General features: G+C 37.1%; 1 protein-coding gene across 4 annotated transcripts; it reads left to right on the top strand.

The window, feature by feature from the left end:
• Positions 1-50557: 50557 nt before the first annotated feature.
• Positions 50558-124738, top strand: SLC16A7 (solute carrier family 16 member 7). Of its 4 annotated transcripts, none has more exons than XM_057425516.1 (6): positions 50558-50857; positions 73760-73844; positions 93974-94216; positions 118319-118462; positions 120017-120829; positions 123843-124738. In XM_057425516.1, exons 3-6 carry the CDS (start codon positions 94003-94005, stop codon positions 124112-124114), a joined length of 1443 nt encoding a protein of 480 aa, XP_057281499.1. In that variant the 5' UTR covers positions 50558-50857; positions 73760-73844; positions 93974-94002; the 3' UTR covers positions 124115-124738. The 4 variants fall into 4 exon arrangements, with proteins under 4 accessions (XP_057281499.1, XP_057281497.1, XP_057281500.1 ...); XM_057425517.1 differs by lacking the exon at positions 50558-50857 and adding an exon at positions 67343-67520; XM_057425514.1 differs by lacking the exon at positions 73760-73844.
• Positions 124739-144179: the final 19441 nt, after the last annotated feature.

The raw sequence follows: 144179 nt of genomic DNA, 5'->3' as shown, positions 1-144179 counted from the left end.
AGAAAGAAAAAACAAATATGTGTTTAGAGTTTAAATTCTTTGGGGATTGGATAATGTCTTTGAATGTGGTCGTAGACACTGATGTTGGCTTTACCTTCAGTACAATTTAGAAATAGTACCAGTCGTCCCATCTCACTTTGTCCAAAATTATGAAGCAGTTTGTTGCTAAACCAAATAATTTATCAGCCAATAGATGGCACTGAAAGTATTTAACATTTATTTTCTTTGAGGTGAGTTCACGTTCCCTCAAGTAAATGGTGTATTATGCTCACAAATTAAAAGCCAAAGCACATATTGAATTCTGTCATTAAAATTATTAAGTACTTTTAAATAGTTGGAAAACTGCTGAGAATTTAAACAGTTCCCTGGAAATATGAATAAGTGCATCATACTACTTCTATCTTTGTTGAAACCGATTGTAAGGCAGGAGATCATTTTGAGATCCTGGCACCAATGACTGGCTTATACTGTAGCTTTTGTATGCTGCATGTCAATTTATAATTTAATTGTTTTTTTCCAAGCTGTTTTAATTTTTGCTATCCTGAAGGAAAAAGAAAAAGAAGATTTTGTAGCAAATATAATGTAATTTCTCATCACTCATGTTTACCTGAATTTTATTAGGACAAATTTTACAAGCAACCTCTTCATTCTCTGTAATAAACAAGCTTATAAACTATTCTATCGATAGAGTTAATGAGACATTTCAGATCAGATTTCCAAAGAAACATGCCTTAACATATTCATAAAGAAGCAAATTTCCATGTTAAAATTTTTGCTAACTTTAAATGCTCTTTGAGCAAATGTGGTTCAGAAGATATTATCACTGTTTTGGTTTATGCTAAGTGTAATGCAGTTGTTCTCTGCACATATATTTCCTCCTAATTTTTAGTAGATATATGCCAAGACATGAAATTGATATGAAAAATATGCCAAGATGTTGAAGTAGGAGTGACTTGCTGTGAAAAAAATATAACATTGTGCTACAACATAGAACCTAACTATTCCATTTTCAGAAGGCTTCTTTACCAGATTTATATAACAATTCTTCTTAAGGACAAATATAGGCCACATAGGTTTCAGCTGTATCAAATAAAAAATGTGTGAGGGTTTATTGAGTACAATGTTACAGAGGACAAGAAACAAATAGCATTGAAAAAGAAGTATGTCCAAAAAGGATGGTACATAAGGATAAACAGTAATTTCTGTGGTATTGTTTCCTGCCACCTTGCTCGGCACTTCACTAAGTTATGAATGATGTTAACATTTGGATCAAAGAGGAGAAACCCATCACATCATGTGTCAAAACAGTAACCATATTTTGCTTACAGTAAGAGCTCTACTCTGAGATTTCCATTTACTGCACTGTACCAACGCACCCTACTTACAAGCAACTAGGAGCTTTTCATATATTCCTGCCTTCATCAATCCCTGATAGCAGGAAAATTTAAGTGCCTTTAAAATGAAAAGCAGTATAACATAATAATTTAATGCTACAGCACCAGGCCCAGGCAATGCATACAACTTTCTAGCTTATTTGAATTGGTTTGAGAGACTCATGCCACCACAGTGGGTCATAAGAATGAATGTATCATATCAGAAAGTATTACAAAGTAATTCATTAATTTGAAATTAGGCATTGTTTTCACTGTTCAGAAAGCAAAACAAGGAGCTAAATCCAAACCAAAGAAGACTAAACAAGAATGTATATATACATTAACAATACAATTGGAACTGTTATCTTTCTCGGTTGCTTGGAATATGAGTGAATATGAAAAAAAGAAAGTATCTCACTGGCCTGTGTTCATGAGAATACCCAAAATCCTGAGTCCCCTATAAAAAACCCAACTCATGCTCCGTAAGGTACACAAAATAATTTCCATGAGAGACATGCAATATGCCAGAGACCACCATACTAATAAGAGGATCAGCTGTTAGCGGTGGTTGATACAGTGACTAGTAATCATGAACACAAATAAAACCAAATGTTGATAAAAAGAAAAGAATGAGTTGGGTTTTTTTCATATATTGTTAAAGCATTGTTAATGATGTCCAAGACAATAGGATCAGTGTTCTATTCAAAAGCTGAAATTCACCCCTCAAGCTTATGATTTAGACCTGGTCACTGGAACTATTTCAACCATTTTCTGCAAAATGAAATCCAATTAATATATGTTGCTTTTGCAAACCCCCCTACCCATCAATATTTCTTAAAGAACTTACTAATTTTGCTAGGTTTCCTATGACATGATTGCATTTGCACAAATGGTACTCCATAGAGCTTCTAGTAAAATACTGTAATGTGCCAGTTTTCCATAAGTAAATTTCAGTGATAACTAGCAGCTGTGTAATGCAGCTCAGGTTATTCCTTCTTAACATCATGAATTTCCAAATGTGCAACAGCATCCTATTTTTGGTCCTCTTGGTGAATGTCATGATAAGACCTCATTAAGTGTGTGAGATTCTTAAGAAATTGATGTGTAAACTCTCCCACTTCTATCCAAGCAATAACTTACTAAAGCCACTGCACTATCTATTCTTCCCAGACATCTGTAAGCATCTGAGCACCAAAGCAACATTCTGAAAGCAAGCTGAGGTTTGCCTGGAATAGTGGTCAGACACCGAGTGTATTTATACAGCTGGTTTCACCTCAAAACATATTTCTCTTGCGCTACATAATTCACCCTGCCGGGCCTTGGGGATCCCTTAATCAGAAATTCTTTATTCACATGAATTCTGTCATTGAATTCCATTATGTCTGAGGCAGGTTGCAAACAGTGGCTTCCTGAAGATGATAATCCATTATTTGTTTAAATGCTAGATTAAACCTTTTATCTCCATAACTGTTTCTTTTTTTCATAAATAAATTCTAAGAACAGAGCTGGCATCCTAGGCTTGACTATAGCATGGGATCCTTGTCCAAAACAGGTTGTCCTCTAAAAATCATCTCCTATTGAACATGTTATTTCTGGTCTAACCTGTGTTCACATTAGTATAATGTAGCAGGATAGGATATCAATTTATAACATGTAAGTAGAAAGATTATGGTATTTTTTTTCCAAGTAAGATTTTTGTACAAAGCCCTGTCAGGATCAGAGCACTCTCAGCGTATACTTTCTTTACATTTACTACACTGATGGGATAATATGTAGAAACCACAACAGTAATTGGAAAATCATCTTGGGTTTATATTAGTTGGAGAGAGGTTTTAGTTGATTGTTTTTTCCTTATTTTCCACCCCCACACCTCTCTACCCCCCCTCCAGTAAGTAACCTAACCAACTCTAATTGGGATAGGCTGCTAGTTTAGAAAGTCTAGAAAGTCTGAAGTCACTATGGGTTCTTGCGTATAGGTACCACAAGTAGGAGTCTTCTAGCTAATGAAGGAAATCAGATCATGCTGCAATGCAGAAGCCAACAAGATGCTGTCTAATGGGGAAAATTGCTAAAACTGTCATTGAAATGTCGCCTGCTGCTAAATGAACAGGCATGAAGTCGAAGATAGTAGGCATTGTAACCTACCAGGGATCTTTAAGATGGGATGGTCATGCTAATACAGAGAACTACTAAAGAGAACTATTGGGAGTCTCCAGGTATCTGGCAAAGATGAGATTTTACCTTATGCTTCACTTTCTAATTAATGATGGGAAAAATTCAAAGCTATTTGGGAATCAGCTAAATGATAAATAAAAAGCAATAAATCATTTGTTTACAGAAAGTGAGACAAGGCCAACAGGTAGCAAGGCCAGTGCACCTCAAGATAAGGCAGATCACTGAAGAAAAGACTGGAAACTCATCCATAGCACAGCCTGCTGCTTTTGGGCGTAATAGCACACTTCACACAAAATATCATTGATTTTTCATCCAGCATGTTGATCTACCCTACAGGTCCAAGTTATACCAGCAGGTTTCACAGACACTTGCTGGCAAATGGCACTGCCCTCACATGGAGGCCTACTGTGGTGCCAAATGTCAAGCTACCTTTTCTATATTGATTTATTAGAGCTTCACAGTTAACACCACTGCACTTGTTTTTACCTTGAAATGACAATGCGGTTTCCTTCAGTCTTATTCTAGGAAATGGCCATCACTGTTTACAGAGGGCTTCCAGAGAAATTTAGGCCAAGGCAAATCTTTCAGATGGTAGGGTACACTCCAAATGCTTAGAACCTGCCAAAGCTGTAGGAAACTAAAGTTAAGCTTTTGAAATGCTTGTGAAATTTAACTTCATAAGCTACTTCCAGGCAATTTTGTGTCCTAATAAAAACTTGTAGACACAAAAGTCATTTAGAACCAGAATACTTTTTTGATTCATGTATCGTCAGCTTTTTGTTTTTTGTTTTTTGTTTTTTTTCCTGTAGGGGAACGTGTTCTTCAGGCACATTTGCAGAAAAATCTAGAATTTCCATACTACTGTTGTCCAATAGAAATAAGTAATCTTCCTTCTAGCTTTCTAGCCTTCTAGTCCAAAAGGGAACTGGCACATAGTAACATCCATCATAATTAATGAATGCACAAATTTCAAAGTGTAATATTACATCAGTATTCACACTTTTTGAATATTGATATAAATTGGTTTAAATTGACCAGATACTCTGAAGATGGCATAGACAGGTGCAAATTATTTCTTTCCTGGCAGCAAATCCCATTAGTCTTTAGAAAAGATGAACTAAAAGGGAAAGCAGCTGCTTGTTCCCCTTAGGGACTGCATAGAAAGGCACCTCTAATGTCCCCTGGGAATTTCATAGGAGTGCTGAAAATGCAGAATAAGCTTGGGATCAGATCTTTAATCAACACTTTACCTTGACTGGTTACACTTTTTATTAGCCATTTCTCAGTACAATGATTCTGTCACAAGATTAGTTATGCTCTGTCCCCTTTCTAAGGTCTGTTATTATGTCTACAAAAGTAAATAAAAGAGGCTGGGACCATTTTCTAACCCTGAGGGGAGGTGATGTCCTAGTTCACAGTCATCTGCTTTAACACTCTGCTTCCAAAAGGAGAGAGAAGTAAAACTGTCAATTTTCTTAAATATTTCTATTTGATTCAAAATCTTTACAGTCATGCTGAAAATTAAATGATACATACATTCACACACTAGTGCTTGATTCCACAGGGTAATTCTGTTTTGTTTACTGGTATGAGCAAAGCCTTTAAGCACAATGAAGATTTTCTCTTGAAGTCTGACTACTTATCTTTTCTAGTTTGCATCTAGACATTCATCCCATGGGCTCTTCACCTTTCTTTGTGAATCAGTGACCAGTTTTCCAGAGCAGACTTCTCCTCTTTCCTTGGTTCTACAGAATCACATCTGACCCTCTTGGAAAACAACCTTTTTTCTAGTTGTACTTAAGCCTTGACTATAAACCTAGCATAAAAAACATAATTAAACTATGGCATGAGTAAAGCTGCAATGTAGTTACACTTCTATGCTAATTTTACAATCTTTTTATGCTACAGTAAGGATTGCACTGTGTATAGTGTATCTGTATAGCTGGTCTTTAAAACAATTATATGTAAGAAAATGCATGGGTCAAGGGAAAAAATAATAGCATGGAAATTGCTGGAGCAACAAAGCGAGATCAGGATCAAACATAGCAACTAAACAAGGTAAGAAAGTTAAGGGGAAGGAGTGAGGCTGCACTAAGAGAAAGGGACTATTGAACGCTCTATTGGAGCTCTGGTGCTAACAGGGAAAATTAAAGATCTTCCCCTCTTTACCCTCCCCTATCTTTGACAAATTATCAGTTTTCTAATCTTGTAATTCTTTATAGTATTTGCACCCTCCTCTCCACCTCGACGTACATGTAAGAATTGTTTTAAACTTAATAGATCATAGAGATATCATTAACATAAGTAGCCCCTTTATGACTCTGTGAATTAATAAAAAAACACGGAATCTTTTAGGTTGGAAAAGATTCTTAAGATCATCTAGTCCAGCTGTGAATCTAGCATTGCCAAGTCCACCACTAAACCATGTCCCTAAGTACCATATCTACATATTTAAATACCTCCAAGGATGGAGACTTCACCACTTCCCTCAGAAACTTGTTCCAATTATTGCACCTTTCAGTGAAGAATTTTTTCCAAATATCCTATCTAAACCTCGCCTGGCGCAACTTGAGGTGATTTCTTATTGTTGTATCGCTTGTTACTTGGGAGAAGAAAATAACACGCACCTCACTACAACCTCCTATTAGCAACAAGGTCTCCCCTTTCATTTTCTCCAGGCTGAACCACCCCAGTTGCCACAGCTGCATAAGTCATTTTGAATATTAGTTTCTATGCCAGTGTACTGTTTTTGCTGGGATAGAGATAAATTTCTCCCCGGTAGCTAGTATGGGGCTATGTTTTAGATTTGTGCTAACAGTGCTGTTAACACAGGGATGTGTTATCAGTTATTGCACAGCAGTGCTTACACAGAGTCAAGCACTTTTCTGGTCCTCACACCACCTCACCAGCTAGCAGACTAGAGGTACACAAGGAGTAGAGAGGGGACAGATCTGGGACAGCTGACCACAACTGACCAAAAGGATATTCCACACCATATAATGTCACGTTCAGCATATGAAGTTGGGAGAAGAAGGAGGAAGGAAACATTCAGAGTTATGGCATTTGTCTTACCAAGTAATCCCTACACGTGCCAGAGCCCTGCTTTCCTGAAGAGGACTGAACACCTGCCTGCTGATGAAAAGTGGTGAATAAATTCTTTGTTTTGCTGAGCTTATCTGCACAAATGTTGCTTTACCTATTAAACTGTCGTTATCTCAACCCACAGCTTTGTTCACTTTTACCCTTCCAGTTCTCTCACCCACCCCACTGAGGGGTAGTGAGCAAGCAGCTGGGGAGTGTTTAGATGCTGGCTGGGGTTAAACGACAGTCAGTTTTAATTGTGTTTCATATGAAGGGTTTTTTAGATAAGTTGACTTCTTTCTGAAAATCCATGAATAGATCATACAGTAAACGACCAATTCATCTTTTCTCCTTTATACCCCCACCCATGCTTATGTTGAGCAAAATTATTTCTTTACCTTTCATCTGAAAAAAAGGTTGTCCTTAATCATTACATGAATGCATGCTACCACTTTTGCTAATAGAAGAAGGCTGCATATTGTCTGAAGGCATGCATACAACATATACACATGGAAATCAGCTTCCAACAGTGATCATAACATTTGCATCAGACAGCTAAGGGTTTTGAAGCTTTCCTATTTGCATAACTTAGTGGAAATAAGGCATAAATCAGTTTGTGGAGTTTGCATTGCTGTTCCTATGTGCTATGGGAACAACAGCTTCACTTCTATATTTCATACCAAAAAGCAGCTAAGAAATGAAAGAGAGTACATGGCTGTAACCATGTATTTGCAAACCACTACAAATACACAAGGTATATTCATTCTCCCACCTCTCTGAGTGTGTTTGTTCTGTATGACTGATATTCAGACAAAATCAAATATAAAATGCTATTGCCACAGTAGCCATTCTGCTTCATAAACATGCAATTTACAGGACAGCTTTGGTGAAGACATGTGCCAGGCTTACCGGAATTTTACAGAGAAACACAAATTGCCAGAACTCGCAATGTAAATAAAAATAGCAGGAGAAGGTAATGCTATGAGAATAAATATTGGAAATGCAACTAGGAAACTGGATGCGGGCAATCAATTTTAAATATTTTCTCCTCTGCAAACATAAAAGCTTAGAGTCCCCTGTCTCTAAGGCACATAGCTTATACCTTCCCAGTCACTCAATACAGCTGCCACTAAAAATGCACTGTACAAAACCAGTTGATTCAGAGAGCAAATGTGCGAAACTAAAGTAAATAGTTTGGGATTTACCTTTTATTTGGCAGGTCAGATGCCAATAAAAGAATGTTAACTGTCTTTCCCTCAGTAATCTTGTGAAGTTGGAAGTTCCAAATCTCTCTAAAAGCTACCATCACCGGGATCCTCTGAGATCTTTTACTGAGGCCCTATTATCACATCTTTTCCTAGACTCTCTGATCTGCTGCACTGCGGTTATCCAGCCACAAGAAATTAACAGGGATGGAGGGTGAATAAGATGCTGTACAACATTCTACCTACCATACTAATGATGCTACAATAGCCCAGTATGATGAAAGCATATTTGAGTTTCATAACCAAAAGACTGCAAAGAACTGATGTAGCTGTCATTGCATTAGGACACACTCGACCTTCCTGTCTCATAAATTAGGTACTCCTTTGCAGCCAAATTGATGGACAACATGAATATGGAATAGGACTTAAACTCACAGGGGGAAGAAACCTTTGAGAATCACTGGGATTTCTAAGTGTAATGGCTTAATGGCTCTCCTATCATTCTGATAAGTAAAAATGACTGTAAATAATACAAAATGTAAAATAAGCAAAACAAAGACATTCAGCAATATAAGGCTCCTCCAGGACCCCATGTAATAATTCATGAGCAGTCATTTGCAAACAGACAGCTTATTGTCTGGAAGTATTTCACTGAGATCTGCTAACATCACTTGCTCGTATCACATATAAGATAGATTTTATGGGGGGTGAGATCTCCACTGATGTTGTCTTCGACCAAAGAAGATCCCATCATTCCATACTGAGGTGGAATCCCCATACTAGAGAGTGAAACTCAGATTAAATACTGAATTTCAGACCAACTTTAATTATAAAGACTAGAAATGTGGAAACATAAGTTATCCTTCAACAGCTGCTGCTATTTTGGTTTGAACGCTTCTGGGGAAAAAACGTGCTTAATTTTTAAAATGGTGAAAGACTATATCAAGCCAAAGGGGAACAAAAATCTCATTTTAAGTAAAAATCTTATTCACTAGATGATAACTAGAAGTTTCATACTGCCCTTCTTGGGTTTAAGGAGAAATTGATCATGGATTTGCAAGAAACTAATCTAGTCATATGATCAGAGATGCAGTACAGTCATAGGGTTGGAAAGATTAGCTGATATAACTAGCAAATGTGGTAAACTAGATTCTACCTAAAACAGAAGAAATTAAAAAATAAAAAAATCTGTCTTTTAAAATTCATTATTAAGAATATACTAATAGCCTCCTACCCAAAATAAGCAGGAAAAACAATGATCAAGTAACAGTGTAAGATCCAAAAGGTCAGAAAGAGTAAGAAGTGTAAAGAAAGAAAATTCTGCAACCAGAAAGAAGAAAAGCATCTTTAGGAATTAATTTTTCCAGCCCCTCAGTAACAGCTTTTGTACAAAACTATACTGTTCACATTCCTAAACAAAAAGAGGCTCCTATATCAGTATGCTGTAATTACTCAGTTACAGAAACAGCATGAATAGGATCACTTAAGCAGTGACACTCAAGGACTGTGTTCATATGCCAAGAAGAGATATAGCTGAAGGCAAATTACAATTTGAAGGTATGCCCACCTGCTCCCTCAGCTCCAGCTCCATGATCCAAGCTATGAGGGAGGAATAAAATTAAATAAAAAGCCTACAAGCCAAAGGTCTAAATGCTTCATTATTTTTTCATGCAAACTCAAAAGTCATGTACTAATCTCAAACATATTCTGCAAGATAAAGGATCTTGAACTAGCTAGGAAATTAAGAAGAACAACAATAGGTTTTGGGGTTTTTTTGAAGCCTACACTAAAAAGAAGTGTATAACCAAGGTCAGGACCAAAGTAAAAGGCTAGAATAGAGTCAGTGCACTGCAGGAAGTAGTATAATATGAGACAGAAATCTGCCATGAAGACAAACACCTAAAAGAGATATCTAGCACACAGAGGACCTGCATAAGCAGCCAGCTCTTCCAAGGGAAGAAATTTTCCTTTTCCCACCTACAGTGCCTTCCATAAATAACTTCCTCGTGATGGTAAAGCTGCACACTGTGAAGCTCTGTGAAGAGAAAGGCTAAGTTAAGATAATTCTGTAGTCTTTTGGTATTGCTGCTGTTTTAACGCTGGTATTTAATATCAGTCTTGTTTTCTTAGTCTTCAGACTGGCCAAACTGCATATACGAGAGCCAAACTGCATATATGAGAGCCAAACTGCTGTGAGGGCACAGCAAGAGATGGCTGCTCCCTCAGGGCTCCAGAGCCAGGAGTGACATTGGTCCCAGTGGGACCCAATGGGGCTGAGCACACTGTGCAGGGCTGTTATGTGGGTCTGCAACAGCCCTGGACAAAGCAAGTGATGAACCAGGTCTGAGGTCTATACAGGCAATCCAGCCAGGAGAGGGAGCCAAACCCGGGTTTTAGCATAGGTACAACTATGTCATACCTTAAACTAGGACTGCTAATCCCAGCCTAAATTTAAACGAGGGTCATGGAGCAATGGGTACAGTGTGGGGCCCCAGGTGGAGCTTGCTGGCAGCTGTGGCCTGTTAGTGCCCTCAGGAGCCATGCTGCACCAATCCAAGCCTAATAAAAACCTGCCAGAGAGACAAAGATCCCTAGCACATTTGAGTTTCTCACAGGTTCAGACCAGCCAACACAAGCATCAGGTCTGCAGAGCAACTCACAGTGCTCAGTCCCCTTATCTGAAGACACAGAGTGCTTCTAGACTGTATGTTCTTTTGTAGCTTCTGCAGTGAGTCATGGGCTAGGCAATGGGCTCATATAACCCAAATGCAAACCAAAACATATGGAGTAACTATATGAAAAGTCAGACTTTTCACTTAGCAGTTTTCACAGCCAGGAAAGTAGGAGTGGAACTGCAGAGATGCTGGAACTGGGAAAAAAAAAAAAAAGAAAAAGGAATCTGTTTCTTCTTGGCTGCCTCTGGTACATCCTGCTTCTGCAGGATGCAAGAAATATGGAGGTGGAAGCCTAAGCATTGACTTAAGAGGAAACAAAGTCCAAATCTAAGAGTCATTGAGGAAAAATGGGAACAAATAAATGGATGGTGGAGCAGATTGTGGTACAGATCTTGTGGAGAAGAAAATGGGACTAAAGAATATCTCAGGTAGGAAAGAAGAAAAGAAGGAGGAAAGGTGTGGCAATTAGCAGGGCTTCAGGGAATGGAGCTGCCGAGCAGAGTATATTTGACAATCAAACAGGAGTAAGAACACAAGTGCAGTCAGATTAGGTTCACTAGAACTAGGCTTAAAATCAAGGATCAAGCTAAGCAGACAGAAACTGGTAAGCTTTTACAGCAAAAGAGTGTTGTTAGGTGACTATTAATGTCTGAGAATTAAACTGATGCTGAATGGGTGCCCCATTGCTCACTCCAAGTTCCCTTTTTCCTCAGTACAGATACACAGCAAGGCCTGGATGCAAACCAGGCACACCTTGGCTTTGTTGGCAGGAAAGTCAGACACCTCAGCAGGGCAGGAGCTGCAGTGGGCACAACAGCTTCCCGTGGCCTTCATGATCCAGGAACCATCCCTTCACTTGCAGCTATCCTGGAGGTAGTGAAACGTTTGTCCCTGGAATCATTTCTAAGGGCAACCTTTGTTATTTATCAAGCAAGCTACAAATATTTTTCTAAGATCTGAGAGGAGGAGGAAAGGTCTGCACCTGTCCTTGTATCCAAATTGGCTCTCCTTGTGTACAGACGTCAAACCAGTTTTACGAGAATGTACCCCAGGTGTTGGCTTGCAACACCAAGTTACACATTACTTGTCCTTCAACAACCCTTTCCCAAGAGACAATACACACTACCACGTATTTGCTCTGTTTCATTACTCAGCACTTCCTCTGATCCTTTTGCGCTCTACAGTTTGTTCTGTTTTAGAAGACAGGCACACAGGTTGCACCTCTTTTCCATCTCCTTTCGATGGGGGCTCTGAAAATATGTTTTATATTATTCGTACAGTTGCTTTTGCTTAGCTACCACTTCACTAGAATAAGGCAAAATTCCTCAAAAGCCACTAATTTCTTTGTCCATATTCTTCCATTTTACTTGAATTTAAATGCTAGACATATAACCCCAGGTCTATGCTCATAACAGATTCAATCCACTGTGCCCATCTATCTCTGTCCATCTTTATCCTCCCTCCATATATATGCATCTATATATGTATATATACACACATGTACCCACCAATAAAGTCTTACTGTATTTACAACAGCATACAATACTATTATTTTTGACTAAATAGCTGAATGGTCTGATTTCTGATTTTACTTGAACAACACTGAAGTAGGTGAAAGAAACAGATTCAAGGATGTTACTCTAACTTAACTATAACCTTAGCTGACCTAATTTTGTGTTTAATATTTGTATTTCTGGAATTACCGCATGTGGAAAATAGCAACTGACCATCTGAAATCAACACAGGATAAAGTCTATTTTCTTAAATACAGTATCATTTGTGTGGCAAACATCTGATTTGAAGTTGTAATAAAGGCAAGATAGTAATAGCCATCAATATCTTGATTTGATGCAATTTGATTTTATGCTGTGCTTCTGCAATGATAAACCGTATCCTCTGAGAGAGGACTGTCACCCCTTATGAAGCACTTTTTCTGAGCAGGCTCACCAAGTTCCAGTATCACACCCCTATGTCTTCCTATTTCATTTCTATCTCAAGCTGTATCCACAGTCTTTTCCGCTTTCATCTCTGCTTGTAAATCATACAGTTCAAACTGAAAAGGTTTCTGGAATCCAGAAGCCTTTTCTAACTTCTTTTCTGTAGTAATCTTTCAAAACTCATGACCTTTTTCTACCAAGCCTGGTCTCCCTCAGGAAAAAAGAAACTAACACATTTACTTCCTTGCATAAAGTACAGCTAGGGATCCTTTTTCTGCTTCTGCTCACACTAACACTCATTCAGTCCAAGCTTTGTAAACGTATGCTACAAGTCTCAAGCAATTGCCCTGCCTTTGCACAAGCATGCCCCCAGGCCTCTGCTTGCAAGCATCAGGTGACAGCTTTGTCTGGCACTTACAGCATTTGAATATCAGGGCAGTTGCCTTCTGTTTGAATTGTGTAAGAATTTCTAACTCCATATTTGGTTGGTATTTCTTACCTGCTCTGCAGCTTTACTAGCTAAGAGAGGCCCTTAAGAAAACAACTGGGCTAGGTAAAAGCTTTCCCCAAAACATAGTGTTCCTGAAAACTTTCGTGCATAATTTTCTTTCTGTAAGTCAAGGAATCCCCTGTATCCTATTGACACTTATGCATATCCCAGAACAAGACACTTCTAATTCTACGGTTTCTCTGACCTTATATTTATTGTTGTGTTTTAAATCTGCAACATGAACCAGAGCTTATCTGAACATTTGGCTATGTTCTTGCATTGCTTCATCTTACATTAGAATACCCTCCATGACATACCTTAGTAATCTGAATAGTTTCAACTATTTGTATCTTTTTGGGACAGTACTTCAGGTGCAAAACATAACTCCAAATGTAAGCCAGCAGAGCCAGAGTTCCCCAAAGTATTAAAAGCCTACAAACTTTTACAAATAAACCTTACAAAGACAAAAAAAAAAATAAAAAATCACAATCAACCCAGACTATTGAACACATATTGTTTGCCAGGCAAATTTCTTCTTTAATAGCTAGAGGGTTGGTATTTTTTTTACCACAGTTGTTCAAAGTCTTTGTGATCATATGCTCCCATTAAAATCTAGCTACTGAAGAAAGAAACCATTAAGCATGCTCTTGAACTCTCTACAAATGTAACAAATCTACCTAAATTGTCATTAAGATTGAGAGATTTTTTTTGAGCATGGTAGGACTAATTTTATTATATGTATTCCAGGATAACTGGGTTCTCTTATCTGTTTCATATTCTGCTGATGCATTATGTCTTCTATTGAAGATGTCTTTGAAAGATATTTTATACCTCTAAAAACTTCTGCCCTACAGTATAGTATTTTTCTGTTTTTCTTTTTTCTTTTTTTTTATATTAAAGAAAACATGTTTGATTTGTTGGCCTCAGTATTTCTTTTTCAGAAACAGTTATGAAATCTGTCTTATCAAGATCTGATTTGTCTTCGCACCTATCTAAAATCACACAAAGTAGGAATGGCTCTCTGGTTTCCCAGTCTGAATCTTTGTGACCAGGATTATCACCAGATTTTAAATTGTGTCTCCAGACAAAGCAGTAGGCTGTTTTCCTGTGTCCATGCATACTCAACATAATGTTCAGTTTTGGAGATGTAGCTCTCTTGAATGGTGTCAATAAATTTTCTGTTTTCTTCTGCTGCTGCTCTTTCTGTGCATTTCATTACCTTGTAGATACATGGTGTGTTCCACTAGAACCTACGTACCTCTCAGCTGGCATTCCAGTTGCCTAAAATGCCTGCTTACTGTTCCCCTCACTGCTGTTTGCCCAAGGGAGAAATAGGTAGAATAGGTACAATATGCAAGAATGCAAACTGGAATTCAAAATTCACAGATCAGAAGAGTGAGTGAGGGGTCCTGGGAGATATTAATTTTAAAAACATTCTTATTTCTTTGTAGTGTGGCCGACTCATATTCATTATAGTTAATATCTAGAAAATGAGTGATTACAGACAAGATGATATTTCCAAAACTTTTTTCCCTTTTATATATCTGTCTCCTGAACAGGCAGAGTTTGTCTGTACGCACAGGTTGACTGAGCTGCAGTCTGCATGTGCAAGCTCAATTTCACAATGGTGTAGCATATCTTAAGAGTTTATGCTAACGTAGATAAGCAGTAAAACATAGATCCCTAACACTGGCAAATTCTTCATTTCCTGAAAGGGCTTTTTGGTATATAGCCTTCACTGTTCAAAACAGATAAATGAGATTTGCCATGTAGGCTGAGCCATGGATCTCCTTCTATTCAACTCTTTAATGCACCGATGGTTACATTTTATTTTGATTACTTGACTCAGTTCACACATGAGGCACGACCAGACCAAATGGATCACCTGATCTTTGATTACCTCTAGAAATTACTCCTACACTACACAAGCAACAGATAATTCACAGGAGCAACATGCACTTGCATTCACTCCTTCCCTGGAGGTGCCAGCAATGAGTCTCAGTTAGGTGAGACTAACTCTCTTTAAAGCACTTTTGATTATTTACAAATCCCTATACAACCATAATCCACTTTATTTTAGCAGCTGTTACCACTCTATTGTCCATGACGATGATACACTCAGATTTAAAGACTGCTAGTCTGTGGGCAACTGTGGAAAGTAATCTGAGCTCAGTGGATGCCAGGATTATTTCTTTCTATGAAATGAATCATAAATAGTACTTGCCATCATTAAAAGATTTTTTTAATTCCATGCAATAAATATTTCATTCTGCTGATTTTTTTTTTTTTTTTTTAAGGAATAAAATGTGCTATTTCAGAGCATAAGAACAGTCTCTAGTCTTATTGTTAAGTTCTTATTCCTTAACTTAAGGAAAAATGAAATATAAACAAAGATCTGAATAGAAAAAAGTGCATATTTTTAAGCTGTTGGTTCCATAATTTAGAACCTAAGACAGATATACTTAATAAAATGTATTAAGTCAAAATAACTTCCTTCTGCTCATACTTGCTAATGGTTAGTAAAATTATTCATGCCCTTATTTATTAATGGCTTTACAGTAAGTCATATCTGCTATATACTTTAATGAAGCTTAAGCACTGGCTGAAATTCTAAATGGAACGGTAACCAAAGATAATATAACCAATATGAACTCAAAAGACTCTTTATTCCTATATGAAACTTTGAACTTGTCCATGTTATCTAAAAATAATCAGAACACATTTTTCTTTGGTAGCAACACTGAAAGATATCATAAAGGAGTGATCTCAGACTAATGGAAGGTAAAGAACAAATAAAATTGCAATTTCAACATGCAACGCAAAGTGTCGGCACAAAGTATCTACTATCTACTATCTATCACAGGATACTGTGAACTTAGGGGTTCGCAATTTCACGTTGCGCATGTTCTGCCTTTGCTTCACTCAGAATTTAGAGGAGAGAGGATGTTACAAATACAAAATGAATAAAATATTTTGACATTTTGGGTAAGATGCATTTGATGATCAGCCACTTTTGAAGACCAAAAACATCTCAATATTAGGGTTAATCTGGTGTCCTTTTATTGCAGGTGAGGAACCTATTATTTAAATATTGATGTTGATAACTTCATGAGATCATGTGGAATGGTGAACTACACATTATGGTCCACATGAAGTATTATCAGATCTGAAGTAACAGCATTATCCAGAAATCCTGAATATCCCCAGAAACTGAGAGTTGGTAGTACTTTTTCTGTGTAGCATACAGCACACATATTCTGTGTAGAATAGTGTAGCACCACTATTCAAATCACACAGTTAAATGCCGATAACACCAATCTAACTCTACAGTCAGCTCCTTAACAACAGCTGTAGAAGTATTGTATTCATATGCAGCCTCTGCATTACAGTAAAAAGGCAATATTAAAAAAATCTTATACTGGGGTATTTTTATTATTTTTTCAGATACACACTATTATGCACTTCTAAAACTGTATTGAGAAAAAATATTATTTGTCATGCTGTTGGGTAAAATCTACAGCTACAAAGGTTTTGTGCTCAGTGAAATTAATATCTAAAAAAGCCTGTGTTTTTTGTTTTCTTCTTTGTTTTCTCTCTATTTGAATTTTTTACAGCCAAAAGTTTTACCAGATAGAGTTATTCTGTTAATTACAGTCGTGCAATTTTAGTAGCTGTTCCTGCAGATAGAAACTGGAAAATTATTTGTAATTATCCTGCAGCATGAAAACACCTACCTTGCATGTTATGATCCAGACTGTGTGGCAATCTGGCATTTCATTAACAAAGTCATAGATAGATTTTCCAAAGATACCTTTTTTCTCTTCTTTTTTTTTTTTTTAATCACTATGTAGTGTCTTTTCAAGGTGAAAATTTGAATATTTATTTCGTTAAGTAGGAACTGATTTGATTCCATGCTCAAAAACTCCTTTACCTAAAGGAAGACTTGCACAACAGTTTAAAAACTGAAATGTTTCTAAGGATTCTCATTTTTTGATGAATCATGTGTTTATGACCTTCCTTAGATAGCTTTATTCATTGCTCCCTACTGCCTTTTATCACCTCATCAGTAATCATCCCTTGTACAATGTCATTGCATGAGCATAGCTGCGCCAGAGATGAATGATGCATTTTCATGTATTCTATTTTTGCTTCCACAGTCCGTACCAAATCCTTGATCAGTTATCGTAGTCTCTTTTCATTTTTTGCTGAGTTACTGGTGATTTGGCAATATGTTTCTCTCTTGAGTCCCAGACTTATCTCTTAGGACAAGCAGAACAAAACAGTTCACTTTTCCCATACAAAACAATGCCACAGACATCCCCAAGTTCAAAAGAAATCTGTAAAACTATATTTTATTTTTGGGCTAAACCATATGCTGAAATTCTTGCAGATTCTGTTCTTGATCTCATTCCCCCTAGTATTCACAATGGTTCTGCTTCGTACTGCTTCGTCCCAGGACAGCTATAATCTCTCTGCCAGCAGCGCTACAGAGAAAGCCTTTGTGTCTGTCATCTTCTCCAGATCCCAGCCCCAGAGATTTGAATCATGAAAGTATCTTCTGAACTTACCTTATTTTTCTTGCTGAATACCATGCATTCTTCTCACTTTATTCTACAAACTTTTCCATGCCCCTAAGGATGTAGAGAAACTACTAACAGCCACATAATCCCCCTGCCCATTTTTCACACTCTGTGTAAAATGTTTTTTGGCAACTTACTTTGGCACGCAGCAAATTCATGTTTGCTTGTATCCAAAGTGTGTGGTACATGATAAATAAATGCCTGACAAAAATGTTGGATTTTTTTTTTTTGTTGGTTTGGGTTGTTTTTTTTTAAAACCAGGATTTAAATGCCAGTACAGTCATGTTCCTTTCCAGAATGTTTAATCCAGTGACTTTCACATATCTGAAAACAAGGAGTTGATGTGTATGCAACTTAAACTTGTGAATATCAAGAAAAAATAATGCTAAAATATGTCAGTGAAGTATTAGCTGTACTCTTCCTTCCCAGCTGGCAAAATCCCACATGCATTTCATCTGGATTCACTGTGCTAAATCCATTGATATTGAATGGTGGAGGGGTTAGCTGGAGCAGCTTGGCAGTATGAGGAGGTCTGGATCTCAGCCAGTACTGGGTGTATTCAAGGAGAGAAAGGTGTATGTGTGTCTTAATCCAATATCAGTGCAAAGAAATTCAAGCCTTTTCCTGTCATGGATTTTTGAGTGTTGTGAGAGCAAAAATCTTGCAGAAAAATCAACTTAATTTATGGAAGTATATAAAGGGATTGTAAAACATTGCATATTTTGGGTTACTTCCTAGCTGTAACCTACATGGGGATAGCTTCAACTCACGGTAGTACACTTAGCCACATGTTTTGTATGTTTTTATCTTTAAAAAAGTTAAAAAAAAAAAAAAGGTGTTAGAAATCATTCTGAAGTTATGAGGAGTCTGTTTCCTTTAAAATATGACCTTGTTGGCAAAGACTAAGTGTATAGACTCTATATACTGTGGACTTTTAAAGGCATTGCTCAAAAATCACAGATTAACAATTTCACATCCTATAATTCGGAATTTTCTGATTTTAAAAGGTTAAAATTCACTGACCCTCATCCTTAGGATGGGGCACAAACCCACTGGCAACCTTAACTCAGCATTAATGTATCACTTTCTTTTCTCACAGAATGTCTGTATTGAATTGAAAGAACAATGTGGGTTTTTTAAAGACAAATGTAGCACCTATCACAAAATAACTGCAGTGCCTGTGAAGTTGTATCTGCATATAAATGCATCTGTAGCAGAACTCTGCTTAGATAGCTGTTGTCATTCTTTCCATCATTCAGACAAAACTTTCCATCAGGAAAACTTACTGTAACTTTACAGTGGGAGTAGATCATTTTAACTTTATGAAGAAAGGAAAATGAGGCAGAGAGCTATAAAAAGCTATCAGCAGAACTGTGAATAGATTCCAGATCTCTAGTTATTGCCCAACATTACTACTGATAAATTTTGTAATAATTTATGCTGATCTTCCTATCACATTTGGATACATTATAAGATACTGGTGTACAGCAATGCAGTATTTGGAGAGTATTACCTGAAGGGGTGTGTGACAGAAATCACCTATGTCATAGATGATATAGACATTAATTAATGGCTTCAGGAAAAATATGCAGCATAATAAACTTACAATGTATAACCTCTAACCAATTTCTCAGCTCTAGCTTATCTTTTACATTAAGAAGGTCAGATAGAAAAAGCATGGGGCTCCATAGTTTGTCCAAAAGAGAACTGTCCAAAAGAACCTATAGAATAGTCTTTTTGTTTTAAGTCTCGGGGACACAGACATTAAGACAGAACGCCTGGAAGTAGTCCAGGTCTCATCATCTAGGACATCTGTCCCAGAACCAGCTCTTGCATATGTTTGTTTTAAGGGTCAGCTTTTAATTTTGAAAGTATTCCATAAGCCTTTTTTGTGTTACTCAAAAATTCAAATTATTTCACCTGAGACCCTAGTAAACAGCATTTTCCTAAATTGTGAATCTCAGTGCTGCATCTGAACTTTTCTACTGAAATGCAACTGAAATACAGTGTGAGAAACCTTGTACTTTGATGACAAATGCACGGCTGTGCAATGAAGCAGTACAATGGTCCAAGAAACAAGATATATTAGTATTGGCTGAACAATGTTTAGATAACCAAGTCACCAAACTCACTCTTTCGCAAAATGCTTGAATATCCCTATGCGATGTTGTATCATACATATATAAGTCTAGCAAAGTGTCTTCAGAGGAGAAAACACCTTTACAGATGATCTGTGACATATTTCCAGTGTTTCTAGAAAATGAGTGGCCAGTCATGTCTGACCACATCTAAATGTAAAACCAGAAAAAATATATAATATTAAAGTCAGTTTTCCCTAAGTTATCAGGTGAATTATGCTTCTCCTCATTAAATTGCTTTTTCTGGAGTACAAAAGTAGTTAACCCTACAATTTAAGCAACAATTTCTGTGCGTCTGTTGTTGGACATATCTGTATGTGTAAACATACCTGAGAAATACAAAATCACAGCAACTATTTTTTTTCAGTTAAGATCACTCTTTTGCAAATGTTACGGTCTATCTTTTCCCCATTATCATCCTCACCTAAGACTAGATAGATAAATCACCACTTTGAGTTCAGCTTCACTACAAAACCACTGTGAACGATCAACCCTGAAATACTGTTTTACCATATAGGACTGTGAATCCTCTAGCATAATAAGAGTGCAATCTAAAATTGCCAGCATATTCTTAGCATATTAGTCACTGCAAGTGAAAAGAAGCATACCAACAGTGAAATCAACTTATTTTCCGTCATCTTGTGTTGAAAATATAAACTGTCAGCACTGAACATTGCCCAGTACAAAGGACCCAGGGAAAAATATAACAATAGGCCTGATAAATATTGAACTTTATTCAGAATGCTCTTATTTATCCTCCATCTGTTTTGGGGTTTGTTTTTTCTTTTTGGCAAAGATGCAGGGAAAACATTGACATACAGGAACTGCAAACGGTTAACAAGGTGCAAGTGATGCAAGAGTGAAGTGATAAGTTTCATGCTGTTGAAAGTTATGACCTGGCAAAACTCACAAATTTCTATTACTTTTGCCACCCAAATTCACATGCAACCTATAGGCAGTCTCTTTTTCATGCCTATCTTGTCAGCCAAGTCTCTTGTTCTATATTGTTATAGTATCACTACTGAGTTAAATGGTTACAGACCACACTTTCTAAAATTATTGCAGTAAGTCTACTATTTTATAATGTATACATGCTTTAGGAGGCAACATTTCACTGCCCATCAAAGGGCAATGGCATTATATTTCCTTTTTTCTTTTTGGAAAACCTCTTTGCAATAAATGTCAGAAGGGCATTTGATGGAAGCACCACTGAAAACTAATGAATGATCCACAGAAACCTTTGATTACAGTTAACATGTCAGTTTAAGGAAGTTTTTTTTTTTCTTTATGAAGAGAGCTTCTATATTTTCAGCCTAAATAGATTCATGTTAACTTTATAATGATTTGATCACATGCCAACATTATCCTTTAAGGCTAATACTTTTTTTTTTCTTCTATAGCTTTTATTCTTTTAATATCTTTAATAGATACCCTTTTGCTCATGCAATATCTGCTTACATACTTACTTGCTTCTCATTCTAGTCGTTTACACATTTATAAAGCTCAGCTGTCCTATTCATCACAACTCAAATGTTTCCTTACTGTGCCATTCCTCTAGGTAACATCCATAAAGATATTTTTCTACACATACTGTATCTAATGAAGTCCCTGTAGTTTTCAGTACTGTCAACCAGAGGCCCACTTCACCCCACAGACAGCCTTGAAATTCTCATCTGCAATACAGTGAAGTGTTTGGCTGAATGTGGGTACCCAGTCTGGAATCTAAATAAAATGATGTATATGTTACACTGTGGTATCTACATGGAAAAGTTTTGTGGAGCATTTCTGAGCCCTAAGAGCTTTCTTATAATTTAAAAGGATACTGCAATAGTCAAAGTGAGAAACTCAGTGTTGAACTGTATTATGTACCTTTGCCTGAGGACGGAAATTGCACATGAAAAAAAGAAAGAAAGGATTCATTCTATGTCAAACCCTTGATTGAATTCTTAATTTTAAATTATTATTCAAAAAAATGCATAGAATACAAGATAGTGTAGAATATCTTGCAAATTGAAAGATGCCCCAGTCTTCAGTTATGAGATGGTAATACTAATACTAATCCAACAGAAATTATTTCAACAACAAAATGCTTAATGCGTTTGTCTTCTATAACTTCTTTGCAGCCCAGTGATATTACCAACAGCTGAGGTTGCATTTATTGCAAAGACGAAAGAGAATTTTGAGGGAGTCTGATATGTACTGGCTGTGACTGCAGTCTAGGTTAGTTTTCTACTGGTCCCTTAGGAAACTCATGATGGAAATGCACACTTTAACACCGTTTTATCATCTGTTGCCTCATTAGCATTAGTGTTTTCTATGCTAACGTATTTGTGTGGGGAAAAAAATTAAAAAACAACCACCAAAAAGCAAAAAACAACACAGAGACCAAACAAACAAAAAAACCACACCAAAACCCAAAACCAAACCAAAAATCCCAAACCAATCAACCAACCCAAACCAACCCAAACCAAAACCAACCAAAACCAAACTAAAACAAAAAAACCAAGGCCTCTAACCAATGTCTCTTACTTCATATTATAAAACATGCCTCTCTAAAGCCACCTTTTATTCTCTGTACTTACACTATTAGTACAGTATGTGGAGCTCTGTCAAAGCTTTGTCAGCAGTAAACTGACATTATTACAACCTTTTCCACTCATCAGAGAAAGAATATGATACAAATTGCTGACTATTTCTTTTCAGACATGGAGCTTGAAAGATTTGCCTGGGAACATAGAAGGTAATACCAAGGACTTATGCAGCTTGGATATTATAATAGTAGCTAGTAATCCAAGATACTATGAACTTATCTGTCCTTCAAAAGAAGATAGAAAATTTCCATAATTAAATTTCATTTCCTATAGAAAATACTTCCAAGAAAGACATGAGATAATTAGCAAACACAGAAAAAGGGACTTATTTCCAATCCTGTTGCAGTTTGGTATGTATTCTTATTTTGCTGATATTAAAACTTCAGAGATACTTTTTATTGCCAAAATAGCATCTTTTTTATTAACTTTTTCTGAAAGCGCTACATGGGGATAATGTTTAGTCAAAATATATTTTTTCTACTTGAACTTTCTTAGTGTAGTTTGGTTTCTTTTAGGCAACCATTATGCTCTCCTGACTGGTTTCTCTGATTTAGGAAGGTGGGATACATGCCATGGCTCCTGGCTTGGTTGTCACACTTCCAGATTTCCTTTTATGTTAACTAGGTCACAAGTAGGAGGGAAATAATGTACTCCTGGGTTTTTTGGACACAAACACACATTTATTACTTAAAAGACAGTTTGGTTGTTCCAGGATTATATATTTTAGGCATGGTTGCAGGCAGCCATTGATTGCTTCCTTAAGCTAAAACTTGATTTCATTTTATGTACAACAGCAAACTAAAAACTACAAACAGAAGATGAATTTCAGTAAACATGTTTTTTAACTATTCCAGAATGTCTCACTTGAAAACTGATTTGTATTTTCCCTGTAAAATATTTATTCAGCTGCATAAATATGTAAAGTTTATCCTGTCAAATTCAATATTTTTCTGTGGAAAAAAAGAAAGAACACCCCCTCCCCCCACCCAAAATTAAACCTTCTCAGAATAATGTGTATATTTCTCTGTAACAGCATATAGACACAAACCCCAGATTCTTTGAGATGTTGTAATTACATGTAATCTCTATGAGTATGGCATTCAGCCAAGAAAACAGAAGCGTGTATTTTCAAAATGGCAGAAGACTAAGTATTCTGCAAGGCACAGTTTATCCTCTGAGATTATACCTGCCAGCTTAAACTGGTTGACTGTCTTCTCGTTTTACAGAAATTCTGTTCATCTACAGTAACTGTTCTAAAATAACATTAAATTGCCTAATCATTGCAGCTCTATTTTCCTATTCATCCAAGCATATGGTCAATAGAATCTCATACGTTGAAAGAACATGGGGATTTCCTTTCTCTTTAACTTCTATAGCTTTCTTTTGATCCATTTCTGAGCTCTCCACTTAGTGATTCCAGGGTTACCAGAAAACGTACTGCATTCATTTATTTGACAGCATTTTCACAGAAAAGTGAGATTCTGAAAGATTGGAGAAGTATATAAAGGCACATTGCAAATGGGGATTTTGTCACTCAGATTTGAAATGTTAATGTTTTCACCGTCATGAAATTTTGTTATAATCATCGTAGTTTATATATGGAGTCTTTTTTTGATGCAACAAGAGTTTCTTGGTCTGTTTTCAGTAGTTATATGATGTCATAATTCAAATTGGCACATTCAAAACTTTAAAAATATACACAAAACATGTACGCCTATAGACATACGAATGTGTATGTGTGTTTTTATTAAAAAACAGAAAAACTAGGGAATTCTGGTTGAAAATTTCTAGTGAAAAATGAAACAATATTAATTTGAATGGAAACAGATCTCTTTAAAATAGAAACTATTTATTCCTAGAAATGTCATAATAGCCATAACAGTAATACCAGCACACTAAGAGCAAACTATGTTTAGGAGCAAGGCTGACCTTATTTGTTACAGACTTATTTGTCTTTTTCAATTTTGTTAATAATAGGTTTTCAGAAAAACAGAAGAACTGTTGAGTTGATATTGTAGTTTATAAAAAACTAAGGAACTGAATGTCTGTAAGACAGCTGTTACTTATTGAGACTACCTGTGTGTCCAATTTAGGAAATATGTAACAAAAGCAAAGGTTTCTGAAGCAGGAACTCTTCTTTTAGAATAGACACACACACACAAGACAGGCAGAGCTCTGGGCTACATGCACCTCAGCCTAAATGGCTGGTTTCGTCAAGACTGGAGCTGTAAACCCCCTTCTGAAGAGGGGCATTAGAAATTACCCTTCTCCCTTGTCTTTTCTCTTGGAAGGGAAAGAGAACATCTATGAACCAGCTTTTCATGTCCCTGAAGCACATATATTTCATTATGTTGCAGAGAAAGAGCAATCTGTCAAGAAGGGAAAGTAATGATTAGAATTCAATTTGTGAATTGTCTGTTTAAGATAGGACTTGGGAGAAAACTGCTGTTCTTTTTTAATGGGGATATTAGGCCAATTTGCATGACAGGAAGTTGAAGAATGGAGACCATGCATAGGTCACATGGGTATGAAAGGAAATACTTGAAAAATGAGTGGTCAGGTGTTCTGAGAAGACTGTTCTTAAAAGAGATTTTTAGAAAATGAATCTGTAAAAAAAAAAAGGTGGCGGCTTTTTTGATCTTGGTTGACCAAATCTCATGAAATCTTATAAAACTTTCTTAATAAGTTGTGTGCAAAATCTCACTTAATTTTTACTTCCAAACAGAACTAAACTATTACTTCCTCCTCAACTATTTCTCACATTTTTTGCTATCCAATAACATGATGTGCATTGCTTGTAGGTTACTTTTCCATGCTTCCAGCATGACTCTAGATATATCCAGCCATGTTATGGCCTCTTGACAAAGTATTGAACTTCAAGGGCACATAGATAATAATTCTGAAAAGGGATCAAACAGATTTAAGAATGAGTCCAATATTTACTTTGAAGTTTCCTGGACTCACCTGCCCATGTACATGCCAGGTAATTTCTTAAGCATTAATATCTCTATGCAGGTGCTTCTCTTTATATAAATGAATAAATATTCTTGGTTGAGAGAGAGAGAAACTGCAAAACTGTTCTGAATCTAGAATTCACTCTTATAAAGGAGAATGGTAAGGTTGAAATCTCCTCTTTAGTTAATAATTACATATGTGGAATAATGCAACAGGGGACACAGAGATAGAGCTTTTCTGATTGGACAGCTGTCTCAGGTTTTGGGTATTAATTTAAGAGGCAGTCAGGTTCAAAAAAATATTACCTAATGGAGAATGGACAGGTCTCACTTTGGAAAAGAAAAATATTCTCATGAGGAAAAATCAGGAACGTATGTGGTTTTGAATTGTTTTTGATTGCTTTGAACTTTGCAACAAACTGTTCCCTCAGAAAGACTCTCCTGTTCCACTTACTGCACAAAAGTTTAGTTCTGAATTCATGAGAGTTTACTGACTTCTTGGAATAGTAAAATATTCTTGCTTTCTTTTTTGCTTTCTCTCTCTAACTCTAGATTTGATGTCCCATGTATATACAGACACCATGCTAATAATATCACAAAACATTTACAAAAATACAAATAGCATTCTGTAAAAACCGGAACACAGAGAAACCCAGAAAAGAACTATGTTAAATACAGCGGGCTTCTACTGACAAAATTTACAACTAAATTTGCTGTAGGAGGAATTATTCTTTCATTAGCAAGTAAAAGAGCAAGGCGTTTGTTAAGATGAAAGATAATCTTTCCTACTTAATAAAAACCCAAAATGTAATAGTTGCCATAACAAAAGGGGTACTCCAACAATGAAATTGCGACATCTTTCATATTTCTGATTCTAGCACAAACATAATTTTTTTTTTATACTACAAATCACAGTACATTTTCCCCAGTTCTTACTGAATATAGATAATAATAATGGCTTGGAATAAGATAACTTTTATATTCACTGCTTAAGATTGAAAAATATAATGTTCATTAATTCTGCCCAATATTCTTCCATATCTAAATCTGTACTCACTCCTCCTGATAATTTCTTTTTCTCCTTTAACATAAGACTGTGTTTTCACTGGACCTGATCAAACTCCTGTATTTTTAAGTTGGACTTTTGCTACTGGACATAAAAGCTTCAGTTTTGCAACCTTACTGTGTTGTGCATAAATATAAAATGAAAGGCATATTTAAGCACCTAATTTCACATCAGCTTCATAAACTCAGTTTAAGATACATGGTAATGCAAAGCTAGGAAAAGAAAGAAGTAAAAATATCTGATAAGGAAATATGGGGAAAAAAATGCCTTTCTGTGCAATTGTTGCAAGGTGATATTTATGACTGGCAAATATCTGACAGAGAAATACCTCACAGTTTTTCCATTAGGAATACACAAATGGCTAATACAATAAGGTTCCAGATCATTAAGCATGCTAAAGTCAACAATAATTTATTAAATCATTCAAAAATCTGACAGGAAGGCTACGTAGTGTCTGAAGGACAAATCTTATGTACATATAGTGGGTTAGTAGCATTGTGAACTAACTATGATAGAAATTAACTATGCTAGAAATAAAGTATGTTAGAAATGAATTTCTCAGGTAACAATAAATGTAGACATACTACAGCCATAAACTGATAACACCATGCAGAAAATAAATAAGCCACAAATAATAAAAAAATCCCAAACAAATATATAAGTTGCATATAAAATGCGATATTTTGGCTATAACTGGCTTTGAACTTTAATTATAATCTTTGCAACCATGTCTTTGCAGTCAGATTTTAGCAGTCTAGATTTACCTTGGTTTGCCAGAGAACTGAAAAACTATTTCATTAACCCATTACTTGTTAGCCATTATTACTCCTTTATGTGTTCAAATTCCTTTCAAAACACTACACTATACCATATAATTACTAGCATCTCTTTAAACAGTAGAAGCTTCTTTGAAATCAGCAGGAATCATACAGAGTGAGCAGTAGATACAGCATGCAAACTTTCCTCTCTCTGTTACCAGCTCATGTTCATTTTCTCATCAACCAACACCCCCAAATCCTTCTCCACAGGGCTGCTCTGAATCTCTTCTCTGCCCAACCTGTAGCTGTGCCTGGGATTGCTCCCACACAGGTGTAGGACCTTGCACTTGGCATGGTTTAACTTCATGAGGTTGGCATCAGCCCACCTCACAAGTGTGTCAAGGTCCCTCTGGATGGCGTTCCTTCCCTCCAGTGTATCAGCCGAACCACACAGCTTGGTGTCATCGGCAAACTTGCTGAGGGCGCACTCAATCCCACTGTCCATGTCACTGACAAAGATGTTAAACAAGACCGGTCCCAACACCAATCCGTGAGGGACACCACTTATTACTGGTCTCCAACTGGACATTGAGCCATTGACCACAAATGAATGCTAGCAATAGTTTTGCACCCCAATTGATGTGTTTTTCAATCTTTTCTCCTATAAAATGCTATTTTGTTGATTTCTCCCCATTAGAGGTTTTATAATAAAATAATGGCCAATAGTTGATGGATGGCAAGTTAGCCACCACAGAATTGAAAACTGATCAACCTTTTGTCTTTAGAGAGGACAGTGATAGAGACCAAAGAGCTATCACCTCTATGCACACGTCAAAAGAAAAAAGTCCTTGAGCTGTCATATGTATATTTTACATAGATATTATATATGTTACATGGATATGGATGCTGTATATACAGTGAATAAGCAGGGACACATATAAATGGCAGAAACACCAGTGGCACATTACTGTAGCTGAGGTAGTCACTCTACGCCATCTTTAATATTAATGGATGGAAATAGGTATCTCAAGGGCAATTAATTTCAGCATTTTTGGATTACTATGTTGAGATGAAACTCTTCTGTAGTGTCTATTTTCCCCTATTCAGAGCAGCCCTGCGGAGAAGGACTTGAGGGTGTTGGTTGATGAGAAAATGAACATGAGCAGGCAGTGAGCATTTGCAGCCTAGAAAGCCAACCGTACCCTGGGCTGCAGCAAAAGAAGAGTGACCAGCAGGTTGAAGGAGGTGATCCTGCCCCTCTACTCTGCTCTTCTGAGACCTTACCTGGAGTATTCCATGCAGTTCTGGTGTCCTCAACATAAAAAGGACATGGAACTGTTGGAACAAGTCCAGAGGAGGGCCACAAGGATGATCAGGGGACTGGAGCACCTCCTGTATGAAGACAGGCTGAGAAAGTTGAGGCTGTTCAGCCTGGAGAAAGAAGGCTGCGTGAGGACCTCAGAGCAGCCTTCCAGTATCTGAAGGGGGGCTGTAGGGATGCTGTGGAGGGACTCTTCATTAGGGACTGTAGTGATAGGACAAGGGGTAATGGGTTAAAACTGAAACAGGGGTAGTTTAGATTAGATATAAGGAAACATTGTTCTTTACTGTGATGGTGGTGAGGTACTGGAATGTGTTGCCCAGGGAAGTTGTGAATGCTCCATCTGTGGCAGAGTTCAAGGCCAGGCTGGACAGAGCCTTGGGTGAGATGGTTTAGTGTGAGGTGTCCCTGCCCATGGCAGGGGGGTTGGAACTGGATGATCTTAACGTCCTTTCCAACCCAAACTGTTCTATGATTCCACGATTCTATGATTCTATTGATACTGTAGCTAAGGTGAATAGCTAAGACTTAGGTGTCTAATTTTCAAACACTTAATTTTCATCAAATACATATAATCCTAAATCATAAGTTGTATGGAATATACTCAAATATTCTTTCTTTTGTTAAAAAAACATGCCAAGCATGTACTGTGGAAATTATCTGAAGGGAAAGCAATCAGAATTTGGAAACCCCAAAGTCTTATATCATTTTTCACAAATCCTAAACAATTTCTTACTTCTTACCATGCCACATACCCTTCTCCATGCTTTTTACATGTTTGGAGGTTTTTATGTGTTCGTATTTCCAGAAATTAATTAAATATTTACAATGTGCAAATATCACTTTTACACGTTTGTATAACTATGTTTCCTACTTTGCTGTACACTCCTTTGCTAATAAATCGTATAACTGTGTTTGGTGTCTAACCATTACTGAGCATCAAACTCAGACTGCCAGTGAACTAACCAGAAAGCTGTCAAGATCGCTTTCTAAGTGGAAACAGTAACATGTCATTGTGATCTGTAGCTAGGATTGCTTTTCTTTCCATGTGCATTTCTGTGCAATTATTGCTTTGAAATTCAACTGCAGTTTTTAACATTCAGTCACCTAGATCATTCTGCAGCTGCTCAGAGTCAGTTTTAGAAACATTTTGGTACAATATTTGCAAGTACACTTACATATTTGTCCTTCTTTTTATACGGTATTCTGAGTTTTTAATGTGTGGAAATAATTCAGAAACAGAAAGAAAGGGTTATGGAATTATTTCTTAAAATTCCTTACTGTGTAAGCAATTATTTAATGATCTTTTCTATCAAAGTACCTGTACCTTGCTTTTGTTTATTTTGGGGGTGGGCTTTTTTGTTAGTTTTTTGGGGGGTTTGTTTTGGGTTTTTTTTTTGGTTTGGTTTGGTTTGTTGTTTTTTTTTCTTTTATTACCTATCTGGCATAATGATATTTTTTACTATTAGTAGGCTTCATTACCATGTTAGAAAAACTGCTGATAAAAAGATGTGTCATAAAATATGGTGATGCTTAAATCTGGAGCTTTGCATTCACAGCTTTTACAATATAGTAATATAGCTCATAGTCACAGAAAGCAAAACCTTATCAATAGGAATTATTAACTTGTTAATGAGAAAAATTATCCCTTTCTTGGGTATAAATTACTGTTTCCATAGTTTTCACAAATAAATGTGGGTTCAACTGTTGCTGATCCTGTAAATTTTTTCCTTAAAGATGAAGTTCAAATTCAAATTACAAAATAAGGAAGTTCTAGAAAATAATGATAGATTTATTATCCATGAGGAGAAAGGTCAAAGCTATTTGTAGAATGTGGTTATCTTACACAGGAAGCAAAGAGAATCTTCGCTTTACATTTCTGAAGTCAAGAGGGCCACTCCTTTGTTTAACTGAGAGTCATCTACTGAAATTCTTTCTTTGGGTATGGCCATAACATAAAAAGCCCTGTGATGTGTGATACTTCAGCTGACTTTTTATCTAGCAAAAGAATGCTCTCAGTATACATAAGCAGGAAAAATGCCAGTGAGTTTACCACAACTACTTGCAAATATGGTATGAGACATTTATGCCATCAAGGGAAATATCTGCAGTCAAACATTCATTCCCAGCTACTTGGAAATATGGCAGTTATTAAAATAAAATTCTGGGCCAAATTCAGCTACAGCATAACTAGGCCTATTTACATGATTACACATAATAATTTATCCTCACAAGAGTTTCTCAAAGTACAATTTCTGCTCTTAAAGGCAGAATAAGACCGACGTTTTAATTTCTGCTCTGAATTTCATGGAGCAGGAGGTCGAATGTGACACTCTCTACCCCTCAGAAAAAAAATCTATTTGATGTTGAGCTGTCCCTTTCCTCTTTATTAATCTGCTTTTTCTCTCTCCTCCCAAGAATGATTCATATTTGTCCTGACAAGGGATTCACAGAGTCTCCCAAACACCTTGAGTCAAGGCATCTGTTGTGTGAAGAGTATTCTTTCCTAGGTGAAAAGCATTAATACAAAGGACATTTCACCACCAGGTCTCACACCAATGTCATCCAGTCCTTGTCAGTGCATTTTGGCCTTCTTGCTTCACCCATAGTGATAGTTGTACACTGCATCTGAGCATGTTCCCTGTCTTTTAAGATGCAAGGACAGAGAAAAGTTTTCCCAGTTTCACTGTCAAATAACACCACCTGTGGAGAGTGACTGATTACAGTACAAACCAGTGTCTCTAGCTCTCTGAAAATATCACATCAGCCCAGCAAAAAACAGTTTCAGCAGTAAGTTGTTTAGTTTCAAGATGGATTTGTTTTTATATGAGAATTAAAAAGATGCTTTTATAGTCATGTAGAGCCGATATTTGTCTCTGCTGATTGAGGAGAACTGCACATAGGTGAGGAAATTAATTTCAGTTGTTTCCTCAGGATTTAGGGTCTCCAAGGCAGCAACTCACAAAACAGTAGCAAGCAGAATCCAGACACAAGTCACGCTCTTAATAGATTTCTTTATTGGGTTGCTAAGTCTGATCATCACCATCTCATCTATGCAGATCAGACAGTTTAAAAGCCTTTTAATACAGTATACACACACTGCACTTAATCCAAGTTTGTTGAGTTTTGTGCTAGCAAACTGCCATCAGAACAACCAGTACAGCACCATTTCTCCCACTCTCAAAGGAGACCTGGATTTCTCAGGTTCATTAGTACGTGGCTGCAGTTCTTTGAGCTATATTCTGAAAGAAAGGTCCTTATGGTACAAAGCTCATGACAGATTTGTTCTCAGATTTTCATCTTTAGATGTTAATGCAGAACGCAGAGCTGCCATTCAAGCTTTTCCCACTGTCATCTTTGCTAGTAAATAATGATTCAGTACCTTTGCAGATTAAATGGCTGTCAATGCACTAAAAAATAACAGGCTAGTGCTCCTGCCAGAAGTAGATAGAGTTATAGTGTGGTGATAGCCAAAGGAATTAAATGTGTTAAAGTTATACCTTATCACTCCTTTCCAGTTTGAGTTCTTGATTTCTCAGAAAACATTTGCTCATCCCCTTGAAAAATTAGAATTTCTCACAGTATAAAGCCATGTCCATGGTTAAAAACAAAGGGCTGATGATTTACCTTACCATGACAAAAGGCTTGATCAGCACTTCTTTGCTTCAGGCCATTATTCTGTGAATTACCTCTCCAGCTAACCCTCAAAAATCATGACAGGAAAGGTAAAAGCACTGCATGGAGGATGATCTGTCGGTTCAGTCCTCCTACTCTAGTCAATGCACCTGACTGAGGGTGTAATCTCAGCACTAAATTTGTCTTACTGAAATAAATAGAATGTAATTGATAACCACCTATACCGTTTTAAAAAGTGGTTTAACATTCATTTAAATGAATACAGCACAAAACAGCATGAAGTGTTGTGAGAAAAATGACATAAAAAAAGATGTTTTTCAAGGAGTAACAATGATGTTCTACATTTTTAAACACTATTACAACTGAATTTGAAAATAATTACAATTATTTTACTGTTCTTTAGGTACTACATTATTGTAAAATATGTATTGTTACTTTGTTTTGTAAACCTGCGAATCGCAAGATCTCTAGTCATTTCTGTTGTTATTAATGAATTGTCTACAATAATTCTCAATCAAATAAACACAAGTAATAGTAGTAGCAAGAATTCAACTGCCATATTTCCTTGCTTATATTCTGAATGGGTAGTTATTATTTTATGGACACATTGTCTTCAGACCTTTCAAAGAAACAGGATGACATTTATTTTCACAATTTGCAAGACAGATTTGGCCACCAGGGTTGGCCAAAGATGTATCAGTTCATTTTTAAAAATCAAGATATTTTTCTGTTTTTTCTAGCATATCTCTAGACTAATTTATTACTTTGATTTTCTGTTTAAAACACTTGAATACAATGCAGTATCACAATATTAACATCAATAATCCTTCTTAAAGACCTATTGTGAGATAGGATGAAGATATCATTCCAATCTTTGTGATATTTACGAAAGTCCTACTTAAGACTCCTCTTCACCCATTTCTGTAGTTCTTGGTTTATAACATGTTCATAGTTCTTTCTCTGCACCTCTGTGCTTTGTTTTTGTGTTTTCTCTTCTATTTCTGCTCTGGTGCCCCTGCAGCGTTCCCATTCTAATAAAGTCCACTAAACATGTATGTGTAGGAGAAGGTAAAATCATAGTTTACTTCAACTGTGGAGGGGAAAAGCAAATATTTTCTGCTACCTTTGCTCAGTCCTTGTTATTGAAACCAGCCTGATGTTATCTGCCTCTATCTCCTTACCTAGTCATGCTTGAACATTTCTTTGGATCAGGGAAAAATGAGCCCAGCAGTAAAACCTTATCTCAACTGGCTATGTCTACAGTGCTAAATAAACTAGGACTAGAGAGCAAGCTCAAACCCTGAACCCAACCACTCATACTGCTTACTATTCAACATGCTCTCTGGCATGGTTTTCACTCAAACCATCTAGCACTCTCCTACAAAATGATTGGGACTGCATGAGCCAAGAGCCACTCCCACACTAAGAGCTTTCTCCAAACTGATATCCCCTACTAACTGACTACCCACCCCTCTCACCTCCAGCACTATTCCAGCAAGTCTTGAACCTTGAATGCGCCCACAAGCTCTGCCTATGACACCCCGTGAACTTATAACAGATGCCCTCAGTTATGGGCTACAAATTTCTTTCATTATCTCAAACATATTAATTGAAAAATAAACAGAGTCATTGTTGTGAGTATGGATGCAGGGGTACCATCCCAGGCACAGGTCGAAGGATAAGAATATTGCACTGATGTGACTAGCCTCTGTCAGTTATTCCTCTAAAGCTGTTTACAAGTACAGGTGTTACCAGCTGTTGCCAGGGTGGGGATGCAGGTTAGTGCCACTGGTGATGCAGGAAGTCACTGAACATGGCAATGTTTAGACGTTCATGGGTCACACATTCTCAGTTTGGAGGTCTGGAGGAGTCTAGAGTATAGAGTAAGGTTAATAGGTATGTTTAACCAATCACTTCTGTCCTTTTTTTTTGTTTGGTTTTGTTTTTTTTTTTATAAAGAGGTTTCTCTAAGCATTTTGGACACAGGTTCTAAGTCCTTTCCTTAGGCTAAACACAAACAGTCAAGTGTAGCTCACCTTTTTTAAAGTACATCTGATGGCACCTACTCTTAAATGTAGCCTGTTTTATAAATACATTGCAGAGAATTATTTATTTCCCTTCAATTTCAAAAAATGTAATTCCACAACTTTTATGCTTCAAGTAAATGCCGTCACAACAAGGCCATAGCTTAGCTTGAGGGTGACAGTGATACAAAAACCACCCAGCTAAAAAGGTTAGGTTTGGATCTACTCCCTACTGAGGGAGTAATTTATCTTCTTATTTTTATTATTTTGTTTTAATCCCAAACCAAATTTAAGGTGCATAAGTTATATAGGCAGCAATAATTAAGACCCATGTATACTACCTTCCATCAAAATGCTCCAACTTCTGAACAACAAGCCAAGTGAATGCACCACATTAATCTCATCTCTTTTACCACTCATTGTTTCTGAAAGAAGCAGTTGTGGCTTGGCATAGGTTGAACTATGCTGACAGTTCATGAGGCTGTTCAATGTACAGTTACTAGATTGGATCCTTTGGGAAACAGTCTTTAAGTTACTAAATCCTAATGGAGTCTAGATACAGAGAAGGCAATGCTGTTCAAGATGAAGTAATACTGCAGTCATATACATGTGCACAGAGCTTTAGACTGAGAGGGGTGCTAATTGAAGGCAGACATCTCCAAAGTCAGAAGTGACAGAAGAGTATGCGCCTTCTGAGATTTAGATATCAGCTATGAAATGCAGGGAACCCAAAATTCAATGTAAGAGCATAATGGAAAATCACTCCTCAAAGTCTTAGCAAAAGACATGGCTTGATCAAAATAATATAAAGGCTACTATGTGAAATAGAATAACTGCAGGGAATAGGGAACTCAGAGCTGAAGGAGATCAGAATTATATTCTTGGTTTGTGTAGGAAATAGAAGCGAAAAAAGTTCTGGGAGGGAATCTGCCTGGCCTCTGTAAATGTATCAAAGAATTATCAGCTTTGGCGAGAATAGGTACTTGGGTTTTGGCAACATTATTATGGTGTGCTTAAAAATAGTTTTATGCAGGAGTCACCCCAAGGCAATTATTAAATCAATGGTTGACTAGTGTTGTGAATGGCCTCAATTAAGAATTACCTAAAACTCCATGAAGTAGTGAAGATGCTTGTACTAGTACACTTCTTAACAGACAGGTTGATCTTACTGTATAGTGCAGTGAAGGAAATATTTCACACTCAAATTTATATTCTAAGTTCTTTGAATAAATAAGTGTCATAATTTCTTGGGTCAGTAAGTGGCTGGTAGGCCACTAATTACAGGGAGCAAGCTGCTGCTTGGAAGACAAAAAAAAAGACATACCTTCAAAATGGAAGTCAGAGTTTAATTTAAGAAAAGCATTTTCCAAATAAGGTAAATATAAATATGTGAATAAGGAGACAGTGAACAGAAACAGATGTGGTTAATATTGTACCCCATTTTAATATAAAGAGATCATGACACTTATCAGAAAGAAGTTCTGCAATGCATCTATTTGAAGTGAGGAGTTATGGAAAGAAAATATTGAGGAACTCTGGGAACAAATGTTTATTTTAATAGACATCTAAATCTTTAAAATTATTGGAACAACATAGTACTAGAGGCAGATTGAACTTGATTGCCAAAGTTATCCTTTGAAATCCCATTCCTGATATCCCTATAAAATAAAACTCTGATGGTGCTGTATATGCACATTTCTTCTCAACAAAATTTTAAGTTGCCAGCAAGACACGTTCATAACTTCCCTAGAAGCCTTGAAACTGCATAATCAAGAGTTCTTTTAGTTTAAGCAAATATAATTTACGCCACTCATGTTCCTTCTTTGAAAAACAAGTTTATATAATATTATAGATTAAAATGATCTCCTTTCCACTTACTCATAGAATCATAGAATAGTAGGGTTGGAAAAGACCTTCAGATCATCTATTTCAAACTCCCCTGCCATGGGCAGCAATGCCTCACACTAGACCATGTCACCCAAGGCTCTGTCCAACCTGGCCTTTAATAATGCCACGGATGGAGCATTCACAACCTCCATGGGCAACACATTTCAGTACCTCACCGCCATCACAGTAAAGAACAATGTTTCCTTATATCCAATCTAAACTTACCCTGTTTCAGTTTTAACCCGTTACCCCTTGTCCTATCACTACAGTCCTTAATGAAGAGCACCTCCCCAACATCCCTATAGGCCCCCTTCAGATACTGGAAGGCTGCTATGAGGTCTCCACGCAGCCTTCTCTTCTCCAGGCTGAACACCCCCAACTTCCTCAGCCTATCTTCATACGGGAGGTGCTCCAGTCCCCTGATCATCCTCGTGGCCCTCCTCTGGACTTGTTCCAACAGTTCCATGTCCTTTTTATGTTGAGGACACCAGAACTGCACACAATACTCCAGGTGAGGTCTCATGAGAGCAGAGTAGAGGGGCAGGATCACCTCCTTCGACCTGGTGGTCACGCTCCTTTTGATACAGCCCACGATATAATTTGCTTTCTGGGCTGCAAGCCACACTGAAGTTGTCTCATGTTCAGTTTGTCATCAACCAACACCCCCAAGTCCTTCTCTGCAGGGCTGCTCTGAATCTCTTTGTCCAACCCGTAGCTGTGCCTGGGATTGACCCGACCTAGTGTAATCCAGGTTCGTATTCCATCTGCAAACTTTTAAACCATCAAGTTATGCAAAAACACAAATTTCTATTTTTCTGTGTGTATGTGGGACAGAGAGAAGGGAGATTATTTTATTAAGCAGGTACTAATGCAGAAGGAAATTGGATCTGTTGTAATTCTGACTGATGTCCCTTTGCTCAGTGTGGGGAATGCACTGAGAAACATGCCAAAGGAATAAAAGGCTTTCAAAATAGTCTGAGAAGTCACTAAATTACATGAGTAGAGAACTAGAGAGAGTGACTGCTGTATTACCAAATTGCCCTTGTTCATACAGTCATGTTGCAAATCTGCCATGCACCATGCACCATTCTTTTTTCTGAATCTGTATTTATGCATTTCAAATCTTTAAGTCAATTTAATTCTGTAATTGCAACATTTGGTGCATTTGATAAACTAGATGTAGTTCTTCTCCCCTTTCCCGTAACTTCAGTAATTTAGTAACATGATGCAAAATGAAGCCTACCCTGTATCACCCACCTTTATCACAACGAGTTCCCAAAGGTATCATTGAATTCTGCTCCACCCTAACCCCTTGAAAGGCTGAGGCTAAGGCTGATAACAGAGGTGAGTAGAGATGATGATGATGTTGATGATGATTTGATGAAATATATATTGCTCAAAAAAATGCAGTTTTAGTCACTTTGAAATGATGTGAAAGCAAGCCAAATGTGCTCATTTACAGAATTTTGAAAAATTCATTACACACAAAAGTAGAACTACCATTATGCCTGCCTTAATGTATTGCTCCTGACATTCATACAAAACTTGGCAGTCCCTGCCTAAATTCCCAACTTTCTCCCAGATGCTAGCTTAGCATCCTAACTTCAGAGTATAAAGCCAAAATGGGAGATCATATTTACCTTTTATGGTGGTATTTTGTATTAGTGCTTTTAAATCAACTGGCTCTTGAAAGGTTTTCTGAACTCAGTACTATCAAGTATTGCTCTCTCTGACTCACTGATGATGTCTTATCCAAAATGGAGTACCTCCAACATATGTATATAAAATTCCCAGCCTTTGCATGTTCCACATCTCACCTGTTAAGGTGCTTTTCTGAACTCAGATCTGTTCTCTTTCCGATTGAGGGTAGGATTCATAGGTTAAATTAATAGTAGGATTTCATAGGTTAAATTAAACATTCTCCCAAAGCCATAGGTATTCTGAGGATAATGCAGAGAAGATCAGACTTCTGTTGTTAGAATTGTTCTTCTCTTTACAAAATCATTCACAGCTTGGCAGCTCAGATTAAAGGAGTTTAAGGTTTAATTTTGCTAAAGTGAATTGAAAACAAAACCTAAGCTGCACAGTGCGGGTGGATGCTCTAACACTCCAGCAGAAAAAAATATGTGGCTTTCTCCAGAAGCTTCATGAGGATCTAGTCCATCTTCTCCTTTGCTTTTCCTTACCTGTGTTCCAAGAAAATTGTTTGTACAAGGCTACATAATGGTTCAACCCAAACTAATAGATCTTTTTTCATCTACCTGTGTCCTAATGTAAAAAAAAAAAAGAAGGAAACACAAAACACTGGCTTCTCAAAATAAAAATTATTCCTTTTGCTTAATTCCGAAGTAAAAAATCAATTCTTTGCACAGCCTTAAAGCATAATCAGTTTCATTGCCATAAACATGCTGAAAAACAAGTGAATTGAAAACTATATTTCTTTATTAATGCTGAGATCTGTCACAAGTAATTTTAGAATCACTTATTGATGTTTCATTACTAAGATTAAGAAAAGCACTCATTTGCTTCTCATCTGGGCATTTCTGACTTCATTCACAATAAAAACATTGCCATAACACCACCACAATGAAACAGACAAACAGCAATAAATTACCTCAAATAGTACCCCAATTTAGAGTAGGTTTTTCTGCATTGGAACTTTTCCTGGTTTTGGGGGAATCAGGATTGCAAGTTCGGGTTAGTTTTGGGTTGTTTTTTTTTCTCTTTTAAGCCACTCTATTTTCACCCCTTTTGTTCAGAATATTAACAGGAATGTATGACAAAAAATGAAACAAACACAGTTCTCTAAGATGCAAAATTAATTGTATAGTCATATATGCATATGTATATTGTATATAGTTATATATGTATAACAAAACAATGAGCATTGGTTTATAAACAGCAAAACAGTCTCATTGTGCTTGCTTGAAAATGAAATTGAATTCATTATATATACATCCAATTTCGTGCCCTTTGAAAATCATGTCTTTTGTTATAATTCTAAATGATCAGTATCACTAGCTAGGTTTTTTTTAACGAATATTACTCCTTTTACTGTATTTTTGTAACTATGGTAAACCAAAGTATTTGATCAAGGCTGTAAGAAACACAGAATTCAGTTTTCATATGTGGGAGAAAAAACTCACCAATCATCAATATTTCCTATTAAAGCAGAAAATATGTGAGCATCAACTATTTCTACCTGTGCCAAGTATGAGTACACTTGTCAAAGAGATGTCACATGCAGGAGAAAAAAATACCTTCTCCATTAATATCACTAGTCAGCTGCCAGCTACGGGCAAATCTGCTGTAGCTGCATTGCTGGCCTGGGTTCATCAGCTGTAGCTTTGGACTTGTAAATGCATAAAACACTCCTGCTCCTGCAGAGCTTTATAGGGGTTCAAGCCATCTGTAAGTAGATTCGTTATGCCTTACAGAAATTCAAGGGCAGCAAAATTGCGCCATATGTTTTTGCTTCTATTGTATATTACATCCACACTACAGGATCGATTCAAAGTACACTTTTCAAGCAATAGCCCATAGGGAGTACATAAAAGTAGCAACCTGCAGTTAAAGCACAGTGAAGAGACCAACAAAGATTTAAGTCTTTATGTTTAGGGGCACACACTTAGGGGCATGCAGAATCAGGATGAAATTTCTCCTGCTACATCTAAAGTAAGACTGGGAAAGACAACATAATCCATGCCTTCTCTGTCCTTGTCATTGTTCAGCGCTGTAGACTATAGGAGAAAGTCCATGACTCGAAATTTGTAAGGTCTCATGCATAGCTTAATGGCTTTTTGTTTTTATTTTTTTTTCAGCTTAACTAATGTGCTTATCTAACGCAGAACTATCAGCCAAAATTGGAAGCCTCTGGGAAGTCATTTTACTGTGAGACACAGAGTGGACATAATGAATTATTGAGCAATCAAAAACCAGGGAAAGGCTAGTAATCAATTTTTCACTGAAAAAAGACGACAATATGCAAACAAGTGAAAGGTTACGATGGAAGTCATTTCACTTAACTTCAGATTTTTAAACTGCAGATGTTTATACTTGTACTAACACTGTGGGTCGTCTTTGTAGTCAATAGACAAATGGACAGTTCCACAACACAATTCCACTAACCCATTTTAGACCTTTTTTATGAAATTAACTGTGTACTTCAGATGCGCATTCCTAACCACTGAGAATAAAGGTAGCCCAGATGCCTAGCTCTGATGTAGCTCCTGCATTGCAAAAGTTCCATTTGAAAAGTTCACACGAGCCACACATAAAGTAACTGAAATTCAGAATGTGATTGGCAGAGGCTCCCACCTGCAACTGAACTCCTTCATGTGCAGTGTTTGGGACCTTGCTGACCTTTCCTATGACCTTCCTACACACACAGAACACTACAAACCCTTTGGGAGGGACTGCTATATTTCACTCTATCTGTCATCACAACTGCTCCGTGTTTGAGCGATAAAGGATAGGAGCAGTGGCTTGCAGTCATAGGTGATACGTCGTCTTGCCCATTCTTTTGCCCTCAGCCAAGATCAGGTATTGTTTATATCACATCTACCAAAATATATTTTTACATGAAAGTTGTTAAATGGTTGTATTAATTATTACTGAGAAAATAAATAACCATACTAGGAAACCTGCAACAACTAAAAACATTGGTATTATCAGCGCTGTTCCCAGATCAAAAGTCAAAAAACACAGCACTGCACCAGCTACTAAGGAGAAAAATGACTGCTACTGCTGAACCCAGGACACTGACTCTGTGATGTTCAGCTATCTCAGATGTATGAATAGATAGGCTCTTGAAAATAAAAGTCCTGACAAAGCTCTATTCAAGACTTTGGCAATTCTAACTGCAGTAATCGTAAAATGTTCCTACATTCCATTTTATGGCTATGCTGATTTTATATAAAACCTGTATCCATTGTTTCAATGATTTGTAAGGGACAGAATATCTGTAGATCTATCTGGTTAATGTGCAGGCTAATGGAATCTACAGGGTAATAGTCTGCCCTTAATTCAGTGACTTCTTTCAAAGATCCAGCTCTCTGTGCAGCCTATTAATCTACTAATGAGTCAAAACATTTCTGAAGTATACAGGCACTGCTTCCAGACTTGCTAGAATTTGTTTTGCATCTCCCTGGTTTTCTTCAACGTCAAAGTGCTATCCACAGCACCAAGCTCGTCTATTTTAAGAAGAACTTTCAGAAAGGATGCCCTTATCAGGAAAGATTTTTGGATCTATGATGAAAAATATACGCAGTATACAGCACACATGACTTAAAATTTACTGAAAAAAAATTCTATTGACATGAAAGAAAAAGAAGTAAGGGGTTGTTTCATGTCTGATACCATAGTTCTGTAGCATATTTCCATAATGGAAAATATGAAAGATGTAGAGGACTGATTTTGACATCATCTGTAATCTGTGGCTAATCCAAACTACCTGAGCACATCCTACACAGAATATTGGGGAGAGTCAGAGGCAACCACAGGCTCTCTGCAGAGATGTTTTTGCACTGTATTTCTTCTCCTCCTTTTAAGCTGTTTAATTGTCTGGTTTTCAATAGCCAGGCCTTTGTGACAGGGTCTGAAACTATTTTGTAAAGCATTTATATGCTTTATAAACAGGAGAGGAAAAGTAGCATTTAAAGCTAGTGGAGATGTGCAGAGTGTATATATTATATCTGAAGGACATACTTTCAGAGATAAATAAAGTTTTCATAAATAGTTTTTGTTTGTTAAAAGAACAATGAAAGTACGGAAGACACAGCATTCCATCATGAAGACTGGGCTAGTTGGGATACTAAAACCAATACACTTAACCTTGAAGATCCTAATTTCCAGCCAAAGAAGGATAAATACGATTATCTTTCCATAAACTGAGATGTGCCTGTGAACTCATGGCCCTTCTTTAATGACTCAACATATGATGCATTTGATGGCTACTATTGTTTATGATGCACCTAGTGTACTCAAATTTTAAAACTAAGTATGTCACAAAAGCTAATATTTTAAAAAATAGTTTTGTTATGAGAATTTCTATTTGAAACGTTGCACAAGAATCTTCAAGGACTCTGCTTTGAACTAGCTATTGTAATTCTTATCACAATATGTAAAGTTCTCATATAATTTGTTTGTTCTATATCAGAGCAGCTAATATCTGAGATTTAAGTTCTCCTCCTTTTGGCCTCATGTTTCTCTGTTCAGGAGCACTGTCTGGCTGCCACTGCTCTGCAGCTGTCTAGGATCTATCTCTGTAGCTGTCCTGGGTCAGTAGCCACCCTGTGTAACCTTAGTCCAACCATAGCTTGGACTGTGTCCTTTGCTGTTGGTTTCCTTATTTATTTGATGGTCGGATTCAAACCTGCTTTATGGTAAATTAGCTGCTGATCTTCAGATTAACCCAATGTTATAGAACAGAACAACTTGTTGGTGCTATGAGAAGTAAAAATCTTTAGGTTAAGGGACAAATGGCTTCCCTTCCCCAATATATGCAATCAGTGCAAAGGAAACAAATACATTTACAGGAAAGTATTTTATTTGCATGGAACAAGTAAGACAGACACTGGAATTCAGAGTAACTTTCTGCATCAACTGTAGTCTCCCATTATTACAGGCTACCAACTCAAATAATCCTGTTAATATCTTAAATGTATTGAATGAGCCCAAGAGATGTGAGAACTGGCATCACTGCACTGATGCACATTTTCAGGATAGTGGCACACAAAGATTATCCAAGATTGCTTTCACTTGGCCAAATATGTGTTACCAGTTTAGAGCACACAGGTGTATGATATGCACAAATCACAGCAAATGACAAGAGGAGATTTGACAATTTCACAGAATCTTAATTTATCTTTGGCAGAAACTCAAGAAAGTTCTTTTTACTACTTTTGTCAGAAACGTAATGATTATAGCTGAATATTTTTCCAGTTTCTGGGAGATCCATCCTGTAGAGAACTGCAAGACACAAAAACCAACAGTACATTTTACAAGATGACAGAGTTTTTTTCTGTGTTCAGATGGAGCTGAAAGAACAGCCCAGATCACTGCAATATATGCAAAGTAGTTTGTTGGCTGACAAGGCCCTGTGGCGGTGCATTCCCCTCCAATCCTTCCTTTCCATCCTCTGTGCCGCCCTACGACCTAAGGAGCTCCCATCAGACCTTGGTGTCTGTGTAATGGTTTGAGCGGTGAAGCATTCCTTGACCATACCACTAATTCTTGCATAGCTAAGGAAGGAGACACTGACCATTTCAGGGAGTCTTGTTGCGTAGCCAAGGTGGGAAGCAAGAGTGGGGATAAACAGTCATCTCCTGACAGCCTTGGAACATTCCTCCCCTGGTTCATAGCCTAACTGTACCAGTGTTATTGGAATTTTGAAAAATTCTAGTAATTATTGACTCAGGTTGTGGCCAGGATGGAAATTTACTAAAGCAAATCATCTTGCAACCCCGTAAACAGTAGTCCTAAGTGGGACTCTTTGAGCTCTCCTAGACTGCAGAAGGCTGTGACCAGATCTCCCTCTGAGCAGCATGCCTCTCAGAGGTCACCAGCTCTTCAGTTTGTGAAAATTGCAGGACCATTGCCAAAAGCTGATGATGGGACCTGGGCTGAAGACTCTCCACTCCTTGAGGCTCAAACCTCACACACTGAGAAATGATGAGATATTTGACGTGAATAATTCAATGAACTCAACACCTTAAAACTGGTCAAAAGCCATGTAAAAATCTCATCTATAGTGAACTGGTACAACGATTCTTTAGGCAATTCTAATTGATTATACACGTGGCTCTAAACCACTCCTTTCACGACAGGCACCGATTACATGGATTGCATTGACTCTGTTGTCTAGAACAGGATTTCACACATATAGCTCACTCTTCAGTACTTCCATATAGATGCCTAAGGTGTCTTAACCTCCATTGGTCTCACCCTTGACCACAATAAATCTAGTGATTTGTTAAGAAGTGGATAATTCAATACAAAATATTGTACTTGTGTATCCAAAGACATTATTGGCAATGAGACAAAGACTGACAATAAAATGGAAACAGGAAGAAAGACATTTTTATTACTGATCCGGTGAATAATCAAAACAAAATAGTGTGATTCCAGGGCACCACCAGAAGCTCCACCAGGCCTAATTATTCCAACATAAGAGTCACTAGAAAGAAGTAAGAGCTCATATGCAAACACACAGCTGCCATGCCGTGTATCTGCTGGCGAAAATACAGCTTGGAATAGCATTTTGAGGCCTTCCATAAAAAGAGAGTTGACTTCTGCTTTCTCATACTTCTCTGTAGAAGCACACACAAAACTATTGTGTGTTTTCTTGTTCGAAAGTCTCCTGCTGTCGATTTGTGCATTCAGGGAAGGACCTGTTCGGTATATAGACCCCAAAACTTAAACATATCACTATACTGAAATCTGTTATAATACCTTTCTCTTTCAAAACTACATTTTTTTATCTAATCAATAAAGAAAGTAAATACATGATAACGTGAACATTTTCGCAGTTTTGAAGTGTGAAACATTTTATTTAATAAGCAATTTTTTGGCTGTTTCTCTTTCATCTTCTTTTAAAAAGAAATAAAAATATGTAAGAAAGACAATTTCTTCTGCTACCTAAGAAGTTTGGTAATCTAATGAAGTTAGGCATACCTTATAATACAGGGGTAGTAATTTACAGTTGTATAACATCTAAACTGAGAAATTGATACAAAAAATGGATACAGACTGTCCCAAAGTGTATCACTAGGATTATTCTGGCATAATGGAAAGATGAATCAGGCCTCATATTAACAAATGGCCATTTTAAACTTCTGATGTATGCAACTTTTAAAACTTTGACCTTTTCTTGTTTTAACAGTCATAGAATGAGATATGAAAGGAAAAACACCCTCAGTATTCACTACTTTGAGGCAGAATTTAGAGAGGCACACAAGTAATTCATGTCCAGTGGCATAGTGAAACAAATATTAAAACAACATATAAAAAATAAAAACATGTATAGAAAAAAATAAAACCAGCAATTACTTTTTAAGAATTACAAAGACTGTTCAAAGGACTCACACTATGCAACCAGCAACACAGACACATGTAAATTTTGTTAATGGGTTTTCTAAAATAATATGTTGCTTTCCTGGCTAGAACTTTGACAGTGGTAACTAATACTCTAAAAATATTAGTTGCACATGTCTTGGTTTATGTTCTTTCAGTGTAAATGTGTTAGGATTATTTATAGTTCTTGTGGCACAGACAGATCTTTTTAAAGCATCTTTTAAAGCAAATTGAGAAGTTTTCTTTTTAAGAATTTTTTGTTGTTGTTGTTAACTGTACAAGAATTCACATTACACTGATATCAGCTCCTTCCTGTGGTCCACCTGAGTGTTTTAACAAACTAAAGACAGATGTCAGTGGAGTAATTTAAGCAATTCTTTGGTGAAAAGATGGTACTGACAGACTTTTTGCCTGTGTCCACTCTCACTAAAATATCTCCTGCTGCTATTTCCCTAGTACCAATAAAGTCTTACAAGATCTCAGAACACAGCAAAAGGAGTTATCAAATGGTACCAGTTTCCCTGTGTGTTCATACAAGATTTCACAATTTCCTTGGATGGGAATTTGGGAATTATAAAAGTGACTTGATGAGAAAGATGTATTTGTACAACTGATTTAATATACAGCTACTAAGAAGGACACATTCTTTTACTCATAGACATAAGCCTTTCCCTCTCTGTGCTCATGATAGGGAAAACAGGCTTAGCTATTTTAAGACAAGTAGAAAATACATAAAAAAGAAATCAGGTGCTCCACAGACAACCATGGCCAGTATGGCAGGAATACCAGGTAATGATTGTGCTGGCACTAAAGACACAGTAGCATGCAGGATAGGAAAGGGCTGTAAATAGTTTTCTATTCTGGCAACTGTAACCTAATAGAGGGTCATGGTGTTCCTGCAGTTTTGGTCACCTGTCTTTCAGCAGTATGATTTTTCTTAATTCTACTGCAATAGCGATTTCTATAACTGTATATGTCAAACTGCATTTCCAACAGCATCTTGAATATTAGCTTAGAGCTGACAGGCTTGGGCTGCTATGGTTATTTTCAGCAGTATTAGACACAACACTGATGTGGGAGTTGAGTTCATCAGTGACTTATCTGTTACCTCCCCTCTAGAAGAGAGGTTTATTATCTCTCCCACATTTCCAGATCGCTTTTCTATTATGTATTTATCTTCTACACTTCTACTGACTACCTGCTTCAGCTGATGACTGCCAGCTACCTCAAGTTCTCTGTGGTGCCTAACAGAGCTCTTGCACACCTGAGTCTATTGCTGTAGTTACAATGTGCTGTGCTCTGTGTCCCCTGGAACTGTAAAAGAAAAGAATGTTATTGGGCCTGGAATAGACATAGTTGATGCTTATAGACAAAACTGACCTCAATATAAAACATGCTTTGTCTGTATTTTATCATTAAAATTCTACAGTCAAGTTGTACTTACATGAATTTTAGCACAAAAATTTTTATCACAAAAATACTATCTCTTTCACTAACAGAACTAGGATTAAAGTTTTATGCTTGTGACAGAGCTATCTGTGTGGATGAAGTCTGAGCGAGACACGGACTGACAATGATGAAGATTGAGTGAGACATGGACTGACAATGATTAGTTGTTGATATAAAGCTACAGAAGCTGGCCTAAGTGATTCACCAATATAATTTTAATGATAATATGCTGCGTATTAGCTGCAGATGAGAATGCACACCACACCAGCCTGCATATGAACACAAGAAAAGTCTGAATTATGTATTTATGGAAATCACTCCAGAAAAAAACCCCAAACAACATAATCAGAATGTAATTTTATGTAGGCCAGAACAACACAGAGTCATAAATATGCACCCCCTAGATCTGGACTCTGCAACTAGAACACATAACCTGTGATGTAGCAGAGGAATTTAAAGTTAGAAGAGGACCTGTAAAATTTTGGGCTCAAATAAAACTGCCTGACAAGTGCCATGTGGGGAAAATGGACTATTCCAGTAGGAAACTTACCCAAACTGTTAGTGGATAGACTCACAGAAAATGGCACCAGGTATTCTACATTTGCAGCAGTTCTTGTCTTTTTTTTCCTTTCTGGTAAGAAATAATTCCTAAAACCTTTTTCTATCACTAAAAAGACCTCAAGCTGTTATCAACAGGAAACAGGAGAGTGGATAACACAACCTCCCAGAGGTCTATCTCACTATCAGAAGGACACAGAATGAGTAACCCGATGTGTGACTTCTTTTCACACACATGCTAGATAGTCATGTTTGTTTAATTTCTTCTTTACAATTAGATCACTGAAAAATGCAGAATGCCACCCTCCCATATACAGACTCATGCACACATGCACACGCAGCTCCAAACCTCTGCTAGCTTCTTGAAATTCACAAGGAAATTATTAACTGCTATCACTAATACATTTTTAATTCTTACCCTTGGAGGTTAGCTATGAATATTTTGACTTAATGCACTGAAGGTGGTCTAAGACTGGAAAGATGTAAAATGACAACAACAGGTTGTTTTTTAGGGTGTTTTTAATCTGCAACCAGGAACCAAATCAGAGCCCTTGTTCTGCAGCACACACAGAGGAGCACATTCACTTAAAAACCTGATGTCACTGCAATCGAGGTCAGTATAAAAAATACAATCATATATCACCTGTTAGTCTGAGGGCTCATGGTAATTCCTGTGACTTTGAGCAGGATGCAGACACGGAGCTGTACCTGAATTTGTACAGAATGTAGGGCAGAATCACACATTGTTATAACTGCAGCTAGCTTATATTCAGTCTCTGCCTTGGACTAGAAAATGCAAAATGTGATGAAGTGCACAGCAACATTAAGTCAAGATGCATATACCTTTCCTAGAGATGGTGTTCTGAAAAGAGGTATAGAAAGAAACTGCATGAGGCACAAACATATATACAGAAAATGTATGTCTGTGTCATAGGTATAAACTACTGTTTCTATATAGGTATGTTAATGTAAGCAGTAGTAAGATAAATACAAATTTATTATATATAAACACAGAACACATCCATTTATACTGTATGTAGCACTGTGCTATATACAATGCACAGGATGTTCTATACAGTACAGTAATGTGATACTGCGTAGTGCAGTATGGGATACACCTTATGACATATATCACTTCATAAAGTTTATTATCTAGAATATATAGTATATAGTTATAATTAAAAAAACATATCTATATAACTAGATATCTTTGCTAATTAAGACACATCAGTGGAGGAAATAGAACTATGCAATGAAAAAGTTATTTTTGTCTTAACCTATTTATTTTTCAGGTCCCTTTGAAAATCACTTTCCTAACATTCTTTTAAATAGCATGTAAATCGTAATATTTCACTGTAGAGAACAATGTAGCTATGCTCTGCATGTCACAAGAACTGTCTGAGGTCCTATATGGCCTATGATTTTCTTCAGGGTGTACAAAGTGCCTGAATATGGGAGAGAGCTTAACATCACCGTAATGCCAAGTTTAAAACTTTGATTCAAGCACTAGCAGCTTCTCTATGGAAAATCTTATATCAGATTTCATGCTAATTTACATATTTTTAATCCTGTATTTGTGGGTCTGCTTGGAAGTGAGTGTTTGACCATAAGCATTTGTACCCAACTCTTCTTTGCTCGTATGACCAGGAATCACTGCTTAGTGTTTACTCTTCACTTTGCTTGGCTTAGTGGGCCCTTTGAGTTCTTGCTGGTCTTCCAAAACCCTTAGTGCAACCTGCTGCCAGGGCAGACTGGCACTGACTCTATGTGGGGGTGCTGGGCACAGGCTTCTTTCACACACTTGCACATGAGATGACACACCATTACCCAAATTAACACAAGTGTGACTTTCATGAAGTGCCCTCACAATCACCATGGCTGTTTGCTCCTAAAAATGTCCCCGGACATAGGTACATAACTCAAGTATTACTTAGCTTATGCAAGGGCACAAAAATAACTCCAAGCTGTTCAGTCTGTTTCTGGAATAAAAGTGTTTGCTTGTCTCTACCAGTGAACTACTTTGTACTCCGTGTGACTACAGTGCCAGAATCTGCCCAGAGACTGTAGCGACCTGGCTGCTTTACAAACATGTGACAAAGCATTCTCTCCTGAATCTGAAGAACTTGCAGTAGAAGCAGGTGATATAAAATTAGAACAATAATATCCTAAAAGAAAAAAAAAAGATAAAATGTTAGATAACTGAGATTTCTGGGTCTGTGTCTTCTGCTTTAACGATTATAGTTTAAAACACAAAATAATTCTTAATACTTCTCACATAGAAGGCAGCAGATCTATAAGCCACGAAGTCACAGAAACCTAACTTCTATGAACTTGTGCTACAAGATGGCAGCCCATCTTGTAACATAAGTTGGACGGATTCTTTGTGCATAGATTCTTTGATGTGCAATAGGTATTGCTACTCATGCTGCAGCTTTTTTTGAGGGATGGCAGGCTCCTTTTCAATTATTTTTCCAAAAATTTTAATTCATTGTGGCTGATGCTAGCTAAGGGATTCAGTTGTTATTAACAAAATAAAGAGACAACCCTAGCAAGTCCTTCCCTCCTCAATTAGCAGCTCAGCAAACTGGAATATCCTTGACTATAACCCAAGTTCTCCCTAATCTTATCCATACACAGTTTCAGCTCCTAACATGTCTGTAAAGATCCTATTCATAAGCTCTTAATAAACAAAGTACATCCAATAAAGTTAAGAAAATAAATAAATAACCAGGTTTACTTTTGAACATGTTTTGCAACATAATGTAAACAAATGTAATTACTCCAGCCTCTTCACACTACTTTTAAAGGTGCACATAACATGCAACTTTTACCCATGAGAATAGGCGTTACAGTAAAAGCTTTAATTATGCAATTATATGATTATCTTCTCTTTCCCTACAGGATTTTAGCCTTAAGGACAGAATTTCTGGAGAACTTAATGGTCACTTTCATAAATATGTTCATGTACAAAACACTGGGAACTTTGTTATTTCTTAAGGGAGAAAAAAAGGTGGCAAAGGAAGAGGTGACCAAGACTTGAACTGACAACTCACTGCTGACTGGCCAAATTTCAGTCCTCGCTTCGGAAGACGAAGCTCCCGCGTTTGGCACAAAAATATCTCTGTTAATATTCGGAGATTTTTCCTCCTAAACGCAGCAAACTGGTGCCTTTTCGTAATCTTGCCGTGGAACAGCGACTGCATCAGCCTTAGGGTGAGAAATACTCAGCATCCTCAGTCCAGAAGAGGAGGAGAACGGGGTGGGGCCGGGCGGGGGCGGATACGTCTTGTGTCGCCCGCAGCGAGGTGAAGAACGCGACAGGGGAACGCCGAGGCTCCCCATGCCCCCCTGTTCCCGGGGACAGCGACCACCGCCCCGGCCTGAACTTCCAGCGAGGGTTCTTCTCGCCCGGCGGCCCCGAGCGGGGCAGGAGGAGGGAAGGGCACCGGCGCGGAGGGCTCACGCCTCGCACCGGAGGGCGCAGGACCCCAAGTGCTGCCCGTCCTCCCGCCCCAGCCCGGCGCGTCCCGTCCCACCTCCCGCTCTGGCTCCATCTCCCCGGGACGGGCGCCGCGCCCCCGCCGGCCCCGCGGAGCCGGGTTGGGCAGCCCGGGAGGCGTCTCCTCCGCAGCCCCCGCCCCCCCGCGCCGGTGCTGAAGCGCCTCGGCCGCTCCCCAGCAGCACCCCCGGGACAGCGGCGTCCCGTCGGCCCCCCAGCAGCAGCCGGGCCTTCTTCCTTGCCGCCCGGCCCGGGCTGTCCCGCCGCTGCTCCGCTGCCGAGGACACCTCATGGGAAATAAATAAATTAATTACCCCACTCAGCCCCGCGGCAGGGAGACGAGCCGGCGGCGGCCGCGGGATTAGATCCAGCCCGAGCTAGAGACCAGGTAACGTAACCTACCCGCCAGGAGGGAGGAGGAGGAGGAGCAGCAGCAGCGAAGCCGCTGAGGTCGCCCCCGCCGGGGAGGGCTCCGGGGGACAGAGACGGGGGTGCCGCAGGCGGGGCGGTCCCCGGCTGGCGGCGTGAGGGCGGCTGCTCCCGCGCTTTGCGCTCCGCACTGTCAGTCACACACGCACACACGAGCCGCCGCCCACGCAGGGATGGACGGACGGACGGACGGACAGACGGACTGAAGGACGGACACCGCGTGGGGCGCAGCCCCCCGTCCCCTCCGTCCCAAAGCAGCCACCGCAGGGAGAAGCCGCCTGCCCCGCCGGCCCTGCAGCCATCGGCGCCCTGCTCTGACGGCGGGGCAGGGAGGCGGGAGGCTGGGCCGGGCTGAGGCCGCAGCTCCGGGGGGAGCGGCGCGATCCCGCCCCGCTGCGCGCATCCCCAAGGAGCGCCGAAGCCGCCTCCCGCCGCATCCGCGGGCGCGGCGGCATTGGCCGCCCCTAGCAGAGCCGCGGTCCTGGGCGCCCCCGCCCCAGGGCAGCTCCGCTGGGAGACGTGGGCGGGAGCCGAGGCGGCGGCGGCTGCAGCAACGTTAAAACCGTGCTGCCGCGCTGGCCGTTATCAGAACCGGGCCTGCTCGAGATGACCTTGGGAACGCGTGCCTCATGGTCCCTCTGCTGCACCACGACAGCTGCGGCCCTGCTCTGGGCTGCGATGAGCCAAACAACGCTAGCATTATTACCTCCAAACACTGCTGGCTCCAGTTAGTGTTTGTATACTGAGCTCTCCGAGTGACTGCTACCAGAGGAGGGAAAATGCTCCCTCTCCATCGTTCTCTTTATTTGGCCTCTGCTAGCACGCAGTGAACTCAAGGTCCTTGAAGGGAATGGTCTCATGGAGAGGGGCAGTCATCCCAACAGAAAAGGTATTCTCTGTGATCATGGGCAGCACTGTGTCCTTGGTTCATGTTTGTTGAAGTCGCCCCTACAAAACACTGAAGCAGTCTTAGACCAAGAAGTTTCCCTGTTCACATTTTGGAGACCAGAGTGTCCCCTGGTAGTCTTGGGAGGACACATTATTTGTTTGTCCTGCAGGGGCACAGAACTGACATGGGTTCTCCACTGCTATTCCAGTAAGGTGGATCGGAAAACAAAACAGTAACGTTTAGAAGTAGCTGTTTCTTTCAAATGTCAGCCTGAGCTTTCAGCAGCGGAGTGTTGCTGAACTTATTATTGAAAGCTGTTTTGGGAAAAAGAAAGAAACTGAAGGAAGCTGATGCCTTATGGAGGCATCCATTCTTGTTTCATTGGTCTCTGTAATAATGACCCATGTTTCCATAGTGACATCCATCTGTGCCTCTCAAGTTACTGATCAAATAGTAATGAAAGAGGTGCTTGCAGCTTCCATTGCAGGAATGGGGCCATAAACTTAACAGCACACCAATCAAGCCAACAAAATAGTGTCTGAGCTCTGTCTAGATGAATTATGGTACGAAAGTCAGACTTCTTTCAGAGAGAGAGGGATGTAGACTGATATTTAGAAAAAGAAGGAAACTGACAAATAGTTCAATAAAAGTGGTAAATGTTTTTATGTACACCTATTCAATCTAGGAATAATATATAAGTGATTCGCTTCTTAAAGACAGTGCTCTCCTTCTCCCATTATTGTCTGCTAAGTTTGAATATAATACTTGAGAGTGAGTGCTGAATATCTGCTCCTTCCACCTGGAGAAATACATTCAGAGAATAAAGTATACTCCAGATATTTCTATTATTTGTGCAATTTGTGCAGCTCTAACTTCATGCTTGTAACTCTTGCCTAAGGGCCCAGCTAGCTTACTTTGCAACATTGTGTTTACAATGTAAGTGTCCTCAGAGCAAAACAGCTCATCATTCTGAATAGGCAAAGGGTTATGGATTATGGAAGGTTATGGATATTCTTATATGGCAGCAGTGAGTAATTTTGGTTAATGGAATCAGCCTTTTTTTATTTCATGTTGATGATGTGGAGTATCCTAAGTATCAACTCTAGTCTTCATGGAAGGCCTTCATGGGTGGCAGAAAACTAAATTCGTGAGTTCTGTGGACAGGAAAACTATCCATAGGGTTATGTACTGATACAACTGATCTGAACAGGCGTTTTACATGTAAAGGGGGAGACTTTGAAATTAAAGGGAAATATCAAAGAAACACTGTGGCTCTGCAGCTGCAGTGAAGAGAGGTGGAATTCTGTTTCAGGACTCTTCAGTGTGCATGCATTATTAATAGTATATAAAAAAGCCTCCTTCCATCTCTTTAACCTAATTATATCTGTCACTTCTCTGGATTTAAGATCACTCAGTTCCTGCTATGGCAAAATTTCATTCTAGAATCCCAGTTTCATGGAGGCAGGAGTTCCTTTGGGCAGCCTTAAAGAAGATGCTGTTACTTATGGGCAGGCAAGTTAAGGGAGATAAAAGAGCATTTCACCCTGAATCATAAGGTGGTGTTTTTTAAAAAACAGATTCTTTAATTACTCTTCTTTCTTGGATTTGGTTCACTATGTCATACTTCTTACGTATATGTGTGTGGATATGTTATTATTGGACCGTTTCCAGTTGAAGAAAAGAGACTACATCTCACCTGCTTTTATTTTTATTTTTTTTCCCTACTGCAACATCACAGGATGATTTTGCAGTGTTGCATTTTTCTTGAGATGTCTGCTTTTAGAAAAGATGGCTTCTGAATACAATTCTCAATTAATTGTATCTCTTACACCATTTGCCAGAGTTAAAGCTCTCCATTTTCTTATGTGAGGATCAAGAAAAGAAGAATATTCTTGGGCTATGCTAATAATCTATGCTGTTAAATGAGTTTTATGTTCAAGGTTGGTATGATTATGAAAATGTAATCATCTTTTCATTTATATTAAAAAATAGCTAGGTCATAACCATTAATCATTAACAGAGAGCATTACCAGTTTCTGCATCTGTTCGTGTAATATATATGGCCTAACGTTTGCAGAGCACTGAGGAGCGGGTTAAGTAGGAAAGCAGGACCTCATTGACCAACTGGTTTGTATCAAATGAAAGTGAGAAACAGGCTACATCTCACATACACATCTCAGTCCAAACCTGCATTCCTTGACTTGCATGCATTTGTGAGCTATTGTGCCAACTTCCATAGTTTTATTGTGAATCTTGGAACGTTTGAAGGAAAGTTTGCAGTATTCAAACAAAAGTAGTTGGGGTATAGGAGTAAGGAGATAATGTTCCATGGCTTGAGGAATAGAGGGACAAACTGTTGGACAAATGTTGGACAAAACTGAGGGACAAATGTTGGACAAACTGACTGGGGAGCTCTATTTGGCTTTATAATGTCACATTTTTCTGATACTTCTTATAGCTGTTGGTCTCACAGTCAAGCATTCAAAATAATGTTAAACTTTTATTGAAGAGCAAAAGTCTAGCTAACCAGGTCATGGTGGCTGGCAAACTAGGAAGTGTCTCTGGTTTTTTTCTCTTGTAATCTCAGGATTTTTAATTCATAATATTTGTGTCTTGGGAGGGAGATTTATTATCATCAGCTCGTTCTTTTGTTGATTATATTTTGATTTTTAGTTAATGCAGTGTCTCGAAGTAGTTCCTTTATTTGTTATGCTCAAGTTCAAGCCCCCAGTTACATACTAGTATGTTTTTGGTTTCTGGACATGGTGCTTTCCTGTCTCATGACACTTGCAGTAATATGTAGTCAGAGGTGTGCATTAAGAGCATTTACTGATAAAAATTGAATAAGCATTTCTAAAAGGATATTAACATAACCAGGGCAATTAAAAAAATTCCCCAAATCGAAGGAGGAAAATTGATGGGAAAAAATGGGGCCTTAGCACGATGTACTCTTTTCCTTTGTGGTTGTAAGACTTAAGATCTTAAGAAATTGAATTAATGTTAATTCACAAAATCAAGAGGCACTAGAGAACAAACTAAAGCCTGCTTTATTTGTTCCTTTTTTAAATATAGATGTCGATGCATTTTCTTTTAACTTGGTGTCATGATTATTGAGTGTGACATATTGAATGTATTTTGGTTCCACCCAACAAGACAGCAGTGCTCTGAATCATAGTGTAAATTATATAGAATTGGCTAATAACTTTAGACTGTAGGAAACTTGTACTTTTAAGTGAACTATTGATAAACTGCATAAAGCCCAAACATCCTGGAAGCTGGGATATCTCAGAATAGATGGATTTGATACTTCAGAATAGGTGGATTTGATATTCTTTTCATATGGTCACAAGGAAAGATATTTTCAGCACGTGATTTTAATGGTCAAAGCATAAAACTCCATGGCCTGGAGTTGTCCAAATGTTAAGGATTGTTTAAGCAGTGTTTACTTTCTTCTAGCGTGAACATTTGTACCCCTAGAAGAGCACTTTCCATTTCTTTTGACAGCAAGCTTGGTAGTTATTTCACTTTTTTCTCTCTTCAAGGTATCCTCCGTGGAGGATTCAGCTGCAGGTGATGATCGAGGTGCTGGGGGAACATTCAGAAAACATGTTGCACATGGCTCAGAATGTCTCCTATATTTCATGGCTTTTCTTGTTTTTATATATTTTTACAAGTTCTGGTCCTTTAGAATAGCTAATCTTCCCATGCCAGCTATCAGACTCCTGCTGCAGCTTCAGGCATGACCATTGTCTGGTGCCCTCCCGTCATATGGCCTCAGTGATAGCAAACTGTTGGCAGCACTCCTGTTTGGCACTTAGGCATAGCACATATGACAAAGAGTTGTAATGGCGTTCGAAATATGTTTGGTGTCAAAGAAGTTTTGTCATTTGTTGTCACTACAGTGGTGGTAATGACAATACAATGATGTACATTGCTTTTTGCATGTGTTCCATGAAATAGAAATTAGTAAAATTAGCTACAAAACAGAACTATGTTGTTCCAAAGCTAGAAATGATTTGGTTTTTTTTCCACAGAAATAGATTAATTAAGATGTTAGAATTCATCACTTAGACACTCTTGCAGTCTATGGTACAAGCAAAAAGCAAACAAAAAAAGATGAAATCTAATTTATCTCTGTGTTAGATTTAGACTTACAGTGTCAACTTCAGGTTTGTACTTCTTTCTCAGTGCTTGTTTTCTGAATTCAAGAAATACTGAGAAGAAATATGTATTTTACAGTACTAAAAACACGAAGAAACAAACAAAAAAAGAACTTACCATTTCTGTGCTGACAAAATGGCAACAACATACATGCAAAATTCATATTTGATTTTTTAAAGAAAATTAGTTCCTACTGTATTAGTATTTGATTAGTATTTGATTAGTGTGGCGGATAGAGAAATATGTTTACTCTCAGCAAATGCTTTTGAAATCAATTGCATTAGAGTAGGTTTTTAACATTAGAAATTAAGTGCTTTGTGGCTTTCTTTTTTTTTTTTTAATTCTCTGGAATAATGATATAAATATTTGGCAGCGAAGGTTAGAATTTTTGAAGTGACACAGAACTATTTTCAACTACCAAGTGTAAAGAAACATAGCTGCTTTTCTCTGCAGACCTTATTGAGAGGTGGAAATCGGAAGCCTTAAAATTTAGGACGCCTCAACGGTTCACCATGCTATTGAATTAAAATGCCATTTTAATGGAGTTGCAATTGCTAAATTGAGCTCCTATAGTTAGCACCTTGGTGCAGTTTCTATAAAGAAAGAAAAAAACCCATCTGAATGATGTAAATAAGCTCCCCATGGGAATGTAAGTGTCTGATTTCTTAACAATCAGAATTTTACATGTTAAATTCCTTGACAATTCTGCCATTGCTGAGTACACTCTCCACTGAACAAATCTTTTGTGGAAGTTAACTGCTTTTTCATGCTGTTCCAGGTTGGATTTGGATCTGAAACGGGGTACTGGACCCTGAGTTCTCAGCAGTGCCTCCTGCTGATGATAGAAACGGAAACTGATTAGCTATAAACTGCAAACTGGAACTGAAGACTGGTTCCAGAGGCAGAAAAAATGTGCCTAGGGCAGAGATTCCAGCTCGCTAAAGAAGGGGTTTGCTTCTGGAACGCTGGAGAGGACAGAATAGACTCTGGAGGGAAATTGGTGCTGGAAGCTGAGGAAGGCAATGGGCCTGTCACCCCATTACCAAACCTTTTTTAGGATGTGCATTTTTACAGTCATTTGTGCATAGCATTAAACAAAAGGCTTCCTTTCTGCCCTGAAGAATTTGTAAGATCTCAGCTCATTGTCCTAATTCACTGTCTTCCATTAGCCAGCTCTTTCCCTTCTTCTTACCAGCACTACAAGAGGCGAAGCAGGGGACTCAGTAGCCCCTGATTAGAAGCCATGTCATTAGATTTAGGCAAAGAATGAAAAAAAGGCTGTGTATTTTGAGACCTCTAGGTTGTATATTTAAGGAAAATAGGTAGAAAAGAATATGCCATAATAGCCTGTATTTACAAAGCATGAAATATGTATTGTATTTGTGAAGAATGAAAAAAAAAGGAGATCCTGTTTTCTTGTTCAGATATAATTATGTTGGCTGAAAGCATAAAGTATTTTTTGTTCTCATGCTTTTCTGATGTAGTTCTCCAAAAAGAGATGTTTTGATGTAGTTATGCTGGATATGAGGGTGCTTTATTTCAATTTAGCTTATTTTCTCATTCATACGTAACAATGCTAGAGCATCATGAGCACTGTGCGTAGTCTGTTCCAGTTTTAGCTATATTAGACTAGTGAAAGAGGTTTGTAAGCAAACCTAATGAATATAAGAGGAAAACTCACATGAGGTAGAGAAATGCAGGAAAAGCACTTAAAACTGAGACCAAAAGTACTGTGGTGTTTTCTCACAGCCAAATATTTCAGTCTTGCTTGATTGGCATGTCCTCTCTTTCTGTGATTCTAGGTCCAGACTTGAGCTCCCTTCCTCTCATGGAGTTCTACTGGGTTAAAAGGGGTTATTCACAGTTTACACCCAGTAGAGGCTGAAGAGACTCTTTTGACTGCTTCTCAAGACACAGTTAGTTAAGTCTTTTGGATCACTTGCTTTGATGTGCCTGATTAGTTTAAATGGAAATTATTTCTCATAATGATTACCGAAACGATTTCTCTGTTCCCACTTTATCTATCTTGTCTGTCCTCTCTTCTCTGTTTTCTTTCTGTGAAAACATTTTGTTTCTCCCCATTTATTAGAATAAAAATCTCGAAGTAACAAGTTACTATTATACTTTGCTCGTTCTACAGGCATACTGTGTTTTCTAAAACTGGAAACTGTTGGAGACATGCTCTCTATAGGACAGCTTTCACATGACACAAACGATGCTCCTCCATAGTAACCAGTATTTATAAATTATGCTATTTTTATCTTTATAGTTACATATGTTTACATTCTTTACCCTTCTGTTTTTTAATTTTGCCTTTCAGGTGTTATGATTAGGGTAAAAAAAAGAGGAAGCTTAAAAAAATTATAAATGTGGAAGATGAAAACAGAGTTAAAGGGAAAGAGATGTTAACCTGATGAAATATTATTTTGAGGAATTTCAGAGGCAAATACCTTCAAGCCAGCAGAAGTGGAAAAGTGTGTCATATTTTCATTCAGAGTGGGTTTTAGTTGTCTTCAGATTTTATTTTGGTTTATTTTTAGAAGGGAGTAGAGAGAATGTTGACCTTTGCCTTTACTATTTCTGTGTGTTAATTGTAGGCCATAACAAGGTTTTTGTTCTTGATGAATAGTTGTGTTGTGATGAATAGTTGTACACAAAATGGGCATGCACTCTAGGCAGTGCTGTTGTGTACCAATATATCCATCAAACAAGATGTTAATAAAGAGTATGAAATATGAGAAAAAAATAACAAACTATTGAGCACTACAGTTCTCAAGCATTAATATTGCAGCCTTGAAAATAAAAGGCAAATGTTGAGTTTTATAGTTATGGTTTAGCTTGGTGGTTGAGAATATCTTGAATTACAGAAATACTTTTCAAATGATAAGACACATTCAAAGCCATTTGAACACTGCAAAAATAAATAAAGGCTAAAACCATCACCTTGAATAATGATGGCCTATCACCTCAGTGGGAGGCAACGTAGACAGTGCAGTATGGATTTGTTCAGGTGCTTTAGCAGTGAGTGGGTGAAAAGGGGATTGTTCCTTACTTAACAGCTCATACAACACCATGAAGCCCTATGGCAGTGTGCAGTCTGTCAAGTTGACCTGTATGTGCGCAGGTGACTCCTCATGTGTGCTGTGAAGAAGGAGTTCTAACATACGAAGTGAGAATATGTGACACGTACGTGTCTGCTTCCAGTAGCACCCAAATGCATACCAAATTTTGATCCAGTTGACTGTTTCCAGCTCAGCATTATTTTTGTAATTAAAGAGAATAATAGTGGCTTCCTCTGTTATGCTTAATAATAAAGCTGATTGTTTCGTGCAACCTGGAAAATGCAGTCATATTGTGATCATGATGTAATGGGATACAAAAGCATCCCTTCCCACAGTTAAAATAGGTTCTTCTTCTGAATGTGGTAGCATAGAAAGGTGTTAATGAAGTAAGATGTTCTTGCTTAACTAGGTAATCAGCTTGTACTTCTGGATATACTTTGGCATTGCTGAAATATTGTGTTCATAAAATGATGATTTAATCCTTATTGTTCTCAATGAAAATGTATTTTAGCTGGGAGGCTGTGATATTTTTCTTTTCTTGTAGCTATTTCCTGAAAAATTAGGAAAGCTATTGTAGTTGCTGTGTCCAAAATTACTGTTAAATTTTTATACTTATATTGCTGGTCTAATAGAATAGTTTTTCTACAGAATACTGTGCAGTGTTTTATTGAGGATACAGAATATGTTTTTAACCTTAAAAAGGTAGTTAAAAATTCCTTCCTTCTTCCCTTCCTTCCGTCCATCCATCCTCTTCACTATGGCACTTACACTTTATATTGATCTGCCAAGAGTACCATATATGCACGTGGATGTATTTTCCGTCTGATCCTTTTGACTCTTTCGGAACACTTCTATGACCAGGTGCATAGAAGGAGTAATGGATACTGTTAGATAAAAAGAGTGTTTCATACAAAGAGAACAGTGTGAAGAAAGCATGGGACTGAAGGAGGGAAACCTGAATGTTGGCAGTAAGGGAGTGTGAGGAGATGTGGAATCTGGACCCAGTAAGAACACAAATGAATTAAATGCTTGGAGAAACCATTTTACTGCCATTTCTTTGACTTAGCATTTGAACTGTCAGAACTGAATGGATGATTCTTTAGTCAGTATTTGGTATTAAATTTAAAACCCTAAAGAATGAAGAACTTCTGAAATCAAGGAAGTTTTTACTCAATCAGCCAAGCAAAGCAGGCTCTGTTTTCCAGTGCCAAGTGGCTAAGGTTGTTTGCTTCGAAGTTGTTCTTGCTGCTCCAAAGGGGGGTTTGAACTGTTTGGTCAATCCCTGCTGGGTTCATTAACTTTGTGTGTTTGTTTCTGTTACCCCATTGAGAAGGGAATGGTTTGCATTTGTGTTCCTAAAAGATTGGACCGGAATTATTTAACCAAACCCCAGTGAACGTGGAACCTTTAGTACTTGGTTGAACTCGTGCTACCAAGGTCATTTTCATCTGCTCCTCTGACCTTGCCAGAGGGAATCCCTGTTTATTTCTTCATCTAGTAGAACAGTTTATCTGGGCCCTGCTGAGAATAGAAGTGGGCCGCCTACTTTCTACAGCAAATGGGAATCACAAGAGACTATCTCTTGTCCTAAAATGAAAAAAGCTTATGGAAAAATTTTTTCAATTTTTTTTTTTTTTCCCCTTCAGAGAATTGGTAATTTCTTGTCTTGAAGGGTGTTGCAGTGATTCTTTAAGCAGGAGTAAGAAGGTTGGTGACAGCAGGGAGAAGATGCAAGGTCTTGAAAGCAGAGAAAGAAAGAAAGGTATGTGATACAAGTTGTCAGGCTGCTGGACTTTAATTCTCAGGCAGTCCAGCAATCCAGCAACTTATTTTTTGCCCTGCTTTTGAGGAAAGCCGTGGTAGCATGAGCTACCTAAAAACCCCTCAATGCCTCAGACTGGAGAGAATGCACAGTGCTGTCAGAGCACTGGCTTTAATTTCAATGCTAAAATGCAGCATAAGCATTAGAGCAGATTGAGCAATTCTGTTGTGGACCGTGGGTTGACTTTTGAGAGGCATTTTGTATTACTTCTTTGATAACCATCTTTAAAAAAACATGCATGCACAAAACAGCTGCTGTAGAGCCACAGTGAACCTGCACATTGATCTGAATCTTTTACCTGTGGTAGCTAAAAGTGATGTATTTATCTCAAATAGACATACTCAGGGTGGCTAGAAAGAAGTTGGTTAGTCCAGAGAGCAAAAAAGAAAAGTGAGTAGTAAGGGAAAGTTGCTGCTGTTTTGGTATTCAGGCCAGCTGGGAGTTGCATGAAATTTATCTGTCTCCTGAGGAGCCTCAGTTGGCAGGATTTGTGTGGATTTCTGCCCATAAAAATAAACCTGCTTTACCCTGGTAGAAGCTACAGCCAAGAGTTGATCCCTCAGGGGTGGAAGCTTCTGCCAGCATAGTTTCCCCTCTAGGCAAAATAGAAAGATATTATACTACACCCTTTAATCACTATGGGTTATATCTCCTTCTTGTCTTTAAACAAAATCACTTTATCAGCTGCTGAATATTTGTATCACTGTGCTTATATGCTCAAGTAATATATAACCACGTACAACTGTCATATTCCCACCTTAATGTTCACTTACATTTATTGCTTACTCATTTTAAATGCCTTCCTTAATCATGGTCTAAATCTGGTTGAAAAGCTGAGTGCACTTCCAAAAAATATAACACATTATTTGGCAATTTATATATCTGTATGTAAGTCATAAACTTTCAAGCTGGAGACCATCTTGCAGTTTTTCAGAGGCTGGAAGCAAATAATTTTTGCTCAACGTAATAATTATGCAACTGCAGATATTTTTTTTTTTTAAGTTAGAGCTAAGAGTTACAGGCTTTCACAAGATGTATACCATGAAAAATTAAGGTGCCGGTACAGGCAGTAGTGCCACTCATTCAAGCTCATTTTCCCTTTCACTTATATTTTGCAATGTCCTCATAGCATCCTGTTCCCTCTGTTGCATTCTTTTATTTTGTGTTCAATTACCTGTATTTTTATATAGATACATTTAAATACAATACAGTGAGAATGAAAGGAAATCAAGGCACGAGGGGAAACATGAAATACCAAACTTGTGGTGAATAAACCTTGAGTCAGTTACAGAGTAGTTTTTCCTTTCCTAGGACTTAGTATGCTGGTATGTTTTTGAGTTACTAGAGCTGGTAGAGTAAGAGGGGGATGAGACTGCCAGCCTTTGAAGAGGTTGGGGATTAGGGAGGAAGAGGGGAGGTAGGGCAGTGAGCGTTCCCATGTTGTGGGCTGAAGCAGCACTTGGGGAGGGTGGACAGACCAAGGGATTGGTGGGGGAGCATGTGTTTTCACCACAGTGCCGTTGCAATAAATTGTAAACTACAGGCGGTGAGAAAGAACCTGCTGATACTTCTCTTTAGCCTGTGTACTTGCAACTTGTGCACAGGCAGTTTTTAACCCACCAATGTGTCTGGCTCATTTTGGAAGGTGGTGTACAAGGGAGGAGAGTTATTGCCATTTTGTAGACAGGTGGGAAAATCTCTGTGTTTCATATTGCCCACATACAGCAAATCTGGTCCTGCCATTGTCTGTTCATGGTTCCTTGTAGTCTTCTCCATTCACTCCTAACTATGCCTTGATGCTAACAGCTGCAGAGAGGGCTTACAGGAGAATAAGGCAAGAACCAGCCCAAAAGGCTGCACGTCGGGCAATGTGATACGCAACATACCTTTCAGATTGGTATTTTCTTCATTCCTAACACACTCAGACTTGTGCACTGTCACACCCTATGGCATATCGTATTAGTCAAGCTCTTGTGTATCTGCAGATCTGCAGTTATGTAAGTAAAAAAAAATCTTCATGCCTGAATGATAATACATTTTAAATAATTCACAGAGAATAGTTTTAAATTAATATTGCCTTTATTTTCTGCAGATGGATCTACTATGGAATTCTTGATGGAATTATTCAAAAATACTTGTCAGTATCTCTGGTAAAGCTACTGTTTCTATGGTCAGTTTTGAGCAGTCCCTGATGCATATCTGCGTCACCAGAGACAGCCCTATCTACTTTCTTGACTTGAGTAAAATATATTCTGATGCCACTACTCCAACATTTGCAAGAAATCGTCTTTAATACCAGGCATTTTTATAGAATTTTAGAATGCCACATATTCAGCTATTATGGAGTGCAGCCTCACAAAAATCCAGAAAAATATGAGGCAAAATATTCATGTGTTATAAAAATTAATGTCTTATTAGCAATTTAATCAGTGTAGTTGTGAATTTGCTCTAAAAATGCTGCCCCTTCAATTCTGCATCTCTGGGCAACTGTCCAGTTTTTACATAAGGTAAGTTGCCCTCTAGGTTGTTCTGTAAGGAACTGAGTTTTGTTGCAAGTTTTAATTGGATGGTTTATGCAGTGACTTAGTTAAGTAAATTGTGAATTAAAATTGCATTTGAGAGATTTGTCACTGCTTTTTGTCTGTCAAGAGATTTGCTTTTGCTATAGAAGACTTGACTTGAAGATTTACTTTCAAAAAGGATAGTATTATTTTCCTGTGCTATGTACATGCAGCATAACATAGTTGATTTGTACCTTCCATAAATTTTCTCCTATGCAGGCGTGATAGCCACAAAAATGTTTGTAGTGCAACAATACTGAGTTGCACGTTTTACAAACACAGTAACAAAATATGGGCATTGCAGCACTGCTTTTCATAGACTCATTACTCAGCTGAACTGAATATATTTTTCTCAGCAATACAGAAAAGATTGCAAAATTTCAGATTTCATCACTATGGTGTTAAGATGTGGATCTGTTTCAAAGATGGGAGGAACATGTTTAGAATCCAGAACATGTATTTTTCACTTTCTTATTTGTAAAAGTTAAATAAACAAACATGAAACCCCTCCTCCTACCTGTCCCAAAACATTTAAGATTTAAAAACATTGGACTGGAATAAGGAACTGGGTCTCTATTTTCAGCTCCCTGAAATACCAAGATATAGGGCTGGGTTCATCGAAATGCAGAGTTCAGTAGCACAGGAATACGATTGAGCAACTTATCTAGACTCGCTTTATATCATGGAGAGGTATAAGCACTTGTAGGCCACATATCATTTCATTACAGCTTAGATGTCAAAAACAGGTTAGGGAGATATGTACCAGAAGTTCATTTCTGCCCACTGCCTGTAAGCAGAGCATAGGTATCCAGATCACATGCAGATATGTGTTGATATCTAAGTAAGGCTGTGAAGCATTCCTCCCTTAAATCAGAAGTCACAAATCATGTGTAAGCCAAAGAATATCTTGCAGAGCTTTGATTACAAACTTAAATCTTCCCTAAAATGTAGAATGCTAGAAGTATATGCTAGTAAGAAAACAGTAGAAATGGAGATTGTCGCCCAATATCTGAGGTCTTGCAGGGGATTAGACAAAGAAATTATAAAGTCACACCAGCAGAAAACAGTTTGTGACCTAACCTCCAAAACAAAACACTCTGTAGCTTTAAGGACTACTGCCATTGCCACTGCTAACATAAAGCATTCTTTAAAGAAAATCAATATCCTTGGATTGTGACTGAAGGAAAAAAATGTGCTGTAATATTAATGATATTACTTGGTTGTCTGCAAAAGAGATTATTCTTTAAGTGTCTATTAAGAAACAAATATACTGAAACAGATGTTAATGAGTAGCAAATGTGCTCTGAAGTTCATATTGACATCCATACTAAATGGTTATGGTGAACTTCAATTTTAGCAATTTGAGCTCATGAGCCTGGAGGAAAACCTAGCCTTTTTCTGGTGTCTGGCACTCTTCCAGGAAGAAACAGTTAAATTAAGTATGTGTCTATATGTGAGTGGGCAGTAAGGTGGAGTAAAGTAACTACATTTACACAGCTATCTCAGAGGATCTCTCCAGTAGCTGTATTCATGTTATATTTAAAAACCCACTGCCATTATTATTCACGAAATACGCTGCCAGATTAGTTTCATATGGTGAGTTGAGTAATAGCTCTCTTGGTATTTCTATGTTTTTACAGACAATGGTCCATGACAGCATTAACTTTTATTTTTGTTAAGTTCAAACTGACAGTGCACTGCAGGCCAGGTGCCTGCCCCTGATGTGCCCTGTGCCAATTAGCTCTGTCACTCAGAAGCACTCGAGCATTAGCTCTGACCTTCTACCTGATGGTCAGTTCTCTGAATTTAGAAGATCAGCCTCGATGTAGGCACAGATTTAAGCCCTTGTGTTTGCTTTCTGAAGTGGATGGACACAAGGCAGCTATGGTCTGCTGCCGTGATGCCAAGGTGCTGCTGTGCTGGGCTTGCTTGTGTTGATCATGCAGTCAGCATCCCTAGAGCTGCAGGCTCACCTTTTAAGGACAGCAGAGTGGTACCTGCTGTTAATTCCTCTTTCTGTGGCTGCTTTTCATGGATGCAGAAATCTTGAGGCCAGAGGTGATTTTCTCTTCCCCTGCTGGGGTGGGATGGGGATCCTGTGGAAGGAAGGGCCTGCCACTGAAGGGCACGGCGGGAGGGAGCAGCTTTGCTGACATGTGAGAAGCTGTACTCAGGACCAGACGCAAGTTGTCAAAATCTAACAGAGGGTGTCCAGCACGAACAATGTCTGGCTTCCTATTTCTCTCCAATAATAGGAAACACGGTATTGTTGTCACCTCAGGGTCTCTGTCAGAGTTCAGCAACCCATGTTTATTTCCTTTTTGGTCCTCTTATGTGCTTGTATCAGCAAACACGCTCTCTTCCTGCCGTTGTCCTCAGTGCTGAGGAGAACACTTGCAAATAGTCCTCTCCACAGTTTGGCATTAGAGGCTTATGTATCACTGCACCGTATTATCTCCAGTATATTTCATTCTTCCTGAAGGAAGCATTTCAGATTCAAATTAAAGTTTTAGACATTGAAGAGATCAATTAAATGATAATATTTTCTTACGATTAGGCTAGACTTTAAGCAGTGCTCATATTCGGTGTGCTTCCAGTAGTTCTGGAGCTTGTCTCACTTTACATGTGAGGTTGCCACAGGCCTTAGAAATGCAGATCATCATTAGCATCAATATTTTTAGATAAATTAAGAACTTCATTGAGAAAACTGTTTCTTTCCCTGTATTCAAAGTGGTGGGCAGTGAAAGTAACAGTAGTTTGCCCACAAAATCTGTCCCAGAGACTGCCTAGAAATCCCAAACAAAGTGCTTTTAAGAGCTTCGAGGCTTTGGTATCATAGAATCAGAATCATAGAATGGTTAGGATTGGAAAGGACCTTAAGATCATCTAGTTCCAACCCTCCTGCCATGGGCAGGGACACCTCACACTAAACTATCTCACCCAAGGCTTCATCCAAACTGTTGCACAGTGGATAACTTGGACAAGAAAACGTTTAATTTTTTTTAACCTGAGTCCTCAGAATGCTTTCCCATTTCATTTGGTCATGTGTTTCATACTTTCCAGCATTTATTGGGTCAAGGCAAGTATGGTGTGTGAGACTGGAGAAAAATAGCGATTGTAAGGACACGTATACCTTTGTGTTTGCTTTTCTAACAAAGTAGTTAAGGTCACTTTTGCAGTTAAAAAGGAAAGGCTTTTGATGTGAACTTACAAAAGCATTTTGCTCATAATTCTTGAGTGAATTTATGATCTGATCTAAGGTACAACTTGCCTTTTATATATGCACGCTTTAGCGTGAGTATCGCAGATGATTCACTTTTTTCCTATACAGAAATGGTAAGTCTCTGTAAAATTTAAGAAGTAACAGAAAATAATTTTTGTGGCTCTGAAGCAAATTCTGCATTTTCTCCAGCCAAATGCAGCTTTCTAAATAATGTGGATAGCATTGCTTATTAATACAAAGAAGTTTCTAATTACTCCATAAAGCCTAATGCAATATTTTAGTATGCCTGTTAATGGAGCAGTCTAAGAAAGTCCAAGTTAATTGCATATTTACTGTTAATTGCTGGACAATTTTGTTCAAATGAGAAAAAAATTAGACTTCTGCAGCATGTTAGTTGCATTGAGTGCCTCCAGTTTTGCTTTTAAGCTTTTGCTGATGATCTTTAGAGCATTTTTATTACATTTTTAATTGGTCGAACAAAATAATATTAATGCTGATTTTAACTTACTATACATTTTAAAAGGCAGGTTCACACCCAGCATCTCAGTACATGCTGAGCTCCCATGCCATTAGGCACAAACCATGTTCAGATGTCCCCAGATATTAGCACTCACTTTAAAGGCTCATTTTAAATATAAATAGGCACAGAAGATGATAAGGAAAAATCCAAGGATACCTCTCTGTGGGATTGTGTTCTGAATGCTGAGCTTCACCATAACCTCTTGCACCTTAGTAATTTGAGATGCTTGTTGGTTTGGCAATTGGTCACACAAAATAAACTGTCTAAACATCATGTGTGATAATCAGCCAATCACGTCTCCAGAGAGTCTTTAAATGTTCAAACTGAACTGGCTCTGTATCTATCAAGTTGAGATTATTGTCTTGGACAGCAGCTCTCTGCCAGGTAATGTGTAATTTTTCCTATTTCCTTTTAGCTTTACATAGTAACAATAGGTAGTTTTAGATTATTGTGATAATCCATGCAAAACTAATTGACTAATTAAATGCAAGACAAGTCAACGCACCACTGCATGTTGCACAATATTTGCTAGTGGCTTTTTAATGATTACCTAGCATAAAATAACGAAAGAGTGTGAAGCATTTTTAAGACGAAATATTCTGTCAACTCCTAAAAAGTCATAACAAGGATTAATGACTGAATGGTGACGCTCCCCAGTCTTGTCAGGCTTTATAGATTTGGTTGACATTTTTTGTTCATGTATTTTGCCAGCATTTCGGAGAAAACAGAGGCCAAAGATGGATCTTCTAAAGAGAAAATTTAAAGAAAGTGAAGCATCAGTGTAGCTCTGGTCAGATTTCGGGACTGATGAATGCGGAATGTACATCAGAGTTAGAGTAAAGGTGTGCTGAAAGTGGTTTTGTGGCTATGTGAGCTAGAGGAACAACAGGACAGTGTGAAAGCGTGCAAGCAAAGTGTTTGAAGTGTCTGAAGATGCTCAAGAAGCTCACAGCTAACATGGAAAAAGATGAATGAGGGCAGGAGATTTGAAGACAAGTTGGACATAGATGAGGCAACAGCCAAGGTAGATGATTGCTGTGGCATCATGCGTGGGAATGAAGACTAGAGCCTGGGCTGACAGGGAGAATTAATCCCATTTGTTCTGAAGTAACATGTAGTTTATAAATGAAATATCAATCTTACATTCAAGACAGAACTTGATGATAAACTTCCTATTTTCATAAGGATTTGGGAGGGCAGCCACAGCATAAGCCCCCAGCTATGGAATGAAGGCTGTTCAGCCTTGCTGAGCACTTAAACAGCCGATTCTTCTGCAGTGCCATAGATTTTTATAATAAAGAATGAGGGGTTGCTTTAAAGCCAGCAGTGTGGGTGTATACTTCAGTGGCACAAGTAACTCTGTTTCAGACTTTTGCAACCTCAGAGCTGGGTGTCCTGTGCCTCCTTTTAGCCGTAGGCGCTTTAAAATTTATTAGATTCCTTTGACTGAAGCAAATCCAAAAATAATTTCCAATTCTGCTTTTCATATATAACAACCCCTCTAAAACCTCCAACCAACCTAAATGGTTTTAGCAATAGTTAATGCAGTAGTGGTTTTGCAGTGGCTGATTATACATGATTTTGGAGAAAAGTTTACTGAGTTTATTTCATGGAGATAGCCTGGTGGTTTTTGGTGCTTTTGTCATCCCTGTTATCAAACCTTAAAGCCTCAAGGTCTAATTCTTTGCTTACTGAGCTCAAAACTGAGTGCAAAACTTTGATTTCAGTAGAGCAGGCTGATGGCTTAGAGGCCAGAATTTTGGCTGTCATCTTCACAACTCTTCTGATGACAGAAGCACTGTAATGTCTTACCACATAGTATGGACTTAACTGGGTCAAACTGCAAAACAAAAAAATCACAAAACTGGTTAGTGGTGATAGTTTTCGTGTTTATTTCCAGTGGGTATTTTTACACCTTCTTTTAAATTTGCATTTGCTTATTTTATGATTCTCAAATGTTATCCATAAATTATTTATGAAAAAAAAATATTGGTGAGCTCAAAAAAAAGTACTGTTTTGGTTTTCGCCAGTGACTGGGACCCAGTGTATATTCACACAGTCCCACCGTCATGTAGAACTTAGCTATGGTAGCTCTTCAACAGTAAAAACAGTCACTTCCCTGTTAGTACAAATAGAATGAAATAACAGAAAGGTATTCCTACAGAGTAATGGAAGAGAGGTCCCTGAATCCTTACAAAAAGGAGTTGTGTTTGAATAACTGATTTTTCATGATGCTGCATGCAACGTTAGTGAAGTTTCAATATGACAAAAATTCCTTTAAATTTAACTTCTTGCCTAAAAACTGTTTTTCAGATTGTTGCACAAAATTGATTTATCTGTGCAACTCCCTATCCCTATCCCTTTAAACAGTTAGAAGGTAGAAAGAAATTGAGGGGAAAAAGAAACAAATGAGCCTGTCTCTTCTCCCCAGTCACAGAGAAAGCAAGCACTGTGCTTGACCCACATAAGAGAAGAAAACAGGAGAGTGAAAGATTTGTGTGCAGTGTAGTTACAGATATTATAAAACAATCACTGCATGATGTTTAAACATTTCTTTATGGTGTTTCCACTGAGATACTCCATTAGTATGTGATGATAATGAATCATGATTGTGCTTCACTGAAAGCTCTTGCCATGCCATAGCTGCATACGTTTCTGATTTTTTTTTTTGTCTCCTTGTGGGTTGCACATGGAAACAAGGGAGAGAAATTACTTGAAGAACATAAGAGGAATAGAAGTAGCACAATTATAATGGCACTTAGAAGTGGAGAATCTTTTCAACACAGTTTTATTTCATTTTGTCAATATTTTTTTATTCAAGTTAGAAGTGCAGCTATAAATATAGTCCTGTGGGGAATGTGAGAGAATGCCTTTAAAAAATGTCCCTGGGCAGTGCATATGTGTTGACAAAAGTGGAGGATTTTAAATTCTTTTTTTTTCCACTTCTGTAGACGTAGCTTGTCTACAGCAACTAATTTGGGAAGGAATATTTTCAGCTAAGGAGAGAGATTGAAAAAAGACAAGTAATTCTTTACTGGTGAAGCACTCAACATCTATACAGTGTCTCAGTACAGCTGGCAGTGTTTCTTCCAGATCTAACTCCTACATGCTCAGATGGTAAGTCTTTAGAGCAGGGAAAAGTGCCATCTGGTGATTCAAAACAATACAAAACTGATGGAATCAACTTTTTGTAGATGACAAATGGAACTGGTCATCAATCTCAAATAAAATTGCCATATGTGATGTTTGGTTCTGAAGATCCTGGAACCTGAAAAACACTCAACTATCTCCATTGTCAAATTTCTATTTAAAATTCTATTCTTTCATTATACTGCAGCAAATTAATATCATATGTTTAGCAGCAGTAAATAATAATTCATGCACTTCTGTAATCACGAAGTGTCTGTGATGTGTGCTGATAAAAAAGCTATATGCCATATATGTGCCAATTATATAATTATGAAGATTATAAACATATATTTGTGTTTTTACATTAGATTTTGGACTCTGATATAGGGTTTATGATTTATATATATTATATAGCATGTGTCATGTAAAAGAGTAATAAAAATATAAAATATGAATATAAAGCACCATAATGTCTAATATAATTTATGTCATTACATAATTTTTAGATTTCCTGGGAAGAGCCTTCTCCTGTATTCCACCTTATTCTAGGAAGCTATCTGTGGTGGCCATATGAAGTGTTAATTCATTTTTCTGTACTCCCTCATTGCTATCACGTTCATTAAAGCTGAAACATTTGCCTTACTTGACAGTAAATCTCAGGTGTTCATGAAGGAAGTATGGTAGAAATGGATATTGCCAAATGGGATACTCATTAGATAACATAGCTTGAACCTTTTTGGCTTGTGTGTTTTGCAGCCTGCACATGGAGATGTGCTGGTGCAGCCTGGGTACCCAGGTTGTTGGTTGAAGGAAGGCCCTTGTCAGGCTATACACAGCAGCCAGCACTCCCAGAAGAAGTTAGGAGGTAACTTGCACACATGCCTCTGCTGCTGGCTAGCCTTTGCCCAAAGACATCTGAATTAAGGCTCCAGGAGAAGAAAAACCTAATCTACATTGTAAATGGCAGGTGGATGTAACTTCAGCCTGAGGTCATTATAATTTCAGCTGGCAGCCTGATGGTGGTGTGCAACTCAAGCAATCTGCAGTGGTAGTGCACTAAGTGGAGAGAAAGAGGTAGAAAAGCAAACTAGAACAGTTGATCTGTGAGAAAGTCTTTTTGAGCCTCTTAGGTTTTGTCCCTTTTCACAAAGGGAATGACAGCAGACATGGAGTGAGGTGAGACCTTGAAACATGCAGGAGAAAGGCAAAATGAGTGAGAAGGTATCTGGGATGAAGAAAATATGATGCACATGAGCCCAAAACATGAACAAGGTTCCATAAGAGGCAACCAAAAAAACCCCTTCCTTTTGGTGTTTTCTGGATTAGAATAATTGAGATGGGACTACAAGAAGGAGAATTAGATCATTTGGGGCATGGTTATCTGAGCTTAGCTACTCAAATCCTGAAGTCTTTAAGCTGTGAGAGCTAAAGCAACCCCTTCTCCCCAGACAGTTTTATAACAACCACTCATGTTAAGAGTAGAAGTCAACATATGAAAAGAACTATTTGAATGAGGGAAAAATTATACCTTCTGCAAATGAGAAGATGTGAGTGCAGTAAGAGCAGGAAGCAACTTTTCATTTTATGCACCTTCATCCCACAAACCAGGCATTTAAAATAAAGATACTGAATAGTGAAATAAAGAAAAATGAAATAAGGAGATGAAATCACACCTAATGACAAATCTGGAATCTTTGAAAGGTATTTCAACTATATCTGGCATTACATACACTTTAAATCACTAGTCATAAGTAGACCATCACTGTACTAAAATACTGGTGTAATGAAACGACCATTTCAGTGCTTTTGTCTATTTATGTGTCTTAACTGGCTTGAATTCATTCTTTCTTCTTTTTTGCAAGACTTTTCAGAGAGTATGAGTTGAATTGTAGTATCATTGCAATACATAAAATACTGATACATTGCATACATAAAATTACCGATAGGTCCTCAATTTCAAATTCCAAATCAGTTATTTCTGACTTGGAAATAAGAAAAGAGGTGAACAGGAATGTAACTCCATAGAGTAAGAATTTTTGGTTTAGTAATGAGTTCTCTTCACCTATTATTAGGAAACTAATTTGTATAATTCAGTATGAAATACAGTGCTGGAACAAACATTAATAATTTTTGCTTAGTAATAAATCTCTGAATTATGAGGAAGATTTTCTATAATGTATGAAAATATTTAAAGAGTTAATTTCCACCTGTGCTCAGCACTGGTGAACACTGTGTTCAGTTCTGTGTCCCTCACCACAAGAGAGATACTGAGTTGCTGAAGATGGTCCAGAGAAGGGCAATGGAGCTGGTGAAGGGCCTGTGAGGAGTAGCAGAGGTAACTGGGGTTGTTTAGTCTGGTGAAGAGGAGGCTCAGTTAGGACCTTATCACTCTACAACTACCTGAAAGGAGGTTGTAGTGGGGTGAGGGTTGGTCTCTTCTCCCAAGTAACAAGTGATAGTACAAGAGATAGCAGCCTCAGGCTGTGCCAGGGGAGGTTTAGACTGTATATTAGGAAAAGTTTCTTCACCAAGAATGTGATCAGGTATTGGAACAGGCTGCCCAGGTCAGTGATGGAATCACTGTCCCTGGAAGTGTTCAAGAACTGGAGAGGGCATGACGTGCCTTAGTGGTAGACTTGGCAGTCCTGGGGTGTAGACTGGACTTGATGATCTTAAAGGTCTCTTCCAACCTAGTTGATTCTGTGATTCCATGAAATTCTATGAAAGTCTATAAAAAAGCCTTATGGGATGCATTGAATCCTTCATGTAAGATACATTGTTTTCTGTCCCTCAGTATGTACTTGTTCAAAATGATCCCAGGATATGAATTTCTGACTTGGCAAGAACGTTATAGATCAGCAGTATGTACTAACATCTGGCTGCATAGTGCAGCTGAATTACTTACGCAATAGCAGTAAGAGAAGAAAATGTCATGCAAATACACATAATTTTAGGCTCAAGGGCCCAGTATTCTTGTGTAATACTGGTTAAACAGACTGACAGAGCAGAGACATTTTGCGATGTGTTAATATGGGAAAATGTAATTAGTTCCAAAATAGAAGTTACTGTAATTCAAGCAGTAGATATAAGCTGAGAAAATAGTGCTAGCCCTTTGTGTAATCAAATCATACTGTAGAGTTAATGATTTGCCAGGTATTGTAGAGTTGAAATAGAAGATCTGAAGAGAAATTGCAGAAGCAAATCCTTCACAAATAGAAGTCTTATGTGTATCACAATGAAATATATCAATGACAGAAATGCAGTTTCCTTCGTTATTGCAACTGTCCTGTAAGCTTGAGTCACCAAATTGCTTCTAAAGGCTGGTGTAACAGTTGATAACTATGCTTGAGGAGCATTTAATTTCTAACAGAAAGGTGTCTGAAGGGCAATTCAACCATAAGTTTCTAGAAAAGTAGGTATGTATTAATTTCCTTATGTCAATAGGGAGGTGTACTTCGTCAGCTAAATATAAATACCTCATCTCTCCCTCCCAGCTACCTGAAATAGTGAAGAAGTTGAATCTGTTTTTACTTGTCTGCCAATATTCAATGAAGAACAATTAATTTTCTTCTCTCTTGGGTACCACTTTATCTTTCTTTCTCTCCCTCTCTCTTTCTTGCACGTTTGTTTTTTTGTTTTGTTTTTTTTTTTCCCTCTCACCTCTTTCTTCTCTTTCTTTATCTAAATATAGTCATATTATCCTTTCCAACCAAGGTTATTATTAAAGCTGCATTTCTAGATGTTACACAGCCCATTGTGTGGTTACCTGGTAACAGAAGCCAGTGTCATGAAAAGATGCCAGATCCTACACCTGGGTTGGGGCAATCACAGGCACAGCTACAGGTTGGGCAAAGAAGAGATTCAAAGCAGCCCTGCAGAGAAGGACTTGGGCATGTTGCTTGATGAGAAACTGAACCTGAGCCGGCTTCAGTGTGCTCTCACAGCCCAGAAAGCCAACCGTATCCTGGGCTGCATAAAAGGAGCATGACCAGCAGGTCGAAGGAGGTGATCCTGCCCCTCTGCTCTCATGAGACCTCACTTGGAGTATTGTGTACAGTTCTGGTGTCCTCAACATAAAAAGGACATGGAACTGTTGGAACAAGTCCAGAGGAGGGCCATGAGGATGATCAGGGGACTGGAGCACCTCCTGTATGAAGATAGGCTGAGGAAGTTGGGGCTGTTCAGCCTGGAGAAGAGAAGGCTGCGTGGAGACCTCATAGCAGCCTTCCAGTATCTGAAGGGTGGGTATAGGGATGCTGGGGATGGGCTCTTCATTAGGGACTGTGGTGATAGGTCAAGGGGTAATGGGTTAAAACTTAAACAGGGGAAGTTCAGGTTAAATATAAGGGAGTTCTTTCCTGTTAGGGTGGTGAAGCACTGAAACAGGTGGCCCAAAGAAGTGGTAAATGCTCCATCCCTGGCAGTGTTCAAGGCCAGGTTGGACACAGCCTTGGTCAACATGGTTTAGTGTGAGGTGTCCCTGCTCATGGAATGGGTGTTTGAACTAGATGTTCTTAAGATCCTTTCCAACCCAAGCCATTTTATGATTCTATGACTCTATGGATGTACTAGCTTTCTATGATATGCATGAAATGTCCACAGAAAGTACAGACTATCATAATGTCTGTATCCTGATGGCCGTAAGTACAGGGATATCAGACATAAAAAAGCATTGCTGATGCGTCTGGTGGTACTTTTAAACTGGTGAGCTAGATCTTGACCTCTGAGGTATCTCAGTGTATATCTCAAAATGGCATGTAAGAGAGAGGTGTTCTTTCACACAAAGGCTTACTTCCACTATTTCCTTATTTCTTGTGAGGACAGTGACTGACCTTGCTTTCAGAGTTTTGATTGTTAATTTATTAGTGGTATTATAATTTCTGAAATATGTTGACTCCTTAATGAACTGGAAAGAGAATTTTTCTGAACCGGTAACGTGAGTCAGAAGCGCTTAGCTACAGACATTTAGCCACTTCTTGATCCTTTCTTTTGTTGCACAGTAGGAACAGTACGAACATGATTTTGCCTGCTCAGAACTGGAAAGGTTTTTCCTACATTAGAAGTGCTAGATTTCCAGAGGATCCTCGTATCTTCATAGACAATATTTCTGGGGGGAGATATCAGGGAATAATCCGACAGCATTGCAAGTTATAAAATTTACTTTGTGTTGCTTTAATATTACCCCAGTTGGCTGTTGCTGTATTAGCACATTTCCTCTCTTTACATTTTTTTTTATGCTAAATTTAATCTTTTAAACTTCTTTTTTATTATTATTTGTAATTTCAGTTTGATTTCTCTTTCTTCCGTCAAATTCACACATCTATATATTAATAACCAGAAGTGCCTTACCTATTTAAGCAGGTATTGGAATAAAATTTTGTTTCGTGGTCATCTCAAGGACACAGCCACTTTTTCCTAGTTTTTATAATTCTAGCATCTTTATGAATAAAGAACCAACTTTATTTCTTTCCTGTGCCCTACAAGGGAGGATGAAGTCCTCCCGTAATCAATGGATGGATCCTATCGTGATATAATAATCAAATATCAACACATTCTTCTAGCCTAAAGCATGGTTTACAGAATTATTAATTCAGTATCTAATATCGTGCACATATCATGATGCATCAAAAGTATTTTATTGCAGAATTAGTGTAATGTACAGAATAACAGTCATGGAAATGCTTGGAAGAATGGCAGTAGACCCAGCTTCAGGGAAACAATTATGTACTGCTACTTTCAACTTCTGTCATGTGTGATTTTCACAGGGATTCTTTTATTACCCTGTTCAGTTGCCATAATAACAGCATGTCTGTGGTTGGAAACCTAAGGCTGTGTTGTCACAGGCATACCATGCAAGTAGGAAAACTGTACTCACTCCTTGACATTGTATGGCATGACTTGGTTCGTTTATCTAGATTCAGCAAGCTGAGGGTGGTTCAGCATGTTGCTCTGTTAGTATAAAACTTTTTTCCTTGTCATTTTTGATGGATCATTAATTACACCTGTCAGGTAGTAGCAAAGGGTTTTGTAGTTTATGTCCTTCAACAAGTTTTGTAAAATGTAGGTTTATTTCTCAGGTGTGGAGTGTGGAATAAACCAAAGACTAGTCCTGTTTTGGTTTTATTCCTTTGACATGATTTCCAATGCTTGTCACTGCGCTTTAGTTGCCTTGTTGCTCACATTTCATAAAATACTACATACCATATGTGACATGCTTAAAATTAATTTTGCTACATATAAATCAGTGTCTTGGAAATGACATACTTTGATCCAGTTCTTCATTTGCATTATCAAGGTGAAGTTTCACGTATTTCCTTAACAAGAAAGTTTTACCTTTGAAATTGGAAAGTGGACAGCATTGCTGCCTGGTGAATTCTGAATTGATTATTTCTAAATAAGATTCTTTTTCCTCGTCATAAAAAGAACCATAAGAAATTTAAACACGTACAAGCACAAAAAATAATCCTTTCTAAATGCTGTTTATTTTTAATTATATGACAAAGTGATGAAATTTATAAATATTATCTAAACTATTAGAATAGACAGAGGAAGGGTTAATTATGTATTTCATTTCATTTGGGTTATGTCTTAGTTTACTGCCTCTAGAATATATTTGTACCCTGATGTGCAGATCCTTGTTTCTCATTTGGGAATATTTTCAGGTCAGAATTTTAAGACTTTCTGGCAATTATCCAGAAATCTCAGATATGTCTGTTGTGGATGTTCAGTGGTCTCCTGCAGCTTGGTACCTGAGACTCACTATTTGTTTGTCATAGAAAACTGTTGCTCATATCTCTGCCCAGAAAATCTCAGGCAGAAATATGCCAGGCCTAGGCAGCATTAATACAAAATCTGGATATTCAACCCATGCACAGTCAAAAGTCTTCTTTAAGCCTAAGCCTCCTATAATGTCTGGGATCAGATGATGATGGGAGCTGTGTTTGCTTTCAAAATAGAAGAAGGCATGAACTGTTGAATTTATGTGAAATTCTGTATTGGTAAATTCTATCAAATAAAACCAGGCAGTTTGGGCCAGATCTACGTGTTTCCTAAATCCATTGAATGATTTCACAGTTGAACACTGGTGTGTCAGTTCTTCTCCAGAAAAGCTGTGGCATTCTGTGCTGGTCAGCTGAGCTGTGAAAAACTATTGGAAAAAGTCCTGCAGGGTGACAGAAAACCACAAATAGCTTTTTAAAATACCTGTGACAGTGCTGTACTGTACAAAAGCAAGATACCCTAATTATTTGTGTGAAAGGACTGAGATTTTCTCTAGCTAGACTAGAAAAGAACAGAAAGGAAGAAGCAAGTGAAAGACTGCAGAGAGAAGCAAACCCTACTGAGAGGGGGGAGCCAAGTGCTTTTCAAAGAGGTACATATGGTTATACATGTTATTGCGTCTGCCCACATTTTCTTGCATAATCCTTTCCACCTCCTTGCATGACTTAACTCAGAATGTAGTACAGGCAGGTTCAGTGAGAGTAAATCAAAACCTTTGGTCATGAGGCTAAAAGGTGACCTTGTTCTGCTGTGATGCCAAATATTTCATGTGAAATCTCAGCTAAGTCCTCCTGTGATATCCTTGAGTGTGAGCACAGATATTAAAATCTTAGAGAAACATAAGACAGTTCAAATAATATAAATGTGGTGATACAGAAGACAGAATGGATGACAAATACAGTTGAGGCTTCAAAAAATATTATGCAAGCCATACAAATCCCCCCCAATGCTTTCCTATTTTGTTTATGACAACTTTAATTTTTTTTTTTAGGAGTATATAATACTTTGGCACAGAAAACATGCTAATCTGCTCCTCTCTCTGTGTCTTTTTAACAAGCACTTGCTCATGCTGCAAAATACAAACAGACAACAGCTTGGCTAGTGCTGAATGTGTGGACTTTGCATATATGATTTCAGCTAAGCGAGGTATAATACCAAAGCCAGTATTGATTTAATTTTTTTCAGTAAATGCTTACATTTTGGGATGAATACTGGATCTTTTATGGATTTCTTCTTTCATTTGCAACAAGTAAAAGGAAAAGGTTATTGCTACATCATGATTTAAAATTTTCAAAATCAAGAGATCGTTTTTTTCCAGTAAAACTTGGACATCGGATTTCCACTTGGCTCACTGAAGATGGAATCTGCTGAATTATATATGTAAAAGATATATTTCTTTGCCTAGAGGAGAGTAATATTGTGGGATAAATTGTAGAGAGACTGTTGCTATCAGATGATGGACAAATTTTCACTGCTACTAGGCTTCATTCACTCTCAGTTAAAAATGTGATTGGTGTTGAAATTGCCATGTTTGTACTGAGGACAAAGGGGAGTATTTTTGCAAAGTCTGAAACACTGGCTTTGGTATTTTATTGTTTCTTATATCACTAAAAATTCGCCTCATCTTAAATGTTGATTTTAATGTTGTGTTTTTTTTTTGTGTGTGTCTCTTTTTTTTCAGGTAAAAAAGACTTGCTATTGTTCAACTGCAAAATATATGCATCTATAAATCTTGAATGAGTGTGCTAGATAAAATGAGAAAGTTGCATTTAAAAATCTAAGGGGTTGTGTTGTTTTTTGTTTTTCTTTTTGAAAGAGAGTGAGAAAAGATATTTCTGAAATAACCTTTTCCCCATTGAACTCAGGTTATTTGTGTAAATAAACCTTTGATGCTTTTCCGTGAATATGGGAAAATAAATGCATGCATGCATGCATGCATACTTACACATTAAAAACTGTTTTGAAATTAGGGATTCCCCACCACCACTCTTATTTTGGAAAGTTTTGTGCAGAGCTTAATATTTGTCTGCCTCCTTTGATAGTTCCAGAGAAACTTCATGGTATCACAGCACTCAGAACACATAGATTTCATTGCCTACCTGCAAGTAGCCTGCCTGTTGTTTTTTTTTTAAATCTTGGTACACCACTCTGGGAACAGTGCCACAGTGATAAATGCTTTAAGAATACAGATAGATTAAATAGGTTTTGACCTTGGCTTGTACAAAAGGCAGTTTGAAAGGGCAAAAATAACACAGTGTTAAAGACCTTGCTATTGAGAAGTATATATTCTCTCACACTGAAGACTGAAAGACGAAAGAAAGCAGGCTATAGACAGTATATCCTACAATAGGCCCACTCATCACTGAATTCCCTTAACGGAGAAAATAAAGGTAACAAAACTGATCATATGTAGGTGCTTAAGAGGAGAGATTTTCATGGCTGGAGAAAATGGTCTTGATTGCTATTTGCAATCAGAGATACGTATTTGGCCAGTTCTCATCATCCCTTAGTTCACTACAATAACGCTTGATACAGAAAGGAGTATAAGCTGCATACATAATGGTAATAAATATAAGTTTATATATAAACTTCAGTAATCAAAACTTAAAAGACCTGCTGCATAGTGGTGCATGGTAGTGAAGGCCCTTAAGTTTCTTTCCTAGTTGATTCAGAGTGCTAACATTCTGTTTCTTAGTATGGTCAGAAGTGCCCCAGCCTAGATTGTGCTTGGATTATTTTAGTCCCATTAAGTAAACAGCATGAGGTCATTTGATAGGTCTGGATTGTTCTACATTTTTAGAGGTTACCTGGTCATTAGAATGCTATACTGTTGGTTGTCTTAGGTGACACTGGCACTTCCTTTTAAAGCAGTTGCTCAATGATCAGAACATTACCTAACATTCAACTTTGCTTTCTATCCAAGAGAATTATAGACAAGATCTTTTCCATTTCAGGAGAGTACTTCAGTTGTGAGACTAATCAGGAGGATGTTGCCAGTACATCTTGATAAAACTGTGCTATTTCAGAGGCAATAATCTCATATTCCTTGGCCTGTGAAAATGAGAGTACTAACAAAATATAGCCTGAGCAGGAGAAATGGCTGCTTTGGAGGTGGATATGCAGACTTTATGTTTTCCTGAAGCGACTGTCTTTCTGCTGCAGACATATTGACTCCTTTAACCGTCAACTAGTTTGCAAAGTTCTTGAGCCTGTTTTGTTTGAAATAAAAATGTGGGTATGTGGGTTCTCGAGCCCTTTGTTGAACTGAGACACAGAAGTCTTGCCTGAAATTATAAGAAAAGGCTGATGCAGAATGAGAAAGATTCAAGTCACCTGAAACATAAGTCGTTGCCTTGGCTGGAAGTCTATGCTTCTATGTCAGGCATGGAGTTAAAAATAGTCACATGTATACATGGTTATCATTGGTACACTCATATGATACATGTAGGTCATGAAAAATACATAATTCAGAAAAGAATAAATACAGTGGAATCCACTAAAACCAAGAAATTGCAAAAGTTGGAGAAATGGTATGTGTCAATCAACTTGACACATACTAATCAACTCATATTGGAGTGGATGCATGCTCCAGGATGAAAGAGCTGATGTACGCTTAACACATCTCTCAGCTGAAAGTTGAAAGACTTGATACATCTCTCAGTTTCATGTTCCCTGTCCTAGGTACATCAACCTATTTGTAAAATAAACATCTGCTTTAGAAAACTTATTTTTCACAGTCAGGTGACTCATCATTGTGATCCAGAAGAAACAAAAATCTGTAGTCAGTTATTGTATTTGACTTTATCTTGATGCCACGTTTTTCTGTGAAGTGTAGAATCCTGGAATGCACGTAATAATACTATTTTGAATAGTGATCTTATAGTAAAATATGTCTTTGTAATTGATAAGGGTAAAGACTCCATCTTAGACTCTGTAGTAGCCATTTTATATTAGTCCCATGGTGCAAATATGCCCTAGAGACATCTTTACTTTGCTTAAAGAAGCACTTCATTTCAACTTTATTGGCAATTCACCATGATTTTGGAGTTAGTTGGCAGCAAATGGTACAGTAATATTACATTATTTCACATCAGAACAGGTACGTATATTAGAGCAAATAAACCAGTATTTCGCTCTGTTAATAGACAAAATAATTTTAATTTGTAATTTGTAATGTATATGTACTGCAACTATATGCATGACTTTACAGAATGCAGCCAGCCCTTAGCAGGCTTAGGTCTATTGCAGAACAGAAGGTAGGGATAACTGAAAAAGTCATAAATAGCCAGAGCTAGACTCCTCAAAGTCCTGTTTTATTTTGCAAAGATGAGTCATAGCTTTACTCACATTTTGGAGATGGAAACAGCACTATTTGCTTCATCTTTTTGCGCTCTGATATTTGCTCAGGAAACCTGAACAGGTACATTCTGTTACTGTCCTTTTTCACTTCCTAAAAATTCCAGGTTTATTAGTGCTGCATCTTTTAACAGTCATTTTTATTCTGCAGGAGACAATCACACATTTCCTCACCAAGTGCAAATAAAATATCTTGTTCATTCAAATTTCTTTTCATAAGCATTACCACCTACATACATTGTCTTATTTTCTGAGGTGCACAGGCACAAATCCCATGTTTGTTCTACACATGAAAGCTATAAACATTTATTTGGAGTTAGTTATGGTAGAGTTCATTTTACCATTAGTATAAACACCTTTTTTGCTGAAAAGATTAATTTTGCCCTACATAACTTACAGGGGGAAAAAAAAGAGAGAAAAGAACAAACTCAAATTCCATGTTTAAGATACAAAATGCAAAATATCATGAAAAGGTTGAACAGAACACAGATTTTGTACTTGAATCAGATTAAAACAAGAATAACCTCCCCTCAGGAATACCTTGCAGCACCTCCAGTAATGTTTTGAGAGAGAACTGAAACGCTGAAAAGTGTGTTAGGAGAAGGAACTGTAAAGAAAAAGAAATGCTTACTTAAATGCAGTTATCCCAGAAGGTGATTGTTGTTTCATCTGCAGATGTTGACTGAGAAAGGATCTAGCAAAATGACAATTATAAATACATATTTGTAGTTCAAATCCATCTAAGCCTCTCTGAAGTCCATTGGGCTGTGTGGAAAATAAAACCCTATATAGAGGAAGTCTGTACATACCTATGCATAGGTGGGATAATAGTTAAGACTTCAGTAGAAATAAGTAAAAGGGTTGTCTTTAAATGTTTGAGTAAAACATATAAACTCCAGAGTTCGGAGTTTGTACACAAAGAAAGTATTATTGTCTTGAAGACTAAAGTGTAATTTTCAGTGGACTATAATGCCCTTAGGCTGTGAATCCTAGCATTGAATTGCTTTCTCAAGGAAAAAAAAATGAGATTTACAGAACTCCACTGCTGCTTTCTTGTTATCAAGACAAAAGGAATAGATATGTGGAGTGTGCTGTGCATGTTTTTAGATATAATGAACCAATATAATCTGCATGTTTACGTGTAGAAAGTTTGGCTAAATACTTGGTTTTTATGTGTAAGTTGGCTTCCAGCAGAAATCATACGATAACAAGCAAATGTGTGTACGTATCTGCTTTTCATGAGGAAAAAACACAACTCAATTTTTTGCCTCTGAACTGATTAAACATTTGTCCTGGAAGGGATAACACAGTCATTGCTTAGATTGATGAGCTTATTGCCCTACAGTCAATATGGGTTACTTTTGATTTATTAAGCTTCTAGGTAAATATGAACTATGAATATTTTTACTGTGCCCTTTTGCTAATTGGAAGTGTGCAAATACCAGAGATCTTTATATTGCTTGTCTCATTTGCTATATATTTATGTAAACTGTACTGCTCTTTCTATTGCAGCTTTTCTGGTGAAATTTTGAGGATTTGAATTATTTTAATCTAGATTCTCAATAATGAGAATAAGTGTTAGTTCACAGTAGAACTGTCTGAAGTGTAAAGCTTTTCTTGTGATGATACAGAAATGAAAAAGCTAATGCTTGTGAGTGTGTTTACTTTGGTGTGGTTTGGGCAAAGTAGGGTTATGCAGAAATTTGGTATGTGGGGAAAGTTTTACAATCAGAGTCCAGCATATATTGACAAAAGTGCATCTTGTGGATTCATCAGGTTGCTTTTGAGTAATGAAGCAATGCTACCCCATATTCTCTGTCAAAAATGATTAATTTACCTGCTAAACCAGAACTACTGCAATAGCAAGTCCATATTGCATAATTAGTAGACTTTTGCACTCCAGGACTTCAGTTTTTAACTCTGCTGGTTTTGGGACTGCAGCCTAGACTGTGGCCTATTTGTATCATCTATTTGTAGTAAGATGAGTTTATCCTGGCTTAATATTTGAAAAGAACACTTTTGCAAGATGCTAAGATAGATGGTAAATTGTGGTCAAAAGGCTGGTTTCAGAAGGCTTATGATCCCCACTGTAAGCTGGGGAAGTGGATGTTATATAAGATAAATGCGTAATGCTGTGATTAAATAGAAAATTCCAGAATTGGAAATTCAAATATGAAAAATATTAAAAATATGGGGGAAAAAATAAATACTAGATTCTTCAGAAATTCCTGATGTCAGCATGAGAGCGAAGGGGTATCAGAATTAGGTAGCGTTTCTCTTGCATCCTTCAGTGGTTGGTCACCTCTTTATCTCTTTGAATATATTGAAAAGCGCAAAACAACTTTTCAGTGCCACTGTGCCAGAGGAGAACCGCAGGCTTCATGTGTATATTCTGGACATTCCATGGTGATTTAGTAAATGGAAGTATAAAAACTTGCAAGCCATGCAGGTATAAGCAACATTATATATATTAATCTCTTGATTAATTTTAAAGTTTGCTGAAAATTAGACGAAGATTGTTTTAGCTGCAGCACTGTAGAACTACTCTCTGAGAGCTACAGCAGTGTGTTGTACTCTTTGGGTGTTGTGTACTCCATAATAGATGTGAGGTTTTTTGATCTCCCCATGTCCAATTTCTCACAATGGGTGAAGGAACACACATCAGAATTTGATTAAAGCATCTTGGTCTTTAAAGTTGTTTTGTATATATATCAACAGGCCACCTCATTAACACTTGGACAAAGTACACAGTAAGTTTGTAATTAAACATCCTTTTCCTTCCCATGGAAATCAAATACAATCATAACTTCTTCCTTCCCTGTATTTGTTTATGCTAAAATATTGTCATTGCCTAAATTATATTAGTTTTGGTAAGTACTTCAAATGAATTTTTTATCATCATGTCCCAGACTGCACAAATAATCATCATACATGTACTTATTTTATGTAGGACAATGCCATGATACCTGAGTAGAGCTGATTTGCTTCAATGGCAATGCAGCAACAATGAGCTAACATAGCTATTCTGCTCCTACTAGCCGTGGTTAGCCATCAAGAGACAGCACGAGTATCTGTGTAGTACTGCACTGTCCCATGTAAATGTATACCTCCCCATTTTTTTTAGCTGTCTGCTCAAAATTATGAGCGGTCGGATAAGAATAGACCTTCTTTTACAATCTTTTACCAGCGCAAATACCAGCATAAGAAAGGTTGAAAGTTGAGTGTGCTGGACATAGCTGTCTACTTTAAAGCTAGGTGATTAGAGATCACAGATGTTACCTTCCCCTGCATATTCTTCCAGGTGCTATTAAAATCTGATTTTTGTACTTAAGAAATGTTAAATACATCTTCAAGGATGGCTCATGCATGGACCCAAATACGAGCACCTTGATAGCATATCTACATGATTGTCTTTCTGCCTGGAACAGGAGACAGTTGGAGTAAGGAGCATACCTTGCTGTCTTGCTTTGCGTTTTATGTGCCATGGGTATCACTGGTCATGAGAATAATAAAATTAAAATTAATGTCTCTGGTTTGAAAAAACTCTCAGGTGGAATATGTCTGTAAGAAAAATGTTGACATTTTTAGAATTCTTCCATTTTTTTAATGTCAAACCACTTTTTATAAATCTATAAAAAGTTTTAATCTCTTCCAAGTTATGTTAAAATAGATTGTTCCCTTTTCCCTTCCCTTCCCTTCCCTTCCCTTCCCTTCCTCTCCCCTCCCTTGCCTTTTTTTTCGTCTTCTTTTGACCTAGTATGTTTTAGTAATTCTGGAAGAACCTCTGGATTAATTTATCTTTTGACTATATTGTGCTTGGAATCAGTGATTCCCATTTTAGCTTTCACTGGCAGAAACAGCTCACATATCATGCCTTTATGAGCACAGCTGTATTGATTGGATTTTTCAGTTTGAATTATCTGTATGTTTTTAATTTTATTTCATACAAATAGATGGCTTACTTTCTCTACTTTCATACAGCTTTTAAAACCTACATTAACTGAGTAGCTTCTTACTTATGACCTAAATCGCAGAGAGTTTTTTAGACTGCATAGCTACAATTGCAGAAACTCTTCTGGCTTTTCGAAGATACAGTGGTTCCCAAGTAATTTCTTTCAAAAGCTATTTTTTTTTTATTGTTAATTTTGCTGCTTCTGCCCATTTTCTTTTTTTGCCTTGTGTAATTTTCTATATAGTACATAATTAACTGTAGCTTTACTAACAGATAATTCATAATTTGTTAGATTTCCCAGTTCGAAATCTGAAAGTCTCTGTATGATCAGAAGTTCCTAACTTTTTCCATTTTAGTACTATAAAAAGTATTTTTTAAACTAGTGACAATTTCCTAACTGGCAGGAATAAATGATATGTGAACCTTGTATAAGCTTTTGCAGTCTGGAGTTATATTTCAGCCTTGGTCTGTTATGTATTTCCTGTCATACGCTCTTAGAAGCAGAATCCAGATCAGTTTACTTCCTATTACATAATCTAAGTAGATGTCACTCAAACTTAAGTATTAGTAACTATTTCCACCCATGGGAGTCACGTGCTGCTCGAGTATAAACAAAAAATATTTTCCCAGTATGTGTGAGATGATGCATCCAGGCCAGGATGTGACTGATGGGTCATATACAGAAATATATGATATTGAATATTATTTTTATATATATATCATATTGAAGTAGAGAAGGCAGGAGTTGGATTCTAATCTTGAGAGCACAGAGCAACTTTAGTAAAGTTTACAGAAATGAATGTCATCATAATTTGAATTGGAACCTGTTGCATCTTCCTAATGTCAAATATTAAGCTGATGGATGTGAATATTATCTTCAGCAATAAATGAATTAAATATTGCCACTTCCAAATTGTATGATTATGTAAAAGGATATGAATTTTGATTTTTAAAGCCTTAACTAATAGCACAGCCTAAGAATAGACTAGCTTTTCCCATCGTTGGTATTTTTTTTTCAGTAGCTTAGTATTGAGAGAGATATTAAAATGAATATATGTTATTATTGATAATGGAAAATCTTCTGCTTTGGAAAAATTTTGCTATTTATTTTTCGAGCAATGTGCAGCAACTGTGCAGACGACTCCATTAACACTGACTTGAAACCTGAGTTCTTCCATTTATAAAATATTACAAATAAGTTAAAATATAACTCCCCATCTTCCAAACATCAGAACTCTTAAAAGTATCAAATATGCAGCGCCAGATTTACATTGTTTTCTTTATTCTGGGTATTGTTATTTTTTATAACAATTACTGAATGTGAATGTTATAAAATTTTAAAGATGAGTGTGCTGGAGTACTGAAAAGGCTTATGTTGCCAAAATGGTTCAGAATTGGTCTATACAGAGTTATAATAATAAGCTTATAGAGCAGGTTGTAAAGCTGGTAACTACCATAGTTAAATATAAGGGAATAGTGGTAGAATTTAAAGGATGGTACAAAGTGGTTAATAACAAATCAGTAAGTGGATCAAAATTCTTGCAGTGAGGGAAGCCAGCACTTGGAGTTATAAAGGATGGGTTTAGCTGAACTTAATAAAACTTGTTCTTTAATGGTACAATAAGGTTTTGGATTGGTTTCATTTGAAATGTTGATTAGTTTGATGGTTTATTTTTTTTTCCAGGCATGCAGAATTTTTCATCAGCCTCAATCAATTTATTGTTAAAACTGATTAATTCTTCCAACTGGGTCACTGCCATTTTCAACTTAGCCATCAGCACTTCATTTCAGTAGACTTAAATTTGGGTGGAGTGTCAATCTCTATAAGCTAGATATTCTACTGACTGCTTTTTTTGAAGTAATTAAATCAGAATTGCAAACACTCTGGTTGGAGTTCATTTCACTTAACTTTAGTCACCTAGGCATTTATTCAACCAGAGTGAGCCAGTCGTTAGGTTTCCCTTATATTCAATGAAAAGGGTAGTAACAGAAGACATGATGAATGGAAGTCCAACCCATGACTGTAATTGTGAATACAGATGATGAGAATACCGAGAGAATGTGGTAGCACAACATATGAGATTAAAAAAGACCAAACCCAAACAAAAACCAGCAAGATCCCCTTGAATATTAAATTCTGAATTAATATTAGCTTTTACAAATTTTGTTAGTCATGTCACTACTGACTCAGCAGTGCTCAAAATCTGATTTCAATGATGTGACAATTCCAATGTAGTTTCAATGTATTTTTTTTTTCAGATTGGGGTTCCAGTTCTGTAAAAATCTGTCTTTAGTGACTGACTTAGTAATCACGTTTGTTCTTAGCCTCTATTTAAACCATGATGAAACAGGGCCTTAGTGCAAATGGGATTTTAATTACACTCCTCAGCATAATTTATGCATCTTTGCTTTTATAGGGCAATATCTTCCAGGGATCACTTCTATCTCAGTAATCCTATTTTGAGACCTCAAACAGGAAGAAGGAATTATATGACATGTGCCTTTATTCCACTTATTACACTTGGTAAAAGTGAATTAGACTTTTCCTCATTCCCAGAGACATCAGGAACTCTCATCTGCAATCAGTCTTGTTTAATTTAGCAAACAGTTTTTGCTTTTACATCCAACTATCTGCTCAGCTGATGCTGTTACTAAGAATCAGACCATTATAGTGCCAGACGCTAAGAAGAAAGCTATTGGGATTGTTCATTTATTTTTATCGTAGAACATGCAACTTTCCCTCCCTTCTGCTTCCCTCCATGGAGCCTGCCTCTGCCAGCCTCCTAGGCATTTGGAAGAATGATATTAATATGCCTGCTTTGGATGTGTGAGGGGCTATTACTTTCCCACACTGTCTTCAAGCACATACTTGTTAGTGTTCCAGTGGGATGACAAGTATACTACAGTATTGATTCTTAACCGTAAATTATGGATGGGTTGAATAGCTCCATGTTTGAATATGAATATTTACAACTAGTTCCTTCTTCTCATCAAGGGAAACGGAAGTTTGTTTTTTCTCAGTAAGATATAGCCTTATACTTAAAATATCTCTAGTAATATATTTTAATATTCTTGGATATTTTGCTATTGAATGTTGAAGTGAAATAGGCTTTAAAATTAAAAGAGGCTGATGATTTTTGTTGGTCTGATGTTTTGGTTTTTTTTTTTCTAAAGGTTAGCCTAGGTTTTTAGCAAAACCGGTAAATCCTAACACAATCCTAAATACGGTTTAATACAATATACTACATATAGTTATTTTATTGTCACATAAAGGTCTAGAAAGCATTCACAGATATTGCTTTTTGATTCAAGCCTGTTGGATAAATTTTACAAAACCCCACAGCTTTTAAAATGCCAAGTAGCCTGGGCAAATTTTAGCTGTCTTGGCCTTACACAGGGTGTATTTGTTCTGCAGGCTAGGCTCTAGTGGAAAAAAGGTAGTAAAGTGAGATTCTGAGTGTATCAGTCATCTACCTAGGTTTCATTTATTGCATACCCCTCAGTCTCTGAATACAAACATTCAGAAAAAAAATAGAGGATATTTTCTTCTTTCAGAGCGATTAACCAGTTCTTTTAAGGCTGGATAACTGAGCTCATTAGGAGCTAATTTGCCTGCAGAACTGAGTAGTTAGACCTAAAAGCAGGGAATAAGCTTGAGCCTTTCAGTGAGAGCCTTTCTGCGTCTTTCCTTTCTCTGCAAAAAAAGAAAAAATCCTAAGTCAGAGCAGAACCTTCTCACAAAGCTGTCACTATTTGTTTTTTCTTCAAATACTGAATCTTGCTCACAAGATAATGACAATAGCCTGTCGAAGTTGGTGAGGCAATACCATTTGATGGGATGATGCCCACTATCCTGCCATCCTGCTTGGAAATCGTTAAATGGCTGTTAATAAAATAAGAAAATTAATACTTTTGCAGCATTTAAGCACAGATATTTCATAAGAGTATAATTCCTGTATAGCTCATTATTTTACTGATGCTACCGCAAAGTCATTTGATTCAAATACAGCAATGTAATTAACATTCATTAAGGGTAAGTTAGAGCGGCAGACTATTCAAATCTCTAAAGCAAACACTGTACTCCACCTGTGCTCCTAACTCAAGTATGAAGCAGTACTATTTATCTGCATTTGCTACTTCACGAGCTTCTAAAACACACATGTACTGAAAAATCTCAGTCATAACTCACAGCTTACTTGGACATTAGTCCACATCCCAGCTCTGCCACTGATCTGGGACAAGTCATAGGTTATGTAGCCTGTTGTTTCTTGTCTGAAAGTGGATCATACTTCTCAATCATCCTGCAGGGATGTTTTAAGACTGAATTTGCGCATTTGCAAAGCTTTTTGCAGTCCTTGGCTTACTGAGTGGAACTGGAATGCAGACGCGTGTGCCAAATATTCCTACTATCCTACAGCAAGAGGGGAAAGATTTTTCCCATGCCAACTTCTCCACTCTGGGACAACTGGCTGCTGAGTCAGGGGTTGATGTGGCATATACTGAGGACAAGGCAGACAAAATGCAATCAGGAAAGCAGTTACTCTAGTGCTGTAGAAAAACAAAACTAAGCCTCCCATTAAAAGCAGAATCTCTGTAAGGAAAAGAAGAACATAACCCTTTCTCAGAAGACTCTTTGACAAGCTGTTGTATTGATAGCTGATTCTGGCAGCTGGGAACTGCAGAATTTTAATGAAGCATTGGTACAAGAACAGTCTGAACAGGTTGATTATGACTGACTGAAGTCTACAGTGCATGATATCAAGATACGTTATCTGTCTGTAGCATTTGTTCTTAGATTGACCTTGTTGCTCACTTGCCGTTTTTTTTTTATTATTTTCCCCCTTTTTCCTTCTTCCCTCCTTTTCTGTCTTTCTCTCTTTCATTCACTAGTTCTTATTTGCCTAATTAAGTTCAAATGTGCTGAGATCCAGATAATAAAAGGTGTTGAATATGTTCCTAAAGTGTGCCTGTTGCTCTCCTATTATTTGTTACTAGACACATGCAGCTGTTACTACAGTAGGCTATGTTCTTATCCGCTGGTTACATAAATGGGATTTATACAGGGAACTAGAAGCAGCTTAGAAGAAAATCCTTGTGCACAGTCTGACTCAGGGTAAGGAAAGGCTGAGCAACCTTTCTGTATCTGACAGAGAGAAGGGAGATTGATGGCTTCACTCAGGGCGCACTTAAGTCACTATTCCCCAGCTGATTCCCTGGGCTGAGAACAGGCAGCGTTCCTCACCCACTGCTTGCCTATAAAAGCATAGGTATGAGCAGTGCTTGCTTTCTAGCTTGAAGCACATGATGGAATTCATATGACTGACTAAAAACGCTGCCGGCAACCTTTATTTACTCAAGTGCTGCCTTTTTTTTTTGTTTGTTTCTTAGTCTGGTACTGCGTCTTTCACATGAACATCATCACACATGCCTGTTTTTGCACTTTCTACCATATTTACTTCTTTGCAGCCCATAATAATATCTGAGAACTCTGGAAAGGCATTTTGCTTGTCATCGCTTCATTCCCCCCTCTTCTGCTTCTTCCCTTGTCAACATTTATATCCACCAATCTAATATGCTGTTTTGTTTTGATTGCTAATGGATTTTGCACTTGTCTGTGCAAATCTATTAGATTAGAGCTAGGTATGTGAAAGTGCTAGATTGCTTTAGTTCCGTTTCAGAGATATCGAGTGCAGATTTTACCAGAGAAAATTGCTTCAGCTCCTGAGATATTATGGGATATTGGTAATATTAGATTTAATGTTTCTGATAAAATGAATATTTTTTATATTCCTTTGGTGCAAACATGTATTTTTTTTTTCTTTTGTCACCTTTTATTAACTGAAGCTAAAATTGGCTATCATGATCATAAATGAACATTAGGGAAGCTATTATTAACTCTGCTCTGTGGGATAAACAGGAGGTGTGAGATACAATGATCCAGGCTCTTTGTGACAGCAAAAAGTCTAATGGAAGTTAGCAGCAGACAGGGCCATGTAGTGGGCTCTGCAGCAGTTTGCCTCTAGACTGAGGCATAGGAGCAGCCAGAGCCCTTTTGCTATTCTTCTTAATGCCCTCCTAGTTTACTGTGAAACCTTTGAAGAGAGCGGAACACTGTCAGAGCCTGTTCTGCTGCCCTAAAGGGGTGGATATAATGGGATCTTTCCAAAACACCGATGCCTTAGTGACATGAACTTTCAGCAGTCTTCCAACTAATGTGGTGGCAGTGATTTTTCAAAGTGTTTTTGTATTATTTTTAGGAAAACGAGTGCTTCCTCAATAAATTGATAATCCCTTTCCATTTTTATGGAAAGCAATGCCTTGATGTTTTGTGACATTTTAAAAGTTTATAATACAGATAGAAGTGTTGTGATATAAATATGAAATATGAAAACAAATATGCTCAAACCTTTGAAGTGTAATAAAACAATAGTTAACCTTTTATTTTTTTCTTTTTTTATTATTTTTTTTTTAGGAAATAACCTAAAGTTTTCTCTGATGAGCAGAACAACAGCTTTCTGGGGCAGATAGCAAACTGTTGTTTACTGTCACGCAGTTCACAGAAACAAATTGCTGCTTTTCATGCTAATTTGAGGTTTTGTGCTTTTGAAGGCCATCAGTTGTCACTATGGGTGTTGTAAGGTATTATGGGCTCTCTGAGATACTCTTCCTTTTAATGAGTCCTGATCCAGCAAAACAAACTGGTATTTAACTTCTTTGCCAAAATTAAGTCTCAGCAACCAGAATTGTCTATACTTGTCCATCTTCTACCTGCAGGCCCATGCAGAAACGAAGTACATGCCAGAGGTTCTTTCTGGGCGTGCATATAAAAAAATTTATATGCTGTATGTACAGAACAATAGATACTATTGCCAGCAGAAAATCTATATTATCTGATGCAGAAGTCAAACTACCTGGGCTTTTGTAACATTGCATAGGAGTGAGATGTGTTAGTGCTTGATTTAGCTTCCCTATGGAGTCTGCCAATATCAGGGTAATGTCTAGAGTCAGCTTCAGTAAAGTGGAGAGTCAGAAGTACAGTGGATTTCTATCACAGGGCTGGCCTAGTGACAGATAATTTTAAAAGCAACACTTTGCCAGTTTTGTGGAATATATTGCACACAGTACTACATGGTGTTTACCCTGAAAGTACTCAAGGCGCTATCCCAAGAGATTAATACAAGCTGACACGGTTCATTTTTTTTAGTTTTTGTTAAGGTAATCATATCACTCCCACTGGTAATGCAGTTTGCTGCGAGAAATTGGAATATGCCATAAGTAGCACGGAAGAAATCACATAGAGACTAGCTGCTAATCATTAGCATAACAGCAACCCACACACTGTTATCATCCACAGCTTTTGATACTGGTGTGGCAGGAGACCAATCAGGAGTAACAAGTTGCTGAAGTGCCTAAGAAAGAAACAGGGAGGAATGAGAAATTTTAGTTCAAGCTATCTGTGTAGGCTGGACTACATAGAAAAAAAACACAGCGGACTCCAGCTCTGTGTTTAATAGCAAAGGGATTTGATACTAGAAAAATCTCAGAATTACAAAATGGATTCTTGCTACTTTATGTTTTCTAAAAACATTTTACAGAATGTAGAAAGCTGAAGTTTTTAGATGCCAGGATGATAATAACAGTATGAAATTTATTTCTGGCTTTAGGAGTTTTATGTGGATTTCCTGTGATTTCTTGAGCTGCCTGAACGTGTTGGTTGCACCTCTCATAACTCCTATAAGATATCACTCTGGTGGCATGTATTATGGCAAATTCTAAATCAGAGAATAGCTGTGGAAAGTTTGTGAGGTTATTTGTGAAAGACTTCCTGATGTCTTCTGACATGTTGAAACAGAGCAATAGTAGTACCATCAAGCTTCACCTTGTTCCTGCAAGTAATATCAACATAACTAAATGAAGATGAAAAATTTTAAAATAGGAGTACAATATGGGATTGTAAGATTTTGTATTTATTTTATGGATACACTGGGAATTTTAAATCTCTGCTTAGAACTCACCTTTTCGATGCTCTTATTTGATAAGCAGCAAATATCAACAAGGTCAAAAAGTGGATAATGACAGCACATGACAAAAAAAAATGTAATCAATTTACTCCTCACTGTTGTTGCTGATGATTTTTCTAAGGTGCCAGTAAATCTTGGTAACACATTGACATTTACTGATAATTTACTGTAATTTTCTTCTGTTGTTTCCTGTAAGTCAAATTTCCACAATTGATTTTTTTTTCTGTTTCATTCCTGTACTAAATCCATGCTGTAGAAAGTAGAACTACGTAAATTAACCCACACAAACACATCACTTCCCTATAAGTGACTAATTGCAAATACAACTTCAGTGACTGAGATCAGTAATTTGTAACGGTTGTCAGATACCGAATGGGATATTACAAATATTCTTCCACAAGTTTTTTGCAGAACAGATTTTGCTTTCAAAAACAGGTACTTGCGGTTCTGTGGCCCCGTAAAGCTGGACATTTGTCTCTGCTCTGAGGATTCTTTCTAATCCCTGCAGATAATGATTGAATACTGTAGTTTTCTAAACCAAAACCAAACCAAACCAAAAGCAAGCTGTTTAAAACCTTGCGTCTTCTTTTCTCTTTTAGCCTAATTGGAGAAGAGACAGAGATCAAATATGCCACCAGCAACAGCAGCACCAGAGTACCCACCTCCAGATGGAGGTTGGGGATGGGTTGTGGTCTTTGGCGCTTTTATCTCCATTGGATTTTCCTATGCATTCCCGAAAGCCATCACAGTATTCTTCAAAGAAATACAAGAAATCTTCCACACATCATATAGTGAGATAGCTTGGATATCATCGATAATGTTGGCTGTCATGTATGCAGGAGGTAAGATATTTGTTAAATTTGCAAATATCATAAGTGGTTTTATTTTTCTAAGGTCTTAAAGTATTTAATTGCTGCCTGATTTTATTGTTATTACCCGAAGGATTTATCAAAACACAGGCACTACTGGTAGCCACATCATCATTAAAGCACTGTTTACTTTCTTTTTTAAAGCATTCTCTATTCTCTTCCTTTTTATTTTCCCCTTAGGGCCTTTTGTTTGTTCCTGTGCCTAATTCTGTTTAGCAATCTTACCCCAAATTTAGTTTCTGAGAGTCAACAGTTTCCAACAAATCAATGTCCATGTAACTTCTCCTGGGGCTGCAGGTACATTTGGTCAGTTTCCACTGCCTCTGTGAGATCTCTCAGGAGGTCAGACGATGAGGCTTAAACACAGAAAATTATAATAGCAATGAGGGTTCATTAGTCAAACAAAGATATTCCTTTGTAGAGGGGGGTTTTGTGTCTTGTCTTTAGTTCCCCTAAAATAAAATCCTACTTTCCATTTAGGCCAAGAGTGATGTTTCCTATGTGTCATCGGTATGACAGCTATTATGTAGAAAATATTAGCTTTGGGACTGAAATGAACAGTGAATATAAATTCTCTGATATATTTTTTTCTTGTGAGAAAGCAACTAAAGAGCATGACAGATGAAAAAGACTTTTAAAGTATAAAGCCGTGTTTAAGTACTAAGGGCCAAACCTGCTTTGGTAGGTTTTGTGTCCATCAGATTCTAAGACTTAGGGTTTTCTTGATTTCTTCATTCTTTCAGATTATTTATTTTTTTAAGTATTGGTGGGAGCTAGCTGTGACTTAGGCAAAACACTTTTTCAGGCAAGTTCTGAGGTTTGAGTAAGAGGCTATGTTATTTTATAATTATTTTATAATAGGCCTGACATTGCCCTTTCTTTGAATGTTACAAGGTAATGATTTGGAACATATCAGACTGTTTGCAATGATGAGGCAATCAAATGCATGCAGTTACGTATATGTGCGTGTATATATATATACAAATGTATAAATGTATATACATAGAAACAGAAAATATTGTGCCTGTAGCACAATGAGATTCAATATCTTTGGTCACTGAAGAGCACCACTCCAATATTTTTCAGAAGTGTTGTCTGTGTAATAGTAAACTGTGGTATTACCAGCTCCAGTAAGCAACCTATTGAAAGAAGCGTGAAGTCTTGTTTTGATCTCTGATTTCAACCCACCTACATTTTGACACCTAAATGACCCTACATCCTTTAGCAGTCAGGGAAGAGCGGTATGTACCTACAGAGAGGAAACAGGTTACCTGGGTGGTTCTCTCTAGCTGTTTTTCCCTTCTGACTGTAAAAACGAACCTGCAGTCAGCATAGCATTAGCTCAAGCACCTCAGGTAAATATTTTTCAGTTAATGGGATAGTAAAATGCATTCTTCTTTCAAATGCTGGGGGAGATGGGGACCTTATAAAGGCATCTTGATGGGTGGTGTCAATATCAACAAAAGCTTGCTGTTCAGATATTTTGATCCCTTTTTTATTCACATAGTAGTAGAAAATCATGACTTATTCATATACTAGTGGAGAATCCTACAGGATTTTATAGGACCGGCAACTGTAACTGATTCACCAAAATACAACAGGTGAAGAAGTATCTTGAACTAATACAATCAAGAGTGAAGTAAAAGAGCAGATATGTCCCATCACAATCAGGTCCCCTCTAATGTAGTCAGTTCTGAAGGCTGCAACAGCATTCACACTGTGGAGTATAGATGTGTAACTGTTGAGGCCCCTGAACAAGGGCTGGACTCATCTGTAACAAGGGAAAAACACAAGTGTTGAAATGCTGGAGTTTGTTTCTGCATTCCCTATGCTGTGACTTTTTACCTGGACCCTTTTTCACCACTTTTTCCAATGAAAGTTATATTTTCTAAAGGCAGATTTACTTTATAGCACAGGTACTTTTGTTTTACTCTTTGAATAACATTTAATTTATGCCATTTCTGTCATCCATTTCTGCTATTATTCTGACAACCGTGTTCAACAAGTTTTATTAGCACTACAGGTGCAAATCGTAAAATCATAGAAAGGTTAGGGTTAGAAAGGACCTTAAGATCATCCAGTTCCAATCCCCCTGCTGTGGGCAGGGACACCTCACACTAAACCAAGTCACCCAAGGCTCTGTCCAACCTGGCCTTGAACGCCACCAGGGATGGAGCATTCAAAACTTCCTTGGGCAACCTGTTCCAGTGCCTCACCACCGTCATAGTAAAGAACAGTGTTTCCTTATACCTAATCTATAAACTTCCCCTATTTAAGTTTTAACCCGTTACCCCTTGTCCTATCACTACAGTCCCTAATGAAGTCCCTCCCCAGCATCCCTATAGGCCCCTTTCAGATACTGGAAGGCTGCTATGAGGTCTCCACGCAGCCTTCTCTTCTCCAGGATGAACAGCCCCAACTTTCTCAGCCTGTTCTCATATGGGAGGTGCTCCAGTCCCCTGCTCATCCTCGTGGTCCTCCTCTGTACTTGTTCCAACAGTTCCATGTCCTTTTTATGTTCAGGACACCAGAACTGCACACAATACTCCAGGTGAGGTCTCACGAGAGCAGAGTAGAGGGGCAGGATCACCTCCTTTGACCTGCTGGTCATGCTCCTTTTGATGCAGCCCAGGATACAGTTGGCTTTCTGGGCTGCAAGCGCACACTGAAGCCGGCTCATGTTCATTTTCTCATCAACCAACACCCCCAAGTCCTTCTCCGCAGGTCTGCTCTGAATCTCTTCTCTGCCCAACCTGTAGCTGTGCCTGGGATTGCTCCGACCCAGGTGTAGGACCTTGCACTTGGCTTGTTTAAACTTCACGAGGTTGGCATCAGCGCACCTTACAAGCATGTCAAGGTCCCTCTGGATGGCATTCCTTCCCTCCAGCGTATCAACTGAACCACACAGCTTGATGCTGAGAGTACACTCAAACCTACTGTCCTTGTTGCCTACAAAGGTATTGAACAAGACTGGTCCCAACACCCATCCATGAATGCTACAGTCCCTGATAAAGAGTCCCTCTCCAGCGTCCTTGTAGGCACCCTTCAGATACTGGTAGTCTGGATGTTTAGGTGTGGTCATTTTTATCTGTTCAATGAACACAGCTTTTCATGTACAATACAAAGCATTCAGTGCTTCTGCATTTTCTCTAATACTACTTTTTACTGTTCTGGGTACCAGCATACTAAGTTCATGTGTACGTTGACATTAACAATTACGAAATGATTTACGGTTCATCTTGCTAACACCTACTCCAGTCACTATGAAGATTATCAGTACAGAAACACTAGGCAAAGTTGTTTAGGTATCTTGTTACAGACTTGTGGTTTTAAAATGCTGAGAATGACAACCCTGCCTGATATAAACACTCTTTGAAGCCATAGCTTCTCTAGAACTACTTCCTAAAAAATAGGCCATTTAGACAATCACTGGCAAAATATGAAATAGCAATCAGGAAAAACATTTCTGAAGGAAGTCATTCCATTGTTTTTACTGTCTCAAGGTGGTTTGATTCCTTAGCATTTGATGTGCTGTAATGTGAAATATGCGTTTAGACCATGAGTACAAGGTGCATTGTTTACTATGAAGTGTTATAGGTATGTCTGTGACAAACTTTGTTCATCTTACTGCTAATTAAGGTAACCTGAAAACATCTAAGATCTGTCATCCTCATTAGAGTTTAGCATTCAACCTATTAGTCATCACAGTGGGGTCAGTGAATAAGTTGGAGTCTGTGCAGACACTCTTTGCTTTAGAGGCTGCAGCCTCTTGCAGTAATTAGCTGGCATCTGTGTTTCAGTAACAAGGTATTAACTTACCTTTCAATTCCTGGGGAAAAAAAAAACAACTAAACTAAAAACCTAATAAAAAGCATCCAGTAAGGAGCTAGAAGAATGTTAATTATGTTTATCACTTACTTCATACTTAGAATAAATGGCATTAAATTATAGCAGACCATCTGGCAATCCATATGGTCTCCTGCAGTCCTGGTTAATTCCAGCAAACAGGTCAAGCACAGCATTCACCCTGTTAGGAAAGCACTAGGCAGAGGTGACAAATCTGATAAATCAAATCAGTATGAAACTCTTTTCCCTTCTCTGTCTGGCATAATATTCACTTTCATACTGGAGTTTGTTATTGTTTTTGTTTAATTTTTTTGGGGGGGTTGTTTGTTTTCCTAAGCTCTCTCTTCCCTCCTCACACCCCCCTCTTATCTCCTGGATGTTTGTAAGAGTTTACTACAAAGCCATCCCAAAAAGCAAGATCCTGTGATGTGATCAAGGTTACAGGTACTGCATGGACTCCACTGTTCATCCCATGCTTGAAAAAAGCATCCTCTGGAGAAGCACAATAGTTCAGTCTCCATGGCAACTCCTTCTTCTGTCTCTCTTGAGCAGAGACTGTTGATTGTATTATATTAAGGGTGGTGGTTTTGTGATGGACTCCTACACCCGAGGGACTATGAATGAGACCACCAAAATTTTGTTACTGGAGGACAGGCGCTGGGATAAAATAGAATTATGTGCATTATTCTGACAGGACAACCTGTGTTTCTTTATGTTTACAAAAATATATTTATAAAGCATGTGCGCATGTATATATTCTTATGTACGCAAACTATGTATTCACGTACTTATAGAATCGTATTTATTCTCTAACACACAAACATTAAGAAACTCAAGGAAAAGATCAAATACGTTTGACCTCAAGTTCCTCGTTCATTCTTCTCTTCTTCAAAACTTCACCTTTCGCTTTGCACAGTGTTAAGAGCCAAAGGTGGTTAGAGAGCTTCTTATCAGAGCTTGATCTGTTTCCAGTAAAAATGTTTTCATTGCTCTCAGTATAGGTTTGATAGGAGCCTTAGTGGCAGCTATGAAAGCCATGTGACAGGTCTGGTGATTTCAGACACAGCTGACCTTGAGTTTTAGATTTCCTTAGGGAAAAAGCAGTTGGTTTATTCACTGGTCTTGAAGTCTTTTTCTGTCATTTTTTTCAAGGACAATTTCAGATTTGGGTTTGGTTTTTGCTCTTCTAGGGTTTTTTGTTGTTTTTTTTAATGTTATTTGGCTTTGTTTTTGTTTTGCATGTGATTATAGATGTGGTTATAGAGATTAGCTTGACAGATGATTCTGTGATAAATCCTTCAAGCCATACCCATCTGTGAAATGTGGTATAGCCTTGCTGATCTGAAGTTCACAAAAAAAAAGGTTAGTTTAAATTCTAGATGATATTTCTAAGTAAATAGTTTTAAGAGCACCTTCAAAAAGCATATTTGGAAAGGTGCTATATAAGTGTGAGTAGTGGCCATTACGATTTTTCAAAACACACTTAAAAAATTAAGCATTTAATAACTTCCTCTCCTTCTATATTTCTTAAGTTATTCAAGTTTGAGTTTAAGTATTTCCAAAGAGGAGCAAACCCTTAAAGGATTTTTCATGTGACAAGACAAAAATAACCTATAGACAAGTTCCCGTTTTGATTTTCCAAATATTAATTTGGAAAATAACATATCATATGGTATGTTCAAAATATTTGTGATTTTATCTCAGTGGGTGTTTCAGTGATATTGCTGTGAAGATGAAATGGCGCGTACCATGGAGATGACAGTTGTGAAATCCTTGTAACACAAACAACAGATGGTTATGGATTTTTACTTTTGGACGGGAGCTGGACTCCTACACTTTTCTTCCTCCCTGGTAACATTTTCTTATTTTGGTTTTACAAATACTGGCACAAGACATTCAGTGGCCATGGATAAAGAGATGAAGAAGCTTTCTTATTCCTATGACCTCTGTTCTTTGTTGTCAGGGACAAATGTTTTTCTCCATCATATGCAAAATGTTGAATTTTAATAACCTCATTTAGAGTGTCCTTGAAAGCAGAACTTACCAACTTTCTGAATGCCTCATGGGCATAAGGGAATACTTCATATTTAGCCTAAAATATACGTAAAACATCTATTGCAAGTTAATTTGAGACATAGATAAAGTAAAAGAAGGCATAACATAACAAGGTGACAGAAGAACTGAGCAGTTTGAATCTTACTAACAAGTGGAGATAAATACAAAAAAGAGATATCAATAGCAACAAAAATATTACAAATTTACAGTAGTTCAGTTTTTAAAAACAGAAGACCTGAATACTAAGGAAGCCTGATAAAGCTTCCTAAGGGTAATACAGCCACTTCTTAATGTTTCTTGGAAGGTTCTGAGATTCAGTAAAACTGTACCTGGTAGGGCAGTGTTCTGCAGTAGCAATGCCTGTTTTAAAGGCAGGCCTTCCCTAAAGTTTAGAAAACACTCTTTAAAATCATCATGGGAAGAAAGATGGTAAAAAGCTGAACTGTTGTAGACGGTTTTATACATAGATGGTTTTATACTTTTATTTCCAAACAGCTTTCTTGTCCTATCTACAGGAGCAAGCTGGTATTTTACTTAGCAACTTTCTATGTTTGGCTGAACATATAAGACCTAACTGTTAAATATTCAGTGCCTTTTGTCAAGTTTTCACGAAATTTAGTTTTTACTGGGATCTACTGAGCTACGCTCAGGAAGCCAGTTTCAAAGTTAAGGGCATGTGCTCACTGAGAGAAATAAGGGTTGGTATTTTCTATCTTTTATTGTATACTTACGTTAATTTTGAGTAATTGTCAGAAAGACATTATGCAATGAAGAAGTGCTGCTACGAACCTCTTTACAAAGAAGTATCCAAAACATAGGTTATTTGTAATGAATTGATGCATAGCATAGAAATATTTGCGGTAATTTAAATTTAGTTAACTCAAACCCTTTACTAAAACAGTTCTTATTTGCATATAAGTAGGCAATGTGGATTACCTACAGAACATTAGTGAAGTAGTTAAGTAGGCTTTGTGCTTTGATCTTCATTTGGTTTTATACTGAGGGATTTCTGTAAGTAATCAATATTGATGGCTTTTTTATCTGAAAAAAAGATTCTTTTTTCTCTCCCACTTCGTTTCAAGTAATGGGCCAAAGTCGAACAATAATAAATAACATGCATCATAAAATACATTTTCTAAGAGGCTTAAACTTTGGGTTTGTTTGAGAAAGTTATCAAGGGACAAACAGAGGCCTTTGATATGTTCATTGAGCTTGTAAATCTTTGACTAAAGAATGCTTATTTTCTGTGTACTAATAATGTTGGATTAGTTCCCATATAGTTTTTCATATCACTGGATCATACAATGGTTGTATTTGTGATGTGTGTCGGGTAATTCAAAGGTAATGAAACAATGGTCTTGCACAACTGGAAACCATGAGATATTTAAGCAGATACCGGAGAAGTACTGTGTGGAAGGAAAAGCTTTTGTATAACATTGTAGTCACACCAGCACTTCAAATAAAATAATAAACCCAGCACTTTACAAAGACCTTATTATAGAATTTTACTGGTCCATTGTTTTGGAATGTCTAAGAACTATTCCCTTGTTTATTTTGAAGGGTATATTCAAGGAAAACAGAGTTGCACTGATATGTTTAGAAAATATTCTAAGCCAGTATCAAATGGCAACAGCTGAGACTTTTACTGCAGTACATGAAGACATGTAAATCTATATTTATTAACAGAGGTAAGTGGACCAGGGACTTAATGATGGGTTTATGCTGATGCCAGGAGAGCAACAGAAATCAAAGAATGAGGTGGTTTTGAATTGTCTTTTATAATTACTTTAAACATTATTTTAATTGATCAGCTAGCTTTGAATTTTTTTTTGCAGAGGTCACATGTGAGATGTAGAGAAACATAGGTAGGAAGAGTTTTTAATGAGTCAAAACCTTTTCATGTAACAGTGATATTCTATTAAGATTGCTAATGTCAAAGAGCACAAAAAACTTTGCATCTTCATCAGGTAACACATGTTGGCGCATAAAACCAAAAGGAAAGGTTACCTTTCTTTTCCACAAATGTTGGAAGGGGGTTTTTAATTGTCACGAAACAGTTAATCATTTTCAGTGCAGTGTTACCTGACTTTTGTTCAGGCAAATATGTACTACGACTAGACAACCAAATGAAAGAATGTGATTAAAATAGGAGACTGTATTGTGAAATAATACATTGATTTCCTCATCCAGTTCAAACACTTCTAGTAACACTTCCTCACTGATGATGGGAACATGTACCCTGTTTGGTTTTCTATGTATGCTGCTTTGAACCACTTATTGTTAAATGCTTTGACTTTTAGAAAATTTTGAAAGGAGTAGTGCTACCCTCCCAGCTTTTTAACAATAGTAGCTAAGGATTATACAGCCAGGATTCCTATTTCGTCTTTCTTAGCCTAGGCACCTACATTTGATCCAGTTGTGTAGACATCTGTTGTCAGTCAGTGAAACCAGGAATTTCTCATTCATCCCTTCCCAAGTTAAATGTTCAAAACACATCAAATAAATCTTGTTTTAAAGACTTCTGTGTCTTTTTAGTGGTAAATGAACCTAGAGGAAGACTGGCACAAATCTGAGGTGATGCTACCCTACATGGTTGTTGCCCTGTACAATACATTACATCACAATATATTATAGAGACCTTAAATCTAAGAATGTTCCTGTTAGAGATATGTACCTATAGTTAGCGATTTTGACCTTGTTCTGGTTAAAGTTTGATTTTTCTTCTTTAATTTACCTCTTATACATTGCATGTGTTGTAATTCCCCTGTGTTTCAGTGACGCTGATGCAGTTGCACCAGTTTTGAAACTATTAAAAACACCTGGTAATTTTAAGATTACATATTAACTTGTAAATCTTCTCTAATTTTACAATGAGTTTCCTGATACCCATAATTCCCTTTCTTCCATCACCAGCTAAGAAAAAAACACAACCAGGAGAATAGCTAGTTTGTCTAATAATTGACCAAGTTTACAGTCTTTTGCAGCTGATTGTAAGCTGATAAAAATCTATGGATCTGTTATATTTTCTTCTATTCTTGAAATGACTTAAAGCCCTGTTTGTAACACTTCCCTGTCAGTATCAGCTGGCAGTGCCAATTTTGTCTGTACAAACCTTATTCATACTGCTCTCCTGTAGAGAAATCCTTTGTTTTTCAGGAACAGAGTTGACTGATTTTTTTTCTACAAGAATGAGCTTCTCTGTCCCGCACATGCTGCTTCCAGATTTGCAGATGCGTGCTGATTATAATCTTGTTATTTTATACAATTATATTATGTAGAATATAACATATGTTATATGTAGAATATAACGTGCTGATTATGTAGAATATAACATGATATATGTTATATGTAGAATATAACGTGCTGATTATAATCTTGTTATTTTATATAATTATATTATGTAGAATATAACTTAATGTTATGACTTCCCAATGACTGTGCCAGTGGCTTCAGGGTCGAACTGGCAAAGACAGGTAACAGATGTCCTTTTCGGCCTTCCCTAGAAGGGGGAGTAAACGTGTGTCCTTGGAAGTCAAGTTTCATTCAGAAATGCTTCAAGAGAAATTCTGTTCTAAACTGTTTGAATTATTGGCATGTCCCTAAATTGCAGAATTGACCTTTCCTAATTATGATGTTGCTAAGCTTTGAGTGTGTGTAATTAAGTACCTGAATCTGGTTTTATTTGCCTAATCAGAATAGCTTTAAATTCCAGAGCAGCAAGTAAATAAACAAAGTGCAAGAAGTTTTACTTCTGGATACTCAAAGACTGTCAATGCAGGAACTATTAAATCCATAGGAAACCAAGACTCTATAAGTTGCAACAAAACTTTTAATTAAGGAACATAATGCTTTAAAGATGGTGAGGAGCAACATAATGTTACTTATGACAATATAAATATTAGTTAGTTAGTTAATTTACCTGGACATCTGCCCAGCAAAACACAGGAAAAGAAAAGAAATAAAATAGGCCCATTATTGATAAAGAACTTTAGGTCATATCCTTCATATGGTGAATCTGCATGTTTTCTTTGAATTTATAGCCAAATGTTCTTAAGTCACAGTTAGCTAATGACACTGGATTTAAAAAAAACAAAAACAAAGGACAGTAGAAAACCTTCTAACAGATTCATTGGTATACATAGTGATGCTTTTCACTGATGATGTTATGTTTTTGTTAGAGACACGTGAAATAAATGCCTGGGACTCCAAGTATGGACACCATGGTTAAAAGGTTAAAATAATTTTTTTACCAGCCTAAAGTCAACGTGAAATATGTTTATATAATTATGCAAGTATCCTATCCATAGGTGTTTGTAACAACAATATCTCTTGAGAGCATGTCTTCAATGATTTAAGTGCTTCCAGAGGCACTCATTAAAATCTCATTTTTATTTATATCAACCTAAAAAAGACATTCATAAATGAGTCACGTATTTTCTCCCAAATAAAATGTAAATAAAATATAGAAGATTAGCTTCGAGGATTTACAGTGCTTGAAAAAACTGGTGGTATTCACTTTATTAAAGTAATTTGATTAAATATTTGACTCATTTGTCAGTAAGATTATTTCTGCTTCATAAATAAAAAATAAAAATCTAAGGACAAAGTACAATTTGACCAGAAGTATGAGTCTCCTAACTTCAATTTTAATTTATTGGATTCCATAGAGTTCCAGCGCTGCGAAGTGCACTGAGGAGTGGAGAATGGGGCACCGTGACTGTAAGGATCATTCTAGTTATTCATTGAAGCAACAAACTGTACCGAAACACTTTCAATTAGTGACCTGAAATTATATGATTCTCATGTGAGAAGAGAATTATTCAACATTAGAGGTGGTTGTAGGTATTGGTGCCTGAAAATAATTTTTGATTAACACATTTTTATTGTCATAGAAAGTTAGGGAAAATCTCAAAAAAAAAAAAAGGTTTGACAAAAATGAAACAACCCAAAGCACCTCAGAAACCTCTCTCTCCTATGGGCTGGACTTGCCGAAGGACTGCACCTCCCAGAATGTGATGGGGCAGTTCAACTCAGAATGGCGTCCAGTGTGTGTTATGTGGCTGCATATACAATAATAAGTAACACAGTCCAGCAATTTGACTTGTGTTAAATTAATAAACTGTAGTGCTGCATTTTTTTTTAAGATTATTTGGTGATGAAATGCAGTATAATACTAAATGAATTGAAACAAAATGTTTGCAATTATTTTGAATAGCTAAGAGGAAGAATTAGATCATGGGTATGCTAGATAGTTAATTTTCCTAATTTGTTTGTTTGTATGATAGATATTTGTGATATTTTAGCGTGACTTACTTGAAGAGTTTTAATTCAGCTGAAAATTCTGAGACTTTGTATTTTTATTCCAGCTTGGGAATAAAATGAATGTTGAAGCATAAAAGAGTTTCATGCAATGCTAGTTCTAATTTTATGTATCGTTCCTTAAAAATCAAATACCATTTCACAAAGATAGTACACGTGGGGGTGATTCTCTTGTCTTTCACACAGTGCCATAGTTTATACCTGTGCAAAGAGTGTGCAAGGTTATATAAACCATTGCCATCGTGATTTAGCTTTCCATATTTACTTACTCAAATGTAAACAGTAACCTGAGTTCAAAGCACTTGACCCTATTCTCAGAGGAACAGAGCTGAAGTGCATATGGGATTAAGACAAGAACAAATTTGGTCTTAGAATTTTTTATGGATCATTTCTCCTTATGTTATAAAAACTTTACCTGACAAGGTGTTCAGATATACATATAGCCTAGATCAGACAGCTTTCTAACCAATTGCTTTCAGTAAGATGTTAAAAGTTCCTAAAGAAACAGCTCCTGCTGTGGAAAGAAAATAACTTATTTCATTATTAAACCTAAGTAATATTCTCCTCACAGGCACACATGTTAAGTCCTTAGAGAAGTGGGTATATTTCATTGGATTATTTTAATATGTTCTGGCTGAAGAATATCAATATAGCTCCTTAGATGAAAAGTGGCTCCAGGAATGCATTATGTTTAGGCAGCATCTGTAATACAAATCATTGGAAGCCTATATTTTAATGGGTACTAATTTATTTTGAATTTATGATGCATCACAATCATTATCAGTAAACTGCTTGACATTACTTGATGGAGAATAAGCTTTCTGACAGTGGTGGGTTGTTTATTTCTTCACACTATGTAAGGAAATATGCCTGGATCAAAAGCCATACAAATACATCTGCAAGTGCAAGAGAACAGCACTACATCACCAACCCACTTCATGTTGCATTTTGCAGCAGAGCTCAGATATTCCCTGTGCATGGATGCAGACCTGGTCTAGATGTCTCCCATCTCTCCACCCTTGCATTTTCAGAATACTTTGTCTGTGGAGGTGTATCCTCTGCTGCTACAAGGAAAGGACTGTGAAGAGAATATTATTGCATGTTGTTTCCAGTCTAGTCCAGGCAAAACACAAATCCCATAAAGACCTTTGCTGAATTCCCTCATAACATATTCCTTATAGTTCCTGGGACTGCCTAAGTCCCATGCTGTGTCTACTAATTTCTCATTATTCTTTCACTCAGTAATTGGATGTATTTTATGAAATATTATTTTCACAGGGGAAGGCATACTTTCTCCTTCCTTAAAGGAAGTCATCAAGATTTGGTCAATAACACTTCATGGAAAGATGGAAGGTGTATTTGTTAATGCAATCCACAAAATAAATGGCATGTGACTATACATAGGAAAAAATTTTAAAGATCTGTCAGGTAAAAAGCTCTTTCTATTGTAGATGGGTGTAAGGGTCAACTTGATGCCAAATCCAACTCTGAGGACAAAAAGTATATCAGGTGGGTATGGGAATATGCAAATATCTGCTCATCTGAACACTTTCAGAATTCTGGACCTGTTCAATAAGTTGTCTCCAAATTTACTAGTTCCTCTAGGGTTCAATAAAGGCTACTGATGCAGGCGCAGCTGAAATAAAGAAATGTGTTGAAAGATGGAAAACATCACATAAATCTCAGTAATATTTTGATAAGGGGATCCAAAAAGTTATCTTTTGATAACTTTTGGCTTTTAATTATTCTAGGGTTTGTTGTTTTGTTTTTTTTTTGGTGTTAGTTTGTTTTTTTTTAATTCATGTTTCTAGGCATTTAACAGTTTACATTGCCTTTAGTAATTTTGACCTGGAAGAAAATTAAGAATGTTCAGTCTCACCTTTACACATCATTTTACAATTTAACAGATTTTCTCAATATACGTTCATGTTATTTTCTCACTTATCTAAAACCAGGATAACAAACGACAAACAAACCTCCTCAAAGATTCTCACTTTTGCTTGACAACTGAATTTGTTCCCCCCACCCCCTCCCCAGTTTCTCAGTCTCCCCTTTCGTAAAATACTGGGAAAAAGTAAAATTCTGTACCTGGTATGATCCTGTTAATATACTGCCATTGTTTGCACTTACGTTCTAAATACCTTAAGTGCCAAAATCTAGTAAGACTGCTCAGTTCCCATTTTGCATGATATCTTTGAAACACAAATAAATTCCCTGTCCCTTCTCTTTCCTTTTCCCTTTCCCCTCCCCCTTTTATTTCCTTTTCCTTGTTCCTGCTTCCCTCTCTCTTCCCACTCCTCCAGTTCATTGTGAACTAAATATTATTCACATATCTTGTGCAGTCCTTCAGACATGATCTAATATACAGGCTGTAAAGGAATTTGGGTAATTACCACTTTTAAGCTTCTATTTGTTACCACTGCAAGTCACCATATGCCTTTTATTATATATTATTAAAAAATTATACTGAAAATAATGATAAAATGATGTTTTAGAAAGATTTTTCTATACAGTACATTTTAAGCTGAATGATACATATATGTTAAATAGCAAATGTATTTGGAAATAACCTTACAATGTTTTGACAATGATCTAAATGTAGTGACTTCTCAGGACACTTCCAAGTTATAAATACATCTAGATTTATACTTCTCTTTACAAATATTCTGACTATGTAGATGAGATTTAATGATCCATAACTCACAATAAGTGGTCCATGGAAACAGCATAGGTATTTCAATCTGTAGTTTAATTTCTGTATTTTCAATTTGTAGTTTAATTATATAGTGCAAAATTGAGATCAGAAAAGAATTTGATAAAGGAGCAACCAGGAAGAAGCATGTATCTTGTGCTTTCTCTGAAATTACATATTTTTGCCTGTAACAATAAATAAGGAATCATTTCCAAGATGAGTTAGTTAAAATATTATTCTGGGAGAAAATAAACTGTAGGGTGATGCGCAGGGTAAAAATGGGATATTGTGTGAACATTAATGTGATGGGCAATTTATAGAAGACAGAGAAATCCAAATGACGATATTAATCTTAACTGAAGTTGGCTGAATTTTCACTGTGAGTTCATTATCTGAAAAGAATGTAATGATTTGAGTTGCAGAGAATAAACCCTACCCTACATTCATAGGAACTACTGAATATCCTGTGCAGGGCCTTTTGAAAGTCTGCTATGACCTTTTTCTCTCTGCGATGTCTGTTAGGCTTTCAAATGACAAAATATTATTCTGATTCCAGGAAAAGTAGACAAAGATTTTTAAGAAGGTGTTTAAGAATCGTTAATCATAATGGGGAATAATAAATAGGAAATTGTGTGTAATGAACATTTACAATTTTTTGTGTTCATGTGTATACACAGATCTGTAGAAAAGAGAGCCATTGCACAAAAGAGGAAGAAAGAAAAAAGGGAATTATAATGGTATGGTTTAGGGAAGTGTCTGGGAAGAACTAAAATAAATGTTTGCCAGCACTGATTGTTTTGTTGGTTTTGGTTTTGTTTTAATTCCCAACAGTTAGCTCTGAGATTAACAACATGCCTCTTATTTTTCAAGTTGCTGTAATTGTAGTTGTGACAATGGTGTATGCAACCTCTTACTTTTGTTTTAGTTTTACAGTCTGCAATAATACAGTACTCCCTTTGTAACAGAATATACAGAACTCATTTGGCAATCTGATTTGCACAGTTAGTAAGTTGTAAAGCAGATTTTATAGCTAAAACCTGTTATCTGCCTTGGCTCAGCACAAGTCTCAACCTGACCCAGCAGTGTGTGCTCACAGCCCAGAAAGCCAGCTGTATGCTGGGCTGAATTAAAAGAAGTGTGACCTGCAGGTCAGGAGAGGTGATTCTCCCCATTTGCTCCTCTCTCATGAGCCCCCACATGGAGTACTGCATCCAGGTCTGGGGCCCCCAACACAACAGAGACAGAACTGTCGGAGTGAATCCAGAGGAGGGCCATGTAGACAATTAGAGGGCTGGAGTGCCTCTCCTTTGAAGACAGGCTGAGAGAGCTGGGGTTATTCAGGCTCAGGAAGAGGAGGCTCCACTGAGACCTTCTAGCAGCCTTCCAGTACCTAAAGGGGCCCTACAAGAAAGCTGAAGAGGGGCTTTTTACAAGGGCATGTGGTGACAGGACAACGGGGAGATGGCTTTCAACTGAAAGAAGATAGATTTAGGTATTAGGAAGAAATTACTGTGAGGGTGGTGAGACATTGAAGCAGGTTGCCTCAAAAAGCTGTGCCTACCCCATCCCTGGAGGAGTTCAAGGCCAGGTTGGATGGGGCTTTGAGCAGCCCAGTCTAGTTGAGGGTGTCCCCGGCCATGGCAAGGGAGTTGAAATTAGATGACCATCAAGTTCCCTTCCAATCCAAACCATTCTGTGATTGCATGATTCTATGGTTCTATGGTTCTATGATTCTATGATAAGTACTTTCTGTTATACCAGAGAAAACCAACTCATTTATATATCACTAGAAGCCCAACAATCAGGTTGTCTGGGGGTTTGTGTGGAGGTGTGTGTGTATGTGTGTGTATTTAGTTTCTATGTCTGGGCATAGCAGATTTTTAGTAAAGATTACTTTGAGATAGAAAAAGTAGTAGAAATAGTGGATAGCTATGTAGGAACCTCTAGTTTCAGGTTAGTGTTAGTTTTCCTTTGTTCCATGAAAGCAGCCGTGTTAGGATTCATTTTAATCTTTTCAGAAATGTGATTTTTCTTTCAGTACAAGTGCTCAAACACAGATATTACCAAATTGAACTAAATATTTCAGTTGCAACCATCCACAGATGAAGAAGGAGCAGCCACTGAGATGGATGCGTAATATTTCAAGGATGAGCCCTCTGGAAGAAAACCATTCAATATTTTCCTTGGAGCATTTCTGTACTTAAGAGTTATGCCTCGTGAAATTCCTGGTGAAACCCTGAAAATGATATAATTTTAGTCAAGTTTATTATTTATTATTATATGAATACCTTTGGATTAACTACTGCTTTAGATAATTTTACTTACTAATATTTATACATTTGTATTATTACCCGTATTCTATTTTCAGAGTGGAAAAATTAGTAAGTCCTTGTTTGGTTTTTCACTTGAAGGAGGTAACCTTTAATGGCCCAAGTGCATTGTGTATAGCAACAGTAATACTATTTAAGCTAAATCCCCAACATACTTTTGGGGTCTTAAAAGCTGTTTTTAATTTAAATTCATGCAAGCCTATGAGGTCCTGAGGAGATAACTGAGGCTAAACACTAACCTTTAGAAACTCATTGTCTTTTCTTCTGCAGGAAACATCATTAATTCTTCCAAGCACCTCATATTTGTCACTGAATTTTCTAATGCTCATGTTGATACACTACCTGACAGTTCCTGCTTAAGTTACAAGTTGGTTGCATTGGTTTCTGAGGAGAAAGAACATTTTTCTGAGAAGAGTATTAGTGATGCACATATCATGTACTGATGCTGTTTCCAGCTGTCCCCTTCACAGAGGCATGCATGACACTTTAGGAAAAATATGTGCCTGGTATTACGATGTCTCTATTGCAACTTTCTTACAGGTGCTTTGGTTCCAATTTAGCATTAGCTGGTTCCCTCCTTTCTTCTTTCTTGTTTCTTTGCTTTTTCCAAGATCTTCCAAAGAAAGATGAAAGACTGATTTTCTCAAATATTTATGCATGGGCTTCACTTTTTTATTTCTGAAGCTAACAGGAATACAAATATAAGGATAGACTCAAAAATGCTGAAATATTTTGACGCATCTGACTATATTGCACAATAAATGTGTCAATATGAAATTTGGGCAAGTAATTTTGGAAAAAGACTTTTTTTTGTAGTTGGTGTCCATAAATATTTCTGAAAACTGCTGACTGTTAGCAGCTCTTAGAATTACACTCATTTCCTATTACATGTTATGATATTTCATGTTGCTAATTTCAGAAGAAATGTCATAAATCATCTGAAAGTCTTCTGCTTTGTGATGAAGTGTTTTAGTCTTTCATGAGAAAAATTCTGTAGCAGAGCATGCAAAAGATAATTAATATAAAGCATTGATATGTGTCCATGTAAATAATAACCAGTGTGGCTACTCCTAAAACCTGGGCAATTTTCCAACATTTTAAAATTCATAGGGAGTAATTTCCTGACTTGAAGATGTTTTCTAAATTACATGGTCCATAATTCCATACACTTTTTCACCATAGCAAACAAGAAAAAGTTGTGTAAGCCAGACAACAGCTTTAATCAAAATACTTAGTACCCTTGGTTCATTTTTTTATGTGTCACTGGGAAAAAAAAAAATAAATCCAAAATACCAAAACAGATCAAGAATCTGTAATTTCTATATAGAAGCAATACATTTAGAGCAAGCACCAGAACCACTGCTCGCTTATATTGTTTCTTCTGAATATTTCAGGAAAATATTCAGCTAATATTTGCAGCCAGACATATGTGTTCCTGACTTGTGTGCATCAGTTCAAAATTGTCACATATAACCTTTTGGGAGGAGGAGCCATGAAGGAACCTGTGAGGCAGTCTACCATCAGCCAGTCACCTACAGATTACCAAACACATTCTTAACGTATTTCTTGCAAAAGTCCTAAGGAATATCTGAAGGTCATATTAATCCTCATCAGTAATCAAAAGATAAAAACTTGATAGAATACAAGCGTCCTTCAGGACACAAATGAGAATGTATGCACTCATGGCAATGACACTGAGGAAATGTAGTTAGAGGAGAGGAAGTAGTGAGCAAAGTGTGATGGATGATTGAATGACTGTCTGCTTACTCCCCAGAATTCTGTGCTCTCAGCTGCTGAGCTATCTTAACTTATAATTTAGTGACCCTAGCTCAATGTTAGCAATTTCTTTTTGGTGATATTTATTGTAAGAGCTTTTTTTTCCTTTGCTTTCTCTCAAGGTTACTATATCATCTAGGTTTATGGAAGCATTGCAGCCAGTTGTAAATGTTATATGAAATGGAAAAAAAAAATGCTGCCCAATACACAGAAGAGCTACAGAGAAATCTTTCCAGTGATTGTTAAGCTATGTTGTGTTCACTGCTGTTACACAAACACACAGAATATGTCAGAATCACAGGTTGCTATTCCCAGAAGTGTGATAGAGAATCTAGCAGAAAATCAGTGGAATGACATTTTAATATTTTTTAAATTCATTGTTTTGTTTTGTTTTTTTTTCTTTTCACTCTGCCTTCTCTAAATGCCTGTCCAAAAGTACTGGAAGTATTTAGCCAAAGGTTTTTGAACAAGATATAAGACTGTCACAGAATGCACAGTATTTTGACTTAGTCCTACCTGAAAAAAGCAGCATAACTTTAAAGTGTTTTCCAAGTCAATGAACAAGTTCTATACATGATCAGAATCAATTTGGGGTTTCTTTTCCTCTGGATAGCAGAAATGACATTCCAATAGCAGTGCTAACAATTGCTTAAAGTCTGTGGTTAAAGGAATTGTTTTAAAGTGAAAGATAGGGCTCTACCTTGGCAAAATTTTGGGGATTCTTTGCCAAACAAAGCGAATCTGCTCCTGCAAGTAGATTTAGTAAATAAATAAATAAATATATATATAAAAATAAGAGAAATTAAGGAAGAAAAAAAGGAAAATAAAATTCTGACTGGCATTAGCAAATAGTTTATCCTAAAGTTAACTATTGAATTATTGGACTTCCTCAGGCTTTTCTAGCCTTACAGGAAACAGAAGTAAAAAATAAAGCTGGTCCAGAAAAATTGCTGCATTGACTCTGCAGAGCAGATGGCTGAAAATATACTTGTGTTTAAATCACTAGACTTGACAGGATGCAGTCTACAATATTGCATTAGTGCAACTTGAAATACTATTATTGCATTTATTTTCAACTTCTTTCAGCAATTCGCTTTATTTAAATAAATGTCATATCCTTCAGACTGAGTCATTTGAGGCAGCTTTGGATCAATGACACTATGAACACTGTAGGACGTTGTCAATATATGCTTAAAAAATTACCTTTATATCAGGAAGGATCATCTCAAGTTCTGTACCTAAAATAATGCAGGCAGCAATATAAAAGGTATAAATTCACTGGCTGCATGTGAAACAAATTACAAATGTGGATGATCTTTAATTACGTCACTGTATTATAGCAGTGAGAAATCAAACCAGGACAAATAAATTAAATGCTAAAACCTGGATTATATGTTTTTGGAAGAAATTTTCATTCCTACAGTGAATATAAATATAGAATAGACCCAAAAAATGACCTCATTATGGACATAATGGCACATTAAGGACATCCAAGACAATTACGGCAGCTTGATACTGCTATTAACCTATCCCTACTATTGTAACCATTCTGACTAGTTATTATACATTTAAGTTGCAGAATGTTTTTTGATCCCTCGCAGAAAGTGCTGTCTATTTATGGGAGAACTTTCTGAAGTATTTTTTTTTTCCACTTTGGTATGAAAAAAAATTGATGAAAAACAGAAAAGCAGCAAGAATTCTGGTGTCCTAGATTCTCATCCTCTTATAAATTAATGGACTGTACCTAATACATTTGGACTTATAAATGTTATTCTACCTGAGAGCTGAGCAAGATATAGATTTTATGCCAAATAAATCTTCCTTTATTCTGTTTCATAGACTTAAAACTGATCTGCCTGTACTATTACCTCAAGGTATTATGAAATGGAAATATTGTTATCTGGTTTGCATCCTTTCAGCTTTTAGAGATATTAGATATAAAGTTGTTGCATTGTCTCCAGAGTCAGATCATTTTTTGAAGTGTATATTTTCTTCTGTTTGGAAAAAGCAAATAAATAGCTGGATGTGTGTATCTCTGAAAATGTAAGTATATGAGAAAAAAGTATTAAATTTACAGTGGATAGTTTGAGCCCTCTATTCATTTCCACAAAAATAGCAAGCAGTACATTTCTTTAAAAGGAAACTTTAATGTTCAAGTTATGTTTAAACTATATTAGCACAATAAGCATCTTTTAAGGGGGAGGAGTGATTATTTCTTCAAACATCTGCTTTTTAAATTACTTATTATTCAATTACATGGCTTTTTGTTGCTTTTCATTTACAACAGTGTGACTTAGCAGAAGGAAGATTTAAATGCTGATAGAAAAGGTTGCAAGAGAGAGGAAAATATGGATTATTGCTACCTTAGTTCTTATTAGAAATAATGAATTTGTAAAAAAATATAATTCTTCCAAGGGGTCTTGGTATTCACTGAAGACCAGCGAAAGCAGCTTTGCCCTCACATTTTTGCACAATACAGATACTCAAGTGATGTTCTGCTGAGCCATCATAACAGAATATAGGTGTCACACTATTATGGGCTTTGTATAAAACATCATAAACAGCTCCCAAATGCATGAGCCAGCCTCTGCTCACATAGCTGAAATGACTTTTACCATCTTTCCTTTGACGTATGACAAAGAATGTGAAAAGCTGTTTGGTTTTTTTCTTGTCGTCTTAAGTATTTGTGTCCTGCTCCGCAGCCCTTCCGCGGCACTGGTTGCAGTTGCTGTCATTCCTTTTCACAATCTGGTCATTTGCCTGAAACAGAAGATATAAAACAAAGAATACAGCCAGGAGACTGTTAACATATTATGATAATGGTTTTAAATTTGGTTTAGGGAGTGTATAGTCCTTTGGGGCTGGTAGTTTGTAGGTGCTGAGGGAGAGATCAGAGTAAATATGCTTATGGGCTTCCTGACTTAACATCTGTTACATAGTTACTTTAGGCTTTGGGAAAGTAGATTCAGAGATCCAGCAGTCCTTTAGTGCATTAATGTGCATTAATGTATAGCATGATTTTGGCAGTGTTGCACTATCTGAACACCTTAATCTTCCTTCTGCTAAAAGAAAAGAAAAAGGAAAAAGCAAGAACAGAGATACATTCTGGCATGTGAGCATTGCTTAAATAATTGCAGAAGCTGTTAGATGGGAAATGCAATTTGTGTATTGCTATAAAACATATGATGGCAGGCAAACAGCTGTAATTTATTTAGGTTCGTATACATTAAGGTATGAATATGCATCATTTTATGAAACTCCAAAACCAAGTATACACACAGATGTCACAATAAAATATTTAACTTACTCATCAGATGGAATGGTTCCTAGATAACTTAGGGAGTAAGCTTGAACTAACTGTATGGCTTGTAGAATAATTAATATTTCCACATGGATAAGTTTTAAATCATAATACTGGAATATACTAAAAGAAGCCCCAAAATTAATTTTTGCTCTAGTGTTAAATACACATCATTAACTAGGAAAAACATCTCAAAGAAAATACTATGTTTAAAGGAATTTTAAGTTCATAATACATTCCAGATTTAGGTCATTTGAAAGTACAGAGCTCAGACCCATCAGACAACACTGTCTTTCCTCTGGTGTCTTCATCCACTGTATACCTAAATTAATATGTCTGTATTTCACCTCAGTTAACAGGTCTTGTAGGCAAGGCTAACATTACATTCTTTGATCTGAAAAGCTATAATTTATAGTCCTGGCTTAATTGCCACAGTTAAGATCTGTAGAGATGCAGTTTTCTTGTTCCTGATAAGGAACTGTCTGCAAAATTATTTCCCTCAAAGGAGAGGGAAGCTTGCTGTTTCTGGTCAACCCCTCAAAAACAACCAAACACTAAAAACAACCCCCTTCCCCAAAACCCTAAACAAAAAAAATCTGGCTCATTTTCCTGTCCTACGAGAGAAGGAAGAAAGAATTGATGGAACAGTACTAAAGAATTTTAATATTATAGCCAATACTATTTTGGGCTGAATATTACAGTAGAGCTCATTTTTGTCTCTGATTATGATTGAAAAACTTTGCCAGTGCTATGCAATGCTGTCTTTTTGACCCATAATTTTATTTAAAATACTAACAATATAGCAATATTGCACAACACTGTTTTTAATGCCATTCCCCTCTTTCCAACACTTGATAGTTTGCTGTGTGTGGATTTACCTCGCCTTTTTAATTTTGGCTTTTCACTCTGTCTTTGCTTAATAAGGAAAGTAACAGAGTGCTAACAGGTCCATATATTTTATAACTGAAGTGTTTATGTAAAGGTATAATCTGTGGTGCTCCATGTAGTGAACAGTATAGTAAATAGTATGGTAAAATATTTCCCTGCTATGATGCCTCTTTCCTACAGATTTTCCTAAGGATCAGGAAAGGAACATTTCAAGTAAGATGACAACAAGAAAAGATTAATTCTAACAGTAATTTGGGGGAGATCGTAATGTTAACAAATGAAATTTTTAATTTACAGTTTTTTAAATATATGTCTCGTTACGAAGAAGAACTTGAAAATAATTTTTAAAATCAGTTTTTTAATATATCTTTGAAGTGAAACTGCTGTGAGTTAAAGAGAGAGTTCCAGTTAAAAGCCTGGGGTGTTTTTTTTTTTCACCCACGGAAAGTATTTGTATTTTTCACATATTTCAAAAGGGCTTTCTTTCTAATTCAAACATGAGCCAAACTACTGATTGTCCAGACATAGCCCTATAAACAAAAAAATCATGACTGAAGTTATGATTCAGCATAGTTGTGAGAGCACAATATGTGTAATCTATTAGGAAGTAAGCTAAAAGTTGGTTATTTAGTATATGCTTAAGACTTTTGTTGTTGATATGCAAGTAGTAATTAACATTTACAGTGTATCCATAATAGTACTTTAGTACATTTAAGGTAATTCAAACACTGCAGTCTAAAATAATACTGTACCTATGAAAAGTAACACTTTTAAATTTTGTTGTTTTTCACTTTTTCACATTATGTAGTTTCTGTCATTTATTCCTTTAGATATTTATAAAAAGAGAGACTTAAAACTGTTACCAGTAGAGTGAATGATTTGCAGTGAAATCAGGTGCAGAGCTTGGCATCCACTTCATGCTGAATGCCTGTTTTATCATGAGTTTGAAATTTATTTCTTTTTATTATGGGGCTTTTATTTTTAAATGGATAAGTTTAGTTATTGTAAAAGCAAGACTATTTGTAATGGTTTGGGCCAAATATAGTGCAGTCAGATGGCCTGCAGGTTTACCTAAAGAGCTTTGACAACCTCTTAATCTTGATATGTATCACACCATCTATTCTAGTCACGGTCGTTTAAAAAACATATAATGCATGTCATGCTAAATTGCACACTAGGTGTTTGTTTAGTATGGATGTAATTACACCATAAATTGAATTGCAGCTGAAACTGAAAATCGGACCTGTAGCAATATTTTCGAAGTTTATAGGTCCTTATGCTAAACCACATCTTATGTTTTCCCAGACAACCTATCGTTATCTTACTGCCCATTAACAGTCCTTTCTGGATGAGGGAAGGAAAACAAGCCTCAGGTGCCAGCAATTTACATTCTGATTAGACAGTATTTTTAAGTCTATATGTAGTTTTAATTAGGGGTCCAGGATGTGCTACAGTATTAAGGTCAGTTATTAGTTTGCTTGCCTGGAAATTCCTCCTGCTCTGTGGAGTTTTGATATCTGTCTCATACTTGAAATTCTTCAGTTCTTGCACATTTAAAACTAACATTGACCGGTATCACTATCGATTGCTTCTGAACTGTAACAATCCCTCTTGCTTGTCTGATGTCTTTAATCTTTTTATCCATCTCCATGATTAACCAATATTTATATTATCATGGAGACAATATATCCACATCCAGACTCATTTGTCTGCAAACTTGCAGAGTTTGTTTGTAAGACAAATTGGTGTAGAAACAGCTAAGCATTTGCCGTGGTGGAGGAGGAAAACATTCCAGTGCATCCTAAATACAAAGACATGTATGATGGAGTTACCTGTAACCTATTAATGTATTTTCTGTCTACTGACAGGTCCCATAAGCAGCATTTTGGTGAATAAGTATGGTAGCCGGCCTGTGATGATAGCAGGTGGTATCCTGTGTTCATTTGGAATGATTGCTTCCTCTTTCTGCAATAGCGTCCTGGAACTTTATCTATGTATTGGTGTTGTTGGAGGTAAGAGTCCTGTTTAAAAGGTATTGTTATGTTATATGCTGTTTCTAATACTGTTTTGCCAATGAGCCTTACTGATCAAGAGCCCACTGTGCAAGGTATTGTACAATTGCAAACCAAGAAGGTAGCAAGATCAATTAGTTTCTCCTACGTTAACTATTTAACCCATTAAATTAGCTGGTATAATGTTAAATTATTTCTTAGGATATTTCAGGAACAACTGATGATTTTATTCAATAAGTGCTGTATGTATGTACCTTTCCAGACTCCACTGTAATTATGGTATAAAAATTGATCGTCTCGTGACAGCACTTATTGCAGTCATTTGTATAGAGTTTCGCATTCATTCTTCTAGCTTTCAATCAAGGTGCACTTCAAACAAGGTGGCAGAAGCTATCAGAATTCTAGTATAAATGCAAAAGCTAGTACCAGCTTTGTGTAGGTTTGTACATACATATACTCTTACAGAAAAGTATAATAACTTTCTGATCAATATCTTTGTTTAAAATCCCCCAGGGTCAACCCCCAAGCAAAATGACTTATAATCTCCATCATAGGCCTGGCTATTGCCTAAGGCAATCATAAAGCCAGTAAATTAAATAACCTCCTTGTCAAAAGTTGTGTTGTTTTGTTTTGGGTTGATTGGTTTTTTTTAAGCTTCCTCCTCAGAATAAGGAAGGCAAGTGAGGTAAAATTGGCAGGTAATAAATGAATGATACTTGTTCCTACATTCAAGCTAAACTTTATGTTGAAACTAAAGGAGTCCTTTGTTCAGTGATTATTTCTTAAAGCTTTTATTTTTTATATCATAAACTTGGGGCCCACTGAAAAAATTAAGTCAGGATGCACAAATGGGGCTATAAGAGAAAAAAACTTCTGTGCCACCCAGGAGATGCATAGCTACTTAGACCTTATTGCCTAGATGTCTTAATACAGAGAGAAGACCTAGAGGTTATATGCTTAGTTGATGTGGATGTTTGATCTGCTCCCATAGCTGTCCTCTACCCTCTTCCACCTTTGGTAGTGACTTCCATATCTGGGGAAGTGGAGCTGTATTTGCCCCAAAATAATAAGACATTTTGAGCTCCAATTTTGGATGAAAGTTTTAGCATAAACAGGGCCGGAAATAAGAAATGAGATTTATGCATTTAAATGCACCCTGCGTTTATTGTAGCTGAGGTGACATTTAATAACTTTTGTGAAATGAGCCAAGAGAGAATTGAATTAGAGCTTAGTAAATATAAATGGTGAGTCAAGGTCCTGATACCATCATTACTCTGTGATTCCCCTGTCTCTGTAATTGCTGAAACACAACAAGGAGTTCTGGCTTCTATTGCAATGCTACTGGGGGAAATGGCAGAATGCCATCATGACACAGTCTTGGCATTAACACACATAGCAATGAAACTGTATTGTTTTCTCTGATGCTAGTTGGTTTCTACCTTCATTGGGAATCACTGGATTAGATACTAGTTATTTTAAAAATGACTTGAAAGAGATGTGATGTGTTTTTCACTGAATGACCTGCAATAATACTGTCTTTTATGTCTTGTGTAGGTCTGGGTTTAGCATTCAACTTACAGCCTGCCTTGACCATGATTGGCAAGTATTTCTATAAGAAGCGTCCCATTGCTAATGGATTGGCCATGGCTGGAAGTCCAGTGTTTCTGAGCACATTGGCACCTCTCAATCAATTCCTCTTTAATGCATTTGGCTGGAAAGGAAGCTTTCTCATTCTGGGAGGACTTCTTTTGAACTGTTGTGTAGCTGGGTCTCTTATGAGACCTGTTGGACCGAAAACAGTCCGTCCTGTGAAAAAAGATGTTGAAAAAGGCACAGGAGATTCTACCTTGCACAAAAACAACAAGAAGTCTTTTTGGCAAACTATGAATAAATATCTAGATCTGTCCCTCTTCAAACACAGAGGGTTTCTGATCTATTTGTCAGGAAATGTCATTATGTTTATTGGCTTCTTCGCTCCAATAGTATTCTTGGCTCCTTATGCAAAGCACAAGGGAATTGATGAATATTCTGCTGCTTTTTTGCTATCTATCTTAGCCTTTGTAGACATGTTTGCTAGGCCTTCAATGGGACTAGTAGCAAACTCCAAGTTTATCCGGCCAAAGATTCAGTACTTTTTTAGTTTTGCTGTCTTGTACAATGGCATCTGTCATGTCTTGTGCCCTCTGGCAACAAATTATACTGGCTTGGTGATATATGCTGTATTTTTTGGGTTTGCATTTGGAATGGTTAGCAGCGTTCTTTTTGAGACGCTGATGGACCTCGTTGGGGCTGCCAGATTTTCCAGTGCGGTTGGACTTGTCACCATAGTGGAATGTTGCCCTGTGCTCATAGGGCCTCCTTTAGGAGGTAAGAATCTTTTTTATTCCAGTTTTTCAGACATTATAGCATAATCCTGCAATTTAGCATTGAATTAATATAAACATTGTTCTTAATATTATTTAATGTTTTCACTGTGACTAGGAATTAATTGTAGCAGTGCACTGCATCAGTTATTTCTGGGCTTTACAGATGAAGATCCACATGAGAATCTAAAGGCATGCACCGTGTGCATGTACAATAGATAGATTAAGAGCATATCTCTAATGGTCCATAAATCCAGGTGATAAACATACGTTTTCATGAGAGCACAATAGTGATAAATTTGCAGTCTTGATTTACATGTATTCAGTTCCACTTTGCTCTTTGCCAAGACAGTTCTTAGCACCTCCTATATGAAGACAGGCTGAGGAAGTTGGGGCTGTTCAGCCTGGAGAAGAGAAGGATGTGTGGAGACCTCATAGAAGCCTTCCAGTATCTGAAGGGGGCCTATAGGGATGCTGGGGAGGGACTCTTCATTAGGGACTGTAGTGACAGGACAAGGGGCAAGGGGTTAAAACTTAAACAGGGGAAGTTTAGATTGGATTTAAGGAGGAAGTTCTTTACTGTAAGGGTGGTGAGGCACTGGAATGGGTTGCCAAAGGAAGTTGTGAATGCTTCATCCCTGGCGGTGTTCGAGGCTGGGTTGGACAGAGCCTTGGGTGACATGGTTTAGTGTGAGGTGTCCCTGCCCATGGCAGGGGAGTTGGAACTAGATGACCTTAAGGTCCTTTCCAACCTAAACTATTCTATGATTCTATGAATTGGTCAAATTCACTGGTGAGTTTTTGTGAAAATCTCATAGTGTCTTATAGTTTCTGTGACCCAGTGGCAGCTAGAGGAGCACTTGCTTAAATTTAAAATAGCAACTTTAATTAGTCTAAACAGAGAGGACTGACATTTCTGGAACACTAGTGGGGAGGTACCAGAAAGGACAAGGCATGCTCAGCAGCCTAGGCAAGGTGAATGCATAGTGAGTTTCCATCATGGAACCATGGAGCATTACATGCTGGCATGAGTTCAAACCACAGCCATCTCACAGCCAGTCTTTAAGACTGTTTCTATAGCCAACAGATACATGTAAACCAATTCAGAGTGTAAACTGACTGAAAGATGATAATGTTGCCCGTTTCTCTTTTGAGTATAAGGGGACCTTAAAAGGAGCCTAGGTGCGCAGCTTGAACTATATTCATAACCTTTTGGTTTCTCGCACCAAATTTATGAAGAATTTTATCTAATGTATTTTCTGTTTGCTAGCTTTTTACCCACTGTTTAGTAATGCTGTTAGTAAGTTTTATAATCATAAGGTTTCTAATGATACAAGAGACTGAAGAAATACATGTTCAGGTCTTACTGAAACATATTGGTTAAATATAAGTGTGTTACAGTCTAAAGCCCAACAATATGAAGATATAAAGACAGTATGATTGCCAGCCTGGTGAATGTACACTATATCCACATAAACAGTACTACAGAATTCAATAAGATTATGTATGCCTAAAACCATTTATATATATTGAAGTATTTTAAGTACTACTGTCAGTATTTCTATGAAAATAGCATTGTTGAGTGAAATTTTAAATATGACAAAACAATTCCACTCACTTCAGTACAATAGTATTTGTTCAAGTAAAAGTCTAATAGTCCTCAAGATATTCCATATTTCCCTCATCTTTTAAATGTAAATTCATTTTGGCGATAGAAGAAAATACATTCCTCTCACACAGACTCTTCCTATGCCACCTAGTGGGCGGACTGAGCCTGTGACCGCTGGAGTCCAGCCTTGTCAGTCAGGTTCTGAAATTAATATAACTCTAAAGACATTAAATGTAATATTTATGGAGAAAAAGCTTATGCAACTATTTATTTTTCAGTATATTAGCTTTGCAGGAGTTTTGAAAAACATTTGTTTGTGCTATAACTGTATGAATAATCGATTTATCTTATTAAATAGAGACAACAAAGGGAATGAACACATGGAAAAGCTAAATTCCAATTTTGATTAATTCATGTTCTTTAAAATATTTTGCTGAAGTAATGTTAACGCAGAATTTCATTTTTAATCATCAGTTTTATGAGACTATGCAACGATAAAAAAGAGTGAATTGTACTATTTACACTAATAGGTGAATTATACACTTGCAGTGCCATTTGAGTTTTTTGTAATGCTAGGCTTCTGAAATAAAGACTAAAATAATTTGATGGCTCGTAAATGTGCATGAGGTGAATAGGCTGGTATTATGGCTTCAACCCAGTAAAAGCATCTAAATACATACTAAATTGAAGTGCACAGGTTATCCTGTGAATTTCAATGATAGTGTAGCGGAGTTCAGAGCTAAGTGCTTGGATACGTGCAAATGTTGATTTGGGATTTGGGGAAATTTAGAAAGAATGGCTCATAAAGTGAAAGAACAGTTACATTTTATTTTCCCTGTCATGACCAAATTAATCTCAGAGGTGTGGGTGTGTTTTAAGTACATGCTTCATAGTATAAAACTCAACAGTTAAGCACAATAGCTGAAGGGAAAAACCTTTCTCTCTCTTTCACAAGTCACACAAAAGTAAAAATGAAAAGCAGGCATTTGATGTACTATGACAGCAGCCTAAAAAGGCACATACCTTTTCACCCTATTGTCTGTATGCAGCCTCCATGAGTGTCAGTCACTCCAAAACAATAGGAAACAAAATTAGGAGGGGAATAAAATAATAAGACAATGAAAGAATGAAAATGAAAGAACTAAAAAACTGCCATTATTCATTAAGCTTTATTTTGTTCTTCAATATTTTATCACTGTCAGAGATTCCAACAGTTCTTAGCTTGACTAATAGAGGTTTCATTGGACTTTTCTGCTGTATACGTTAAAAAATTTTACCATGTTGAAAATGCTCTTCTGCTCCAACTTCAAAGCCAAACAATATATAGATATTTTTCCTAGGAAAATATATGGATTGTATTAGGTATGCTATTCTAAAGGCTGTATTTCTCCTTGTGTTTATATTTCAGGTTGGTTAGTGGATGTTACTGGTGAATATCAGTACATGTATTTTGTCTGCGGAGTGATTGTGATTGTGGCCAGTATCTGGTTATTCATTGGCAATACCATTAACTACAGGCTTTTGGCAAAAGAAAAGAAGTTAGAAGATGAGAAGCAGAAAGCACAGAAGAATGCTGACCCAAAGGAAGCGGAACCACTAACAAATAATGAGAGCGATGATGCTGCCAGGAGAGCTGATAAAGCTCTTGAAGATCCTTCAGAGAGAGAAACCAATATTTAATCTGCAATATAGCTCAGAAGGCAACATTTATGAGTTCCATTAGAAATATGTCTTCAAGACACAGACCAGATTTTGTAGTAAAAATGATCAGTCACAATATTGGATGGGAACAGTCTTTTGCCCCATTGGCAAGACTCTAAGTTAAATTACTATCTACAGTTTATTTATTTCAGTGATACAAAATTGAGATTACAGAGGTAGTGACTCCATCCACGTAAGTCCCTGAGACTATGACTCTCGACAATCAGGAGTCAGGTAAACCAGACTATATAGTCTTCCAATAACAAATGGTTTTGTTTCAGAAGTATATGTAATGCAAAAGTGTCTCCTGCTCTTGTTTGCGAAGATACTTTGTGTTCATCTTTTAAGTATTGTTAAATTCTGTAGAAATAATATGCCCAAAATGTACCTACCACTGCTATTAAAAAGAATACAAGATCTGTTTAAAAAGAGACAGAGTACCCGAGTGAAGCACACTGAAACTTTTTTATATGCCCACTAGATCAAAAAGATACAACGTGTCTGTATAACCAATTATAACAGGGATGTAAAAGTTAAGTCTGGAAGACAAACAATTAGTGGGCACCATCTCTAAATTACAATAAACAGCTGAGTTACAATATATTCTAGAAGTTGTTTCCTCCTGTGATAGCAGACTACATTGTACTTTAACATGTACATTCGAACACAAAGTACATTCATACCCCCGTAATTCAAACTAAGCAAAAATTTGCCTGTATATAGAAGGATTTAGACCCAATATTTACATTGCTAGCCAATTTGTTTGATTATGTATTCCTGTATGGCTGAAGGATCTGGATTGGATTGTGAAGCGTTCTTCCTAAATGGACTAGATTCAGAACCTGTTGATGTTAAAAGGATACTTAACCTTTGGCTTTTGTGGCCTGAATCAGTTTCATGGCACTGACTCCAAGTAGATGCTTGGGTTCACTGGCAACTCATTCGTTTCTTGATAGTTTACCGAGAGAAAAGTCTAACTTTAGGTCTTTGCAGACAAGTAACTTCATACCACTTCTCACCTCCCTTTCCCATGTATTTAGTAAAAAACTACTGTTTTGTAATGCCAGTTCGACAAAATGCTGCAAGAGACATTGATCGAAATTTTGAATTGCTGTATCATTCATGTGCAGGATATTTGGTCTTGTGTCCAAAATTTCTCATATCAATTAAAATGTATACAATTTTTCTTCTTCCTTCAGGCAAAAGAAAATATAAATCTACAATTTTACATAAATCATTTAGCATTGCACTTGAAAGCTAAAAGTGCAAGCTTTTGGAAGTATTAAGTGAAAATATTTCTGTTCTATTTGTAGGTGAGGAAAGGTGCTATTCCTGTTGGAGAGATGCGTAAAAATTCCTCAGAAGTTGTGAAAATTAAGGGTCTGATTCATAAAACATTTATGCACTGTTTATGCAAGATATACATACACTCAATTCTGGGAAAAGAATATAATTCATTTTATCATTCTTTTAAATCTCAAAATGTTGCAAATACATTTTACTGACAGCTAGCTGTGTTAAGCACACTTTGAAGCACCAATAGCAAAAGAAAAAAAATACTAGTAAAATCGAGCAGATTTGGGAGTGCTTTTAAGAAAGACATTTTTTTAATAGTAGTGTTCAATATTATTATTTTCATGCTTCTAAAAATTTTGGTAGTGCTGGCTTCTGTTTTGCTGGGTTATCATTTTACATATTATGAAGTTCCACATTAATACTGAACTTTTTCATTATCTCAGCAATGTTTTGGGGACGAAGCATCACGAATCTACTCACAGCATGGTATAGAAAGTAATACCTACTTTTTACCTATTTATATGCAGGAAAAACAAACATCATCTACAAGGCCTGTAATTTTATAGGCTCATCAGCAAGGAACTATGTGCATTTCAGAGTTTTGGGAGAAAATATGGGATACATGCTCAGATTTGAACAGCAAACTGGGTAAAGGAGAAAGACTTAGTCCCAGTAAAATTACAGATCCTTTCATAGGCCCCAGCCTCACAGAAGAAATAAATATCTTGAACCTCCATAGGAGCCATAGCCCTGCCAGCACCCCATGTAAAAGCATTGCTCTGTTTTTGGCTATACAAACATACAGGGTGAATTCCAGCATCTGTCAAGGTCCTACAGGCCCAGAGCCAGAAAGTGATGGGGAGTTTTATAGACAATAAGCTTTCATATATTGAGGAATATAAGTTATAAATACCGGATTGTGAAAAATGAACTGGAATTTTAGCCAAAGAGTAGTCATCAGGAACATCACTGCTCTTGACAGCAAGTGGTAGGAAGGCAGAGATTATCTGAAAAGAGATGAATATAGAGGCTGAACAAAAACGTCTGAGGCAAAATTCTAGGTGCTTATTATCTCTTTGCAAAAAATAGCGTGATTAAGAATAAAGGGTAGAGGACAACAGGTGTCAGCTTTTGACTTAAGTCTGTTAAAAGTTGCTGTTAGGTAAATAAAGGAATCAAAAAAAAGATGATAAAAAAAAAAGTATCTCAGGAATCATGCAAGCAACTTACCCGTTCTAATCAGGATTGCAGAATATGATGCAAATGGCATAGGAAAAAAGGGAAAAACAAGGTTCCTCAAGCCATAGACATATCTGACTACCAGTAACAAACTATCTCAGAAGAAATACTGGATTATATAAATACAACCTTCTGCAGAGATACCCCTCTTGTATCTGGTGAACTATGTTAAAATTAATAGGAATGAAAGAACTGCTTTATCACCACTCACCAATGTACAATTTTTAAGTCTGTAAAGTAAAAGGATGTAGCAGGCAAACGGAGCAATATAAAGCAGGAACTGGGTCAAGTGAAACATTTTCTTACACTTCTTCCATTATTTTTCCTCTTGATACTAACAGCAAAATGAAAACCATCTGAATACTCTTGGTATTACTGAATATTAAAGAAGTTAAAATTCAGAGATGACTGAAGATAATTGGAACCATATCTATGCAAAAACTGCTGGGAATTAAAAAACTGTCTTCCAAATAACAGGTCCTAATGGGGCAATTGCCTTGTATAGGAGTTCTTATTTCTAAAAGTAGTAATAATAATAAATTGTCTTGAATCAACTCTTTATCAAGCAGCAAAGTAGCAAAATGGGTATAACTTGCCTTCAAACTCCTGAATATCACCCTTACTTGCACTGAGGTGTAATTTGTACTGCAAATTGTTTAATCATTACACTTCTGCTTTAGGATAATACCTGGGTATATACCATTTCTCTAAAACCTTCTGGTTTCTTTTAATTACCTCACTGCCAGTCTGGACCACTGCAGGATTGAGAGATGCCTTAGCTCTACAATCATAGAATCATAGAATGGTTTGAGTTGGAAGCGACCTTAAAGATCCAAAGTTCCAAAGTTGCAACCTCCCCTGCCATGGTCAGGGACACCTTCTGCTAGACCAGGTTGCTCAAAGCCCCATCCAACCTGGCCTTGAACATTTCCAGGGATAGGGCAGCCACAGCTTCTCCTGGCAACCTGTTCCAGTGTCTCACTACCTTCATAGTGAAGAATATTTTCCTAATATCTAATCTAAACCTCCCCTTTGTCAATTTAAAGCCATTCCCCCTTGTCCTATTACTACACACCCTTCTAAAAAGCTCCTCTCCAGTTTTCTTGTAGGCCCCCTTTACGCACTGGAAGCCACTTTAGGGTTTCCTCTGAGCCTTCTCTGCTCCAGGCTGAACAACCTCAGCTCTTTCAGTCTGTCTTCATAGGAGGGGCTCCAGCCCTCTGATCATCTTCATGGTCCTTCTCTGGACTTGCTCAAGCAGGGCCACATCCCCAGTGAAGAAACATACTCTCAAACTTCAAGAGATACCACATACATCTGTTATGCCCTATGGAGTCCGTAGTCTCTGTCAGTGCAAGCAAATCCTTAATTGGTCTTAATCTCATTTATACTTGTATACTTCATCCTTTACATTTCTCTGCCACAGTATCACAGATCCTAATTATCATCTTGTTCTTAATTCAATAAATCAAGAAAAAGAAACCCAAAATTTTAAAATTAGTAGAAAAGGGGATAACATCAATAATGTTTTCCTATCTAATGTCAGGGTTAAATTTCAAGTAGTTGCAGAATATACATCAGATATTTTTATGTCTTTGGTTTTTTTTGACATCATACTCTCCAGTAGATGGCAGTTTTTTCTGTCTTGCCTTTTCCAGCTCCAGAGAAAGCCTTCTCACTAATAATTCTCTGTACTTTTTCAAGAACATATCAAAATCTCACCCCCCATGCCTCTCTCTCTCTCTCTCTCTCTTTATTGAACTGTGGCTGCAGCTGTTGCCAGTTCTGCATAGGAAAAGGGGTAATGGATTCAGACTTAAACAGGAAAAGTTCAGGTTGAACATAAGAAGTTCCTTATTGTGAGGGTGCTGAGGCACTGGAACAAGTTGCCCAAAGGAGTGGTAAATGCTCCAGTCCTAGCAGTGTTCAAGGCCAGGCTGGACAGAGCCTTGGGTGACATGGTCTAGGGTGAGGCATCCCAAAGCATGGGGGTTAGAACTAGATGTTAAGGTCCTTTCCAACCTTAACCATTCTATGATTCTATGATTTCTATTAAATTCACAAAAGCATCTTTTGATATGAAATCCTGTAGCATAAGTAGTCAGACTACAATCCTTTCATTTCAGGTGTGTGATTTGTGAGCTGTTTTGACAGAGTAGATGTTTTTGTTTAAAAAGGTGCTGTCCTTATGAGCGGAAGTCCAACTTTCCTTGCTCCTGAAGTGAATTACAGCAATTTCACTAACATGATTCAAAATTCACATGAATTTTAATGGTCTTTTTGCATATCAACATACAGTGTGCTTAACAAACATTTGGCCATGTGTACATAGTCGTTCCTCCCAGATAACTCGTATTCTTCTTGATGGCTTGCCAATTCCACCCCACACCCCATTCTCCATTTTGATGCAACATAAAGATTTTGGACCTGGAATGTACTGACTTTTTTTTTTTCTGTTATTCTCTTTCCTCAAATGCCTAAGCAACATTTTTTCTTGCTGCTTTCAGATCTCAATGGTTGTGAATGTTAGTGCAGAGGTATTTTTCAAATATATAAGCTACAGATAGTACATACAGCCAGATAATGGGCAGCCATCAGGGTTTCATTAAACAAAGCCAGTGACCACTTTTATAGATGAACATGCTGCAACTGATGTTGACAATATTGCTTATAACAAAACTGAATCAATAAATTTTTGTTAGTTTCTCAATAGGAGACTATTTTTATATTCACAGAGAGGAATATAAAGGGAATTTTTAAATAACTATTTTCAGACGTGACATATCAATTTTAACAAGGCTCTCTGGATTTTTTTTTTGGGGGGGGTGCTTTTCTGATATTTGTGCATTTATATATTGAAAGTGTTTGCACATACAGACCTTTTTGATCACATTTTGCAAATGCATTGCTATGTAATTTCAACATAATTTGCATGTTGTTATTTTGCAGTTTGGATTTTTCTTGTCATCTACCTCTCAGTTGAAGTTTGGAGACTTGCACAACCCTGGAAGATTACAGTTAACAAAAAGCATAATTATAAAACCTGTACAGACTATTAGAAACTCTTGCAAGTGTTTAAAACCACTTTCAGTTCTATTTTTAAGGCACTGCATATTTATGACCAAATTTTTTCTATCAATTGGCATAGCTTTATTAAGTCTAAAGACTTAACCCATAGTGGTCTAGTTTTTTACATCACTGATCTGATATAAAAACTCAGTGTGCCATTTTGATATCCAAAGTCTATCGTGAGATGATGGACCTTCTGTTTTTTGTTGTGGGTTTTTTTTTTTTGGGGGGGGGGGTGTTAATTTATTTTTTGTTGTTGTTTGTTTTTGGTTTTGTCTTCGCGCTTCTGAGTTAATGGAATTAAATGGAAACTTTACATAGTTAATACATCCAAACAATTTCTTTAAAGTATTACAGAACACTTTGCATCTAGCATCCCTGAAAGAATATGTTTCTTTGGTTTAGAAATAATACAGACATTTAGCTTGCTTTGAGGCAGTTGAGGGAGATGGCCACAAAGTGTTGAATTGGGGCCAAAAAACAATGATTGTTCTTTACAAAACCAGAGATGATTGTATTTTTTCAAAATATTCTTTAGTATGTAAACTGTTCTTGACTTCTAGGACCTAGTACAAAGTCCACTGAAGCCAGCATAAAAAAAAAACCTATCAAAGACTTTATCAGACGTTGGAGATTATGTGGCTTCAGTGGGGACTTCAGCCTTATTTTCTCCACATCAAATCTCAGGAGTAGCATACATAAAAGAACAAATGCAGGATTTGTTGCAACTGTCAAATTTAGCTATGCCTGCATAATATTCCTAATGAATCAGTCCCTAAATTAACGCACAATATGTATTGTTTTAATAGTCTATGTAAATAATAAAAAAAGCCTCCAAGCCACCATAAACTCTGAATGTAGATTATAAAATATAGAGGATATATTTAAGTTAATATCAGAACAAATCTGATTAACCCCAAAGGAAATTGTCTATTTCCTTTCAAGCCTTTCTTCAGCAGTTTATAATCTTAATTTTTCTTATTTCCAGAGAAAATGGTTTATGTCTTTTAGGAATGTATATACAGATATATATATATAAGGGAATACATATGCATATATGTGTATATATATGTATTCCCCTATATATAAAGCTTTAATTTATATATATTATATATATTAATGTATATATAAAATATATATAATATTTTAGAGTCAAGTTGCATACTGTGCCTGATAAATATATTTGTAAGCAAATAAAAGACTTCAGCAAATCACAGAAAAAATCAAAGGTTTTCTGTAAGTATATATGCTATTACTTTTCAGTTTATGCTGGTTTAATTTATAGTAGAAATTCATTCAGAAAATGGCAATATTACATAGCGCTGGTATTTCAACCATAACTCCGTTCAAAGTGGCCTAAGATCACTGAGAATGTTCATCATTTTTACACTGTAAAACCTAGATTGTTGGTGAAGGAGCTGATTGGGTGCTTTTGCTGTGGAAGCATTAACTAGATGATCTCTGAACAGACTGCAACACGTAGACTGAATTTTCATCTCTTGTAGTATGTATGACAAGATCATATGAAGTACTGATGGACACGATAGTGTGGTAAAAAGGGTAGAAAATGAGAATAATTAAGATGTTGTAAACAATACCCGTATTAAATTATTATGGGAAAGTGTCCAGATCACCAGGCTCTAAAACCATTGACAATTTTTCATACCTTTTCTAGGTTTTGAATTTTATTTTTTTTTTAATGTTGTCTGCAAGTAGGCAAACCCATGAAAAATCTGCATTCACCTCTGACTCTTTAAAAGTTCTACCATAAAGTTATTGAGATATTTTTTTCAGAGTGGTACATAAAGCACTTACTTACATAAATAACCTTCCTGAAGTCTGACATAGGTTTGTTTTCCATTTATAGCCTACTTGGAAAGTTCAGTCTACCAACAAAACTTGGTATTGCTATGCAATAATTAAACATACATAAGCCATTGTTGTTCACTAACAATTTTTTTTTTCTTCCTTTTTGTATTTTGCAATACTGTATGGTTTTTACTTGAACATATCGGCTAGATTTTTTTGTTTCTTTATTTCGACAATCATTTTATTAGCTAGAGGTGCTATTTATGTTCCAAAGAGATCTGGGTGAATGATAGCATTCTAGATGCCAAATCTATTTTCTGACCTGACCACAATTCATTGTGCATAATGTATATTAACCCTGTAAAATGCTGATGAACTGCATTATTTTGTATTTAAATGCATTTTTGCCCATTAACTTCTATTCCAGGCTTGTACTAGTGTCTAATATGTCAAATTTGTCCATATGTATTTATGGAAAATTACAATGAAAAATGTGTATGATAAACAATGTAAAAGAAAACAAAAAAGAAAAATGAGAATAAAATTTCAATGTAAAATTTCTGTAAGGATGCAAATGCTGTTTTTTTAGACTCATTAATAGTAAGTAATTTACACTTCGAAATTGTGCAGATATTCATAGATATATTACTTGATGCATTACTCAAATTTAGGTTAAGATCTCAAAATCAGTTCTCTTTGCATGCAGAAACAGAACTGAAGATTTCGTGTGTGGGAAAGGTACTACCAGCAGCAGAACATTCTACCAGCCCTTTGCTGTTCCAAATTCCACCATAATTATGATTTATTCTCACACATTACTCAAATACCATCTGGAGAGACAGGTTTTTTTCTTCATTACTTTGATTGGGGTCTTTTTCTATATTCTGTATACATGCAATATTATTCATTTATCACTAATAATTTTCATACAGAAGAGGAATTTAGGTGCCTTAAAATCATAGATGTAGATAGATATAACTACATTTCAGCTCATCTTTCTAAGTGTTCCTACATCCTATGTTTTTGTCAATTGACTTAAGGTAATGGTTGCTTAATCCTTTAGGTAGGTGCTTATTTATAGAATGTAATTGCATATTAGAGATAATATTAGAAATACTAACATCCTTTCCCTGCTAGCTACCCCTTTTACACTTTTTAATTAAAAATTAATTTAATTTTTTTAATTAGAAAAAAAAAAGGACATTTTCCAACCACTTGGAAAAGCAGTCTCAGATCTCGTGATAAAAAGCATCTCTGAAAAATTCCTTGGAAATGGCCAAATTTCCATAAAGAAAATATTGAATCAAAATAAATGCCTATAGGAGATACTGTTCAGCATTTGCAGATATCATCCTAAAATCTTACATATATTATTTCAGTTAAAGATAGAAATCGAAGCTAATGGCTGGAAATCGTAAATTTTAATGACTACATTTAAGCAGTAGTATCTAGACAAGGGCTTCTTTTGTTTTGCTGCAAAGCTATGAATTTTCTTTCTTTTGATATATCTTTTTTTTTTTTTTTCTGAATTTAATTATTTTTTTTTCTGTCTGGAACTTTTGTAACTGCAGGTAACCAAGCAATAATATTTTCTGTATATATCTATTGCAGATATATTGTGACAGCCGAAGAGTTTTGGTGCCTTCTGTACCACCTACACATAGCCCCAGACAAGTTCATGAAAAACCACAAGAATGTAATAAAACTCTTTAGATGGTATTAGAATTCTGAGCACAAAAGCCATATGAAATATTTAGAAAACTGTGTTATTAAAACATCTTAAAACTCCAAAAGTTCCTTCAAAATTAGGTTTAAACTGAATACTAAAAGTTTTGTCTTACATAATCTGGTTAAGATATCCATAACTTGTATGTGCCTGCACTTTCCACAAAATATTTTCAGAAATGGTCCTGTAGAATCTTAAAGCTGTAGCTAGATACCAAAATAAGTGGCCAGCTTACTGAAGCACCACACATGTTTTAGTTTTCAGTGACAAAGAGTTTATTTTGGAAAAAACAGTGATTCATTTTGCCAACCATTATAATATATTTTGATTAATAACTGCAATTCCAGTTTGGCCTCAATGATAGATGAGTAGCAGTTAGGCAGTATAATTATTCAGTTCAATCACTGAACTGAATAATTGGGTAAAAATGGTAGGGGCTGAACTGAATGGATTTTTTTTTCACCTCACAGAAAAAGTATTTCTTGGCCTTAATTACAAAACAAAGCTTTTGATTTCATTTTGGGCCTTCTGAATAAAGGAAGAGTTGAATAGGATTTATGAACCAAAAGGATTCAGCAATGATCTGACATACAGAGAGACAGATTCAGTTTTTTCTTCTGTTTGACATGAAGGAATCCATGATTCCCTCTCTTCAGGCTGGAGTGAGTGACTTTCTGTGCTGCTGCTATTTTTTGCTGCTGAAGAGACTGGGAGTCTTTGGTTCCATTTCACATGGGAGCACTCTAGCACCTGGCTGTATGTATGTCTTTCAACAACAGTAAGTATTTTGAAGGAGCACCAATAAAGAAATTGCTAATACCTACACACCAGTAAAATCCTTTGGAACTGTGTTTGGGGAATAGCATAGGAAATGCTTTGGTTTGAAAAGATACAATATCCATAGTTTTTGAAAGACTGAAATAAAGTAGATTGGCATTGATAATCTCTTTATTTTTACTCTGCTGATGTCCACTGCAAATAAAAGGTTTTATTGTTGGGTATTAATAAAATCCACATTAAGCTTTTTTGTGCTTACATGGACACCGAATTTGTTAAAAGAGAGGTACAGTATGAGTTGATTGAAAATGACTCTCTCTAGATATTTGTTTTCCCATCCTCAAACGTAGTGTGTAGAATTTCAACCTGGATACAAAAAGTAACTGAAATGGGAAATAATCACCCAAAGTAGCAATTATTTTCCAAGAGAGGTTTTTTTTTGGGTTGTTTTTTTTTTTTTTAGGAACACTTTTACCAGAAATAACAGTGTCACTAAATGGTCTTAATGGTGGATTCCACTCAGGTTTATTAAAGCAAGACTTTGTCTTGAAATTAACCAAGTGAAAATACATTAAAAACTCATTCTTAAACTCTGTCATAACAAAAGCAGCTGCAGTAACCTGGAGATACAGTGCAGCTGGTAGAGGGTGGCAAGTGGGCTGTTATTAACAGAAATATATATTGTCAGGGGCTCAAAAGTGTGACATACCTAATTGCTCTGGAGAATTTGGGATTAATAGGAGCTTGCAGTCATAGGACTGCTTTAAGTTCTGCAGCTGGCATCAACAGGCATCAGCAACAGGCATGAAACACAGTGGAACCGTTTACAATTCTGTTTTGTGTATCAGTTAATAACTTATTCCCAAATCTGTGTCATCAGACTCAGCAATGTGTTTTCTGTTTACTGAAGCAACAGTCACTGAGAGACCTCCACAAATAACCTTTCTCTCACCTTCCTCCTACTGCAGATCAGACAGCTGACTGTAGAGCCCGTGTGGAAATTGTTTGCTCACACTTTTTGCAGAGTCTCCAGGTTAGTTAAGCATCCACAATACACAAAACTAAGTAACACCTTGCTTCAGTGTTACAAGGGGCTCAGTTCGGGGGCTGATCTCACTGGGTTTTGTGAAGAATTACCTGGTTTGGACACAGCCCAGATTCTTGTTCACTCTGCCCCAAAACACGCCAAGGGATGACCACAAAATGTTTAGGTTGCACAGCTTGCATGGTTCTTTGGTATTTTTAAGTTTCAGTGTGAATGAATATAATCCACAGGGAAAATGTAGAGTTTTTAATTTGGGAACTTCTCTTTCTGATGGATTTTTCTGAAAGCAGCTCACATGGAACCAATCAAAAAGCTTTGTGAACAGATTTTTCTCCCTCAGGATGCCTGTCCTTAGGAGGGTTACTCTGCCAAGACATTTTAATTCAATTTATAGAAAAATAAATTATGGGATAATTGTTTTGACCAACACACGTGACTGTGGAAATTCTAAGCAATCACATGTTGGAATTAACTTCGGGTGTCTGGAAGGAAAAAAAAACCTTAAATGTAAGAAGATTCAGGAATAGCGTATTCAGGAGTCTTTATTCAACTCTTGAAAAGACTTTCTCTTTTAATAGAGACTTTATGGGAAAGCTTGTAAATTTAGAAAGTTGTCCCTTTAAAATAGGATCACAGTATAAATAGAAAGAAACTAAAATGCAAGATAGCTGGAATTTGTCTCACATCTGTCCTATTTTCAAGCAGCTTTCTAGACTTGATTTGTCCCTATTTTCCTACATGTCTAAGCATACAAAAATTCATGTCTGGAGACCTTTGCTAAGAAAGTTAAAACCTATGAGTTCAAAGTGTAATATCAGTGATTACTAATATTTTTATGTGCTCAGGACACATACTGTTTTCCTTGTCACCTTTTTAGCAGCTGAAGAACCACTTCCCTTGTTACAGAATTGCAGGCAGTAATAAGTTCTCAGCATGAGATTGCTAGCATCCCTGAAGGAAACACACCACATAACTACTCTCTTTCTAACACTTCTGGCCTCGAAATAACTTCCTAGTTCAGGAAAACTCAGTGCTACATGTCAAATTAAAAGCAACTGTTTCTTTACTTGGCTGCTTATTTCTAAGTGGGGTTTGTTACCATAGGAAAGAATAAATATGGACATTGAAACAGTGCTAATGGTTTAGATGTTAAGAACATATAATGCTCTGTGAAACTAAAAATATGAATCAAGAACCAGAGTTTCAGGAACAGCCTGAATCTGTCTGAAAAATCCTCTTGCTCAGTCACCATATCTCCTTTTCTACTATGAAAAGTCCAGCTAGTTACCGCTGCATTTTATGAATTGGTTAACATTACAGATTTGTGGACCTGCAGAGGATGAGGAGCAAAGAGAAGGTCCATACAGCTTCCTAGCCCATTGCACTTTCCTCACTACATCCTTTCCTCCATTTCCCAAGAAGAGGCATGCTCTCTCATAGTTTATGGACTCAATACAGTATTCAAAAAAGGGAAAAGGCTCTTTCCCAGTAAACAAGTGAGTAATGCCTACCTTAAAAGCAGTAAGTGGAGTAGGCTGGTCCTTATCTGGCTTGATCTCTCACTTTTTCCTTTCACACAGTCTTTCTGCCTCTCGAAATGCACTCTGACTGAAAATATATGTGATTGTTGCTGAGTAGGAGTAATTTTATTGCAGTATGATTCTGTTACTCTATGACAGGTTATGACATGTTGTAGTCATTCAGTGAAACATTTACAGTACAATAGCCACTTGCTTCAGGATGGAATAGATTACTTACCTCTGCTAAGATATCATCCACATCATCTCTATTCAATCTGCTATCCTTAAGCCTGGCTGATCCACACCACCAAACAAATAGCTCTATAAATCACAACTTATTTAGCTGTTTCTATCCACTTGAAAGCAACAACTTCCTGTAGGTGAGCAACCTTGAACAGAGTGTGTGTGAGGAGTCCTCACAGGTAGCATACAGACTGATGAGCAGTACTTCAAACTAGTTTCTGACTCTTAGCTACGAAGAGTACAAGGTGAGAGAATGGGGAGGTCTTCCAGTACCACATGCTGTGATTGCTTCTGCTTTTCTTCCCCATGTATGCCTGTATGTGTGGCTGTGAGACAGTCTTAAATGAGATGTCTGTTGGGACACTGCAGTGAAAACAACAGTGTCTTCTCAGGATCAGGAAATAAAAGCCTTCTTTTCAACAGGACAAAGATAAAGAGAGGGAAGAAAGAAACAACAAATGCAATCCACAAAGGATATGGCTAGCCCTGCTTGTTTCTTAGTTACTGATTTCTGAAGTTCAAAGTGTAGCAGTCTGATCACTAAACAACAGTGTTTCTAAAACTTCTTGTGAACTGATGAAAATCATAATAAGCCTCCTGCCTTCCGCTGCATTACATGACAGTAACTCACAGGTGCAATGCATTGTTTCTGCTTGCTGTGATGTAATTCTGAATGGATCTTTTATTTGAAACATGATTTCCATTACATTGTAGAAGAGTTGAAACAAGCAAACCCCTAAAAAGATAGTTTATGGCCTTCTACAGTTAACTTTTAATACAGAGCAAGAATGAATGTTCATATTGTGATGTGCATCCAAAGACAGCACTGTATTTACAACTGATATTCTGAATGCATATGAAAAGTTAGGGTCTTCATGGAGGTCTGCCAATTTCAGACTTGTCCAACAGTTTCGCTGCTTGATTGCAACCTATTTGAAATGACTTGGTGATTCTCAACTGAAGATATCAGGAGCAGCATTGAAAATGCTAGCCATATGTGTCATTGTGTAAATCCTACCACTAAAATCTACTAGTTGGATAAGCAAGCAACAGTTCTGGAAAATAACTGTGACTACAGTGAATTGCAATTTTAAATTAATTCCCAGGAATTTATCTGGATGTATATACATATTATATTATAAATACAAATAGAAAAGCATATAGGTACATTTGGAAAACTTCCTTTTACATTTGTACAAACATTTTATTTATTAATGGTTAATACACATCTCAGAGTTGTTTACTTGGTCTCAGAGTTATTTACTTGGTCTCCTTTTACATGTAATGAAAATCGGGTTAAAAAATGTTCAGATGAGTTTTCACTTAGCATAAAAAAAAATAATATCATCCCAATCAAATGACTTAAAGTCCCAGTACTGAATACAGCTTTTACATCTCTTCACTTTCATTTTGCCTAGCATATATGCATAAAGGTCTATAGCAATCTGCTGTACTAAGTATATACTTCTGTGGAGCTCTCTAGGTAACTTTCAGCTGAATTTCCATTTGATTCATTTTAATTTTAAAATAGTAATTATTAAAAAAAGTTTCATATTCTACTTTAAAGCTTTTCTGCTCATAGGAAACAATCCTTATTTTATTCAGTTAGTTTCTCTACATTCATAATTAACTGTCTATTTTATATTTCATCTCCTTAAGCTTTCCTGTCAGGAAGATTATTAGCAAAAGAGTATATATGAAAGTGTCAGAAACTTAGTCTGCTTGTACTGGTGATAAATGAGATCTATCCTTATAATCTGAGTCATCAGGAGTATCTTCTCAGATGATTAAATGAATGGACCTGAAATGTTCAGGTAATCGAAGCCGCATAAATTCAAAAAGCATGCTTGCTGCTCTGTTCATGAAATCCATACTTAAAAAAGAGAAATGAAAGGCATCCATGGCCTTCTCAAATTTCAAGACTGCATCTTAGAATTGCACTGAGAAGAATAAAAACTTAGGTTTAAGCCTTTAAAGAGTGATGTCAGTCTTCCTGTAAGAAATCCAGCTGGGGCTCTACATCCTTTAAAATAGTTTGAAAAGGCGCACACATAACATATTTAAAGCTCATCAAAGGTCAGCTTAATGTGCTGAAGAAAATCTTTATGTAGTAATCTGAGAATTTGCAACTTTATGGCCATCTACAGCTTTCTGATCCTTCAGTATGTGAGTGTTAACCTGATCTTCCAGTGTGCTGCCCATCACATTGCAGTAAATACCTGTGCAAAGTCAGTAATCCTGATTCTTTTGTTTCCATGTCATTATGGAAAACATAACCATCATGATCTCATCTAGCAATAGCTTCCTTGAGCCCTAGGTGCTTATGCTTTTCAATTGAGTTTCTTGGCTTATTCTTGGCTTATTTCTAACATATATTTGTATTCTACACTGTGAGGGAAAAATAAATTGTTGACTGAAATCAAGAAATAATAGGATAAAAAGTAAGATTGCCCTCCCAGAATTAAAAGCTATTTGACTGGCATTTGATGAAAGAGCTATGTCACCTGATGACCCAGGGAATTACAGACCAGTCTATGCCTGGCAAAATCTTGGAGCAGATTCTCCTGGATGGCATGCTAAGGCACATGAAAAACAACAAGGTGCTTGGTGACAGCCAGCATGGCTTCACTAAGGGAAAATCCTGCCTGACCAATTTGGTGGCCTTCTATGATGGGGCTACAGAACTGATGGACAGGGGTAGAGCAGTTGATGTCATCTACCTGGACTTGTGCAAAGCGTTCAACACTGTCCCACACCACATCCTTGTCTCTAAATTGGAGCGACATCAATTTGATGGATGGACCACTTGGTGGATAAAGAACTGGCTGGATGGCCGCACACAAAGAGTTGTGGTCAATGTCTCAATGTCCGGCTGGAGACCAGTAACGAGTGGTGTCCCTCAGGGGTCGGTGTTGGGACCGGTCTTGTTCAACATCTTTGTCGCTGACATGGACAGTGGGATTGAGTGCACCCTCAGCAAGTTTGCCGATGACACCAAGCTGTGTGGTTCAATTGATACCCTGGAGGGAAGGAATGCCATCCAGAGGGACCTTGACATGCTTGTGAGGTGGGCTGATGCCAACCTCATGAAGTTTGACCATGACAAGTGCAAGGTCCTACACCTGGGTCGGAGCAATCCCAGACACAGCTATGGGTTGGGTAAAGAAGAGATTCAGAGCAGCCCTGCAGAGAAGGACTTGGGGGTGCTGGTCGATGAGAAAATGAACATGAGCCGGCTTCAGTGTGTGCTTGCAGCCCAGAAAGCAACCGTATCCTGGGCTGCAGCAAAAGAAGTGTGACCAGCAGGTTGAAGAGGTGATCCTGCCCCTCTACTCTGCTCTTGTGAGACCTTACCTGGAGTATTGTGTGCAGTTCTGGTGTCCTCAACATAAAAAGGACATGGAACTGTTGGAACAAGTCCAGAGGAGGGCCACGAGGATGATCAGGGGACTGGAGCACCTCCTGTATGAAGACAGGCTGAGGAAGTTGGGGCTGTTCATCCTGGAGAAGAGAAGGCTGTGTGGAGACCTCATAGCAGCCTTGCAGTATCTGAAGGGGGCCTATAGGGATATTGTGGAGGGACTCTTCATTAGGGACTGTAGTGACAGGACAAGGGTAATGGGTTAAAATTTCAACAGGGGAAGTTTAGATTGGATATAAGGAAGAAGTTTTTTCCTGTTAGGGTGGTGAGGCACTGGAATAGGTTGCCCAGGGAGGTTGTGAATGCTCCATCACTGGCAGTGTTCAAGACCAGGTTGGACGAGGCCTTGGATGATATGGTTTAGTGTGAGGTGTCCCTGCCCATGGCAGGGGGGTTGGAACTAGATGATCTTGAAGTCCTTTTCAACTCTAACGATTCTATGATTCTATGATTCTATGATATTTGGCCATTTGAGGAGTTTACCATGTAAGTCACACATCGTCTAGAGCATTCCAAGCCTGGTGCTAAAAGCTGTGAATTTGACACAGATGAAATGATTTGATGTGTTACACAAGTCTAAACTGTGAAACTGATTGAATATATGCCGAGAAGTGAAAGCATGGGTTATGCAAAACCAGATTCAAGTAAATCCATAACACTTGATTAAATAATGCTTTTTGAGGACCCACATCCTCGTCTGATGTAAATCAGCACTATTACTATAATTTTGCAGAGCAAACATAGTGTATTTCTTTTGTCTTATGATTGTTTTTCCTGTGTAATAATTGCACCCAGCTAACAAGAAAGAAAAGTCAAGGTTCCACCATAGGTTTTATGAAGTTTGAAGTAGTCATAGTAGAAAGCATTTAAAGAAAATAAATGGAGCTCTTAAGTGTCCATGAGCTCAATAACTAAATCCAACCTTTAAATATAAATGTATTAGCTAAATGAGATTAGGTAATGGTTATTTATGCATGTGTTGTGCTAGTGAATTAGTTTTACGCTATTTGAAAGTAACTCTCTACTAGTATACTGTTTGTGTTTGATAACTCAGACAATTGACACATCAAGTCACTTTTGGCTCTCTTGTAATTAGTTATAGAAGGAGATTTTTGCTGTCCTGAGATCTCTAAGTAAGGTTGCCACAGAAAAAATATGTGGACTCAGTCAGAGATCAATGTGGTCAGACCAAAGCCGTTTATTGCAAAGCCTTAACTCCTTATATGCTATTGCTTACATGCACTTACAGTGATTTGGCATATTATGAATGGATACGTGTCTTGAAGACCCTTAGCGACTAACATATAATTGGTTAAGCACAGGTGTGAGAACTTGACCTCAAAAGCTTGCCAACAGTCCACAGTTCTCATTAACTCAGTGAATTCCAGCTTCTTATCTTGCTTGCTTAAGCTTCCTCGGGCCTCTCATGGCCTTGCTGCATCTTTCAGGATTATTCAGAGTTCATGTACCAAGTATTCATTCTCCAATGAGAACACTGTCTCCACATCTCCCCTTTTTAGTTTTATATATCTTTTGGATGACCCTACTTGAGCAGGGGATTTAGGTTAGATCATATCGCCAACATATGCCAACTACAGGCTGCTGGGGTCCTGAGATCTCTAAGTAAGGTGAAATTAATTACTCTATAGAAACCTGTCTCTCTGCTCACTGTGACTGCAGAATACCTCTCCCTCTCTCTCACTCCTTTTATCTCTGTAAAGTTTAATTTTTTTTTCACGGTGGTCAGGCTTCACTGAAAAAAAATGCAAAAATTTGTTTTGATCCATCATCAACAAAAACCTTATCAAAGTGAAAAATCCTGTAAAATCTACTTTTTTTTTAGCAAGCAGATGATCCAGTATTATAATAAACTCAGTTTACCCTGGGATAGAGCTAGATCAGGCTGAGTTTCCTAAGTTTATTATTCACTGAAACCTGATATTGGTGGTATTTTGCAGAGACCAGTTTTCCTGGACTGTTTTTTAGTTCTTGTTAGGAATAGTCTAATGGATTTCAAAGTATGGTGCTCTCAGCACCAACGTGACAGCATAAGTCTGATCAAGAGGTTTTTTTCCCTATAATATTAGTGGCAAGTAGAGGAAATAATGTAGTAACCTTCACATTACTCCTGTATCTTTTGAAGCTCATCATGTTTAACTGTTGTTTTTTTCTAATTTTTTTCTTACTTAAATTCAATAATATCCAGCAGCTGAGAGGGAGTTATGGTACGATATTCTGATTTACTGCTGTTGAAATATTAAACTGAAGTTCTCTTTTGTTTGCAAGTTTACTATTCCCCATAACTTTACTGTGGACAGAGATGCCTATAGATACATTATCTAATCCTAAAATTCAGGACAAGACATAAATAGGCCTACTGAAGAGCAGTGACTACTACATTTGCTTCTGTATTTTCAAAGTAATTAAAGTGCGTATCTTTATACATAACACGATATTGAAATTAAAAATATTGAAAGTAAAAAAAATATTTAAATTAAAAACTTTCTAAATAAATAATCAAGCTAAAATTTCTTCATCACTTATTCAGTAAGAGAAAAAATACATTTTCTGACAGTGTTGCTAGCTGTATCTTAAATAAACAATGCGTTATTTACAGAGAAAATTTCTGTTGATAAAGCCAATTAAAGCAATCACAATTAGAAACATTTAGACCCGGACTTTGAGCTGACAACATATTAACTACGTCTTCTTCATGTATTCTAAACTCAGCAAAAGAGGTACAGCTGGACATTCAGCCCACGTATTCCAGCCAGGCTGGGAACACTAATCAGGCTCCTAACATTTTTAAAATCTAAACTAGCTGTAAGTGAGCTAACACGTTGATAATCTGGAGACAAAGCCATTAGCACAGCTGTCCAAGGGTCAACAAATGAGAACTACCACATCCTGTGTGTTTTGAAACTAATCTGCCTAATTGGCTCATGGAGTCTCACTTCAAAGATGTACATTTTTGTGATAAAAGACACATAATTACTAAGTGTGAGATTGGTCAGCCTTGGTGAGGAACAGGAAGAAAATCAAAACTGCTTAGCACCACATCTAGTCTCACCACTAATAAAATGACTGAAATCTGTGTGACTATTGCAGTCTTTTCCAATCTGTAAATATTCTCCCTTTTCTCCCAGACATGTTGCTATACTTGCCTATCTTTTTTTTTTTTTTTTTTTAATTTTATTTTTGGACTTCATCTTCCTAACTCTGTAAGTGTGTGCTTTTCTCTATATAATAACTCAGAGACTGATGAAAGTAATAGTAATAGTTATTTCCTCATGATCATCAGCAAGAATAAGATTCTGCTGAACCAAGCATAAGTAAGTAATCAAAAAAAATCTAAAATAATACAGGAAATCAACCCATATGTAGGTCTTCAAATCAGAATAATTTAATTTTCTAGTTGAAAGTTTATTTCTAGTAACTAATTTTCTTCTCAGTTTATTCTTACTCTTATAGAGTTCTTTCCAGATGTTCTATCCCACTGAAATTATTTTCTCACCATTCAGTGATGCTTTATAGGGTGTGGAGATACTGAGATTTGTTTGTTTGTTTGTTTTCTTGTTTGCTTATTTGCTTGTTTGTGTCCTTTTCCTTCAGCTAGGAAAATAAAATGGATAAAGGGCAACTGTCTCAGGAATTTCTTAGAAAGTATGCTATCATGAAGCAAAATAGCATAATTATCTCCCTTAGAGATGTAGGCTGTACCTTGTGGGAGCATTATTCTTGGACAGTAGAACGTGGATACAGCGTGAACTAAAGCTGACAGCAGGAAGAGTGAAGTGCTGGTTGATTTGTTGAACTTACATTCAATAACAGGTGCTTAAATTTTTCCATTATTTTATTTGATAAGAATAACATACCTAGGCCAAGTTAAATCATCACCT

Source organism: Pezoporus wallicus, unplaced genomic scaffold, assembly GCF_028554395.1.
Source record: "Pezoporus wallicus isolate ANWC-B61680 ecotype Strahan unplaced genomic scaffold, APGP_CSIRO_Pwel_v1 contig_4722, whole genome shotgun sequence".
NCBI lineage: Eukaryota > Metazoa > Chordata > Aves > Psittaciformes > Psittacidae > Pezoporus > Pezoporus wallicus.
This window is presented reverse-complemented; position numbering and strand designations above follow the sequence as displayed.

What these genes read in the sequence shown, in the direction of transcription:
- SLC16A7 (XM_057425514.1), top strand. Translation starts at nt 94,003, where the DNA reads ATGCCACCAGCAACAGCAGCACCAGAGTACCCACCTCCAGATGGAGGT. An exon ending in GGCTGTCATGTATGCAGGAG is followed by an intron (nt 94,217 to 118,318) that starts GTAAGATATTTG and finishes GTCTACTGACAG; the next exon opens with GTCCCATAAGCAGCATTTTG. An exon ending in CATAGGGCCTCCTTTAGGAG is followed by an intron (nt 120,830 to 123,842) that starts GTAAGAATCTTT and finishes TTTATATTTCAG; the next exon opens with GTTGGTTAGTGGATGTTACT.